The 119,716-nt window shown below is 41.6% G+C and overlaps 2 protein-coding genes across 21 annotated transcripts; one reads left to right on the forward strand and one right to left on the reverse strand.

The window, feature by feature from the left end:
* Positions 1-390: 390 nt before the first annotated feature.
* Positions 391-28,970, reverse strand: ESCO2 (establishment of sister chromatid cohesion N-acetyltransferase 2). 2 transcript variants are annotated; one of them, XM_004317466.4, is made up of 11 exons: positions 27,602-28,970; positions 26,411-26,479; positions 24,814-25,642; positions 21,422-21,515; positions 15,846-15,903; positions 12,983-13,109; positions 11,746-11,877; positions 10,428-10,517; positions 9,588-9,731; positions 5,154-5,329; positions 391-1,823 (listed from the first exon to the last, which is right to left on the reverse strand). In XM_004317466.4, exons 2-11 carry the CDS (start codon positions 26,461-26,463, stop codon positions 1,691-1,693), a joined length of 1,836 nt encoding a protein of 611 aa, XP_004317514.1. In that variant the 5' UTR covers positions 26,464-26,479; positions 27,602-28,970; the 3' UTR covers positions 391-1,690. The 2 variants fall into 2 exon arrangements, with proteins under 2 accessions (XP_004317514.1, XP_073661901.1); XM_073805800.1 differs by lacking the exon at positions 27,602-28,970 and having other exon boundaries at positions 391-947; positions 1,756-1,823.
* Positions 28,971-29,070: 100 nt separating this feature from the next.
* CCDC25 (coiled-coil domain containing 25) lies at positions 29,071-118,303 on the forward strand. 19 transcript variants are annotated; one of them, XR_012332378.1, is made up of 11 exons: positions 29,078-29,210; positions 33,942-33,989; positions 39,721-39,760; positions 44,439-44,490; positions 50,590-50,665; positions 54,681-54,784; positions 54,987-55,189; positions 56,227-64,198; positions 64,407-64,452; positions 68,269-68,323; positions 69,235-69,640. XR_012332378.1 is itself a non-coding variant. In XM_073805804.1 (10 exons), the coding sequence occupies exons 1-10, from the start codon at positions 29,183-29,185 to the stop codon at positions 110,915-110,917; spliced, it is 702 nt and encodes a 233-aa protein (XP_073661905.1). In that variant the 5' UTR covers positions 29,077-29,182; the 3' UTR covers positions 110,918-118,303. The 19 variants fall into 19 exon arrangements, 11 of the variants coding, with proteins under 11 accessions (XP_073661912.1, XP_073661905.1, XP_033713497.2 ...); XR_012332377.1 differs by having other exon boundaries at positions 56,227-63,839; positions 64,080-64,198; positions 68,269-69,640; XR_012332376.1 differs by having other exon boundaries at positions 56,227-62,907; positions 63,714-64,198; positions 68,269-69,640.
* Positions 118,304-119,716: the final 1,413 nt, after the last annotated feature.

Below are 119,716 nucleotides of genomic sequence, written 5' to 3' on the forward strand. Positions count from 1 at the left end.
AGCTGACCTTTTCTTGCCTGGCTAGAGCTCAGCCAATGAGAGACTGTCACAACTCAGCCAATGATAAGTGCGGGACTCTTTGTTTACTACTGCCCTCTCAACTTCCTCTTCCTCTCTGTAAGAGTTCCCTCAATTTTTTGCTGAGGACTAGAACGTGGTCAACTTGGTTACAGACCCTGAATTGTAATTCTTTGCTAATCTCGAATAAACCCATTTTTGATGGAGAAATAACTGGCAGTCTATTTGTTTTATGTCAACAGCTGCTATAAATATCCCTGTGCAGGTTTTTGTGTGGATATAGTTTTCAATGATTATTTTTCATAGAGAGCATGTACTATTTTTATAACCACAAACTGTAATTTAAAATGAAAATCAGTACATTCAACTGAATAAAATATTGAAAAGAACTTTAATTGATTCATCATAAAGGCATTGAGCAAAATAATGTTAATAAAATTTTTAAAATAAAATATTTAAGACAATTTTTAAACACAGCAGTGCAGAAAATAGCATTAAAATGTTTGTAAAATTACACACATTTTAACACTTCCACAGTCTTTGTGGAACCCAGGCTTTTAAATTTTTGAACCACTAAAGGCAAATAAAAGAATGTAGAGGAACAGATTCTACATAGAGTTACAACCTGGACACTACTTCCCTAGAGTGTTATTGCCAGAGAGAAGTTATGACATGAGTTTTGTAGAATAAGAAAAACACCTGAATAATTCTTTGCTTTTCAAAGTAAGTATCCAAGAATTATACCAGAAAAATGTGTGCATATTTAGGTGTATTTACATAATGTCATCATGTTCTGTGGCCCATCAGCCTCAATATATTTATTTACTAACCTTGGTTCTGTTAGTATACATTTAAAATGTAATCATATGAATCATCTAATCCAACTGGGTATCCATTTTGTTAGACATCAATCACCAGCAGTAAGTTCACTAAAGAAAAGTAACACAATTAGCATTTTCAAACACCAAAAATTAATGAAATGACAATAGTGCAATTACTAAGTTTAATTAAATCTGATGACAAGTGTGTTTTGATTAATGATTTTTAAAAAGATAAAAATATTAAGCTCTAGAATTCTATACAAAAGGATATGGAAATCTTACTCTTTACCATCTTTCCCTGGTACAAATTAGAAACTCAAAATACTTTAAATATACTCAAACTGAGTTGCTACAGCCACGTGCCTATAAAGTGAGAATTTTGTGTACGAATTCAGGAATTACCTTTAAAAAAATGGGGATGGAAATTATTTGCCTGTCTTTAAATTCTCCTCTTTGCTTCTGATCAGGCACGAGAAAAGTCTGGCCCCAAGGTGTGCTTTATAAATGATAAGTGGTCACATTTCTGTGGAAAACCACCTTGCTTTGTCAATGTTCTTACATAGAAGGAAAGTATTTTCCAGCTATAGCTACCAAGCTTCATAACTAAGGATTCAGAGTGCTAGTCAGTATACATCATCCAAAGATTTTTCCTTTCTTTGCATCCCTAGATAATTTTCAACGAATTTACCCCTGACTTTTCAATTCATAAGGAACAAAACTGAGGCAGGTTTCTGTATATGTGTGTGTGTCTTAGTATTTTTATTTTGATATTTGTTAAATAGTTTGTATTTTATGATAATGGGCTGTCTGAACTCATCCATATAGTAACTGTTCTATAGTTGAAATTGGCTTTAAGTATTAAAATTGTATACAAGGAAATTAGGGGTGTTGCAGTACTTGGTTGCAAATAACTTGCCATCTGGTGTTGGGTCAGAAAATGCTATTTCATTCGTGCTGAGAAAACAGCCAAACATGAAGCAATTCCTAAAAAAGAGAAAAAAGATAATTTAACAATGGAAACAACTTAAAATTTTGATTAAACATAAGCACAATTATATCAATATTTTAAAGCAATCCAATTAAAAAATTTCAATCTCTTTACATATTCTTGATTAAAACCAACATTATTTTATTAAGTGGTAAAATGACTCAATGCCTTGTATTTTACAGGTGGAAGTCTAATGATATCATTTCACAGATGAGAAAACTAAGGCCCAGAAAAAGTTCTGCCAAGAGGCAAAGGGAGCCACACAAACCATCTGGTTGACTCTAGGTGATCCGTGATAGTAAGCAACTAATATGAGACAATATTGCTAGTTAAAAGCCACAGGTAGTTATAACAACAAAAAAATAATTATTTAGGGCTTCCCTGGTGGCGCAGTGGTTGAGAGTCCGCCTGCCGATGCAGGGGACACCGGTTCGTGCCCCGGTCCGGGAGGATCCCACATGCTGCGGAGCGGCTGGGCCCGTGAGCCATGGCCGCTGAGCCTGCGCGTCCGGAGCCTGTGCTCCGCAACGGGAGAGACCACAACAGTGAGAGGCCCGTGTACCGCAAAAAAAAAAAAAAAAAATTATTTTAACCAATAACTATATTCTTTTCAACTACATCACACACTCAGAGCTTTAAGAAGGCAAAAACTAATCTGCATTTTGACTACAACTCTCCTTGATCCAGCTCAACTAGGATTAAAAGCAATAAACTGAAATAGCTGAAAGAATTCAACAAAACTGAGGGATAGTCTATGAAATAACTGGCCTGTAGTCTTCAAATTCTTCAATGTCCTGAAAGACAAAGAAAGGCTAAGAAACTGTTCCAGGTTAAGGAAGATGAAGACTAAAGAGATATTTTGACTAAATGCAATATGTAATCCTGAACAGGAAAAAAAATGCTATGAAGGGCATTTGAGACAAATGACAAAACTGAAATATCGACTATACATTAGATAGTATAGCATTATATTGGGATATTAAATACCCCAAATTTGATATCTGATCTGTCCTTATATAAGAGAATATCCTTGTTATTAAGAAATACATACCAGGTTATATACTGGTATTCTCCATACCAAATTTATGTATCTCAACATAAAATATAGAAAATAGAGGTATTTCACAATTAACTATGAAATAAAATCTTTACAGGCACCAACTTCTCTCACTGCTCCCCTTTGTAAGGTATGGTGGGGGCCTAGGATTGAGGCCTAGGACTGCAGCCCTGTGGTGGTCTTGGTGTTCTTTCTTAAAAAGTGTATGGAACCCAAAGGCTAGAATAGTGCTACTCAAAGTGTGGTCCTTGGTTTTGTCAAAGTGGAGTCATTGGTTTGTAATCTGTTATCTTAAAGATAGAGGTTGAGAGAGTAAGTGTTGTGAAACTCATCTATCTAACCTAGATTAGGTAATTAACAAGCAAGAAAGAAGCAAACTCATTTGTCCCATTATCAACTAAGTACCAACATACAGTGTTAGTACAAAGTGTGCATACTGTAGTTTTAAAAGGGAGAATTCATATACCAAAGACTCACCATTTAGAAATACACAGTTCAGTGGTTTTAGTATATTCAAAAATTGCACAAAACTCAAGAACATTTCATCACCCAAAGAAACCCTGTAGCCATTAGCAGTCACCCTCCATTCACCCTTCCCTCAGTCTCTGGGAACAGCTAGTCTACTTTCTATCTATGGATTTGCCTCTTCTGGATGTTTTCTATAAACAGAATCATATAATAACATGGGGTATTTTGTGAATGGCTTTTTTTAGTTAGCATAATCTTTTCAAGGTTCATCCATGTTGTAGCACGTATCAGAACTTCATTCCTTTTTGTGGCTGAATATCCTATTGTAGTGTTGTATGGATGTACCACATTGTGTTTATCCATTAATCATGAATTTGGTTGTTTACAATTTTTTTTAGCTATTATGAATAATGCTGCTATGAACCTTCATGTATAAGTTTTTGCGTGGACAGATGCTTCCGTTTCTCTTGAGTATACTTGTAGGAGCAGAATTGCTGGGTCATATGGTAACAGTTTAATTTCTTGACAAACTGCCAGACTAGATTCCACAGCAGCTGTAGCATCTTACATTCCTCCCAGCAGCATACAAGGATTACAGTTTCCTCCACATCCTCACCAACACTTGTTATTCTCCCTTTGTTTTCGTGTAGTCATCCAAGTGGCTGTGAAGTGGTATCTCATGATGGTTTTGATTTGTGATTTCCTTTATAGCTAAGGATGTTGAGCACAGCTTCACATGCTTATCAGCCATTTGTATTTCTGCTTTGGAAGAATATAGAATACATTGAAATCCTTTGCCTATTTTTAAATTGGGTTGTCTTTTTGCATGTTGTAAGAGTTCTTTTATATATGTTGGATATACTAGACTCTTATTAGATAAATGATTTGCAAATATTTTCTCATTCTGTGGGCTGTCTTGCTAATTTACTTTTACATTTAGTTACACTTGTGAGTTACAGTAAGTCTTTATTAATTACCTAGTCACACATGGTCAATAAACATGTACAATTTCTAAAATTCTTTTTATAAAAAATATTTTTAATGTACAATTTCTAAAATTCTTTTTTTAAAAATATTTATTTATTTATTTAGGCTGCATTGGGTCTTAGTTGCAGCATGTGGGCTCTTTGTTGAGGTGCGTGGGTTTTCTCTCTCTGGTTGCAGTGTTCGGGTTTTCTCTCTAGCTGTGGCGCGTGGGCTCCAGAGCGCATGGGCTCTGTAGTTTGCAGCACGCGGGCTCTCTGGTTGAGGCGCATGAGCTCAATAGTTGTGGCGCACAGGCTTAGTTGCCCCGTGGCATGTGGGATCTTAGTTCCCTGACCAGGGATCAAACCCACGTCCCCTGCATTGGAAAGCAGATTCTTTACCACTGGACCACCAGGGAAGTCCCCAAAATTCTTTTTTTTAAACTTATATTTTGTTTTTATAGATTTATTTAAATGTAATTTTACATCTGTTGAATCTAATAAAAATCTGGGCTTCCATTTTTCCATTTGTTTGTTTCCTAGCAATTTATCTTTACTTTATTAATGTGTTGGTCTGTAACAAAATCCAGTCTTTGACCACAGGTAGTTTGAAAAGCACTGGGCTAGAATGTTTCAGACTTGGAATGTTGTGCCCACAATTGAGTATATCTAGTTCTTTTTTTTTTTTTTTTTTTTCAGTGCCAGCATTGCCTTAGCCTGACTTTGGTAGTATTTATATAGAAGTGTCTTACCAACATCATTCCCTTTGGCTCATGAGCCGGGAAAGGTTCTTGGAAAGCTAATCTGGGTCTAATCCATTTTATTTTATTTCTTACCTTAGAGTATCTACCAGTCGTCTTGCAATGCGCTTTCTTCTCTTCAATCTGAAGACCCAAATTCTACTTATCCCACAGATTGCAGGTTCTGGTACATCTGAACATTGCCAAGCCCTATGACATTCTTTAGAGCTTGGGGATTCTGGACCAGTTGGTTCAGACAGGACACGGAAGGCCTGCAATGATACACAGAAGCATCTAGAGCTAACAATACAGCTGAGTTCACATTTCTTTTTAAAAACCATTCTTTAAACAAAATTTAAGTACCTAAAATTAATCTTACCCTACCTTCACAAAAATGTTAAAATTCTTTGCTATTTCTTGAATTCTTGCCCATTTATAGTCATACAACACTTAAAAATTACTAGTGGTGTTGAGATATCCCCACATCCTAGTGTATTATACCATTGTGAAACTTTCTTGTGTTGATTTAAAAAAATTATAAAAGACTCTTACTTCTAATAAAGTACATAAACTTCTCCCATTCTCTCCATCCTAAAATGTACATTTGATATTATAAAAAACTAATAACACTAAAGAAGGTTTTTGCATATAAACTATGAAATTTGGTATTTAAATTTTTCTTTAAACTTCTTATTTTGAATATAGATTCAGAGGAAGTTGACAAATAGTACAAAGAGGACATGTATCCTTCACCCAATTTCCTCCAATAGTTACATCTTCCGTAACTATAGTACCACACCAAAAGCATGAAATTAACATGGGTACAATGTGTGTGTATAGTTCCATGACAATTCATCATACCTGAATACTGATTTAACCATCACTACAATCAAAATACAGAGCTACTGCATCATCACGAAGCTCTTCCTCTTGCTACCTCTTTATAATCACACCCATTTCCCTGCCCCCCACCATCCCTAAACTCTGGCAACCACCATCTGTTCTCTATCTCTAAAATTCTGACATTCTGAGGATATCATACAAATGGACTCATACAGAATGTGACCCTTTGAGAATGGCTTTTTATTTATTTATTTTTTTATACAGCAGGTTCTTATTATTTATTTTATACATATTAGTGTATATATGTCAATCCCAATCTCCCAATTCATCCCACCCACCACTTTCCCTGCTTGGTGTCCATACGTTTGTTCTCTACGTCTGAGTCTCTGTTTCTGGAGAATGGCTCTTTTTCACTCAGCACAATGCCCTTGATACCTGTCCAAGTTGTTGCATATATCATGTCTGTTCCTTTTTATTGCTAAGTAATATTCCATTGTATGGATGTACCAGTTTGTTTAATCACTCACCTACTGAAGGACACTTTGGTTGTTTCCAGGTTTTGGCTATTACAAATAAAGCTGCTATAAACAATCAGGTGTGGGTTTTTGTGTAGACATAAGTTTTCATTTCCGGGATAAATGCCCAGGAGTATGATTGCTGGGTCATATGGTAAATGTATGATTAGTTTTTTAAGAAACTGCCAAACTTTTTCCAGAGGGGCTGTAACATTTTACATTCCCTCCAACAGTGTATGAGAAATCTAGTTTCCCTGCATCCACACCAGCATTTGCTATTGTCACTATTTTCTATTGTGGCTGTTTTGATAGGTGTATATTAAGTTTTAACTCCCACTGAGAAAACTTTGCTTCTGAAATGAGAATGAATAGAAGAGTATATGTATGAGTTAGTTGGCTATACAGATCTTCCTCAACTTATGATGGGATTACGTCCCGGTAAATGTAGATTGTGGGCTTCCCTGCTAGTGCAGTGGTTAAGAATCCGCCTGCCAATGCAGGGGACACGAGTTCAAGCCCTGGTCTGGGAAGATCCCACATGCTGCGGGGCAACTAAGCCTGTGCGCCACAACTACTGAGCCTGTGCTCTAGAGCCCGCGAGCCACAACTACTGAAGCCTGTGCATCTAGAGCCCGTGCTCTGCAACAAGACAAGCCAACACAATGAGAGCCTGCGCACTGCAACGAAGAGTAGTCTCTGCTTGCCACAACCAGAGAAAAGCCCACACTCAGCAACGAAGACCCAACACAGCCAAAAATAATTAAATAAATTTATTTTAAAAAACAAAAAGATCAAAGAAAGAAAAGGCCAAGTTAATCACTTTTACAGCCCATAGTACAAACCAACTGCTTTTCTCTCTCTATTGTCTGATAAACACACAAGGGACTATATATGTATATGTGTGTGTGTATAAATATATATGAGATGAAATGCAGAAAAAAGGAAAATAAGAAAGATGGTAGAAATGAGGGGAAAAAAGGGAAGGCACGTATAAAAAGGAGTAAGATACAAAGCTACAGTAATGAAGACAATATGGTACTGGCACAAAAACAGAAATATAGATCAATGGAACAGGATAGAAAGCCCAGAGATAAACCCACACACCTATGGTCAACTAATCTATGACAAACGAGGCAAGGATATACAATGGAGAAAATACAGTCTATTCAATAAGTGGTGCTGGGAAAACTGGACAGCTACATTAAAAGAATGAAATTAGAATGTTCCCTAACACCATACACAAAAATAAACTCAAAATGGATTAAAGACCTAAATGTAAGACCGGACACTATAAAACTCTTAGAGGAAAACATAGGAAGAACTCCCTTTGACATAAATCACAGCAAGATCTTTTTTGACCCACCTCCTAGAGAAATGGAAATAAAAACAAAAATAAACAAATGGGGCCTAATGAAACTTAAAAGCTTTTGTACAGCAAAGGAAACTATAAACAAGATGAAAAGACAACCCTCAGAATGGGAGAAAAAATTTGCAAACAAATCAACAAAGGAGTAATCTCCAAAATATATAAACAGCTCATGCAGCTCAATATTAAAAAACCCAATTAAAAAATGGGCAGAAGATCTAAATAGACATTTCTCCAAAGAAGACATACAGATGGCCAAGAAGCACATGAAAAGCTGCCCTACATCACTAATTGTTAGAGAAATGCAAATCAAAACTACAATGAGGTATCACCTCACACCAGTAAGAATGGGCATGTATCACTTCACATTCAGAAAATGTACAAACAACAAATGCTGGAAAGGGTGTGGAGAAAAGGGAACCCTCTTGCACTGTTGGTGGGAATGTAAATTGATACAGCCACTATGGAGAACAGTATGGACGTTCCTTAATAAACTAAAAACAGAACTACCACATGACCCAGCAATCCCACTACTGGGCGTATACCCAGAGAAAACCATCATTCAAAAAGACACATGCACCCCAATGTTCACTGCAACACTATTTACAACAGCCAGGTCATGGAAGCAACCTAAATGCCCATCAACAGACGAATGGATAAAGAAGATGTGGTACATATATACAATGGAACATTACTCAGCCATAAAAGGGAACAAAATTGGGTCATTTGTAGAGACGTGTCTGGACCTAGAGACTGTCATACAGAGTGAAGTAAGTCAGAAAGAGAAAAACAAATATCGTATATTAATGCATATATGTGAAATCTAGAAAAATGGTACAGATGAACTGGTTTGCAAGGCAGAAATAGAGACACAGATGTAGGGAACAAATGTATGGACACCAAGGGGGGAAGCGGGGGTTGGGGGAGGTTGGTGGTGGGATGAATTGGGAGATTGGGATGGACGTATATACACTAATATGTATAAAGTAGATAACTAATAAGAACCTGCTGTATAAAAAAATTAATAAAATTCAAATAATAAAAAGGACTAAGAGCATAATTTCAAGATGTACTGAGACAGATAAATATTTTTAAAAGGAAGGAGACATAAGTGTGGTACATTATAAAGTCAGGTTCAAAGAACACATTTGAACTATAAGTCTTCCTAGCTAAAGATTACCCTGTAAGCTCCTTGAAAGGCAAAAACTATATATCTCTATTGTAGAACAAGTGTTGGCAACCTTTTTCTGTATGGGGTCAAATTGTAAATACTTGTAGGCTCTTTCGGCCACGTGGTCTCTTTTGCACCTACTCAACCCTACCTTTGTAGCACAAAAGCAACCACAGATTAATATGGAAATGAATGAGCATGGTTGTGTGTCAATAAAACTTTATTTACAAAAACAGGTGGAGGGCCACACTTGGCCCATGGGCTATTGTTTGCTCCTCTGCTAGAACACTGCTAATTAGTATCCAAAGTAGATTCTAATTAAGGCACAAGTAAGGACTATTTTGCCAAATATATTAACCTGCACTAAGCCACATGTTCAATAACTGAGCTTATTTAAAATACTACACTTTATAGTCCCGGTATATAAAAGACAACATGAACTTAAGACTGACTTATCCTGCTTATATAAGGCAAAATACCAGATATAATAGAAAAAAATGACTTCAATTATCTATATGGTCAAGGATATTTTAGAAGGAAAAATTCATTAATGGTAGCATTCTTAAATGCTTTTCTCCCAACTACTTTATTTTGCTCACAAATTATACCAGCAACTTATTAGACATATACGACACCTGTTTGATGGGTTCTGCAATTAAACACCCAACTACTTTCTTTTCATCAGAAATAAAGAGAAAAGTTTTGGTTCTGTTTGGACATCTGGGAACAACTTGCTGGAAGCCCAATTCATAATCGACAAGTTCTTGGACATCTTCGACCTAATGATGTTAAAAACCAAAAGATGTGAATTTGTTTGAAAAAGTATAATAGAAAACATACATATCTATATACACAAAAAGTATGATTACCATCAGTTTAGCCTCTTTTATCTCTACTTCTTAAATTTACACAATCCCAAAATTATTTCACTATTGATGCATGTTTCTGCCACTTTGGAAACAGGGTTTTAAGAAACTATTTTAAAGATTGCTTTCAGCAGACAGAAATTCAGACCCTTGGGAGGGATAAGGAGTAGGACGATTTTTTTCAGCTTTATTCATTGTTCACTGGGGCTAAACATCCAGCCCAAGAAACAAAGGCAACACCAACATAAGAATTAGACTCTGGAGCCGTTAATTTCTCAATATTAAAAAGTTTAGTTTCTCTCTCACAAATTGAAGATGTAGGTAAAAGATAAGCTATAGAGCCTTATCTGTTTTCTTTAATCTCCACCTGACACTCCTTTGTCTTGTAACTGTAAGTTTAATTTTGTATGATGTACTATGAAAGTCTTCCTTACAACTGTACCAAAGTACAGCAGATTATCTATAAGCAAAGGTATTTCACAGTTCAACATAGGTTGATTTCTTGGCAGAGAATGGGGAGAGTAGGAGGAAAACAAAGATTGAGAAAGTAACACTATAAATCAACTACACTTCAATTAAAAAAAGAAAAGAAAAACTAATGTTCCACACCTTTCTGATAGCATAACTCGGATCATGTGACAGGACCAACACAATTTTCCCATCCCAAAATTCTGCTACAACACGTTCTTTTTTCCAGCCCTGCCAAAGGAAAAAAAAAGTCACAGTTTAATCTGAAGAGGGAAAAAAAATAATATGGTCTGGAGAGAACAAAAAGATGGACAATGAATGATATAAAAAAGATAAAACCCGGGCTTCCCTGGTGGCGCAGTGGTTGAGAGTCCACCTGCCGATGCAGGGGACACAGGTTCGTGCCCCGGTCCGGGAGGATCCCACATGCCGCCGAGCGGCTGGGCCCGTGAGCCATGGCCGCTGAGCCTGCACGTCCGGAGCCTGTGCTCCGCAACGGGAGAGGCCACAACAGTGAGAGGCCCGCATAACCCAAAAAAAAAAAAAAAAAAAAGATAAAACCCAACTACAGGAATGTGGTAAGGGAAATAAAAGATGCCTAAAACAAAGTGTCTGCCCTCCAGGGGCTGACACCCTATCAGGAGACATGTAAACAATCTATTATAAAATAAGTTGAAGTCAAATAAGAGCCCTTCATAGGAATATAGAGAAAAAACAATGAATTATTAGGGGTGTGAAGGTGGGGCATGGGTGGGATAAGCAGAGGGTTTTTTTTTTTTTGGGGGTCGCACCAGCGGCAAGTGGGGTCTTAGTTCCCTGACCAGGGATCGAACCTGCACCCCCTGCACTGGCAGCGCAGAGTCTTAACTGCTCGACTGCCAGGGAAGTCACCAAGCAGAGTTTTAATAAATAAGGCTAAAAGTATTATGAAGGCATGACCTACAGCAATAAAAATAGGGGAAAAAGGGAGTGCATTTGAGTAGCAGGTGTAGTCATAAAGATAAGGCCAACAGTAGGATGTATTTGGAGTAGGAGGGTGCTTGATGAAGAGGTGGGACCTCTCTTCTCAGTAAAGAAAAAGCCTGGAGAAGTCGTAGAAAAGCCGTTTTTCTAAGGTTATCTATAAAGAAGAAACTAAAGTGAGGAAAGGAGAAACTCCTCAAGTCTTTGAGTTTTGTATCTTGACTGCTCAGCTCTGAAAGCTAGAGGTAAGGATGCAGGGTGTTCACTCAACCTAGAACAATAGCTTCTCTTATATTAGGACAGGAGGTTTGAAGTGGCACTTTTATTAAAACTTAACTTTTAAATACATCAGTCTCTAATATTAAGGATAACAAAATTGCAGATGATGAAATATTTTTGGACACATAGATCTTTCCATATTTAGGCAAAAGAAATGTATCTTTTAAAGCAGCTTCACTTTTTAGAACAAATGCAAACGACTATTTTTTTTACTTACTGCATATTTGATTCCCTCCAGAAATCTGTGGTGATGCTGAACATGCTGCAGTTCATCCTCGGGGTTGGAAGCAGTGTAGATCATGCCACAAGACTTACACATGGTGGCTCCAAAATGTTTCTGACCAGCGTCCTACAATTGGAAGAGGAAAAAAAAAAAAAGCCTATCTAAACACATCACAGTTAGCTCTACATTTAGTTCATGTAAATTTGTCCATTCATTCAAATTTGTCCTCATTTTTTTTTTTTATGCTGGCACAGGTGAAATACTAAATGAAGTCTGGTTACTCTATCTTCTTCTCTCTCAGCACAAACAAGATGGAATGAGAAGAGCCCTAAACATGCAATAGTGATGAAAGAAGTGAAACTGCTTCTTTGGACAGTGGGAAAAAAATCAAGATTCTTTAGCTGGACCCATAGTTCTAAGAAGCAATAAGATTAAATCATAAATATTATAGCTAAGATGAACAATGGAACTTCCTTATTAAGCTCTTATACGAGAGGCCTAAAAAAGCCTCATTTCAAAGAGGCAGGGCAAAAATTTCAGGACTTATACATTCATTATATAGTATTTTTTCCTTAAGTGGTTAGGAGTCTGAAAGTCTTTTCCCCAAGAGTTGATAAAAAATAAGTAAAATACATAGTAAAAGTTCAGGAAAAGCACAGATAAATTAATGAATATAGAGAATTCAGGGATATTCAATGTCAAGGCTTATTAATTCCCATTGTATCTCATAAGGCATTGCTTAATGCTACTGAAAAATACCAAATTTTGAATTGTCTATATAGGCGTTTGCAAACTTTCTACCAAGGGCCAGAAAGTAAACATTTTAGGCTTTGCAGGACACACATATTCTTTTTTTCCAACCCTTTAAAAATGTAAAAGCCATTTTTAGCTCATAGACCTTGGTCCAGATTTGGCCCATAGCCATAGTCTGCCAAACCCATGTCTAATGCAATGTTGCTATTCTCATTAAGTCTTTTATAGATCAATAATAATTTTCCTTATCCAGAGGCAGCTCATTCATCAGCATTCTACTACGTTGCTAGGACTGCCCAACACCATCAGTTCAAAAATGTACTTGATTAGCTTTAAATGCTGCCACTACAGCAAAGGTAGCATTTACAAACTCAGAATATCTATAACCCCCAGTAACTATGCTTAGACAACACGTCAGACTTCAGGTTCTATATGTGAGAGCCATGTACAGGAGGAGCTTTGTTTTAAATTTACTCACAATGACGAGCTGGTCTTTTGTTTCTTTATTTGCATCTCTGGTATTAGTATTTTTCTGTATATTGATTTGTTTCAAGAAGTTAGTAGACGTGACGGATCCCACAGAAGACTGTTCTTCAACTAGAGATCTTGAAGTAGAAAGTTGGTAAGTATTATTTAATAATTTAAAAATATTTGACAAATTATAATGAAAAGAAAAGAAATGTATATAACATTTGCAGAGGACTTTGCAATTTTCAGGGCTTTCTATCGACATAACTTGATGAAGTAATAGGGCTAGAAACAATGAGAAACCTGAGGCCCACTCAGACAGGATCAGTAAACTACTCAAGGTAAAGTAACTAGTGAAGAATGGCAGAAAGACTCAAATCCCTGTCTTCTAACACCACGTCGAAGGGATTTCATCTACAGTATCAGCTGCATATATGCAGGATTTCTTTGTAAGTTGATGTCACCCTTAAAATTTAATCTTTTCTTGCTTTATCAAACCTTAGGACCCACGTAGGCATAAAGAAACTCCTGGAATACCATAGCAGATAAGTAGACTCTAATACTGAATCTCACAGACCCACAGGAAGTCAGTCACCAGCACATTATGATCCAACAACTTTTTACGGGGTCAGTGAGTGTGAGGCTAATACACTCGCTAGTCTGCATGCCTAAAGCAGCACCCTACTATTCTCAAATTCTTAGAGAAAAAAAAAAAAAATTGGCTGGATAGATGTTGTTGAGGCAACCTTTTCGCATTAGGAGAGAACGCTTGGACTGGCTTATAGAGATTGCAAACAGGAGCCCTTCGTCCAAAACCAGCTAGCAAATGTTTTGATCAACTCACACAGAGTGTAAAACTTTGGATTAGCTACCAATATTTTAAAATCTAGAGATTCCACTTAAAAATGGGTATTTCCAACATTGCAAGAGACACTGTAAGATCATTAGACCTCTGTTTCATCAAAGAATCTACTAGTTAGAGCTACACAGCACATGCTCTTTTAGGTGGGGCATGCTTCTCCAGTTGGCTCGTCTCTGCCCAGCCTGGCTGGCTCTGTAGGCACTGAGTTTGTAACCCTTGCCTTATAATGAAATGACCTTTTTCCAAGGATGAAAGAAATAGAAATCCCTAGAGAGTAGAGGCAAGGAAAAAAACCAAGTACCCAATGCAAGGGGTTCAAACAGAAGCTGACACTGACAAATGAAAAAACACTGGAAAAAAGCCCCTATCTAACGCTTTATGCTAACCCAAGGTGTCTTGCTAGCATCTGACTAGAAAATGGCTTTCAAACTGACTTGACAAACCTATGGTGAGAAATATATTTCACATAATGACCAATACAGATACATATATATAACTGAAAAAAAAAGGATTCACTAAATACACTTACTACGTGAGAGATGCATTATTCCATTTTAAAAAAATGCTAGATGTGATACCCTTAAACTGATTTGATAAACTACTAATGCCTGTAATATAAAAAACACTTGTCTAGGTCGCTGACCCCCTCCACCCCTTATACAACGTTTGCTAAGTACCTCAGCTCTTCCCATCTCTGCATGCGTGACCGCAATCTCTTTACTTCTATCCTAGCAATTTTAACAGTTTATTATACGTATTTGTTTAAATGCCTGTCCTCTTCTAACCATAACTTCCTTGATAGCAGGACCATGTGTTATTTACCTTCACATCTCTAAAACTCGGTGTAGTTCAATACCACATGGTACTCTATAAATGTTTGCCAAACGTGAGACTACAAATCCAAAGAATCTGTAACCTACCTAAAGTAAAACTCATAGATTAAACCACAAGAAATTGATGATATCTGATTTTTTAGGTCCTACATAATGAGCAAATTTCAAATGATTCAATCAACAGTCTCCTAATATCTCCTTATGCTACGTTAAATTAGTTTATATGCTATTAGCTAATTGTGGTAGGTTTCAATCCTCAATAAATAGTCATGAAAGAAGACAGATGAGAAAAGGGAAGGGTGAAAAAAACTAGGAATATGGACTTTGAAGCGGAAAAGTTGCCCACCCAACCCAATCTCCAAGGCAATTTAGGGTGAGATGCCCTAAGAGTAGGAGAACTTACATAGGAAGTACCTTGCTCAATACCTTTAGTTGTTTATCATCAAATAGGAAGAAGAGAACCAAAGCTGCTTAGCGAGATGAGACGTTCAGACTATAAGAAACTTCTTTTTCAGAGCTTTTACACTTATGCTCACATGTACCCATGCCTCCCGCACTTCCAGTTTTAGTTTTGAGCAGGATAGTGGTAGCTTCAGCTGGGATTTATAACAGCATTAAGCTGCTGCAAGTTACTTACTCCTCTGGCCAGAGTCTCCTCATCTATAAATGGGGTAATGATGGTATCTACACCATGAGGTTGTAAACGCCCATTAAACATGAACTATTATCAATATGTTGTCACACAGGGGAGGCGATACAGCCTAATGGGCTTTGGTTAAAATATGGATTCTAGTCCTGGCTCTGCCAACTAATAGCTGTGCAACTGTGGCTGGATTACAAACAGTTTTCTCAGCTGAAAATGGTAATAATAGCATCAATCTTCTAGGTTGTTGTGGGGATAAGTGAAATAATGGATATAAACTACTTATTATGGGTCAGGTACTATATAAAAATGTAGCAATTATTACTATCCAAGTCCACAAAGGTCTTTTCCTTCTCTCAGCTCTTCAAGTTCTTAAGAAGTTTCTATGAGAGGATCTGATTTCATCTTCTATTCTTAATATCTCTTTAATGGGGAAGAAAAACAGTGTTCTCCAAATTAAATAGTGTAAGAAAGAAAAAGAGACCCAGTGGACTCACAGTTAAACCTTGAACATTAAAATAAGAGTGACACTTACCTTTTTGTGTTGACTGAAGACACGGTGAAGATGGGATAGACAAGGGTCTCAGGAGAAACTTGTAGGGAAAAAGGTGACAATAATTTGTATCACAGAATAAACTTAAAGCTTTAAAGCATAAGAGTTTAAAGGTTTAGAAGACCAAAATACTCACATTACTTGATTTCAAGACTTAACAGTAATCAAGACAGTATGGTATTGACAAAGGGATAGACAAATAGATCAATGGAACAAAATAGAGAGCCCGGAAACACCCACGCAGATACAGTCAACTGATTTTTAACAAAGAGACATAAGTTAATTCAATGGAGAAAAGAAAGTCATCAAATGGTGCTGGAACAATTTGACATCCACATTCAAAAAAGATGACAACACTCACATAAAAATTAACTCAAAACGGATCACAGATCTAAATGCAAAATGTAGAACTATAAAACTTCTAGAAGAAAAATCCACATGAACTTGGGTTTGGTAATAATTTTTTACATACAATACATGAAAGAAAAATTAAATGAGTTAGACTTTATCAAATTTAAGTGTTTTGCTCTGCAAAAACTGTTAAGAGAATAAAAAGACAAGCCACAGACTAGGGAGTAAATACTTTCAATCATATTTCTGATCAAAGATTTGTATACAGAATATAAAAAGAACTCTTAAAACTCAATAATAATAAAAAAAAGTCCAATTAAAAATGGGCAAAAGATCTGAACAGACCCTTCTCCAAAGACATATAGATGGCAAATAAACACATGAAAAGATGTTCTGCATCATTTGTCATTAGGAAAATGCAGATTAAAAGCACAATGAGCTATTACTGCACACCTATTAGAATGGCTAACATCCAAAAAACTGACAATAACAAATGCTGGAGGGAATGGGGAGTAACAGGAACTCCCATTCATTGCAGGTGGGAATGCAAAATGGCACAGTTGCTATGGAACATTTTGGCAGTTTTTTAATAAAGTTTAACATAGATTTGCCACATAACCCAGCAATCATGCTTGTAGGTGTTAACCCGAGTGTTATGAAATCTTATGTCCACAGAATAACATGTACACAAATGTTTATAGCAGCTTTATTCATAATTGCTAAAAACTGAAAGCAACCAAGATGGCCTTTAATGGAGGAATGGATAAACAGACTATGTATGGTAATTCCATAGTTCAGGAAAAAAAAAAAGGAATGAACTATTAATACATGCAACAACACACATGAACCTTAAACGCATTTTACTAAGTGAAAGAAGTCAGACCCAAAAGTCTACCTACTGCACGACTGCATTTGTGTGACATTTTTACCAGAAAAGGTAAAACCATGGGGACAGAAAACAGATTAACGGTTGCCAGGGGGATGAAGAAGGGTAGAATAGATGACTACAAAGGATACACACAAGGGAAATTTTAGGATGAGAGAACTGTTCTGTAGGGTACTGGAGGGGTTGATTCATGCCTCTATGCACTTGCAAAATCCATAGAACTATATATAACAAAGAGTAAAATTGAATGTATGTATTAAAAAAAAAATCAACCATGATGTTGAGGGATCCCAAGATGGAATGCAGACTGTGACAAATGAATCTAACTGCATTAGAACTGCATGGAGAACTGCATTGAAGGAGACAATGGAAGAAAGGAAAGATGACCTAAGTAACTTTACAAAACAACGTTTTGACTAGAAATTAGAAGGCTAAAGACAAAAGGACTGTATTTAAATGGTATACGCTGGTAAATCTGTTTCTCACAGGAGAATGAGTTAATACTGAAACTGTCCTGCAGGTATATTGGGACTGTACTTAACTAAGTAGGTGCACAGTGACGGGGAGGAGCCAGCTCTCTCACTGTCTGAGAGAAGTTACAGACAAACAAAGAAGGAAGGGAGGGATAACCCGAGGGACTGGATTAGTCAGAGACATCAAGTTTGAACTTATGTTTCTTTAGCATATGTACACATGGAGAGATACACAAACAATTGTAGATGTGTGTGTATACATGGATTAGGATACATACATATATTGATATTTTCTAGCTCTGTCTGCTGAAAGGGCCTAGGAGCCACGACACTCCAGTAGCAACAAGCACACCAAGTCCAGAACTTGGTTTCTAAATTATATTCCCCAATAGAAGGAACTAGGGTTCCTTGGAGAAGTGGCCGAGTCTAGGACTGCGTCAAGGCAAACGCAAGATGAGCTGGGAGCATCTTGTAGTGACAGAAAGTAAGAAGGAAGTGCTCAAAAAGTAAAAGAAGGGGACAGGTCAAAGAGAACTGACCTGAAAATATCTCCCAATGGTCAAAGCTGAAACAATATGAGCAACAGAATATATAAATAATGTAGTATTAAATTTTAACCCAAAATATAAAATATTAATGAGTGCATACTGATGAATATCCAGGAGTCCATTTATTTATTTAAAGATTGAATAAATAGGGACTCCCCTGGTAGTCCAATGGTAAAGAATCCACCTTCCAGTGCAGGGGATAAGGGTTCAATCCCTGGTCGAGGAGCTAAGATCCCACATGCCGCGGGGCAACTAAGCCTGCATGCCGCAACTACTGAGCCTGTGCGCCTCAACTAGAGAGCCCACGTGCCAGAAACTACAGAGCCCACACACTCTGAAGCCTGTGCGCCACAACTACAGAGACAAAACCCACACACCACAACTGGAGAGAAGCCTGCACGCCACAACGAAGAGCCCGTGCACTGCAACAAAAGATTCTACATGCCACGATGAAGATCCCACGTGCCATAACTAAGACCCGACGCAGCTAAAAAAGTAAAATAAAGACAACTCTTCCTTACAGAAGGAATCCACATTGGGCTTCCCTGGTGGTTCAGTGGTTAAGAATCCGCCTGCCAATGCAGGGGGACACGGGTTCGAGCCCCGGTCCAGGAAGATCCCACACGCCGCAGAGCAACTAAGCCTGTGCACCACAACTACTCAACCTGCACTCTAGAGCCCGCGAGCCACAACTACTGAAGCCCACACGCCTAGAGCCCATACTCTGCAACAAGAGAAGCCGCCGCAATTAGAAGCTCGTGCACCGCAATGAAGAGTAGCCCCCGCTCGCCGCAGCTAGAAAGCCCACGCACAGCAATGAAGACCCAATGCAGCCAAAAATAAATCTAGGAAAAAATAAAAAATAAAGGATTATTTTTAAAAATAAAATAAGGGAACATTGTTTAAAAAAAAAAAAAAGAAGGAATCCAAATAATATATGAAAAATCTTCCTCTCTAGGAGATGAAACTTAATCCCCACCCCTCCCTGAAAGGGCAGGCCAGACTTAGTGACTTACTTCCAAAGAATAGAGTTTGGGAAAGGAAAAAGGGTAACTTTTACAGTGGAGAAATAGGGCAAACCTGACCTTCACCAAGTGACAGAGGTTAACATCATCCGTAATGTCATGTGGACATCAGCACCCAATACGATGTGGTGAGAAGGGCAGTTCACCTCAGTGGCATTCTTCCCCCAAACCCATAACCCCAGTCTAATGATGAGGAAAACATCAGACAAACCCAGGTTCAGGAACATCCAGATAAGATATCTGGCCAGGACTCCTTAAGAATGTCAAGGTCGTGAAAAACATGGAAACAAAGAAAAGACTGAGAAAATATCACAGACCAGAGGAGACTAGGGAGACATGACAGCTAAATGCAATATGATGCCCAGGGTGGATCCTAGAACAGAAAGGGGACATTAATGGAAAAATTGATCAAATCCAAATACAGTCTAGAGCTTAGTTAATAGGAACATACCAATTATCTAAGTTTCTTAGTTTTGACAAAGGTACCACAGTAATTTAAGATGCTAACAAAGGGGGAAATAGGGTAATACAGGAACTCTCTGTATTATCTTTACAACTTTTCTGTAAATCTAAAATTACTACAAAATAAAAAGCTTATTAAAAAAAAGAAAAAAGGTGTGAGTTCCCTGGTGGTTAGGACTCGGAGCTTTCACTGCCCAGGTGTAATCCCTGGTCCAGGAACTGAGATCCCACAAGCCACGTGGCATGGCCAAAAAAAAAAAAAAAAAAAAGGAAAAGAAAGAAAAAAGTTAAATAGTAGTTGATTAGAGAAAAATAGTACGTTGAAAGTATGCTATCTAGTAAAAGAGCAAACTGTTAACTTTGCACTGAAAAATAATTAGAGCTCATTCTCTAGAAACAAGGCCAAGACAGTTGAGAATCTGACCTGCTATGGATAAGTTACTTAACCTTAAGTCTGTTTCCTCATCTGTGAAATGGTCATACAAACTTATTTCCTAGGGTTGTTGTAAGAATTAAATGATAAATTAGTTATTAAGTAATAAGGTTTTATCATTTGTTTACTACCTTTGTGAATTTTGCCATATGCTTGTACCATCTGTTCTTATTTTTGTTTGTTTGCTCATGCAGAGTGGCATGCAGAATCTTAGTTCCCCAACCAGAGATCGAACCTGTGCCCCCTGCAGTGGAAGCACAGAGTCTTAACCACTGGACCGCCAGGGAAGTCCCTTGTACCATCTGTATTATATTTTATTTATTAAATAAAAGTCCTTAAATGGACTTAATGTACTAAAATAAATTTATTTTTAAAGAAAATTTTATAACTATTGTAAATGAAAAGCCGTTATTATTTTTCTGCTACATGTTCTGTCATATCAGGGATAGCACAACCCATGGAAAACAGAAAGCATACTAAACATTTAGCACTGCCTGGTACATATTCAGCAGCTAATAAGTACTAGTTATTAACAGTATATCTCAGAATAACCATTATGAATCATCATTCGATATATCCTTATATCATTAGATCCTCTTAAGGGCTATTTTGCTTTTAGTTTTATCTTTGTTTTCTTCCTGTGAGCTACAGTTTCTCACTATATTCTGCATATCTACTTCTAGAATTTTAATTTATTTCCAAATTTATAGATATAATGAACAAGTTAAAGTTACAAAGAATCTGGCTGGTAAGTAGAATGTTAATCAACCTCTTTATATATTCATAGTTTAGTAAATACTGTTTAAGTGAACAGTGACACCATAAGTTAATAATAGGATTTCAGGACTAAGAGAAATTTAAAAATTAAGACTAACCCCTTACTTTAGAGATTTCTTCCCTAGATCACACAGTTAATTAGTGGCAGATCTAGACAAAACCCCAAGGTTCCTGATGCCCAATTCAGTGCCCTTTTATGGCCTTTTAAATTCTGCTTACAACTGGGCTTTGATCATAGATATATAACAAATTGTTTTCACTCCCTCCTATTATTGGGGGTAAAAGGTAGGTAGGGTATGTATGATAAGAACACCTGGCCCTAGGGAGCTTAAGTAACTTGGCCACATCTCACAGACCAATTAATCATCAGTATTTTGTCTTAAATTCCAGCCTAAGGTCTCTTTGTCTCCTCCATAAAATGCACTGCACTGCTTATCATAGAAAACAGTGTTACCAAAATAAACACAAAGATACAGGTCACAGATAGTGAATATTTAAAAAAACCAAAATATTATTGTATATAATTTCATATTGACACATGTAATGAAGCATTATTACGAGCAAATAAACTCATTTTGAGAAGAAAACTTTTCTCTTACTTACCTGCCTTGTTCTCACTGAAAGACTCCTCTGAAGAAAAACTCTTATTTTCATCGGTTTTACATTCCCTTGAAGAAATGACTCTATCTGATGCATCCTGAAAATAATGAATAAGTAAAATTAAGGAAACCTATAATTCTTAATCATTTTCTATTTAGTGAATAAATCCCAACAGATCTGCTTCTAAAACAGAGTATGTAGTTTATTATGAATTATATTTCATAATGACTTTAAATTCTCAATTTTCAGTCTATTTTAAGGAAAATTCCTTTTATATCTACTAAATGTAATATTTTAAAAGACAGAGTGTGCATATTTAAGTCCATAATTTGTCATCCTGTCAAAAATGTATTATTTCCTGACAAAGAGGACAGAATGAAGATTATAGAACATCCCTTCTACAAAAATGAATTGAACAACAACAACAAAATTAGTGAAAACAGCAAAAATTTCCCCAGCAGCTGCAAAACTGAAAAGGAACAACCTTCTGTCACAAGCTTTAAAATCAGGGAGGCAAGGAAAGAAAAAGAACATTCTGGGGTAGTTGGAGAGGCTTCTAAACTCCCACTTTTGGGGCAGTAGCAGAGACTAACACTATTTATTTGGTGAGACTCAGAATACATAGCTTGGGGGAAAAGGAAAAAACTTTAAAGAGGAACTCATTCAACATCATAACATCTCAGAAAAGGTGAGACAATCCATCAGTTTGCCACTTCTCAGGGGTCCATAAGGAGTTGGGGAAAGGTTATGCACCCTCTAATGAAAAACAGGATTCACCCTCGTCTAGCAGAGATGAATACTAGTAGTGGGTATTTAACAAAACCTTAGGGAGAGAACAGAGCCCAGTTCCACAAATTTAAGATGCACAAATGCCCAGCTTCTCAAACTACTAAAAACTAGGCAGAACCCAAAACCTAACCTCTTAAAATGAAGCTCAGAAAAAAAAGTCAGAAGAGTACTGCAGAGAAATCATCATGTCATTGTAACAAGACTGTTTCTTCATTATCAAATGGATATGCAGAATACTAATGAGGACCCCTCCCCTACATGCACTTTGCTTCATTGGATTGAGAATTAATTTTAGCTTGAGTTGTGCCCTAGATTTTTAAAAACTGAGTTATATTTATATACACTGACATGCACAGATACAGAGTTTGATGAATTTTTCATAAACTTATATATCCTGTAACCCAAACCCAAAACCCCTATCAAGATATAGGGGTGTTTTTGTTTTTGTTTGTCAGAAACAAGATGAAGAATTAGTAGAATTGCTGTTATGGCTTAGGCAAGCAAGAACACGCTCCATTTAACAATATACTTGGCAATACTTGATAGAAATGCTTACAAGGGCAGCAGGTAAATGAAATTAGCAGCAAAACTGGACTGATCTAGATATGTATCCATACGTTGATTTAGTGGAAGGAAATGAAGAGCTCATACCTGTCAAATGGTAGTCTGATACTCTGTTCCAGGAGATTACTGCCATGCAGGAATGTGGGCTTAGCTTTGCCAGAGTTCAATTTTTCATGAAACACCAGAAATCTGTTACCTTACATTTAAAAAAAAAATGCTGGCTCTAAACATTATGTAGGCCAAGCAAACATCCATGGGCTGGACCTGGTCCACTGGCCACCAATTATAATCTTTGCCATTGAGATCTGAAATGTAGGTGACTACAAGAGGTAGGAACTGGGGTTGAATTTGGGAGGAGGCAATGAGAACAATAAGAGGAGGTGAGGAGGGAAATGACTACAGAGAGAGTTTGAATTGCTCAGCAGTATATGAGCCTCAGAGTGTATGTGAAAGCCTACAGCTGCAAGGGTTGTGATGAACATAAACAAGTCACCACAGACACGGAAGTCGCCAAACTGGGAGCCCTTCTTAAGGCCTGTTGCCTCAACTACTTTCTGCCCTTGGCTACATGGAAGAAAACCACCTTTCTCTCCTTACTGACAAGAGGTCAACAATAGAAGGTATAGACCTGCATTGTCTGTTATGGTAGCCACCAGCCACAAGCAGCTAATGAGAACTTGCTACATGGCTAGTCCCAATTGATACATGCTGCAAGTGCAAATAAACATGGATTTCAAGGACTTGGTACAAAAAAAGAATGCAAAATATCTCATTAATAACTTTTTATATTGATAACATAGAAACAGTAACATTCAAAACATACTGCGTTAAACTTTTTAGAAACTATCTTAATGTGGCCACTAGAAGATTTTAAATTACGTGTATTGGTATTCTATCAGACAGCACTAGTCTAGGCCAGCTGGGACAAATAGGAGCACAATCAAAAAAGCATAGAGGACTTCCCTGGTGGCGCAGTGGTTGAGAGTCCGCCTGCCGATGCAGGGGACACGGGTTCGTGCCCCGGTCCAGGAAGATTCCACATGCCACGGAGCGGCTGGGCCCATGAGCCATGGCCGCTGAGCCTGCGCGTTCGGAACCTGTGCTCCGCAACGGGAGAGGCCACAGCAGTGAGAGGCCCGCGTACCGCCAAAAAAAAAAAAAAAAAAAAAAAAAAGGCATAGAATGGCACCCATGAAAACATACTATGTAAAATAAACAAAAACCCAACTATACATTCACAGTGATCATCTCCAAGTAGTGGGATTACAGAAGATACATATTTTTTATATTCTCTGTATTCTCTAAATTTTCTAGAATAAGCTAGTACTTTAAATAATGAGCTGAAACAAACAAACAAAAATATGCTCATTCTCTGGAAATCTACTACCTGAATTTTGTTATTTCTACTTTCTAAAAACAGACTACCAAGTAAAAGTTAAGTTTCTCTGGACCACAGTTATGAGGGAACTTAACGAGATGTAAACCTTAATGCCAAGAAAATGTTGGTAGGCTTCCGTAAGCCAAAAAAGGGAGGAAAAGCCCATCTTTCTACCCTGTCTCTAAATTCTTTATAGTGATGATACTATTTGGCTTCATAAAAGCAGTCCTACAGACTGTAAAGAAAACAAAATTTTGGGCTTCCTTGGTGGCACAGTGGTTAAGAATCTGCCTGCCAAGGCAGGGGACATGGGTTCGAGCCCTGGTCTGGGAAGATCCCACATGCTGCAGAGCAACTAAGCCCGTGCACAACTACTGTGCTCTAGAACCCGCGAGCCACAACTACTGAAGCCCGTGCACCTAGAGCCCGTGCTCCACAAGAGAAGCCACCGCAATGAGAAGCCCGCGCACAGCAACGAAGAGTAGCCCCACTCACCACAACTAGAGAAAGCTCACGTGCAGCAGGGAAGGCCCAACGCAGCCAAAAATAAAATAAATTTATAAAAAAGAAAAACAAATTTTGTTCAAAGTTACATATATACAATGTATACTGAAGCTCTGTTATATGGCCAGCTTAGTTTTTAAAGTGATATATTTACATTTACCTTTATTAATTTCTCTTCATTTTTGCTTCTTTCACTCAGCAGCTCAGTGTTCAGTTCTTTTTCTACTAACAAACACTTTGGCACTTGCCTTGTCTCAAAACTTCTTTCATTGACAGTTTCCACATCAGACTCTTCAATAACTTCTGATTTATTCTTTTGGGTGAGTCCCAGTAATGGCTTATCTTCCAGGGACAATTTTCTCAGAGAGGGTTTTTTCCTAACAAAAAAAGCCGCTCCTCCCTGGAGGGTAACTTGCGGTTTGACCTTTTGGCTTAGAACTCGAGGAGCATTCAGATTATTTTCAGCTGAGTAACAATTATTCTCTTTCTCCACAATTGGCTTATAGGCCACTCGATTTTGCTTGGAATTTTTAGGATTCTTTGACACAGGCTTGATGCACTTATATCCTGGTTGACACTTAGCAGTTAAACACTTCTGTGGTTTTTTGTTCATCGTCTTGGAGCAGGCTGGTTTTCCCTGCATTTTTCCTGTCACACTGGGATACGATCTATCTTCATTATTAGTTTTTAGACAAATAGATCTACTCTCTTTTATCAGCTTTCTCTCCAGTGGATTGAGGTACCACTTATCTTTGTTGTAAAAGGATATGGTAGACACAGCAGATTTAAATGGTGAACCTTGATTTGCAGATGGCAATCTAGTTTTAGTCGTTTTGAGTGGACTTGAAATGAAATGGCCTTGTTGAGAGCAATGAATCTTTCCTTCATTTTTATCACTGCTTTGGCAAATGTGCTTTTTATTAGGTGATGGAAATATATTTTCAGTAAAGTCCGAAATTAATTTCTTTGATGGAATTTCTGATAATAGGCTATGAAAAGAAACACAGTCCATTGATAAATATAGTTATTTTGCTTCCATTTCTATGTCAATTTACTGCTAAGCAATAAACAGCTCTACCTGTAAGGCATATTAAAAATGCATCTTCTCCACCAAACATCCATCCATATACATTAGTAGTTTAACAGCAGGATTCTCAAATTCTGTCTTTACCAAACAAAGCATTTGAATATTTTTCAAAACTAAGATTCCAATGTTTGTGAAAACAAACACTGTTTACAGAGAAGCTTTGAGATGCACGTATATGTATATGTGTGTGTGTGTGTGTTTTAAAACCTATTTCTAAGTTTTGGCCATATACCTGCTATAATTTCCCTAAAATGATTAATTTTATGTAATAAACTGACCACTTAGGGCTGTTCTATAATATATATCTCTGGTATGACATAGAGTATAGAGCTTTAGAGGATTGCTTACTGATGAGTATCTACTATATGCAAAACAGTATGTTAAATATTACATAAGAGAGCAGAAAGGAGCAAGGTAATAAAAGATCTGACCCACATTTCCAAGCCATAGGAAACAGCCCTTTCTCTGAGTCCCTCCAAAGGCCTTAAAGAATTAATTATGAAAGCTTACAGTATTTCCAGACTAGAATTAGAATATAAAGTATTACTGTAGCCACAAGGAGTAGGTGAATGGAAGAATGGAAATACTTAGAGATAGAAGAGAGGAGATAAAAAATGCAAGATGGTGAATTTTTCTTTTTTTAAGTTTCTACTCATAGGATGAGACTCACTTATCACAGTTCAAAGAATGCTGCTTCCTTTTCCTTGGAGTTAAAGTTGACATCTTCTTAACTGAACTCCTAAAAGCAACAGAACAATATAATAACCAAATTAATCCAATGTGTATAAAAATCAGTAAATCAAAATTGTACTTTATAAGTCTGAAAGAGTTCTCAGATGGGTAATGGTCCATAAAGATCCAAAAAAGGGGGGATGGGTTTAAAAAGCAAATCACTTTAATAAAGGTTTAAACCATGAAGGTAAAAAAAAAAAAGGAAAAACACTACATCACAGTAGTAACTAATTCAGCAGGGACAGTACAATTTAATTAACTAATTAAGCAGGAATAGTACATGTTTCAAGCCGGAAAATGATCCTATTGAGGAAGGATTTTACCCCATTTCAGGACACACTTTCCCCTCAATTAGCCTGATGAACCCATACCAAGTTTAATCACTTTATATTCTGGGCAGCTGTCCTTGCCATTGCCCTCACCCCTACCCCTCCCGCTGTTAGAGCTCTTGCCCTAGGCTTCCATTCCATCCTGCACCTCCTTGGTATCCGTTTAGCACATTTTCTTGTTGTTAGTTTGACTTTCTCAAAAGCCTACATGTTCAAAGAAGGCAGAAACCGTCTCTAGCTTTTTCATCAGAAGCAAGAAAACGGGGAAGCGTAATCCTCTCTCATTTTTCTAGTCGAGGAGCTGCTTGTTTCCTTATTTACAAAATACTCTGACCTCCTAAGACTGCGGGTAAACAAAATCACGCATGTTAACTCTCGGGCAGATGGTATGTTGCTCAATAGCGTTTTCCCTTCCCCTTCCTTCGGATCAAGTATATTTAAAAAAAAAAATTACACAAGCTTGGCTTCAAACAAACAGAAGGACCTGGGTTTCTGGGAATTCGTGTCGAGCTGCGGCTTAAGGCAAGACCCTTCCGGGGCTGAATGAGGAAAGGTAGGAGAGAAAAGCGCCTCTGTCCCCAAACGCTTTCAGCAAAAAGACGAGAAAACTCGGCGTCAGAAAGATGGAAACCCGGTGACCTGGAAGTGCGGACACCCGCTCGCTGGCTTCGGTCTCCAGCCGCGAACGCGCCAAGCACCGAGCACAAGCTCTTTTTCCTTGACATTCACCTCCACGTTCCACAGAACCTCCCGGTCTCCTGGCTCTTCCACCCCACGCCTCGACCCTCCGCAGGACTTACCCGCCCCTCGGACTGGCAACCTCTCCTCAGCAGAGCCAGGGGTCCCGACTGTATTCAAATTCTCGCGCGCCAGTCCAGGCAGAAGTAGGTGAGTTCCGATTGGCCGCTTCCCAGCGCGTCCAGGGGCTGGCTCGGTGATTGGTTGTGCACTAGCGTTTGCCCCGCCTACCCGAAAGGCGGTCTCCAAGATTCTCCCGCCCTTGCAAGGCTAAAAGCTCTCTTCTCTCCGAAACCAAGTCTTCAAGAATCCCGTGAGGCGCGCCGGTCTCCATTCCGGAGGCCTTATCTAAGATGCATTCTGGGAATTGTAGTTTTTAGCAGAATAAAACTGAGGTTTTTATATTATTTTAAACTCTGGAACTCCAGGCACATTCTAAGGTCACTTAGTGTAAGATGTTTTTGTAAGGTAGCCTCTCTAAGATTTCGAGGCAGTTATTTTTCACATTTGAAGCTTTACTGTTAGTTTACCTTTTTTTTTTAACTAGTAATACGTTAGGTTTCCAGCTCATTTTTTCATTTTTCAAGTTAAATTAAAAAATCATTACAGTAACATCTATGCGCCAGGCATTCTTGCACATTTGATGTGTTTTACTTCATTTACTCTTCACCACAGTCTATGAGATATGTATCATCATTCCCATTTTACAGAGAATAAAACTGAGGGCCTGAAAACAATGACTATTTATAGGACAGAGCTAGGTTCTTCCTTTGCAAAGCCCAAAGATTCCTAAAGCACTTACTGATTATTAGCTACTGTTGTTATCTTTGTGTACCAGCTCCTGGTACAGTCTCTGGCACTTCCTTAGTTCTAAATAAATTTAGTTAAGTGATGCAGAATGAAGTCGGTCAGATGAAGTTAAGAGAAATAGGTCAAAACTAAGTGCTGTGGGAAATTCCCTTGAGTCAGATCATTCCCACTTTACATCTGGAAGGTAACTGAGGTTCAGAGGTTTGCCCAGTCTTGCCCATTAACTTATTTAACCCTGGCAAAATAGCCTGTGAATTAGCAGCTCTATTCATCTTCATCTTACAGCTAAGGTTAAGTGCAGCACCAAATGTGCCCAGTAGGTGATGGACCTAGAATGAGAATAGTGGAGGAATTGGGGTTCACTCAAAATTTAATGAGCTCCTACTAAGTGCCAAGTACCGTAACTGGCTCAGTGAACGCCTAGCTGTGAAGAAGACAACAGGTTTCTACTTTCAGGCAGGCCAGATGCGGCTGAAAGGAGGCAGATAAGACCAAGAGCTAAGCCTCAAGATTTGACCGCTCACGGGGTGGAGGTTCTGAAAATAAAGTCAGTGAATGACATTTTTCTCTTAGAAAGACGGAGTTTCCCCGCAGTTTTCCAATCACCTATTGTCCTGGCTCCATCCTCTTTCCCCTCAATCCCCTAGTAAGCTGAGCTCTGAGCGCGCCGACACGGTAGCCCGCCAGCAGCCGCCGTTATGACACTGCCCGACGTCCGCCGGAAGTGCGCGGAGGAGTTCCGGGGAACGCGGCCTCCGCGCTTCCGGTATCTTGATCTTCCAGGGCTGAGTGCCGCTGCTCGGCGCTGGAGTCGGCGTGCCGCCGCCGGGATCATGGTGTTCTACTTCACTAGCAGCAGCGGTGAGTGGGCGCCGAGACCTCCCGGGTCCCTGCTCGACCGCGGGGCTCCGAAGCCGAAACCCCCAGGCCGCCGCTGAGCCTGGTCCTTGAGCGCCTCCTCGGCAGTGGGTGCCTCTTCCCGCGTCCTCATGGTCCCCCCACCGTGTCCGTCCCAGTCCACCCCGTGCGCCCCCTTGTCAGGGCCTGGGGGCACGTAGAGGCACCATCTCCCTTGCTGTCTTTGCCTCCGGGAGTTGTTCTTTCCCCTTATTCAGAAATACCTGTCGCTACCTGGAATTGGACAGTTTGTGGACTTCTTCGCACCCCTATCCCAAGTCTTCCCTTCCCCACCCACCCCCGTAACCTTTAATCTTGCTGCGCCCTGGTAATTACCCGCATAGAGAAAGAAAGGAGACATCTGCCAACAACTCTGCCTTACCGGAAGTGCGCCTTAGCCTTCTAGGAAAGGGTTATAGGGCCTGGATGTTACAGAAAGCCATAAAAAGACTCTGGAATAGCGATACAGCCACTCATTGGGCAGAGTTGATGTCCCAGATCTTGAAAAGTGACATGATAATGTTTCTGATTTGTCTTTGGCAGGCAAGGAAAGGGTGTGTTTAGTTCCCAGGAAATACTGTCTTCATTTCTCTGCTTATGTTGTTCTCTTTGCCTACAATCAACCCCCCAGTTAGCTGCTTCTCCCCCTGAGACAGCCCTCGCCAGTCATTAACAGATGCCTTTCCCGCCTTGTCGCCCCCCCAGGATTGCTTAGATATAACTCTTCGGGGATCCCCTTAACACCCATGTATGCCTTTGGCATTGCATTTGTTATATGATATTAAACTCTGTCTACTTGAGATAGAGTGTAAGCCCCTTGAGGGCAGGGAGAGGATCTCCTGGTTTCTCTAGTGTAGTGCCTGGCTCATAATAGTTACTCAATAAATACTTATTGAATAAATGAATGATATTTTTTGACTTCTAGCACACTCTATTCTGTTGCTACTGGCTCTGCCTACTTGTTAAAGGTGAGATTTAAGTGAAACTAGCTGCACAGTGTTTGTGTGAGTTTCAGTAGAGTGGTACTTGCTCTTTAGAGATGAGAACGTTGAAGCCCAGGGAAGTTCTAACTCACAGACCCCCTCCCCTGCTACTCCGTCATACTATCATATCTCATTTTTCTCAGTAGTTTAGGCTTCCACGGTGTGCCGTAAGCTATTCTTTGTCTCTATAGGCTTAATTTTATCTTACCCATATTATTAAAATCACTAGAAACAGAATTCAAACTAGCCTGAAAAATCATTATAGGCCCCTAATAGCATTTCCATCCTCCCTCTGCCCTGTCCTGCCCCTCCAGATAACTGGAGTGTCTCTTCGTAGCCTCTCATGAAAGTCCCTGACAACATAGTTACCCGTAGAAGTCCAGCAATGGAATGAAAACTATAGGCAGGCCATATAGGTACTAAATGTATTTTATGCTGGCTGCTTTGTTCTCCTTAAAGTGATTCTAAATTCCTTGAGTGCTAGTCATACACACGCAGGTGCCCTTAATAGAACAGAGTGCTTCAGTTGATTTGGGGATCATATTTTTCTCATTGGCTTCCATTATAACATCAGAATTGCTTCCTGTCAGAAAAATATTTGGCCTCTAAGTCTAATAAATCTGCACTTGTGCAGCTTTTAAAATTGCAAAGTTAATGGAAAAATTATAACTTCCAGTAAGATAGTAGTAAAACTGTATATATCCTAGTACAGAAAACAACTTGAACATACAGAATCTGCAGGAAATGACTTCGTATAGATAGCCAAGCTTTTCAAGCAACTGATGGTTTACTGCAAAAAAACTTTTTAAAAAAATGGATTGAAAATCTCAATAGAAAGTTTTTGCCTTCCCTTTTAAAATTAGTATCTCAAACTAAAATCTGCTTAGTTTTATTCTTTCACACTCTCATAAGAGAATAATGAAACATTAGCCTTGCTATATTTCCAGTGTCAAATTTAAGCCCCTCTGATTTATGGACCCACAGATTACCTTCACATGGCTCATTAACTTCACTTGTACTTTTAGTACCTTTTACTAGCATCTGTCTCAAGATAGATTGTTCTGTAAATTATGAAATTATCACAGTGCCTCTAAAGTTGGCCTGGTTGCTACACCTGTATCAGGTATCTTCAAGATAACTAGCTCCCATACTAATCAACCTTAATATTTGGGTGAGAGTAACAAAAATACTAGAATAATTCAATTTACTTTTCCTTTATCCCTCTAACATGGATGGGAGCTTAATTCAGATTTCTTACTCAGCAGTCATGCTCCTTTTTAATTTTCTATTTTGACATAATTTCAGTATTTCAGAAAAGTTATAAGAATAGTAAAAGATTTCCTTTATAGCTTTCTCTCAGATTCCCCAAATTCTGACATTTTACCACATATACCTTATCTCCTTCTTTTCCCCTTTCTCTTTCTTTTTCCAGCTCCCCTCCCCACCCAACTCTCTCCCCACACTCACAGATTTTTTTTTTCTGAACCGTTTGTTAGTAAGTTGCACTTTACCCCTAAATATTTCGGGGTGTTTTTCCTAAAATCAGGGATATTCTCTTATCAGAAGACATTCTTCATTATCAAAATCAGGAAATTAACATTGCAGCAATACTAGTATGTAATCAGCAGCTTTTATTCAGTTTTTATCAATGTCCTAGTGGTGAATGTATAACAAAGGAAAATTACAAATCATTGTTGCTTTCCGCTGTCATTCATTACTCTTTAGCATCTTCTGATCTGGAGCATTGCTCAGTCTTTGTCTCTCACACTGACACTGTCAGTTGAAGAATTACTTTGTAGAATGCCCCTCAGTTTGGGCTTGTAGCAGTTATGTTCTTAATCACCTCATTTTATAGGTCAACCATCCAAAGAACCATCTGTCATTCTCCTGGCTGTAATTTAGATAGCTTGTCCTGCAGAGACAGCTTTGTTTATTTCGATCATTTTAAAAAATTACGTTTGTTCTGATTACAAAAACCATCTATACATTTTATAAGCAAGTAGACAAGGTAACTGTTGTTAACAATTAAATATATATCCTTGCACAGTATAAAGAAAATGGGTACATGTATTAAAAATATATATGTAAACATGTTTATGTATACACAGTTACTTATTTTTTACAAATTGAATATTACTATATATAGATACACAAAAATACTGTTCTGCTGTTTAATTTCTTCACCTATCCTTTCTTTTTAATGGGTACATGGTATTTTGTTTATGGATATTCTATAGTGTGTATAACCAGTCTTAACTAATGAGTGTTTAAGTTGTAAAAAGAACATCACTGCTTGACGGAGTATTAATTAGTAGGATATATACTCCTAGTGGTGACATTTATAGGCTCAAAAGGGTGTACCCATGTAACAATGTACAGAGAGGATCTGAAACACTTTTTAGTTGTACTCCTGCACTTGGCATTTGTTATATGCTATGCAAAGGGCTTATCAAGCTAATATAATGCTCTGTTATAGACAAGTATTTCTGTCAGCTGTCAGTGCAAAATTCTCTTCTTTCAAGTTATTTTTCTCAACTATTTCCAAGTAATTATGGACTGTAGTCACCATAACTGCTAACTGAAGGAATTGGGAGTTTTCTGTCCCCAAGAGAGGCAGCTATGATTGATCATTTAAGAAGCTTCTCATTCTGAATGTTCAGGCAATCCTGAATTTAAGAATCTGTAAATGGAAGAGTGCTGCTTCCCAGCCTTCAGAGCTCCACTCACACGGTAGTTCTCTGGAGCGACAGCCAGCAGACTGCCTGGCCCAAGCTTGTACCTGTCTGTCAGGCTTTGTAGGCAGAGGCTCAGTGGCTATTAATTCAGGAGTCTAGGTCCAAACGGGGTCTAACAGGTTTTGGTAGACTAGCTCGGAAAACCAGGACCCAGTTAGAATTTCAATTACAAAACCTAACTGATTCCAGATGGAGGATGCCCACATCAAAACACACTAGCTCAGGAAAGCAAATGTCATTTCTAAGGTAAACCATACCCAGAATATTGTTTTTGATTTAGGGTAGTGGTTCCTAATGCTGACTCCACCTTAGAATCGCTGTAAAAAGAGATGTTTTGCAAAACCCCAATCCCCAGAGATTTGGATTTGGTTGGTCTTAGGTGGAGCTGGGGCAAAATTAGGTGATTCTAACGTGTAAACAGGGTTCAGAGCCACTGATTAGAAGAAGCTTGAGAGCCAATGTTTCCCCTGAATGTGATAGGGAGCTTATTATAATTTGCAGCACACCTTGGACATAACTAAATCAAATTATGAAAAATAAAACTTGCATAAGTATAGGAACCTATTTTTAAATGGTTGAGGTGAAGAGTTTTGGTCGTTGTTTTTTTAAAACTATTTTGAAGAAGGCAAAAGTATAGGACTGAACTGGAATTGCATTGAACTAAATCCCTGAGAAAGTAGGAAAGTAGCCATTTTTAATGAGGGTTGGTAAACCTTCCCCAGATGGTCAGTATTTTAGAGTTTGTAAGCCACATACGGTCTCTCTAGCTTATTCTTCTTCATTTTGCTTTTTTAAACCCTTTAAAAATGTAAAAATCATTCTTAGCTCAAGGGCTGTCCAAAAACAGGGCTGGATTTGGCCTACAGGCCATGAATGTTTTGCCGACCCCTAATAAGCATTCGTCACTTGTTTTTCCCATCAAACAGTTGTGTCGGTGTTGAAGTTATCTAACTATTGTTATTTTTGTTTTGTCTTAGTTAACTCATCTGCTTACACTATTTACATGGGAAAGGATAAATATGAAAGTAAGTTTTCAAAAGCATTTGATTTTGAAATTTCCAGCAGGTAAGTGTTAATTGCCTTTTCTCCCAATGGCTTGTTGGATATGAGTTTTCAGTTAACTACTATCTAACTTGTTATAAGGAATTCCAAAGGATTAACTTTCTTAGAATTTCATTATATCAGATAATAGTTGAGCTAATTGGACCACCTGTGGCTGATTAGAATCTTACTTTACAAAGAGTTTTGTGGTATCGTTTGATTTAGGGTGACAGGAATTAGAGGTTAACTTGTGCTGGTTTTCATCAAATAAAAATAATCTGTGGCTTGGACTTTGAAAAGATCATTTTCTTTACATTTTTACCTCATTTAAGAAACATATCTTGGTTGTTTTGAGGCAGAAGATGGTTCTTTTTGACTTGAAATGTTAACAGTGCTTTCTTGACCACTCAGAATAAAACACGTTATCTCATACTGTGCACATTCCTATGACTAAATGATACAAACATTCACCTAACTAAAAAAAAACTTACAAAAAAATACCCATACTGTTTTCTGTGCCCTCTATTTTCTGTTTTATCTCATTTTTAAAAAATTAGTCTTAACCTGCGAAATTAATTTTCTGACTCACTAATGCATTTGATCTAAAGTTTACAAGAAAAACACTGATTTAGGGATCGCCTTTTTGACTGCATGAGTGGCGGGGGGTGCCGAAAGGGAACTGTAGTTTTCTTGATCAAGAGAGCAGGGAGGAGGGCTTCCCTGGTGGCGCAGTGGTTAAGAATCAGCCAGCCAGTGCAGGGAACACGGGTTCGAGCCCTGGTCCAGGAAGATCCCACATCCCACATGCCGCAGAGCAACTAAGCCATGCGCCACAACTACTGAGCCTGCGCTCTAGAGCCCGCGAGACACAACTACTGAGCTTGCACGCCTAGAGCCCTTGCTCGGCAACAAGAGAAGCCACCACAATGAGAAGCCCGTGCACCACAATGAAGAGTAGCCCCCGCTCTCTGCAACTAGAGAAAGCCTGCGTACAGCAATGAAGACACGACACAGCCAAAAATAAAAATAAATAAATTTATTTAAAAAAGAGAGAGCAGGGAGGTGACAGCACTGACCCTCAGGGTGTGGGACACTGAAGAGGGAGGAAAGAACTGCAACAAGGGAGCTTGGAGAAGGTGACAGAATTCCTCTTCTTCAAGCTTGAAAAGCACAGTTGCTCTTCTCTTGAGGGTAGCATCATGTCTGGAAAAGACAGCTCTGAAGTCTGGCCAGTCTGGGTTAAAGTCTCCGCTCTTCAGCAAACTAGCCATAGTTACTTAACCCCTTTGAACCTCTGGGTTCTTAGATGTAAGAAGAGGATCCTGGGACGGTATCGGCCTTGCAGGGCTGTGAAGGTTAAATGAAAGAGCCTGGGGAGAGTGCCTGGCCCACGGTGGGCGCTCAGTAACTGGTGGTTCTCTCTGGAGCTCTGGAGCTCCCCAAAGCCACCTCCTTTCTCCCCTGGGAATACTCCAGGCCTGGGTGACTCTGCCTCAGTAGTCTGAGAGCTGCCTGATTCACTTCAGTTACTTTTCTTTAACCCTCAGGTATTGCTTTTTTTTTTTCCTTTTCTAAAACCATTGGTGTCTGTTCTAGGTGCAGTTTGTAACTGACAGTTTAAACTTGATCCTTTAAAAGAGACAAGTATAACATTCTTCAGTATGAGACACTTGATTAATGAAATAAGGCCCCAAATGAAAAGATGTCAAAGAACAGTGATAAGTTATATATAACTTAGATATAACTATGCAGATAGTTTTATAAAAACATATAGTTGTATGTATAGTTACACATGCTAAGTATATGTAGTTGGTGTATATACACATACATCACATAAAATATATATAATGTTATAAATACAATAATGTGATATAGTTATATAACTATATAATTATAAATCAGATCTATGTAACAGTTTCAAACCCTGCTATAACCATAAGCAGAATCAGTATAAGCAAGACTGTCACATCCTAGCCAAGAGAAAAAACCAATAGCATAAAATAACTAATTTTTAAATGGTTTTTTCCTTATAATGAATTTATGCCATTGACTCTGGTTGTGACTTAATGGAGAAGCTGTCTGCAGTATATTAATACTTGAGTTTTATATTTCTCCTAGTAACCCGTGAATTGTCATGGATAAGTTTTCTCATAGCGTCCTCCTGATGAACATAGCTGGGGAGGGGATACTGTCTCCCTATATTACATTGAACAATAAGGCACAGTTATAGCAGTCCTAGTTATCTACAGTAGATATGGATCCAAACCTGACCAAGTCTGCTTTCCCTTCCACCACACGAAGGGTGTGAACCCAAGACTCAGGTTCCTGAGAGACACCTAAAGCCGAGGTCATGCGGGTTTTGCACTGTGCAGCCCTGGCGGGGCGGGGACAGCCTTATGTATGTCTTACAGCGAAAGGCTGCTTTGATTCCGGTGCTCACTGATGGGCTACCAGTGCTGCTGACACAGGCAGCTGTGTTGGGGACATTCCCACCGTGTCTCTTTTCCCTTCCATTGTAGTTTCCTATTCGCTGGGGCTGATCTGTGTGAGGCCATGTGCCAGCCTCTGAGTATCCAAAGAGGAAGATTGAGTCTGTGTTTTCAGTGTTCATTCAGGTGGAGGCACATACAAAACCAAATAGCAGTCAGTTTTGCTGTGAATATAAAACTGCTCTAAAAAATAAAGTCTATTAAACAAAAGTAGGGGCAAAATGAAGTAATATTAATAGCAAACACTGTAGAAGTAGAGGGGGCAGAGGGTAAATGTGGTTAGGGAGAGCTGAGAAGGCTTCGTGGAAGAGTGGGTTAGGATGGGCTAGAATGAATCCTTTAAACCTCCGTTGTAGGAATTTCTCTCTACAGATAAAATCTAGATACAGAGTTTATGTCTGCAGATATAAATTTAGATTCTGTCTGGAGCCCACTAGAGTGGTGTTTTGCTGTCATTAAAGTATATGTAGGAAAAAAAAAAATCTGTATGTAGAATACTTTTCCCCAGGCACTCTTAGAGTTATCCACCTCTCTTAGTCTGCTTTGTAAGAACAGTATTACTTTTTTTTTTTTTTTTTTTTTTTTTGCGGTACGCAGGCCTCTCACTGCTGTGACCTCTCCCGTTGCGGAGCACAGGCTCCGGACGCGCAGGCTCAGCGGCCATGGCTTACGGGCCCAGCCGCTCCGCGGCACGTGGGATCTTCCCGGACCGGGGCATGAACCCGTGTCCCCTGCGTGTCCCCTGCATGGGCAGGCAGACTCTCAACCACTGCGCCACCAGGGAAGCCTGGTATTACATTTTAGAGTTGCCTGTTCTCCAGTGCTCCTAGCACATCACGTTTACTTCTAATAGCCTTGATGACTTCAGGCTAAGGGCTGGATGGAACACAAATGAATTTTAAGTTGAATGAGTCACTTTCTCTAAAAAGCTTTCAGGTGTGTTCTTTTTATTAGCCAGCAGGTGTCACCAGGGAGCCAAACATTGCCCAAATGAGGAAAAGAGGTTTTTATAATTCCCTTTTTCTGATTACTGGCCGGCTATTTGCTCAGCTTCTTACTTAAGCTAGTAGAAAACCCTTCAGAAAACTCAAGGTGTCTGCAGTTGCTTAGAGTACCCTCATCCAAGAGGGTACTCTATCATCATGTAAGTACATATTTTATATGTACTTATATGTACTTTTATATTTTATATGTACTTATATGTACTTTTATATGTACTTATATGTACTTTTATATTTTATATGTACTTTTTATATGTACTCTATCATTATATGTACTTTTTATATGTACTTTTTATATGTACTTTTCTGGAAATACTTGAGTACATTTTATATGTACTTGAGTACATTTTATGTACTTGAGTACATTTTAAATACTTGAGTACATTTTATATATACTTGAGTACATTTTAAATCATCATATGTGAATCACTTTACCTTACAATTTTTAACTTTAGGTTTAATAATTTAAGTAATGCTTCTGTATTACTAATTATTAATATGGCTATTAGAGGTATATATTGAGATAACCTTTCTGTAGAGATATATATCATTAGCCTTAAAAATATACATACGTAGGAGTTCCCTGGTGGTCTAGTGGTTAGGATTTGGCGCTTTCACTGCCATGGCCCAGGTTCAGTCCCTGGTCGGGGAACTGAGATCTTGGAAGCCATGTGGTATAGCCAAAAACAAAAAAACAAAACAAAACAAACATATATATGCATATGTTTTGAACGAATACTTCACCTTTTAGATATACACCTTAAGGAAATAATCAGGAGTATGGACATATTTATTTAAAAAGTATTTACTGAAGCATTTATAATTAGAAGCAATCCAAATGTCAACAACAGAAAAGTTTATCCATATGATAGAATCAAGTAGTCATTTTTTCCAAAGAACTTCTAAAATTTTTATTTTTATCTAACAAATATATAGTTTAAAAGTTCAGGGCTTCCCTGGTGGTGCAGTGGTTGAGAGTCCGCCTGCCGATGCAGGGGACACGGGTTTGTGCCCCGGTCCGGGAAGATCCCACATGCCGCAGAGCGGCTGGGCCCGTGAGCCATGGCCGCTGAGCCTGCGCGTCCGGAGCCTGTGCTCCGCAACGAGAGAGGCCACAACAGTGAGAGGCCCGCGTACCACACACACAAAAAAAGTTCAAGTAATAACAGAATGCTTATAGTAAAAAACATCAGTTCTCTACCCCATCCTTTTCAATACCCACGTTCTACTCTCAGAGACAGTTACTTTGACTTTTACCTATTTCTTCTATTTTTATTTTCATATGTGACAGAATTTTAGGTGATTTTTATTTTCTTTTTTATATTTCTGGTGTTTGTTTTGTTCCCTAATTTTCTACAATTTTATAATTGAGAAGCTTTTTAATTTTTAAGGCGTAAAATGCAGTCCACTGGTTTTAAAGTTGTAGCAAAACCATTTTAACATATAAGTATTGTTATAGTGAATCAGTTTTCTAAGACATTATCTAACATCTCAGTTGCTCTGATTTGCCAGTGTTAGTTTTATCTTCAAATAGAAATATCTTTGAACTTTAGATTATAAATGTTATACAAAATTATGATTATAATCGTCCAGTTGTAAAAACTATCAAAAAAATTTTTCTGGTATTTTCAATCATCAAAGCCTCTTTGAATTACTCTTTATTAAGGGAGAGAAAAAGTCTTGTGGAAAAGATTGTTTTTTTTTTCCCTTCCCAACTTATGATAAACTTTGGCATATTTCATTTAACCTTCTCTTTAAAACATGTTTTTAGTTTTGTTTTATTTAAAAATTTAAAAATTATTTTTATTGAAGTATAGTTGATTTAAAATATTATGTTAGGGAATTCCCTGGCGGTCCAGTGGTTAGGACTTGGCGCTTTCACTGCCAGGGCCCAGGTTCAATCCCTGGTCGGGGAACTAAGATCCCTCAAGCTGTGCAGCGCAGCCAAAAAATAAATAAATAAAAGAACCAAAGAATACTTTTAAAACTGAATTAAAATTAAAAATAAATAAATAAAATATTGTAGTAGTTTCAGTGTACAACATTACTGATTCAGTATTTTTATAGATTGTACTCCATTTAAAGTTATTACAAAATAGTGGCTTTATTTCTCTGTGCTGTACAATATATCCTGGCTGCTTATTTATTTTATACATAGTAGTTTGTATCCCTTAAGACCTTCATTTCTCTTGTTTTTCCTTTTCTTTGTTCTCCTGTCTCTGCAGATGAAGATCTGATAAAGTATGGCTGGCCTGAAGATATTTGGTAAGTAGCAATTTTGGTTCTGCTTTCTATGGATCATTATTTACTTTCTTAGCCTTGACCAACCACCTGACTCCTGTGATTAAAACTAGGAACTCATGCGTTGCGTTTTGTCTATGAATATTCAGTGGTAAATAGCTGACTGCCAGCTCCCTTCATTTATAATTACCACGTTAACTGGGAATGAGGTCTTAGGGCTAGATCTCGGGCTTCACTGCAAAGGTCTCAGGAACATAGGCTTGCTTTTACCTCCTGTGTGTCTCCTCATAGTAGGTTACTGAGACCACTGCACTTAACACACTCAGACCGCTCTTTTTGAGTGGATGGATGCAGGCTTCACAAGAAGCAGTGAAGAAAATAGATGCAAGCTTCCACGTCGGTGGAATAGGTAGAGCATCTGACCAGGTCCAGCGTTAAAGAAAACACAGACTGGCTTCCCTTTTGTCTTCTCAACAAAGAGTTTAACCCTGGCTTGATCCAGCCCCTACCCCTTCTTTCTGAAAGAATTCATGGAAATTTCAAAAATGATAATATATTCTTTCTTAGCCTCCTTCCAAGATAATTTTATGTTGCTGCTCACCAAACCCAGTCTAAAAAAACAAACAAAACAAATGCAGGAAAAAAACCCCTTCATTTTAGTTGAATTCTTTTCTTTTTCTAACTGCCTTGGGATGCTATATGGGCTTTTCTACAGCTCAAACCCAAAACCTGTGAGGAGTTCATGGATTCCTGCTACTTTCTTTTTCTTTCATGTAATGCTCTCATACTCAGTTTGCTTTCTTTTTCTAGCTGCAGCTTCTGCCACTCCCTCTAACCCTTGTGATGTCTCTCTCCTGGAGCCTAATTCTGCCTACTGTAGAGCGGGATATGGTCTCTACAACTCCTAACACCCCCCTACCAAATGCCGTCTCTGAGGAGAAACACTCGGATCCTGTTGGCTTTAGTGATAGTAGTAATGGACATTGACCAAACACATAAACTGTAGGCCAGATCCTGCTGAGTGTTTACCTCCACTCATACATTGCATTTTACTACAACCCTGTGAAATAGTTACCAATATCATGCCCATTTTTCAGATGAGGAAACTCAGGCTAAGGGAAACTGAACAGTTCCACTCGGGTCATTGCTGGCCCCCAGCCAGCTCGAGTTCTAGATCCCTGTTTCTGTCTTCCCTCAGGCTGTTTGGGCCCAGATCCTTCACTTAATTCCCTATAGTGACAGAGCTTAGGCTGCCACTTTTTAGAAGAGTTGACTGATTTTCAGTAAGGTATGCAGCATTGGACATCTGGTAGGAAAGATATTGCCCAGAGACTAACTTAAGCTACTCCCTAGATGTAGCCATTCTCAGAACCCCCGGGCCTACCTGCAGGAGCCCACTGAAGGGCGCCTCTCTGGCTCCAGCCTACCTCATTGTGAAGGCTCCGCCTCCTAACCCTGTGGAAGTGCTTCCCTGGCTGTCTGCCCTCTCTGAAGTCCACACTCCAGGAACCAAGAGGCACTAGAAACCTGAGGAAGTTTAAAGGCTGATTAAAAAAAAAAATCAACCCCCTGTTCCAGCACAGCGGCCCATCTTCTGAACTCAAATATGTCATGAAGGTAGACACTGCGTGGTGCCCCCATACCTCAGGTGGGCAGGTTGCACTGCTCAGGGCTTCTGCATCGGGTGCTGCTTACCTTCCTAGGACGCTTGACTATAAGCTCTGCTCCCCTGCCTCCCCCGCCCAGCCCAGGACAGTGATCCACCCGGTTTGTTTACTGCTCTGTCCCACTACCTAGCGTAGGACCTGGCACATAGTAAGTGTTCAATAGATGTGGACTTTCTAATTGACTAGCTCTCTGCCTGTCTGGAAATGATCTCTGCTGGACATTTCTTCACAGTAACTGCATTCTGGTCATCTCTATTTTGAGTACCTGTCACCCTGGCTGGATTATTTCAGTTGTCCCTAGGGCCCCAAAGATCTCCAGATCTGTCACACAAGAGACAAGGATGATCACACCTGTTACGCAGTTACCTGCTGTAAGGTTTGGGGCAGAAATACCTGCATAGGAAAGGTTACATACTCAGATGCACCATGAAAGTCAGTTCACTACATCCTTTTACTTGACATTTAAAAAAAAATTGAGTGTGGAAGAGAAATTTCCAGTTTACAACCTACACCTCATGTATCATGACTTGGGTTTTTCGTTTCGTTAAGGTAGACTTCTGGAAGGCACTTACCAGACTGGTGTCTATAGCTGCCCGATAGCCATTTCGACACTCTTTAATCTTGAGATTTAATGTCTGTTGTCGGAAGTGATTGACTTTTATTTCCAGAAGCTATCCTAGGTCAGATGTGAGCTGGCATAGCCGTAAATTTCAAGACCTGTTACAGTTAATAAACTGTCAATCCTGGAAACATTCCTGGGCGTGCAGAGAATGAATCAGTTGATCTACATTCCAGGGCAGATTTTCAACCTGGAACTTAACCTCTGGGAATGTCAACATCTCAGTTTATACCAGGAAACCTCCTAAGGTGCTTTTAAGCAAAGAATTTTTCTAGGATTAAATGAGAGTGGAACTAAATTCATTTGAAACAAAGGAAAATACAAAGAGTGTGTGTTCACTGCTTCCAAACCCCCTAATGAGTAGTATTTCCAGAGACCCCACTTTAAGGAGTTAAACGACCCAGCCTGGGGTCCCGTGCATCTCTACATTCTCAGGTCAGGGATGCTCATGTTTCTAGTCTCTGCATTCAATAAAGAGTAATAGTGATTAAGCAGGGAGAGGAAGATAACAAGGAAGAGAGGGAACTAGGGAACTGGTGGGCATAATTTAAACTTGGAGTGAGCATTTTGGGAGGTTTGGAAGGTTTTTTAAGGAAACTCGCTCAAAATAGTTTGTTTACAGAACTGAGTTTTTTGTTCGTTTTACATTTCAACCAAACCACCGTTGGGACATGCACTTTGTAGAGGTGTACCTACAAGCCTGAAGTTGGTGTAAATCAGCAGTGATATTCCCGGGTGTGTTTGACTTTGACTGCCTATGTATGAACCCAGTGTGTATATACATTAAATTACTTGTGTATGTCTTTTGATAAAATTCCACATCAGAGACCTTTAAGGAGAATCAGAATACAATCAAGCTACTATGGGTATGTAGGAAAGAGTTGTTGTAAATAGAGAACTTAAAACAAATTGGAATGGGAGAAGTTTTCTCAATTGAGCCTGCTTACTAATGGGGTATTTTCCTAAGATTCTGAAACAGAGCAGTGAGGTATAATTTCCAGATTTTCAAAAAAACACATTTTCTGGCTGGAAAACGCCAAGCTGCAGATGATAATCAGTAGGAATCTCTTACGTGGGAATGCAAATAAGTAAATGAACCAGCAGAAGAAAAATAAATCAAACTAAGATGTTGTATTCATTTCTGGCTGTCACTAATGGTTAGGCATAAGACCTAGAGTCATCATAGACTGCCAAAAATGTGTAAACATTTTCTTTATCCAAAGTGACTAGCAAGATGCTTAACCTTTTTAAAGAGGGCATGAGAAACAGCAAATCTTGACCTTTATATAGAATCACACTGCCTACATCTTGGACCAGGTATGAGTGTGTAACCATTTTCAGCTCTAAAAAATCCATTAATGCTAAGAAAATGTCTAAAGAAATACATAATGGGACGTGACGTTGCCTCCTTAGGATTTTACTGAACATTCCTCAGTCTGGAAAGGAAAGGACTAAGGAAGAGAAAAGTTAACAGAAATCACTAGCATTCTGGAGGCCTCTCTGGGTGTTGGAAAGAGCGGGTCAACTTCATTTGGTGAATTGTAAATATGAAAAACTTAAAATCCCCAAATGTTGAACTAGGTGAAAAAAGAAGTAAGTTTTGAAAGATTTAATTAAATTGGTGAATGATAGAGCCTTAATGAAAGGTATATTTAGGATACTGGGGTGAGAGGGCATTCTGAATATTTTTAGGACAGCGTCATAAAGGGCAATCACCATGCTTTCCCAGGAGACGCGTATTAGTGTCATTGTCAGAGGTAAGGCTGGATGAATTGTTGGTCTGACCCATTTGGTGATGTGGTCTGCTTACTGCTTCAGTCCTCACCTGACTCTTCCATCTCCGTGATTGACATTCTCTTTGGACTGTTTTGCCATCGGTTGAAACTCAACATTTCCCAAACCAAACCTGTCATCTTTTTGCCAAACTGGCTCCCTCTCCAACTGTAAGATGTTACTGTCAGTGGTCCTGTGAGTCTCCCAGGCTTGCAACCCTGGAGTCTTGCTGACTTCTTTCATTCCCTTCTCTTCTCACCTAAAATTCCTTCCCCGTGTTTGCTCTAAGTCCCGTGGTTCAGCTTGGGACCCACCAAGTCTCAGTTCATCATTGAAGCCTTGGGTCACTGATAGCTCTTTCTCACTTGAAAAATCACCCTTCCCTGGGCTTTTAACATTCATTGCCTCCTGTACTCATCTTGGTACTTAGTCTCACACAGCTGCAGATCTTTCCATGTTTTTCTCACCTCTCCCAGTTGATAGTGAGCTCTTTGGAGGTGGTGACTGTTTTCTGCCCCCCATCGTGCTCAGTGTGCAGTAGGCACTGAATTAATATTTTTGGATTGGGATGCTTTAAATGCAGGTGGCCTGAGGAGATGGTTATCTTGTACCTCGTGCTAAAAGTGGTTTTCATTCTTTGTAGGTTTCATGTGGACAAACTCTCTTCGGCTCATGTATACCTTCGATTACATAAGGTAACTGGATTTAAACATGAATTCGTGACTTTCTGTAGTGATGAGCATCCTATCTTGTCCTCTGTCCTTTTCTGGGGGCAAATAAATTGTTTAGAGTAATAAATATGTACAAAAGTCTACAAATTAGCAAACGAAGAGATGTCTTCCCCCAACCCAGGAAATCACTAAGGGCAATGCTGGTGATTTTTTGAGGCTTGGAAGGGGACACAGCACATATTTCCCAGATAGAAGCACTGCCTTGTCCTGCCAGCTGAGGTGTGCTCTGTGTCACCTCTGCTCTCTCTCCCTGCCATTTCAGTTGCCACTACTGGACTTTGTCTTCTTCTAGGAAGATCATGTTGTAGTTCCTTTTTTTCAGGCTCATGTGATTCTCCTGCCTCACCAAGGGCATATATGTTCCTAGTTATCAGGGGCTGCTTTGGGAGGTTTAAAACAGCATTATCATAGTAAAGGGAAAAGATTTAATGTTCCCTAGTCACATAAAACCACTGTTTTTCCAATCTGTCTTTATATCCATCTATTGTTTTTTGTGTAGTTGAATCATAGGGATGGATAATTGTTATGAGTATTTTTAAAAATATTTATTTTGGAATTATTTTAGATTTACAGAAAAGCTGCAAAGGTAGTACAAGTCCCTATATACCCCATGTCCAGTTTTCCCCATTGCTAACACCTTAACATTACCGTGGTAGATTTGTCTGAACTGAGAAACCAGAACTGATGCATCACTATTAACTAACATCTGCACTCTATTTGGATTTCTCCAGTTTTTCCATTAATGTCCTTTTTCTGTTCCAGGATCTGGTCCAGTGTCACACATTGCATTTTAGTTGTCATGTCTGCCTAGTCTCTGGTCTGTGACAGTTTGTCACTCTTTCCCTGTTTGTTCATGACCTTGACAGTTTGAGAAGTACTGATCAGGTCATGATTAGACTGGAGTTACGGGTTTGGGGAACAATAGCACAGAGGTGAAATGCTCTTATCCCATCATGTCAGGGGTATATGCATTAATAGGACTTACCACTGATGGTGTTAACCTTGATCTCCTGGCCAGGGTAATGTTTGTCAGGTTTTTTCACTAAAGAGTTGCTCTTCTCCCCACATACTTTATTATTTGGAAGCAAGTCACTAAGTCCAGCCTGTACTCAAGGGGGAGAGCTCCACGTCCTGGTGTGGGGAGTACCTGCATATATTGTTTGGAATTCTTCTGTAAGGAAGATTCGTCTCTTCTCTCCCATGTATTTAACTCAGTCATTTACTTATATCAGTATGGACTCACACATTTACTTTTTACTTTGGGTTATAATCCAGTACTGTGTCATTTTGTTGCTAAAATTGTCCCTGCTTTGACTCTTCCAGCTTGGCTCTCGTGTTCCTTTTTTTTTTTTGGTGGTACGCGGGCCTCTCACTGTTGTGGCTTCTCCCGTTGCGGAGCACAGGCTCCGGACGCACAGGCTCAGTGGCCATGACTTACGGGCCCAGCCGCTCCGCAGCATGTGGGATCTTCCTGGACTGGGGCACGAACCCGTGTCCCTTGCATCGGCAGGCGGACTCTCAACCACTGCGCCACCAGGGAAGCCCTCTTGTGTTCCTTTGACATGCTCCTGTCATTTTACTTTTTGAGCACTTCCTTACTTTCTGAGACTCAAGATGCTCCAGGCTCATCTTGTATTCTCCCTGCTCCAGCTCTAGGATCAGCCATTTCTGAGGAACTTTGGTTTCTTTTATTGGGAAATGGTATTTAGAAATCAAGATCTGGACTCTGGGTGTGCTCATTGCTACTAGAGTATCATTGCTTCTAGGCCCTCTCATGTGACAGAGCTAGGAAATAGGTGTATGTATACTAACCCGTGTTAGTAATTCGTATGCATAATTTTTTCTGTATCTACAGTAAGCGAAACATGACTGGTGTCTCTGATGAACCCATTACTACAGGGGCCTTTCTCACATTCCTTCCTTGCTTATCTATTACTTCCTTCTCAGACAGTGGGAAGCCTGGCTCCCACCATCCACCATCATTTGCTTATTTGAATCCAGTATATATGGAAGTGGTTTCAGATTTGTTAGCCTGTATCCCCATAAGAAACAACTTTATCAACTAAAGTACAGTGCAATTACAGTTTCCATTCAAAATGCTGTTTTTCAAAGTTACTTGTCAGCTGCTCCCTGCCCTCCCCACCTCATGCCTTTCAGTGATGTCTGTCACACACTTAGGTTCTTTTGTCTCAGTCTGCATTCCACCTTGGCTTCCCCTGGTTGATTGTATTACTTTTTTTAATACATTTTTATTGGAGTATAATTGCTTCACAATGCTGTGTTAGTTTCTGTTGTACAACAAAATGAATCAGCCATATGCACACACATATCCCCATATCCCCTCATCCCCTCCCTCTTGAGCCTCCGTCCCGCCCTCCCTATCCCGCCCACCCTAGAGGGGTGGCCCTCTAGGTGGTCACAAAGCACTGAGCTGATCTCCCTGTGCTATGCAGCTGCTTCCCACCAGCTATCTATTTTACATTTGGTAGTGTATGTATGTCCATGCCACTCTCTCACTTCGTCCCAGCTTACCCTTCCCCCTCCCCGTGTCCTCAAGTCCATTTTCTACGTCTGCGTCTTTATTCCTGTCCTGCCCCTAGGTTCTTCAGAACCTTTTTTTTTTTTTTAGATTCCATATATATGTGTTCACATACGGTATTTATTTTTCTCTTTCTGACTTACTTCACTCTGTATGACAGACTCTAGGTCCATCCACCTCACTACAATTAAGTCAATTTCGTTTCTTCTTATGGCTGAGTAATATTCCATTCTATATATGTGCCACATCTTCTTCATCCATTCATCTGTCGATGGACATTTAGGTTTCTTCCATGTCCTGGCTATTGTAAATAGTGCTACACTGAACACTGGTACATGTCTCTTTTTGAATTATGGTTTTTTCAAAATGGATTAAAGACCTAAATGCAAGACCAGACACTGTAAAACTCTTAGAGGAAAACATAGGAAAAACACTCTTTGGCATAAACCACAGCAAGATCTTCTTTGACCCACCTCCTAGAGTAATGAAAATTAAAACAAAAGACAAATGGGACCTAATTAAACTTAAAAGCTTTTAAGCAAAGGAAACCGTAAACAAGACAAAAAGACAACCCACAGAATGGGAGAAAATATTTACAAATGAAACAACGGACAAAGGATTAATCGCCAAAATACATGAACAGCTCTTGGAGCTCGATATCAAAAAGATTGTATTACTTTTAAAGTGACAGTTTACAAACTTTTTCACGTTACTGCATTATTTTCATATTTATTGTTTTGACTGGCTGCTTTGAGTTGATAATATGCCACAGTTAATTTGAAAGCTCCATTGTCAGAATATAAGTTGTTTACAGTTTTCAGCGTTATGAATCCCCAACAAGAAATATTTTTTTAATGAACTACTTTCTATTTTTCTTTTCTTTTCTTTCTTTTTTTTTTTTAGAGTAGTTCTCAGAAATGAAATTACTGGGTCAAAATATAAAAACATTTTGATAACTCCTTTTATGCCAGATTGCCCTTTGAAAATATTATGCTGGTTTAAAATGCTACCTGATATATATAGGTTTTCCAAAAACTTTTTGGGTTTGTATAACTTCAGAAAAATAGCAACCTTTTGACCGTTTTAATAAATACAAGATGCTACTTCATTATGCTTATAATATTTACTCCTTAATTTACTAACAAGGTAAAACATTCTACCACATCTTTACTTATTCTATTTATATTTTTGAGAACTGTGTTGTTAAAAAAAAAAAAAAAGGAAGATTGTGAGCTCTTTGCTGGAACAAAATTCTGAATTTTCCTAGGCAACTTCTTGCCATTTTGGAACTATTTTAAGTCTAGAGAAGATAAAGTATGGTGTTCCCAACTTTCCTTTTGGTTCAGATTAAATTTTTTCCTTTGGGTTCTGCTGCATCAGAAAATGGAAATAACGGTGGGTAGTCCCAAGTTCACACTACCACCAGTTAGACCTTGTTTGAACAGGAGTTTGATTTCATTTTCTTTTGGAAGCACATAATGTGCTAGATAAAAATATGTGCTCCTTAAGGAACTTTTACCTGGTTGATCTCCTGCAGTAAACGACATAGCCCTTTGCACTTAGTAGGTACCAAGTAAGTGTTGGAGATGCAGTGAGACTAAGTATAAGTAGTTCAGAACCCAAACTCTGGAGCCAAACTGCCAGCTTTGTATCCTAGCCTTGCTGCTTACCAGCTGTGCGACGCTGAGCAAGTTATTCAGCTGTGCGCATTTCCTCATCTGTAAAAGGGAGCTGACAGTCCCTGTCTTACTGGGTTGTTGTGAGAATTAAATGAGCTAGCATAACTGAAGCATTTAGAATAATGCTTCAGTTAAGCATTATTAGCAGTGCTTAGCACGTGCTAAGCACTATGTGTGTTCATTCTTTCTTTGTCAAATTCAGGTGAATTCAACCCAAGCCTTGAAGATCATGGATATTCAACAAGTGTTTTTTTCCTAGGCTTATTTGATTTTTGGAAACCTATAGAAAAAAATCTCACTTATCAAGAGGTTGCTTATCTCATTAACACAGATGGCACAAAGCCCACAGTCGAAATTCTGGCCTTTACATGTGGAGAGTACCTTACACTCTCCATGCAGAGTTTGTTTACTCTGACTTTATGCATAATGCTAAGCTGAATTATTTTATTTTATTTTATTTGGTCTGCTCATATTATATTAGAAGTAGCAAAACAAGAAGAGGCTATTGCTTCAGGAAAAGCAATAGGTACAGGTAGCAAGAAGGGATGTTGTGACATAGCCTGATATCAAGGACCAAGAAGCTGTACGTTTCCACAGAAACTCCATAAGCACCACACTCTGGGGCCAATTTTTAGAGCATGGCTTTAGTTAGTCCTGGGCTCATCTCTCAGCTCTGTCACTTACTAGATATTGGGGAGTTTGGCCTAGTTGCTTCACCTCGCTAAACTTCATTTTCTTCATTGGCAAAGTGAGCGTAGTACTATCCATTTCATATGGCCATTTATTTAGTGTACCTAGCACTCAAAAAGCAGATATTCAAAAAGTGGTAGCTATTGTTTTGTTTTTTAATTATTTATTTGATTTATTTAGTATAGGGTCAGTCAGCTTCTGTGTATTTTAGATGCCCCTGAAGGCATCACTATCACTATATTAGAGCCTAGTGTAAAGGTTGATACTCATGATGATGACCTTGTGTTATCAAGATGGTAAATTCAGATTCCTCTGTTTAAGTGGTCAGGGAATCTCACAGGATGAGATGTGGCGTTAACGTAGTGACAAACTTAAATCACGTATTTTTTGGTGAAAATTTAGGTAATTGAGATTTCCATTTTGAAACATTTAAAATAAGGAAAAAAATAGAAACCTAATGGAATAAACTTAATTTATCTCAACTATTTAGGTAGATAAAACATTGCATTCCCAGACAGAAGTGCTTCAGTAATCCCATACCTAACAGCCAAGTGCTGAGTTGATTTCCACTAGCTCTTGCCTCAGATATTTTTATTCTTTTGGAATGGCTTTGCTTATTCAGCTTTGACTTTGATACAGTATCTGTAAAGAGAATGAAGCAGTATTTTTTCTCTTTTACGGTAGAAGGTTATATCTAACACACCAGGAGCTTGGTTCCTGACTAGTGCCGAGGGTAGATGACCTACCAGATCATGGAGACCCAAAACTATAAGATGTCTCTTGAGAGCAAGTTTGTAGGGACCTCAGCTAAGAAGACTTCCCATTGCCAAAAATAGGCACCATTTCTCCACAAGGTTTCTAAAAGTAAGAAAGAGAAGAGGGAAAAATTACTCAGACATAAATACAGTTAATATTTTAGTAATTTTCTTTCATACCCTGTTTTCTTCCCCACTTATTAAGTCAGGATTTTCCATATTACTGCCTTCTCTTAAACATTTCCACAATGGACTTCGTTTTTCAATGTTTTGAAATACAGTTGAAGAGCCTCTGCTTTTAATAAAATGGTGCCTAGTAAGGTAGCAAAGCCCTATAAAAGTGCTCCAGTATTGATCAGTGACAAGGTAGTGGACCATTTGGTTTATTCTTGTGTTTCAGGGGGAGAAAATAGAAGACATTCCAAAGGAAGTACTGATGGACTGTGCCCATCTTGTGAAGGCCAATAGCATTCAAGGTCAGTTTTCCTAGAGGTGTTTTCAGAATTAGCACCACTTTCTCTGTGTCTGAAATGGATTACATCTTAGAGAACATATTACTGACTTTAGCTTGAGTCAAGGGAATGACATGTAATATGCCTTTCCCCTGTTTTGTTCTTTAAGATGGCAGTTGCACTACCTGTCAGAGAACTGAAAGCCAACCTCCCAGCCCCTCTAATTTTCATGGCCCTATCTCAAGCCTTTTTTACCCTGTTTTCTTTACCTTGAATAGAAAATTGTCTAGGGCTTCCCTGGTGGCGCAGTGGTTAAGAACCGGCCTGCCAATGCAGGGGACACGGGTTTGAGCCCTGGTCTGGGAAGATCCCACATGCCGCAGAGCAACTAAGCCCGTGCGCCACAACTACTGAGACTGAGCTCTAGAGTCCACGTGCCACAACTACTGAAGCCCGTGCACCTAGAGCCCATGCTCCACAACAAGAGAAGCCACTACAGTGAGAAGCCCGCACACAGCAACAGACCCAATGCAACCAAAAATAAATAATAAATTAATTAATTAATTTAAAAAAAAGAAAATTGTCTAGACCTGCCTACCCCTAACGTTACTTGTAGAAAGACTTTTGGAAATTACATTGTGTTAATTGCCAAGCAAGAGATGTGTCTCATGGCTTTATTTGTAATGTTGGTTGATGTCTTTGTTTCCATTACTTTTTACTAGATTCTAGAACCCAAGTCTCCCAATTACTCTTTCCTACTTTTTCTTTCTTTCCTTCTCTCCTTCCATACTTTCTTCTCTCTGTAAATTGTGAAGGTGTCAAGTCCGTTGATCTTGTTATCTCCCAGAGAATCTTAAATAATATGTCTAGGGTGATGCATTAGAATCAGTATTTTTACAGTGCTCTCCAGGTGATTCTAATGTGCAAAGAGTGTTGAGACAATTGGCCTCCATGTTTTAAGTAGGACCTGCAGTATTGGCCTTGGTGCTGGTTTAGTTCTACTGTACAAGATTTAATTTGTCAAGTCAGTATAGGTCAAGAAGGACAATTAATGGAGTGGAGGAGGCAGTTATAAAGGGGAGCTGGGTGATGGTATTCTGCTAGAAATGAGCTAGTAGACTGGATTTTAGTTGTAGGACATGGACCTAGATAAGGTAGAGGTAAGTTTGGTTTGATATAAAATTGAGGGGTGATCCAGAGGGTTCGGAAAAAATATGGTTTGCATAGAAGATAAGCATGGGGCAGACCAGAGACGACGGCAGGTACCGGGAGCTGGTGATTATAGAAGAGCTGGGCAGTGTGCTCCCTCCCCCATCACTTAGGCTGCGTTTCCTGCATCTCACTCGGCAGATTTACTGAATCAGGTGCCTAGCCAAAGAAACTGGAAGTCTTGTCTTACAGAGCCATTCATTTTCAACTCCATAAATCATTAAATTGCAGTTAGTTTTAGGACATTGCATTTTTATGAGTAGAAGAAGAGCTCCTCAGATTTCCAGTTAAAATCTTTGGTTATGGAAAGAAAAATAATAAAAATTGAAACTACGTCATTATCCTCCTTCCTTGTGTGTTGCAACCTCTTTAATGTGTTTTCGTGCCCCTGGCTAGCAGATGTGAATTTATTAAAAGAGCTTTGGACTCTTGCTCTTATTCTTGGCCCGGCCTCTTTCTTCTTAATCCCTTTATAGTTTACTAGTTCTAAAGAAAACAGAAAAGAGGAAGAGTCATTGAATCACTGAATCACTCTTCTCTCCTCTTCAGCCTTCCACAGGGATAGCTCACTCATAAGGAGCTAAGCCCAAGCGTCTCACTCTCAGGAGTCAATAGCAGAGGATGCTGAGGAGTGAAGAAGATTGTCTTTGCTGTGAGATTTGCTAAGTACACTACATTTGCGTCACTGTGTTACTAAAATATTTCCCTCCCTGGTTGACCACCTTCAGCGCTGTTTGTCGTCATAGAATCTGGTCAGCCTCTTCTTTATTCATTTTATAATCTCTTGCCAGATTAAACTTTCTCAAAGCTTAGACACTGTCTGTGACACCCTTCACCTTGCCTCTACAGTTAAACCCAAACTTCCTAAGCTGGCATTTAAGCATCTCTGATCTGACCACAGACTTTGTTTCCCTTCATGTATTTCATACTCCAGCCAAAGCAGATATTTGCTGGTTTCCTGCTTTGTGCCTTTGCTTGTATTGTTCCCTCTGCCCTCAATGTTACACTCCTGCTCAGTCATCACATGTCTAGATTCGAGCTAAGGTTCAAGGGCTACACTGTAGTTATAGTAATAGTAATAACAGCTAGCATTGAATGTTAATTACATGCCTGGCACTGTGCCAAGAACATTACAAATTGCTCATTTATCAACTCTACTGAAGTAAGATATTACTTTCATTTTATAGATGAGGAAGCTGAATTTAAGAAATTAAGAATTAAGGAACTTAACCTCTCCCACGGAGCCTTTTCCTTCCTCCAGCTTTGAGTGACCACTGCCCTCTCTGAACTCCCTTAACTCTTTACCTGTATCTTTCCAATATCACTTGATAACTTCTAATTTTCATTGAAATTATTTATGTACTTATCTGCCTTCCTTTAACCTTCAAAGGCAGGATCCATCATCTGATCCGTGTTTGTATCTCCCACAGTGCCTTGCACATGGAGATTTTTTTTTTTTTTACTTAATTTTGAAAAAAATTTCAAGCCTACAGAAAAGTTGAAAGAAAATTTAGAATCAACAGTTTTTCCGTATTTGTTTGCCTTCTCCCTGTAATTCACGCAATGTTTTTTTAGCTGAACCATTTGAAAGAAAATCACAGGCGTCATGACCGTTCAGCATGTCCTAAGAAGTACATTGTCGTAAGCAACTGCATTACAGTGATCAAATTCAGGAAATTTAACATCGGTAGAATACTGTTATACAGAGTCCATATGTAAGTTTTGTCAGTTGTCCCACTACCGTCACTTTATAGCATTTTTTTTTTTTTTGATCCAGGATCATACGTTCTATTCACTTGTCATGTATCGCTGGTCTCCTTTAATCTGGACACTTCTTTGTCTTTCAAGACGTTGACACTTTTAGAGTGGAGACCGCTTTGGCTTGGTCTGATGCTTCCTGTTCAGTAGGACTACATTACGCATTTTGTGGCAGGAATACTATGTAAGTGAAGTCTTGTGCATTACAGTCAGGAGGCACATGCTGCCAGTTTGCCTCAGTTTTGGCGATGTTAACTGATCGCTTAGGTAAGGTCGTGTTCACCAGATTTCCCCAGTGTACATGGTCACTTAATAACCATTGAAATGTATTGCCATCTAATTTAGAAGGGCCTTAGAGAGCACTGGACCAGTGATTAAACTGTGATTCTCAGAGCCGCCTGGGAGGCTGTCAGGGGTGGAGGGGAAACACGAAGTGGGGGTGGTGAGGGGAGAGGAGGAGGGGTGAGCAGGATACCTGGCACCCCTTTCCTCCAGAGCATCTCTGCTTTGATTACTTTGTTATGTTTTCTTTGGTAAAAGAGGTTCCACAGCTAAAGAAACAAAAACCAAAAAGCTCTACTAAACTAGTCCAGTTTCCTCATGTTTCAGATGAGACGCCAGGAGCCATGGGGATTTTCCCAAAGCGACACAGCTGGTTTGTGGTAGTGCAGGGTAGAAGCCGGTGTCTTGAATCACTTTATCTTGCTGCTTACCCTTTGTTACATCAAGGGCTCCTTTGAGAATCTGAGGAAACCTGTTTGGTCCTTTTCTGTTTAAAAACACATACAATAAAATTTGCATTCAATTTTAGAGAGTCTCAAAGATCCCTGAAGCTGATCTCTTGACCCTGCTTTTCATCAGAATACTTTAGCTTGAATTGCTGGTCGGCTTTCCCATTTGCCTTTGTGGGTGGCTTCTTTTTTAAAAAAAAAGTATTTTGTGGTTTCAAACACTTGGTGGCTTGTTCATTCTCAGCCTTTTCCTTTGTTGGATTATGGTGACAATTGTGGGTGAGGGGATGCATTGCTCAGCGTCCTCCTCCCCACATGTTGAAGACAGTCTCTCTTGGCAGGCTGCAAGATGAACAACGTCAATGTGGTTTATACCCCGTGGTCTAACCTGAAGAAAACGGCCGACATGGATGTGGGACAGATAGGCTTTCACAGGCAGAAGGACGTAAGTGTGAACATCACCGGAGGTGGCAGTGCCCTGGCGCTGAGTGGGTGTCTGTCTCTGCTGTTGAGGACTCAGTGCGATGTCTCTTTCCTAAAGGGAATCAAGCTGGGTTACTAAGCTGCTGGAAAGCCCTGCGCTATTCTGGGGGGAAGAAAAAAAACATAAAGATTCAGTATTTTTTTTTCTCTCCATCTCCCTCAAGGTGAAAATTGTGACAGTAGAGAAGAAAGTGAATGAGATCCTGAACCGATTGGAAAAGACCAAAATGGAGCGGTTCCCAGACCTAGAGGCAGAGAAAGAATGCAGAGACCGCGAAGAGAGGAATGAGAAGAAAGCCCAGATTCAGGAAATGAAAAGGAAAGAAAAGGAAGAGATGAAAAAGAAGAAGGAGATGGACGAACTTAGGTATGTTGGAGTTAAGGTACTGACGTTGACCTTGGAGAGTCTGCACTGCTGATTTAATTAGGGGTTAACCCTTAAGAATGGTACAGTTGGCCCTGTGTATCCACGGATCCAGTCAAGCATGGTTCAAAAATGATTGGGGGTGGAAAAAATTCCAGAAAGTTCCAAAAAGCAACACTTGAATTTCCCTTGTGCTGGCAACTGTTGACATAGCATTTACCTTTATGACTATTTACACAGCATTTACAGTGTGTCAGATATTATAAGTAATCTACAGATGATTTAAAGTATATGGGAGGATGTATGTAGGTTATATGCAAATACTATGCCATTTTTATAAGGGACTTGAGCATCCGCAGGTTTTGGTATCTGAGGGGGGTCCTGGAATCAATCCCCCATGGATTCCGAGGGACAAGTGTATTCTGGTATTCTGGTAGATGAAGGGACATATAACGAGCTCCAAGCCTTAAATGAGTTAGAATAAGGCATTTATGCTAATGTGTTGGTCAAATGAATTGCCCTTTTATAGGGGCAGGATATGAGAGTGTACAAAATAAAATAACTAATTTTAATCTTAGTTTGGTTTGTAAACATCTTCAGGTAAAGAAGAGATACTATATTGAGTGTTTTACATTAGGTATGGTATTTGAATGAAAATGTCTCAGCTCTAAAGGCCAGTGTTAGTAACTCTTAAAAGCTGTTTTTAAAACCTCTCTTTTATAGATTTCGAAAGTTTAAAGTAATTAATGTGGAGAGGCCTGCTCCAAAACACAGCATTTTTAAACAATAAATAGTAGTTAAAACACATCTTGGATCCTGAAATTCTAGTGTATAAGGCCATGAAAATACTGATTGTATTAGTTTTCTATTGTTACTATAACAAATTACCACAAATTTAGTGGCTTAAAATGACATAGATTTATCATCTTACAGTTCTTCATGTTAGAAGTTCAAAATAGTTCTCACTGAGCTAGAATCAAGGTGTCTGCGGGGCTGTGTTTCTTTCTGGAGCTCTAAGAGAAAATCTGCTTACCTTCCAGCTCCTAGAGGCCACCCACACTCCTTGGCTTGTGACTCCTTCCTCTTCAAGGCCAGCAACAGTGCATCTCTCTGCCCCTTCATAGTCACGGCCCCCTCTCTGACCACAGCCTTCTCTGCTTCTAAGGACCAATGTGATGACGTTGGGCCCACCCAGATACTGCGTGATAATCTCCCCATCTAAGATCTTTTTTAATTTTAATTTTATTTTAAAATGATAAAATTTATTCAGTTTTGTAAATTGAACATCAAACCTCTTTTAAATTAAATTTAAATAAGTGAATTGGACACAAATGGAGAGAAATCACAGGAACTCTATTAACAGAAAGGGAATGAATTCTGGAATCTATTGGTTTTTAGAAAAATAGTGCTGAGTAGTAGCTGGACAGCATTCCGGGCACTTTCATTTCAGCATCTTCCCAGAAGTCCTTGCAAATGTCATTTATCTCAATGCTCTCAGGTTCACAAGAACTTCTAGAGCTGAACTACTTTTCTCTTCCTGCTTGTATTACACAATGAACCATTGTACTTTCATCATCTTACCTTATCCACTCTCTTTTTCCATTCCTCATTATTATTCACCAAGACAGGTTCCATGCCTTTTCAGAGTGCCAAGTTATCAGCTCCATTCTCACTGTGTCAAGCAGTCTTCATGACAATTTATAGTCTTCTCTTTATTACAACTCTAAATTTCCATAGGGTGAAGTCTAAAGAAGATACGTATGAGCTTTGTTTTTGTATAGTTTTATGTTTTTTTGGGGTTTTTTTAACATCTTTATTGGAGTATAATTGCTTTACAATAGTGTGTTAGTTTCTGCTTTATAACAAAGTGAATCAGCTATACATATACATATATCCCCATATCTCTTCCCTCTTGCGTCTCCCTCCCTCCCACCCTCCCTATCCCACCCCTTCCCATCTAAGATCTTTAATTAAAGTCCCTTCTGCCATGTGAGGTAACATATTCGCAGGTTCTGGAGATTAGGATGTAGACATTTGAGTAAGATCATTATTCTGCCTACTATACTGACTCTCTGTAGATGCATAGTACTATACCTGAAGGGGCCTCAGTTTTTCTTTGAGAAAGAAGGAAATTAATCCTGCCACTTCTAGTCACAGAATTCCTAGATTTTTTCCCACTATTTTCCATAGATTTCATTTGTGATAAGTATACCAAAAAAAAAAAAGTTATTGATTCCTTTGGGAAGGGTATAGGAGCAATATGAGCTGTCTTGCCCTGTCCTGACCTAGTTTCCTTGGAATACCCTGGATTATTAGAAAGATCATTGGGCCAGAGTGGAGGTTTTATGATCAAGCACTGGTATTTATTCGTTATCCATATGCACGCGTCCCTGTTGGGGGTTCTGCTAAAACAGGGTGAGTGACTGCATTTACAATACAATATTCAAATGGAGAACTCCGGAAGTGTTACCCCAAGTTATAAGCTGCCAGCATGAGACAGACTGATGCAGAGATTTAAACGTTCAATTTGACGTAGAATTGTGAGTCCATTTTGTGTTGTGAGTGAAAGACAAATTACCAATACCATTAGTTTTGAAAAATGTGTGGAATTTTGAGTGATACAGGATTTAGACTAGTTTATTCTTTTTGCTTTTAGTGCGGAGTGGAGAAAAAATTGAAAACATGCCGTTTTGTGCCTCTTAAAACTCTACCGTAATGTTGTTTAGAGACATAATATTATATGTTAGAAATATAATGTCACTTAATTTATTTACAACATTTTTTTTAGACTTGTAAGGTCTTTATATTTTTTTTAATATTTATTTATTTGGCTGCGTCGGATCTTAGTTGTGGCCCTCGGGATCTTTGTTGCAGCGTGTGGGCTCTTAGCTGTGGCATGCATGTGGGATCTAGTTCCCAGACCAGGGATCCAACCCAGGCCCCCTGCACTGGAAGTGCAGTGTCTTCCGCACTGGACCACCAGGGAAGTCCCTACTTATAACATTCAATAAGAAAGATTAGCTAACATTTTTGGACACTTGTCATCTGCCCAACACTGTATTGTGCTTTACTGCATTATCTCATTTAATCCTAACAGTAGCCATGTGAGGCAAATGTTTTGATCATCTGCCTTTTGTAGAAGAGGAAACAGACTGAGGAGCAGTTAAGTAACTCACTCAGAGGCACGTAGCTTGTCTCGGTCTGATTCTCAAGCTCACACACACTGTTACCACTCTCTTCTGCCCTCTGTTCAGTCCATTCCGCAGCTTCTGTGAAACTCCAGCAAAAAGCTCTAAGCTTCGGACTTGTTCTATAACCTGTTTTTATACACTTGCAGTGCTAGCATCATTTTAATTTCTGTCTTTGACTCTTCCACCCGAGAGATCAAAGGCTATGCCTACAAAATCTTCTCATTCTGAAGTCTTTCACTTGCCTTTCTGACAAGGAAAATACCATTAAATTTCACCAACAGTTGATTCTTTTGTTTGGACCATCTGGTAAGGAATGTCCAATTTAGTTGCTGTGATAGCTGAAGAAAATTGACTTCTGAGTCTTCAGGGGATTCTACAGACAAACTGAGAAGATAGTCTCATCCTGGACAGTATCCCCAGTGCTTCCAGATGATTTCAGGGAAGAAATCCTTAACAGCCTCACACCCAGAAGATATCCAACTTCTTTCCAATTCTAAAGCCATTATTTAGACTCTAGACTCCTTTTTTCAACTTTCTGAACAGGAATGGCAGTAAGCTTTTCATTTCTAATTTCTACCAGGAGAAAAAAAATGGATGGAATTGTCATTGTATAGTCCAGGTTCTCTGAACTCTAGTCAGGAGTATATCCATTAGCCTCAGGATCAGAACAGAACAAAGCCCACAACACAGAAGGCACCAACTTCCTTCTCAGATGAAACGAGCAGCAGCCCCTGGAGACAGAACTCCATCTTGTTCTTGCAAATGAGTACTTTACCCTTGTCCTCGGTGTGCAGAAATTCCAGTGATCTGATAATGTAGATAGGTCTACATAAAGATCATCCTTTTAGGTAGTTTTTTGAAGAAATATTTAGATTGTTTGGGAGGATGCCAAAGTGTGGAGGCTAAATGATAGCAGTATATTAACATCTTCTATTAACCATTTTATTCATTCACACAATAATGAAAAGTTCCCCTTATTTAGGCTTCACATATTAATTCTCACTTACCCATCTTGTTCGTTAGCTCTTTAGACAGCTTTTTAGCTCACACTTGCCCTGTCAGCCTAGTATCTCGTGGGATTTTAGTTTAGAGAATCTTTGTATAGGGTTAGGTGTAGGGAGGAAGCCTCACATGGCATGTTCTTTCCGTACCTGCTACACTGTAAGCCATACATAGAGTAAGAGGATGTAGCAAAAGAGAGTCTACATAGGTTTTGACAGTAGTCAGAGCCTTAGAAGTGACCTTGCCTGGAAAGTTAGAGAAGCAGAACAGCTTCTACTCAGTTTCCATGTAGTTTTTGGAGAGGTCCTTCAGGCAGGTACCTGTGAGTCTCCCAGGGGACACCACAGATTCTGTGGAAGAGTGTCCGTGGCTCCCTCCAATGTGTCGTAGTCAGTTTCATCTCAGTAGTTGGATTCATGGTTACAGACTGCTTACCTGCTGTGTTTATTTATTTTTTTTTAATACATCTTTATTGGAGTAAAATTGCTTCACAATGCTGGGCTGGTTTCTGTTGTACAACAAAGTGAGTCAGCTATATGTGTACATATATCCCCATATCCCCTCCCTCTTGCGCCTCACTCCCACCCTCCCTATCCCACCCCTCTTAAGTCGTTGCAAAGCACCAAGCTGATCTCCCTGTGCTATGCATCTGCTTCCCACTAGCTATCTGTTTTACATTTGGTAGTGTATATATGTCCATGCCACTCTCTCACTTTGTCCCAGCTTCCCCTTCCCCCCTGCCCCCTGCCCCCATATCCTCAAGTCCATTCTCTACGTCTGCATCTTTATTCCTGCCCTGCCACTAGGTTCATCAGTACCATTTTTTTTTAATATTCCGTATATATGTGCTAGCATACGGTATTTGTTTTTCTTTTTCTGACTTAATTCACTCTATATGACCGACTCTGGGCCCGTCCACCTCACTACAAATAACTCAGTTTCGTTTCTTTTTATGGCTGAGTAATATTCCATTGTATATATGTGCCACATCTTCTTTATCCATTCATCTGTTGATGGACACTTAGGTTGCTTCCATGTCCTGGCTATTGTAAATAGTGCTGCAGTGAACATTGTGGTACATGTCTCTTTTCAGATTATGCTTTTCTCAGGGTATAATCTTGTGTTCACTTACTTGGCTTTTGTCATACTGTAACAAACATCTATTAACATCAAAATGAAGCTCACCATCTGAACATTGAAACCGGAAGAAACAAGCAAGTCAATACCAGATCAGAAAAGACCAAGGGTGGGGCCTGAGTTTACCTGAGATGGGGATATTTAAATTTGGGAGTCTCAGAGATCAGAATTGGAACCTGAGGTTCAGGTGATTGAAGTCAGGAAAGTACAAGACCCAGGTAAGATGGCAAGTCACAGGTAAGCATGTCGTCAGTCTGAGAATTGGCATGAACTTGATTTGGGGGCAGAGATTACTTTAGCAAGGAGGTTAACGTGTGAAAGTTTATAGCTGATCAGTGGCAAAGCAGGAATTCAAACTCAAGTCTGTAATTCTGAAGTCCACACTTCTACTGTAGCTTGCTGCCTGTGAGGCAAAGAATGCCCAGGTTGGCAAGACCTGAGTCAAGGTGATTCAAAGGCAAATAAAAGAATGAAAAATTAGGTACATTGGAGAGTGACTTAAAAGGTTTTGTTTAGTCCAGAATTTCATGCTGTAAGTGCTAAGGAACGACTGTAGGTTTCCTGGGATATTAGGAAGGAGAAAACTTGTCGGAAGGGTTTATTGGCGACGTGTCAAGGAGGTAATGGTGAGACCAGTGATCGAAAGGATGGTATGGTCAGGTGTAGAAGTGGCTGCTTTCACTGTACCTCCTGTTGTTTCTCTCTCACACACTACTGCTGCTGCCTTCCATAAATAATGCTGTGTTGTGCCACAGGTCTTTGTTTTAATCATAAGCTCCCTCAAAGCAGCACTTCTGCATTCCTGTATCTCCTTGAATGCGACCCTGTGCTTTGCACATGCAGTGAGTGACTCGTCAGTACATTACAGGTGAATGAGTAACTGAAATTAGCTTCCCTTGGTACAGTGATGCTTGAGCTAAGATCCAAACTATTTTGCTAGTTAAAAGGGCAGGGGCAGTGGAAAGAGTACCGGAAGCAGAAGGAACCGTGTGTGCAAAGACCACATCACAGGACTAAAAGCCGACCCAAACGTCTGGAGCAGAGGGAGCCCAGGGATCAAGGGCTAGTCCAGCAGGGCCTTGTTGGTCATGTTTGTCTTCAGGCTGAGGGTTTTATGAGGTCACTGGAGAGTGTTAAGTCAGGGGTAGTGTGATGAGGTTTGTGTTTTGGAAAGGTCATGTGACTGACCTGATTGGAAAGGGTGCCAGGTAGGGGAGTGGCTAGGCCAGTAGCTGTCCACATGACAGAGTTAGTCGCTTGGGCTGTGGTGGTGATGTGGAGGCAGAGAGAACTGGACCAATGAGAAATAGTTTTCAAAACTGGACGAGGATTTGAAAATAGATTGGATTCAGAGGAGGGGCAGGGAAAAGAATGACTGCGGGGATTCTGGCTTGTGAAATGGAATGGATAGTGGTGCTATTCTTTGAGCTAGGAAATGCTGGAAAGGAACCAAACTGTTTTTGGTTGGAGGGAAGACCATGAGTTGGGTATGGACATAGGAATCTGAAAGTGTCTTTGAGGCATCCCCCGAAAAAGTCAGGCAGGCAGTTGGATTAATGGGTTGGAGCGCAGAGGAGGTATGTGGCCTAAAGAAGGGTAATTTGTGTGTTGCTTTCATACGAGTGGAAATTCGGACCCTGTGGTTCCTGAACCTGGCTCGTAGATGCCCACAGCTGGGCGCTTGAAGATATTTTAATCTTCACAGGTGATTTTAAAATAAAGTTGGAAGTGAGGTTCTCTGCTCTTAACTACTTTTTTATCAACATGGCTTTCTCTTTCTGCTCATGCAACTTATTGATCTTATCTGTCCATTTATATCTTATTGATATCACTGACTCTTACAAGCATCATTACTATCTCTCTCTGGGTGTCTCCCAGCTCATTGTCTCTGTCCGTGACAAGTCTCCTTCCCTCCGGTCCTCAGTTTCCAGTTTCTACAGTTCATATTTACTTGGTTGTCCCACCATCACTTCAAGTGTGACATTGTCCTAAACCAAGAACATCTTCTTTGCAACATTTTCCCATTTCTCTCAGTTGTAACATTATTTCCTTCAGATCACTCATGCTAGAAACCTTGGTGTCATCTTTGATTCCTCTCAGATTTATCCCTTCTTACCGGCACAGCTGTTAACCCCTTGCGTTCATGCCCTCAAGGTGGGATATTGTGGTGGACTGGAGCACGATGGCCTGACTATAAACTTGGGAGTCAGATCTGGGTTCAAAACCTCCCTCCCCACTTGTTCGCTGTGACACCTTGGACAGCTTCCGTAACTCCTGCGTGTACAGTGGGCCTGCTGCTATCCCTTGCCTTAGGAGGTGGTTGTGGGGATGAGCAGTAATTTATGAAGCACGTAATACAGGTCCTAGCAAGTAAAGGGTCCTTGGTAAATGGTAAGTACAGTTGTCATTAACTGGTCTCCTTGCCTTAATTGCCCTTCTCCCTCTCTTGTCTCTGCTACAGATTATGTTTTTAAATTTATTTTTTAAAAATATATTTGTTTGGTTGCACTGGGTCTTAGTTGTGGCAGGCAGACTACTTAGTTGTGGTAGGTGGGCTCCTTAGTTGTGGCACATGGGCTCCTTAGTTGCGGCTCACAGGCTCCTTGGTTGTGGCTCTCCGGCTCCTTAGTTGTGGCTTGCAGGCTCCTCAGTGGTAGCTCGCCGGCTCCTTAGTTGTGGCATGCAAACTCTTAGCTGCAGCATGCATGTGGGATCTAGTTCCTTAACTAGGGGTCGAACCCAGGCCCCCTTCCTTGGGAGCACGGAGTCTTTTTTTTTTTTTTTCCCTGACACACGGGCCTCTCACCGCTGTGGCCTCTCCGTTGCGGAGCACAGGCTCAGCGGCCATGGCTTACGGGCCCAGCCGCTCCGCGGCATGCGGAATCCTCCCGGACCGGGGCACGAACCCGCGTCCCCCGCATCGCCAGGCAGACCCTCAACTGCTGCGCCACCAGGGAAGTCCCAAGGGAGCACGGAGTCTTAACCACTGCACCACCAGGGAAGTCCCCGGATTACACTTTTTAAAACACTGGTATTATGTGGTCTTACTTTCCTTTGTCTCTTTATGCATTTTTACTAGAACTTTTTATGTAGCCACTACTGAATAGGTCTTATTTCCTTTCCTGATAAGCTTTTTGGGGTTAGGCTTTGTCTTATTCATCATTTTCTCGTTTCTTCCCATTCCATTTTCTCCCCAGGCTTAGCGCAGGGTCTTATACATCATGGATATTTAATAAATACTTGTCGAATCTCATCTGTCTACTCAATCGTGTACTGTGGCTTCCTGCTGATCGCACTGCTTTGACTCACATAGTTAGGACAAGGTAACAGCCCCACACATCCGGCCTGATTTCCCGCTACTTGGCTTTCAGACTCCACTTGAGTTGGTTTGAAATGTCATTGTAAGTACCATCTCTTTGCCTTTGCTCATGCCGATCTCTGCATCTGCCCTCCTCAGTCATCCTCCCTACTTGTCAGGCTCAGTTTGGGTTACACGTCATCTGAGAAGAGTACCCCGACAGCCCTTTCCACACTAATGTGTTTCTTCTTTTGAATTCCTGTAGATCTATAGTCTGGACAGTGTACTTCAGGTCTGAATCATGTCTGCTCTTGGCTATAGATGAAGTTCCTCATCTGAATAATGCCACCACCTCACCGTTATTGTGGAAGTGACATGATATGAGTGAGCAAGCGTGTTTGTAAACTATAAAGTGTAGTGCACATGTTATTTATTGTCATAGATATTTATCCTTTATATGTTGCAATCTCCTTGAGCTCAGCAGGGATTATATTTTCTTCGAAAGGCCCTCAGCATTGCTAGATACCTGGTAAAGGTTCATGAGATACTTACTTGGCAGCCAAATAACCTTTAAATGTGTTTTTTCTTCTAGGAGCTATTCATCACTAATGAAAGTTGAGAATATGTCTTCAAATCAGGTATGTTCAAGTTCTTTGCTCTAATGTTGTGCCTTGAAATAATTCACTAAGTTTTTAATGACCGAGTTTCTGGCCGGTGTTGGTTCACATGTTGCAGATGGCTTGACGTGGTTTGGCAACAGTCATACACTCAGGTGGATTCTATTAGACATTGACCGCCCCCCCCTTCCCTGTGGACTTTGCCTTGTGTTTGTTTTTAAGTAGGTCACCTCGTGGAAAGAGATTGTTACACCTTGTCTGTTGTGAAGTGCAGGTCTGTTAGTATTTATAGGACTTTCCCATTCCCCATTCCCCTCTTTTCTAGTTGCAGGCATGCAAAAGTGCCTTTATCTATTACTGTTCTATGTTAATGTGACCGTAGATTCTATATTGTAATTGAGCGAGGACAAAATTATCACCTTCAGTTAAATGAAACAAAAGATCTTATTTGTAGTCTAAACAGCAGTATTGGTTGTCTTCATGTTCCTCAGGACCTACGATAAAGGGAAATGGTGATCCACGTGTCTTTCCCAAAATTTATTTTGAAGTGTCTAGAGATAGTACAATTTAGCTATTATTGAACAGTCTTTGCGGAAAATTGAAATTAGGTGGATATATTTGCTATGTTGAATGTTTATAGTATAATGTATGATGCTTTAGATCTGTGTTGTCCAGTGCACTGGGCACTCATTGCATGTGGCTATTTAAATTACATTTAATTTGATTTAATTTAAAAATTCAGTTTCTCAGTCACACTAGCCATGTGTGGCTAGTGGCTATGATATTCGACAGTATAGAAATAGAACATTTCCGTCACAGCAAAAAATACTGTTAAACAGAACTGCTCTAGATGCTTGGAAATAACAGAATTTAAGGTCCCTTAAGGGTTACCTAGCCAAACCCCATATTCAGTGCATGAATTATAATTGTTAATAGGATTTTACACCTTGTTCATAGCTATATATCCTTCTAAAAATGGATAAGAACAATATGTTTATTCCTGTCTCTTTGAAAAACTAAATTTATGAGTCTCCTTTATGAGTCAGAGATGTATCTTCATAATTTATTCCTGAAAAATTCCAGAGTAGCATTATGTAATTAAATAGAACCTTGAATTTGAAGTTTAGACACTTAAACTGTCATTTACTAATTGGATAAGACTAATAAAGTTACTTAACCTCTCAGAAGGAGTATTCATCAGCAATAAAAGGAGACATATTACTTCCTGAGGCTGTTCTGAAATTTAAACAAGGTCACGTGTGTGAAAGTTCTTCTTTGACTTAGACAATATAAACGGTCATTACTATTTCTTATCCTTGTAGTCCTTAGTTGTTATTTACACACAGAGTATCAGTATCAGAAGATGAGACGTATTTAATCCCTTCTGGAAACTATTCTTAGAAAACAGTTTAACAGTTGAGCAGAAGTCTTTAACATAACCCAAATCTAATGTCTTTGTTGTGATTGTTGTTGCTATTGAAGTTTCCTGTTATTTAGAGACAACTTTTCAGCAGAAATCTGGCACGTATATTATGTTATGACCTTAGGCATTTTCATCATGGATTTTCAAAGTTTGAATGTTGTTTTGGAATTAAGAAATAAACACACACACACACATGCGCGCGTGTGCGCACGCAAATATACATATGTATACAAACACCACCATAATATAGCTACGGATGTTAAAAGTTCCAGAATTAGGAAGTCAGATTTGTAGACCAAAGGATTATTAACCCTTCTGCCTTTCCTCTCTCCCCCATTGCTGCTACCTCTGTTCCTGAGGCCCAGGTTGGAATCGGGTTCAAATTTCTGAGAAGTTTTGCATTGGGTGTTTCCATTCTCTCTCTCTCTCTCAGTGGTAGGACTCACACAGCTTTTCCCCATACTTCAAAAGGATGGGCTTTCATTCTCTTTGTAACTGTCTTCTGTTAAGGGGACGCAGACCTTTTTTTGATCCACTTTGGCCTCATGATCAGTTGATTTTCAGTCAAAGGCTGGTGTTTACATAAGATATGACTTAATTTTTAATTTAGCTTATATAAGTTCATCAGGAAAAATATTAGTCTTCCACTCTGAGGTTGGTTTTAATTTTGAGTTTTTGCTCTCCTATGTAGAATAATTCTCTTCAATCTATAATTTCTTTCTAATCTTTCTAAATTAGGCATCAGGAACCATCAGCAGTTACTTTTGACATTTTATTTGCATATCACTTTTTAAGTGGATGACAAGAAACCTATTTTGCTACGCTGAAAAACATATTGACTCTTAAAGGGAATCTAAAATACAAAAATTGTCCAAATCAAGTCTTGGATCGCAGCTATATATTTAAACGTTACTTTAATCCCAAACACAGATCCCCAGACACATGGCAACTCTGCAGATCTAACCCACAGCCTTTATAGGGAGTAATTTACTTGGATTGGCCCCAAGCCACATTATCTTAGTGAGTTTTGGGGACACAAACATCCTCAGTGTTTGGCATCTAAAGCTGACCTTCAAAGTTGCAGGCTGACTCTTTCAACATCCCTAATGCTGTTATTTCAGTTTAGAACTTTCAGGCAGTCAGAGTTCTGGTGCGTGGATAGACTACAAACATTAGTTTTCTTTTTGTACAATTATCCAAGGCATTTTTACTGTGGCCTCAGTTCGTTGTGCTAATTGAAGAGAAGCACAGAGAAGCCTGCTGAATGAAACTAGAGATCAAACCAGACTTCACAGAAATCACTGTTTTCCACCTGTTCCTCCTATTTCCCTGCCCATCTTTAATACGAGTTATTAAGGAGAAAAGCATATAGCATACCTATAAGCGTAAGTCCTCTCCCTCTCTAACAAGTGAGGTATAAAGCAGCGGGAAAGAGAGAGAAGTCAAAACAGTGTTGTGTTCAAGTTATGACATTTTCAAGCAAATGTCCCGGAAGTCACATTATTAGTGAATGTTGGCATCCAGAGCAGTTTTCTTAGCGTGTGCAGTAGCCCAGAAAGGAGTTTGGGGCTCTACTTTTGTACTTGATCTTCAGGACTTGTTTACACTATATACCACCATCATGTAAGATGTTTTTCATCAAAAGCTTGGCAAGCCAGCTAACTTGATACCTAGCCTGTAGTTTCCTGCTGACTTTTTTCAGTTAAAAAAAAAAAAAAAAAGGGCTTCCCTGGTAGCGCAGTGGTTGAGAGTCCGCCTGTCGATGCAGGGGACACGGGTTCGTGCCCCGGTCCGGGAAGATCCCACGTGCCGCGGAGTAGCTGGGCCCGTGAGCCATAGCCGCTGAGCCTGCGCGTCCGGAGCCTGTGCTCCGCAACGGGAGAGGCCACAACAGTGAGAGGCCTGCGTACCGCAAAAAAAAAAGAAAAGAAGCCATCTTGTGAAATAACAGATACGTGATAACCCTGAGGCTCAAAGTAATGGAATTTAGGTCAAAAATATTTTTGCATATTTGCAGCTTTGTTGGCATTAAAACATTGAGGCAGTATTTGTTTGGTTTCATTTTATGGTATATTTGTTGAAGGAAGAGTTACGTTTCCTTTCGGTCACTCTTGTTACATCTTATACTAAGTCATTGGGCCTTACTTCTTAATTTGGGAATCATTGGTCTCTTATTGCTGGGCAATCCAGGCCATGTAATGACACCTTAGAGAATATAGCTGCTAATGTAGCTATTCTAAACAACTAGCAGTTAAAGATAGAGAAGAAATGAGTGAATATAATTATTTTACTTTTTACTCTGAATTCTGCAGTTCGGCATAAGGAGGCTTGTTACCTAATACTAATTGTAAATTTTTTTAATCAAGTTATTTATTTCGAAGGCTTTTATGGTTTCACTGTTTTGTTTCCTACAGGACGGCAATGATTCAGATGAATTCATGTGAATGGAGAAAAGGACCTTTTAAAGATGTGAGTTTAGGGACAGTTGCAGAAGTTTTGATTTCATCTGTGTTCTGAGTCATAAACAACAACCAACCAAAATAATATTCTACAAATATTACCAACTTCGGAGTTAAAAAAAATTGTTCCCTTTTCTGCTTTCAGAAAAGGAGCATACACACACACACACACACACACGTACACAATATAGTTGGACTTGAAGACAGCATATAACTTTAGGAAGGTGAAAATATTTTTGCCAGAGCATGTCCTGGTACCTCATGAAGGTTGGCTGCCCTTGTTCTTGGAATGTTCCCCTCACCCCCGATTTCCTGATTAGAAAAAAAAAAAGCATGGGTTTTGAAGGTGATAGTGATGTTTTCAGAAGGTTGCTGGCTTCAATGGTCACGTCCCATTGTGCCCTGTGAGTCTGTTAGCAGAGCTGCCCTCAGCTCGTCCAAGCTTCCACGTGCTACATCCTTCCTTTTCCCATTGAGAGCCTCCATCCAGGTACCATCAGGCTTAAATAAATAGTTGGTGTTAATCAAGGTTGGGCCTTTTGGCGATTTTTACCTGAGCACCGAGTAACCCCAGCTGCGTATATTAAACTTCAGGCTCCAGAGGCATTTCTCAGCAGTGAGGGGAGAAATAGGAAGGGATGCTCTGTGGATCATTTTGAAGATGTAGGTTACCTGATTTTTGTCTTGGGATGTAGCATAAAGCACAAGTCTACTTGGCAGTTATGGTTTTAGAAAGAATTAAGCATTTCACTAGCCAGCCAAGTAGTTTATTTACCTTGAAATAATATTTATTTTGAGTTAGAGCCCCAGAGTGCAGATTTCTCAATTGTAGACTCAGTAACTTAATATGTAGCCGTCCTACCCATCCGCACCACCTGCCCTCCAGGATGATTCTGAATAGAAGATACATTTTTATTACAGCCTGCAAGGCAACCCGTGTGGCAAGAGATAGGACAAGACAATGAAAGGGGAGGGCACAAAGCCTGCAGGTCAGAAGGCATGCAGACGCACATTCTAACCACACGCAGAGTCTGCAGCTGTATTCTAACCCAGCAAAAATACCTCCTCCAGCAGATATTCCACCTGTGACAGCACTTTGGAGTGGCGGGTAAAACCACAAGACTTCAGGGTTTCTGTTTATCCCAAGCTGGTGTATGGGGTTGAACTGGAAGATTTCCTGAGACATAACTCGGCCAAATTGTGAGAAGGGGTGTGGGAGATGACTCCAGAAATTTGTGATTGTGTGTGTATATATGTCCAGTCATATTCAGCCTGGAGTTCTATGAGTTGGAAATGTAATAATAAAGACTCGTTTTTTTATTTGGGAGGATACTGATATATAAATTCTTAGCTTGTTATTTCCTTCCCCAAACTAGTTTTGAGGGTGATCGGGCTGTGAAAACCTCATCTATTATATAGGCTTAAACTGGTAGGTTCTACGGGGTAATCTTCCTGCCTCACTGATAAATGTGTCTCTCCCCCAGATGCCCACTGGGTCAGAGTGGATGACCTTTCTCAGACACACTCTGGATTGAGTGTAAATTAGTAACTGTGCTTCTTTAATTAGGTGGCCCTCCTGCCTGGTTACTGTAGGCAAACTGCTGCAAATGTCTAGAATGGGGAGACTTTGCTTCTAACATCGCCGCTGTCACCTCAGCTCTCTCTGCTGCTTAAGAAGGACTCCTCTCTACCGCACATGATAACATATACGGGGAGAGCTTTTGAAGAATACATCTGTTTTTACTCTAGTGTGAGAGATCCTGGGGTCCACGTCGTACACATGTCCTAACTCTCAGCTGACACTGGTTTCAAATGTCAAGGTCTCTCTTCTGAATCCCTGGCGCTCAAACCTTTCTAGCTGCTCTGTGGTGGTCTCCTCCCACCTCTGTGCGGTGGGTAGCTTTCTTTCCCCAGCTCCCGTGGTCCCAGAGGAAGCTTCGTCCTTTTCTTTTGAGGACATTGGTTCAGTGCCAACCGGTCAAACTTGGCACTGAAGTCATCTCACTTCTTGCTATTGGCATGTTTCCTCAACTTCCTGTAGGAAAATTCCAAATTGTTGGCAATTTTATGAGCTGTGTCCTTGATCAAATCATGCATAGAGAGGATTTCTCTTTCCAGCTCTGCCTTCAGTTTCCCTACTCTGATCTGCGTGCAGGTGAGGTTCACATTATCATTTAATTTACTTCACAAACTCTGTTGTATTCCTGTAGCTTGAGAATTTATTTCTTATCCACCTTTGTTGACCTAGGGTCATGATCTTTGGGCAAGGGGAAGTTTGTCACAGAGCTTGTGGTGGAACAGACTAGGATGTTTACCAAAATATAGGAGGTTTTGACCTTAGCAAAGTAGGCACTAAGCTGTAGTTGAATCCCTTCAGTATCTCTTTGTTGTGCTGGGTTTTTTGTTTTTTGGGTTTTTTTTTTTTGCGGTATGCGGCCCTCTCACTGTTGTGGCCTCTCCCGTTGCGGAGCACAGGCTCCGGACGCGCAGGCTCAGCGGCCATGGCTCACGGGCCCAGCTGCTCCGTGGCATGTGGGATCTTCCCGGACCAGGGCACGAACCCGTGTCCCCTGCATCGGCAGGCGGACTCTCAACCACTGCGCCACCGGGGAAGCCCTGTTGTGCTGTTTTTAACACTTTCTGAAGCCCAGATTTTGGTGAACCTTTTAACTCTTCAGTGCCAATGGTTTCCCCCACTTGGGAAGGAAGGTAAGAGCCACACATACAGCAAGATTAGAGAAGGAGAGTTCAGCTCTAGCCTCTCGTTTAGGAGCAAAGCTCCTCTTCCCACATTTGCGTCCGTCAGAGACGGGAAACTCTCGTCTTCCAAGCTGGAACAGGTTATGGGAAAAACTGAGCAGGATGGAGAAATGGAACACTTTCCAGTTTTTCCCGAGCTGTGGTATTGAAGCCGCTTTTCTCTGATTTGAAGTACAGCATTGTGAATAATAAATCCCATACTCAGAATGATCATAGTAAAGCTGAGTGGGCAACCTTTGGATTTTAAAGTAGACTGTGAAAATATCCAGCTGTACTCAAAAGTATAAAATCAGAAACTTAAATTCCAAGCTAAATGTCCATCTTGACCCATCTAACTCCAGCAAGTGTGTGACAGCTGGGAAATGAGGACAGCACGGCGGGTGCTTCAGCAGGCTCACGTTCAAGTTGGGCTTCGTGAGAGCTCTTCTCTGCCAAGTGCACATGGGCCCAGCACAGGGCAAGAGACTCGTGTGCGTTATATCATTTCACAAACGACATGCATGATGCCACCCACGTTTTCATCATGTTCTGGATGAATGATATGTAAACTAGAATATAAGCTGATAGTTTGAGAAGAACCAAGTGTGTGGGGGGGATTTCACTTTTACTTTTCTCCTGCATGATGCAGTCTCACTGATGGGATGTGTAATTATTTTAGGCATGTAGGAAGAAGGAGGTTCTCGGCTACCTGAGATGATGCCCTTTGAGCAGTCAGTTTTGCCCTTTAGCAGGAAGAAGAGAGCAAATTACAGTAAAGGGAAGATGGCCCAAGAATTCCAGGAAGAGAACTGAAGAACTCAGAGCCTGAGGGCCGTGATCTTTGAGCCCTAGAATTTGAAGTCTATGACTCATTCCCCACCCCCCTAGAGTTCCTAGGGGTCTGCCTGAGACCCTGACCCTGGAATGAGGTGCAAAACATGTAGACTTGCTGGAATGCTATCACTGATGAATGTCGTATCTCTGGGCCAGCGTTCTGTTTATAGAGTCACCCCTTCTGTGACAGTGCCTATTCTAATGTTACCCAGTATGTTGGCAGGAGGTATCAGGATAGAAGGAGCCACAGAAACAGTCAGGCTTTGCTCCCAGCTATAAAAAGCATGTTTGACTTCTTAAATGTTTATTAGAGGATGCTGGGTTCTGTTTGTCACTAGTCAAGGCAATACCTGCGCCCTTTTGGTTTTAACTGCCTTAGCTACTAGAATCCTGGGGTTTAAGGTTTTGAGTAAAGCAACCTATCTGGGGAATGTAGGTTGAAACCAGACTTTTCATATAGAAAAATGTAGAGATCCGTGTATATTCTTGGTGGACTCAGGAGTCCACTGAAAATACAAATAGCTATCTAACGCCACGTGTTAACCATGGCTTACCATTAGAATATACATACCTCCATTTTCTCATAACTGATTGCTTTGTTTTGTCTTGCGGATTTCATGGTGTCAATTACTGGAGGAACTCCAAGCTCTCCACCTCAGTGGTTATGACTGCAGTTCTGTACTGTGCCAGATGAAATAAGAAACAGGTCTCTGTGTTGGCACGCGCCAGTGGGCTCTGACTAGGCGTTTTCTGCTTTTGTTGACAGCCAAGGAACAGAGGCCAGGGGAAGTGAACGCTCACCCTAGAATCCCATGTAGCTTTTGCTAGTACCCAACCCTGGTGAGTGGGTGTCAGTGTTTAAGGCTAAAAAAAAAAAAAGGAATTCTCCAAAGTCAGTATTGTTTTTCAATCCCACATCAACCCCATCCTGTAACCACTGCATTAAAAATATAAGATGAGTGGCCTGACGTTTCACATCCTGCCTAGGTGAAGGCTTGGCTGCCTGCGTTCTTGCTGGCATTTTGGTTTCTGCCTCAGCACTTTGCCTTGTAGAGAGAAGGTCAACATTTGCTTATGATTTCTGGGATATGCTTATGAGAATGGGATTTTCCAGGTGTTGAGGGCTGTTCTGTGGAACTTGAACCGTTTTAGCTCTTAGTCAGATTCAGGGTCAACAGGTTAAATTTGCAGACTGAGAAATGTCAAGAGAAAAATACAGTTCGAGCAATGGCCTTTTATCTGTCTCAGCCTTGCCAGAATTATCTTCAGTTGTGGAGCCCCTCGCTTCGTTATATTAATCCCTTCAAAACTCTGAAATTTTTGTTCTTTGGTTAACGTACTCTGCACCCAGTGAGGCTTACATAACTTATTTCCAAACTAGAATTGCTTTAAGAAGAGTCTTAGGAAAAGGATGGAAGGTCTGAAATAGTCAAGGCTTAAATTTAGTCACAGGAAAAGCTGTACTAGTGCCTACGGTTGGAAAATGTTTCCTTTTTCAATAAGAGGGAGGGGGCAACCCGTGTTCCTGCCCGCCTCCCGCCCCTCGGCGAGGCCCTTCGAGGTCCTGCTCCTGCCGTGGCGGAAAGCGTTCCGCTGCCATGTTTAAGTCCAGTGATCGATTAGGGCTTTATTGTCGTTAAGACCTTCGTGAACAGGACAATACACTGATTACCAGGACTCTTTCTCCCTCACATCTGTCCAGACAACTGCTCGTATATCAGGGATTAAAGAGGATAAAGGAAACACACAAACCTTCCCTCACTTCAGCATGTCGACTCCTCCCTCCAAGCACCACTGAACTCCGCTGGATCTCTGGGGATTCTGAGTTGGGAAGAATGTTTAAAATATTTCCCTTTATGTGATTAGAAATTCAGAATTTAAAAGGTAGAAAAGGGCACAGGTATTCTAGGGCAGTGAAACTACTCTGGATGATACTCTGATGGTGGATACACGTCATTATACGTTTGTCCAAACTCATAGAATGTCCAACACCTAGTGAACCCAACTGCGAACTGTGGACTCTGGGTGATAATGACGCGTCATGTAGGTTCATCAGCCGTAATGGACATACCGTTCGTGAGGGATGTTGATGGTGGGGAGGCTGTGTGCATGTGAGGGGGGCAGGGGGTACGTGGGAACTCTGTACCTTCCACTCAATTTTGCAGTGAACCTAAAACTGCTCTAAAAAATAAAGTCTACTTAAAAGAAAATATGGGTAGAGTGATAAATGTTCCCAGTTCCCCTTCTTGGAGGCTACCAGTAGTACCAGTTTTTTATTAAAGGCAGAATGTCTAGATCTGGACTCAGCTGAGCTCGGGGATTCGGCCTGCTTCTCAGCCCGGATGTACCAGCGGCTCAGCGAAGGGGGAGTATGGGGGGACTGCTCTATGCTTCTGCCTCGTGGGGCATTTAATCCAAGAGAAAATGCCCAGCCCCTTCCCAGAGTCACCCCTCGCTGGGGCTTAGGGGAAGGTCAGGAGTTCAGAAGTGGAGAGGAACGAGAGGACAAGTGGTGTCTTGGTGTCCCCATCCACGAAACAACCTCTGTCTGGACACGGAGGTACAGGACGGGTTCTCTCTCAGTAAACTCCCGAGTTCCAGTTAAAATCTGAGTGCAGTGGAGAACGAACAAAGGAAAAGAAAACTGCTTACTTTCATCTCAGTTTGTGCTTGGGGGTGGAGAGGGGGTGGGAACAGGACTGGCCTCAGGCAACTCGGGATGTCAGCACCCCAGCCCCCCTTCGGTTCTGTCTCCCACCCCCAGCTTGCTACCTTAGCTACCCTGCATCCCAGCGCCTCTTCTTACTATGGCAGAAAGGACGGGAGAGAAGATCTAGCGTGGGTGAGGATACGCCCATAGCATGAAGGAACGGGAGCCGTACACCATTTTCACCCTAGATTTTTTACCTTTAGGAGTGTGCATTTTAGGATGTAACCCAGCTCCTTTACTATGTGACTTAACGACAAGTCACTTGACCCCTCTGGGCCTCCTGTTGCCCACTGGAGAAAGGAATAGGACTAGAGGAAGGATTATAAATCCCAGTGCTACGGGGGGCAGGCTGGTGATGGGAATGAGGGCCCGTGAGGCGGGGTGGGCAAGCGTGTGCGCACCACGTGTGGGTAGCTCTTCTAAAGGGGGCAGCTGCCGCTGAGCTCCAGCTGCGAATTGCTCCAGGGAAATCAAGTTCCATAAGACAAGCCAATGAATAACATTCTTTGAAGGAGCTGAACTTGACAGGGGACAAAGAAGAGCATTTTAATTTCACCTTCCACAATGGTCTGCTTTCCCTACCCTTGGATGACATGTTGGATGAATAGGTCAGATTCCATGACTTTCTGACCGCTTCCCAGGATAGGAACAGTTACATTTTTAAATTACAGTTTCCTTTTATGTATTAAAAATTCCAGTCTTATATAGAATGGATAAACAACAAGGTCCTACTGTATATAGCACAGGGAACTATGTTCAATATCCTGTGATAAACCATAATGGAAAAGAATAGGAAAAAGAAAATATGTATGTATAACTGAGTCACTTTGCTGAACAGCAGTAATTAACCCAACATTGTAATTCAACTATATTTCAATAAAAAATAAATTTAAAAAAATTCCAGTATCATTTAAATCCAAACTTTAACCACAAATAGGATTCCAAACTTCAACCCACCTTCTGGTTCAGGTCTGATTCTTCACTCTGCCTCTTCCAGCTCTCCCTGGGCTCCCCTTGCCCCCCAGCAGCTGGCTCCTCTAAGGGTGGGGCAGAGGCTAGAAAGGTAGGTTTAAGGAGGGCTACCACTTGGTCCTCCTTTACAAGAGCCAATGGGAGGGGTCCGTTGGGATAAGCACTGTTGTAATCTGGCTGTTGGTGTGTCTTGCAGGTAGAATGTGGATATACTCAACTACTTACTGCTCTGAGTTTTGAGACTTCACGAATATCTGATAGCAAATTACATTACAAATCTGGCTTTTAAGTCAAATTTCCAAATGTGTATATGGTAGCTCAAAATTATTCAGCACTGCTAGATCCAATCAGACCTGTCCATGGGCTGTCCATTGCCCATGGGCTATCAGTTTGAGGGCTCTGGGTCAGAAGAGTTCTAAGGTCTCTTCCATTCATTGTCATCTGTGAATTTATGCTTTTCCTAGATTTAGCAAGAACCACTGGAAGTCCTCCAAGCTTTTCCCCTTATAGGAAGGGTCCCTCCCCTCTAGGAATTCTGGGTGGCAGAGGCCTCCTGGAAATGTTTTATCCTGAGTAGACACCTCCAGCATTCTGAAGAAGCAGGAGATGAAGGGAAGGGCCAGAAGGTGGCAGGAGAGAACAGCATGAGTCAGCTTCCGTTCGGTTGTAGTTCCAGGTGTCCCTCTGAGCCCATATTGCATTCCTGCAGTTGGATGGGAGGTTGACACAGGACCTCAGGGACCCCTCCAGCGCCAAGAATCTTGAAGCACATCAGGAAAAGAGATGCTTCTGTTGGTGGGGGTGGGGTCCCAAAGCTCTTGGCCATTGAATTCTCAGAAATGCGGGGTAGAAGGTGCCCGAACCTTCTAAACCAATGCCATGTATCGATCTAAAAAGAAGGTGGGGGAATTCCCTGGTGGTCCAATAGTTAAGACTCCACACTTCCACAGCAGGGGACGCGGGTTCGATCCCTGTTTGAGATGCCGCATGCCACGTGGTGCAGCCAAAAAGAAAAAAAAAAAGTTGTCAAAACGTAAGGCTTATATTTGAAAACAAATCTCTCTTGTTTCAGAATCAGCCTCTCGCTTTCCTTCCCAGGCATAATGCACAAGTTGCACTGAATCATGGAATTTCATAGAACCGTAGCCCGTGGAGGTTGGAAGGGACCTGAAAGATTATTTAAACCAATCGTACTCTTCTGTGTCCTTTCCAACCACCCATAACAGAGCTCCTCCATTCTCGGCGTGAATGCATCCAGAGACGGGAAGCTTATGAATTTTTAAAGCCATTTGACTATTAGAAAGTTACTTGATTGGGGCCCCCGCACCGGTAGGCGGACTCTCAACCACTGCGCCACCAGGGAAGCCCCTAAAGGGAATCTTATTGTGATTTTTTTTCTATGACTTGCCTCTTTCACTCAATATTATGTGTTTAATTAATTTTCCCTGTTAAAGATATCTTGTTAGAGTTGAGTTAATTCTGGCTTTAATTATCTCCTCTAACCCTTTATAAATATTATCTACATATTTGTAAGTATTCCTTCTATATTATCATCCAAAAAATTTTGGGCAATGTTGAATGGGTAAATCTCAGGGTAGTACCTTCAGCAAACTTCTAGAAACATCCCTTCTGACTGAGATTAATGGATTATTTAGCAGTCTTTGGGCACAGTCACCCAGTAACTAGTTCTCCTAGTTTTACTTTAATTCAGACGGTATTTTCCTACTTGCTCACATGATTATCAAAAAACACCTTGCTACTATATATAAAATAGATAAACAACAAGGACCTACTATATAGCACAGGGAACTATATTCTGGAAAAGAATCTAAAAAGGAATATATATATATATGTATAGCTGAGTCACTTTGCTGAAACTAACACAACATTGTAAATCAACTATATTTTAGTATTAAAACCCCCCGCACAAAACCTTGCTTGAAATCCAGATAAACTATATTTATGACATTTTCCTGATCTACCAGTCCAGCAGACTTGTCAAAATGAGGCTTAGAGAACGTGTATTGGCTCCAAGTCATTGCTCTACTGTTTCTTAAAGAGCATAAAGCAGGCTTTTGGTTTCCATGGTTTTGTCGGAGATTGAGGGCAAGCCCACCAAGCCTATAGTTGTGGGAAATCGCCTTCGACCTTTGAAAAATCAGAACTATGTTTTCTGACCTGTTGCTTTCCATGATTTCTCCAAGTTCTCAAACAGCATTGAGAGACCCCCCCTTCGCAAGTTTTCAATACCTGGAGTGTCCTTGATCTGGACCAGGAAGTTAGGACTTGGAGAGAATCAGAGGCAACTAATCCCCTAAAACAAGGAAGGCATTTTACTGCAGAGATGCGAAGAGGACAAAGCTCTTAAAGATTGGCTTCCAGAAAGTGGTAGGTGAAGTAATTTTAAGAAATTGACAATAGGCGCGTTATTAAGAATTTGAGAGCGGAAGGCCAAGGTTGAGATAGTCCCTGGAGTAATGAAAAGCGTGCTATTATGGGAAAAGGGATCAGATTGCCGAAGAAGTGGCAGAGTTAGAATGATTTCGTAGTCGGTCCATTTAGCATGGAATGATAACTTTCTCCACCAGCCAACTCCCAGCCAAGGAACAGGAGAGGAGAGAGAAGACAGGACAGTCTGGGGCGGAGGGGTAAACTGAGAAGAGTTGAGGCCATTGGCAAGGGCAGCATCTAAAGTGCTGAGGGGCTCCAGCCCTCAGGGGAAGGAAATCAGACGGCATGAAAGTGGAGTGGGCGGGGGAGACGGGACAGGAGATGTGACTGGGGGTCTGCGGAGAGCTGAGTGGGTTATGGTTATGGTAGGAAAGGGAAGCCACCGAGCGTGAGGCCGGGAGGATGGACACAGAGTAGGGTGATGACGTGGCCTGGGGAAGGGGTGCTGCGTGCCGCTGAAGACGGACCCAGGGTTGATGTCAGGGTGGGAGCAGGCTCGGGGGGGGCATCCCCAGGCAGGCGAGCTCCACGGACCAGGTCAGGGTGCCAGGCCCACATTAGGTGCCAGAGCCACTGGAGTTGAAGAGGAAAGTGCCAGAAACAGATGAACTTCAAAGGAGGAGCAGGGGATGGTGATGCGTTCGGGGCCTGGAGGTCTCAGCAGAGAATGAGGCAGAGTTCCCTGCATGGCCATAGAGTGTGATGGCAGTGGGAGATGACCCCATGGGACAGGGGAGAACCACTTTGGCTAAGGAGGAGGGTGAAGGAGAGAAAGGGTTTGAGAGTGAACGAAAATTCGCTGTGACAAAGCTGGAAGGTCGGGGCTTCGTGACAGCAGTTCCAGGAGTCAACCTTTCAGGAGGGGGGCGGAGGCCGGTTGGTGAGTTGCAGGATGTAGCAGGGGAGCTGATGGATGGTTTTTCAAAGAGAGCTTTGTGGATAATAGAGCTGAAGGCACCAAGAGTTGGGAGGCCTGAGACTTCCCTGGTGGTCCAGTGGTTAACACTTCGCCTTCCAATACAGGGTGTGTGTGTTCGATTCCCTGGTCGGGGAGCTAAGATCCCTCATGGCCGAAAAACCAAAACATAAGACAGAAACAATATTATAATAAATTCAATAAAGACTTTAAAAATGGTCCACATCAAAAAAAAAAAATCTTTAAAAAAGAGTTGGCAGCCCTCTGTGAGGGCCAGGAGTGGCCTTGCTGAAACCTCAAACTACCCTATGGTAGTTCATGAATACGATCTCCCTTTTAGAGATGTGAAGCCCAGGGTAGATGTGAACAAAAACAATGGGCGCCCTGCACCCAGGGCCTGCCTGTGTCTTTATTCAATTTCACGACCAAAGAGCACCTGCCCCAATGGGAGGAGGTCATTACCAGGGCAGGTCACCCATTCAGCACAGTTCCTGCCAGCTTTCCCAGGGCAGATGAAATGTCTAAGACCTTTAACAGCATGGATGGGCTACCAAATTCAAATAGAAACCAGCACACAAATACATGTTCAACTACTGTCTACAAATGTAATAGTCGTCTGCCATCCTTATGCTTAGATTTAGCATACAAACATTTCATCTCAAACTTCTAAGTTAGCAATGCTCATTGATTATTGAGAAATTGGACTCATTTGTAAACTATTTGAGTTAATCAAAGCCAAAGAACCGCTGAATCATCCCTGAATTAAGTTTGAGCTCCAGAGTCCTGAGTATTCCTGGCAAGACACCCAGTCTCACTGATTTTTGTCTCATCAGAGGCCACCACTAATCCCAATTAGTGACTGATCTTTCATCAGTCATTGCCAAAGGTCAGAACTGACCACCAAACTCCAGGGCCTTTATGAGCAATAAGCGAGCCCTATCCCCATCCGTGCTTTATTTTTTAATTTATTTTTTGCTTTTTTTTTTTTTAATCTCTTGCTTTATTTTTCTCCACAGCACTCATCACCATCTGCCACACTATCTATTTTTTGTATCTGTTTCTTGGGCCCCAGCCCACATAGGCTCCATAAGGGCAGGGGTTTTTGTTAACTCTGTACCCCAATATCTAGAACAGGGCCTGACTCAGAGTGAGCATGCAATGCATATTTGCTGAATGAATGACACTTCCCAAAGTGAAGTTTAAAAACAGCTTCCAAATTTTACAGCAAATCCAAATATATATTTAATGGGTTTATGTTTAATTAAATACATTTTACTGCATTTAGGAAATTTCCTGGATGTCCAGTGGTTAGGGCTCTGCGTTTCCAGTGCAGGGGGCATGAGTTCAATCCTTGGTTGGGGAACTAAGATCCCATAAGCCACGTGGCATGGCCAAAAAAAAATTTATTGCATTTAATGTAAGATGGGCTGGAGCTTCCAAAAAAGGTAACAGGGACTTGGATGGTTTTTAAGTGGCCTTGTTCATGAAGCTGGGAAGTACCTTAGAGGTCAGCTAGAACAGAGATATGCCCTGATTTGATTATCCAGGGCAGAGGCTGGACTGAATCAGGGTCCTAGGCCCGTACTCTTTCTGCAGCCCACCCCCACTCCCAAAGTGGGTGGAGGATGTGGTGAGTGTCTTAGAGGGCTTGTGATGAAACCAATGATGCTTAATGTGTGGGGTCACCTCACTTGCACAGACCCCCTTCCAAGGTCTGTGTCTAATTTTGCATTTGTAATGTTATGCACCTTTTCCTAAAGAGGGCCTCCTGGTAAACGGTATCAGCTTCAGGCTGCCCCAAACTGGGAGCTACCCAGTCGTAGGCACAAAAGAATGGCCTACCCTCACCCCCCCTGCCACACACATCCATACATGACTGACCTGCCTCCCAGGCCCACCAGGCCCCAAACTTGGAGAACGAGGCAAGATTCCCAACCAGGGCTTAGGAAAGACCTGCAACGACCTGATTGGAGAGGTTGAAAATGGGCCTGTTTTGGGGGAGAAATCCCTCCTCTTCCCAGAGGTTTGGGGGGGGGGGTGATGACCTTTGGCCTTGCTGGAGAGATCCAGGAAGGGGCAGGACCTGACTAGGGCTGGGATTGAGACAGGAGGGGAGTGGGCAGGGCACAACCTTTAAAAGAATGACATATGAATAAACTGTTGAGAACCGAATAGGCGCAAGGTGGCGGAAGATTTGACTTGCAGTAGACCTTGAGCCTAATTATACGCTATCGTAATACATTAGCATATGCTAAGTGACACACCCAAGGGCGCTGTGACAATTCCAAGGCCTACCATAAAAGGCCAAAAAGTGGGCGGTGGCCCAATTCCTGGAAATTCCTATCCCTTCTTTAAGGTAGTTGGAATAATCCTCCCACTCATTAGCCTATGAAATTACCCAGCCCATAAAAACTAACCACCCTGGGCTTCCCTGGTGGCGCAGTGGTTGAGAGTCCGCCTGCCAGTGCAGGGGACGCAGGTTCATGCCCCGGTCTGGGAGGATCCCACATGCCGCGGAGCAGCTGGGCCCGTGAGCCATGGCCGCTGAGCCTGCGCATCTGGAGCCTGTGCTCTGCAACGGGAGAGGCCACAACAGCGAGAGGCCCGCGTACCGCAAAAAAAAAACTACCCCATATTTCAGGGCCTCTCTCACCTTCTAAGATGACCTACACTCTGTCTATGGGGCCTATATATCTCTCTCGATAAATCTACTTCTTATCACTTTACCTCTCAGTGAATTCCTTCTGCGACAAGACATAAAGAACCTGAGCTTCATTAAGTCCTGAGACCAGGTGTGCAATTTCAGCTGGGAGATTGTGAGTTTGAGTCCCAGTCTAGGGTGTGCAGTTTCAGCATGGTGGGGAGAGAACAGGGTCCTGCCTAGGGTGCCTATTCCCTCCATACACACCCCAAAAGAGGGTCTGGGAAGACCTGAGCCTAAAGCTCCCATGAAGGACAAAGTGGAAACCTGGGCCCGGAGAGCGTGTGCACGGCTCTGGCTCCACGCAGCTCCTGCTACTCACTGGACTCTTCTGCTGCCTTGGGCAAGGCTGGAGCCTGGGCCTCCAGCATCAGGACCGTCTGGCCCTTCTTGATTCTCAATTGACAGAGAGGGTTAGGTGTCCTTCCTTACCCAGCTGAAGCTCCGCCTTTGAGCACCAAGTGTCTCCTGTCACCTCCATAACCTCCCCAGCTGCTGCTGTCTCCTGGGGAAGAGCCCTGGCCCCTCCCTTCCTTTGACCTGGCCGACTCCTGCTTATCCTTGAAGACTTAGCTCAAATATCTCCAGGAAGCCATCTTTAGGCTGAGTCACCTACTTTTCCTCTCTATTCCCTGGTTCTTTGCAATGACCTGTATGTTTCCACTTCTCAAAGTAAATTGTAAGCAATTACTCGTTCCCAGAGAGTAAGGACTGTGTCTTTTATCTCTTATTTCCCAAGACGTTTTGATGGCAGAAATCCTAAATAAGCGAGGAGGGTTGGCTATTTAAAGGCAGCTGGGAATGGAGACAGTTTGTAATTGACTACATTTGCTTCTCCAATTGCAAAGAGAAGCTACTTCACCTGCAAGAAGAAATGCACATTGTTCCATTCTGGGAGATTTTTAGGACATGGAGTTTTTGAAGACAGAAACAGGGGAATAAACAACAGACATTTACTAAGCACCTCCTGTATATAGTGCCAGATATAGTGTTGTTTAATCCTTAAGGCCCCTTCGCTATTATGCACATTAAACAGATGAGAAAACCGAGACCTTCAGAAGTAAAGTGGTTTGCTCAGCATCACCCAGCCTAGGCGTCATCTCCATTCTGAGAAGTATCATCATTACCCCTCCCGTCTCTCCCTGTGTGGATAGGATCAAGCTTGCTGCTGTCTCTGTCTTCAAAAACTCCACGTCCTGAAAATCTCCCAGAATGGAACAACCTGCATTTCTTCTTGCAGGTGAAGTAGCTTTTCTTCACATTAAAATACTTTCTAAGGTATGACATTCCAAACATAACGATCTTCTATTAATGTCCTGACACTGTTGGATCTCTGAGCTTAGCTGATTTAGAGTGAGGGAAAGTGATTATACTTTCGCTTTCCAAAGAAGAACATAGGAATTTTTTTCTGTGTTTCTGAAGTTAGTTATAAGAGTACGGACACCTTACTTCAAAGAAGGGGAGAGAAGATAAGGGCGTAAGATTTCTTTTTTTTTTTTTTGTGGTACGCGGGCCTCTCACTGCTGTGGCCTCTCCCATTGCGGGGCAACAGGCTCCGGACGCGCAGGCTCGGCAGCCATGGCTCATGGGCCCAGCCACTCCGCGGCATGTGGGATCCTCCCGGACCGGGGCACGAACCCATGTCCCCTGCATTGGCAGGCGGACTCCCAACCACTGAGCCACCAGGGAAGCCCAAGATTTTTGCTTTTATACAGTCATCTAGGTGTTTTGAAATTCTGATTAGTCCTAAAGGAGAGTGGAGAGACGTGGAGCACGCACCCCCAGTCCTTCTGTCTTCAGCTGGTGAAAAGCTGAAGCTTACATATCTGGTATTGCATCTTTTGTGGTGTAAATAAATCATTCCACTGTTCTCTATACTTTTTCCAAGAAATACTTCCCCACTCCCCTGGGGGTCTAGAGTTTTACCATTGATCCAACTTAGGTTTTGAAAACAGTAGAGCTGGAATGGGAGTTCCTCAAACTTCTGGTCTCTAGGTCTCTGTTATGAGTCACAGGACTCCCAAATTCACTTGAAATCCATTCTTTCCCCGGGAAAGGTCTTTACTGCTGGTCTAATGTTTTAGGGAACATTTTTCTCAGTCCAGATGAATTAGATAAATGTTCGCCTGGGACACCTGACCTTTCCAGGCACTGCCTAAGGATTTGGGAAGTAGATGACTTTTCCCAAAGACACTCCTGAAGTTGACAAGTGACTAGATGAAAAAGCGCCCTGAGAGCTCAGAGGAGGGGGCAATTTAGTAGCCTGGGGCAGGGAAGTTTCCACAAGAAGGTGGCATTTGATCTGGGATTCAAAGGATCACTTCAAACATACCAGGTTGTGGAGGAGTGTTCTGGGCAGAGGGTCTGCCATAGAACCAAGGCCATAGGGGCAGAGGACCTTGCAATCAGATAATCCATGAGTCAAGGGCTTGGCCCAGCGTTGAGTACTTGGTGCCCATCAATGTCTGTGGTCATAATAGAACCTGAGGGAGGGTCTGGGGAGGCAGGACTGAGGGGTGTGACTGGAGAGGAGAATAACAAGGAAGACTTGAGACAGACAGACAGACAGACAGGCAGACGCAACCAAGTGCCACGATAAGGTTCAGGCAGTGGAGGGACATGGTCAGAGCTGCGTTTTATACTTCTTAAATGTGGTTTATTTCTCGAGTAGTTAATACTATTGCATGGTTTGAAATAAAAATTATGTTAAAAGATCTACATTGAAAAGTCTTATCCTCTTGCCTGACTGCATCTATTCTTTCTCCCATGCCCAGCTGCCCTAGGTTACCCCTTTTATTAGTTGTTTTTTAGGGGGGGGTATCATTCTATATATATATCCTATATATATATCCATTCTATATATAGATCATCTATATATATATTTATCTATATATCCATCTACATCTCTATACCTGTATCTGTGTCTACGTCTCTATGGAGCTCTGTAATTCTATCTTGGACCACTTTCAACTTTGCAGAAAGGTTGCAACAGTACTACAGAGAACGCACATGTACCTCTTCATCTCCGTTTATTTTTAATCTATCTTCTATCTATCTACCTATCTGTCTATCTACCTATCTATCTGTCTTTCTATCTACCTACCTACCTATCTATCTATCAAACCATGAATTCACACTGATACTTCAATTTCAATCCATACTACAGGGTTTATTCTTGCACTTCCCATTTTCATATTTACACCTACTTTCTCTGTCAGTGAGAAACCTGACTCCCATTACCATCGATTTATTTGCTTATTTGCTCAATCTTATGCATATAGGCAACCACTGGGTTTTCCCTGCCATCTGCTCTAAATACCATTTTTGTGTGACTCACCATTACTGGCCATCTCAGCCAGTGTACACACACACACACACGTAAATATTTTTATATTTCTTTTTAAGGAATTAGCTCATACAATTGTGAGGGTTGGTTGGCAAGTTTGAAGTCTGCAGGGCAGTCTGGCAGGCTGGAGATCCAGGCAAGAGTTGAAGTTGCAATCTTGAGTCAGAAGGAGACAAGTTGGTAGAGGGGGTGGGGTGAGGGAGACGGTGAGACTAACTGGCCAGATGGTGTTGCTAGGGATGAATACGTTTCCTATTGTTTGTGAGGTTTGGGCTAATTTGGGGAAAGTGTGTGTATGGAGTGGAGGTGAGGGAGCAGAACCCTAGAATGGAATTGTTTGGGAAGCTGCTTTACTTACCATTCACCTTATCGTGCCTGTCTACTATTATCTTTTGAACCATAAAAACCAAATTATGTTGTAAAGTAAATAAGACGGGCTTATCTTGTTCCCAAAGGCGATATGGAGCTCCCCCAAATCAGGATGTCAAGAAGGACATTAAGGGGACAGAAAACAAAAAATACAAGTGACTATGAAACATAGAAAGAGCTGATCAACTTTACTCATAATAGAAGAAATGCACATTTAAGCTGCACAGAGGAATCATTTCTATTCCACAGAAAAAAAGCCAGAAGTTTGACCACATTTTTTTTTTTTTTTTTTTTTTTTTGCCGTACGCGGGCCTCTCACTGTTGTGGCCTCTCCAGTTGCGGAGCACAGGCTCCGGACGCGCAGGCTCAGCGGCCATGGCTCACGGGCCCAGCCGCTCCGCGGCATGTGGGATCCTCCCGAACCGGGGCACGAACCCATGTCCCCTGCATCAGCAGGCGGACTCTCAACCACTGCGCCACCAGGGAAGCCCTGACCACATTTTTTAATTCTAATACTTCTAGAAGACAAAAGGTAGAATATACAAAAAGGCAGAACTTATCTCAACCCCTGAGTTGGATTTTGGATCCCAGGAGACTTTGCATCACGCACACTAGAACGTGGTGGGCTGGCTGGGAGAGGAAAACCTGCTCACTTAGTGTCCTTTCTGTGCCCTGCATGGTTTTCTGTTCCTGCGTCTCTCTGTCAGTGCTACTCTTTCTCCCCCACCTTGCTACCTTATTCATTTATCAGTATATTGATAAATATTTATTGATCACCTACTGTGTGCCAAGCACCATTTTAAGTGTTTGAGATACTCCAGCGACTAAAACTGAGAACGATTCCTGCCTGGCCTCATGAAGCTTCTAGTCAAATTGACTCTTTTCTCCTCCCTCTCTCTTTCTCCCTCGTAAATTCTGTTTCCTCATGGTTTCTGCTTCCTCAAACTCTGGTTTATCAGGCCCCTTCACGGCCCTATGTCCTCATGAGTCTCTTGACATCCTGATGGATGTTAGTGTTATCCCTAATCTTCTACTATTACAAATAGTGCTGCATTGAACAGCCTTGAACACGTTATCTTTTCATATTTATGCCAGTGTGTCTTTGGGATAGATCCCTAGAAATGGGTTTCTGAGTCAAATGTTTTTACACACAGACTTACATGCTAAGTCCACAGTAAGTGATAAATATTACATGGTAGTAAAGTATCAAATGTATGTTGGTAGATATTGCCAAGTTGCTCTCCAAAGAGGTTATATGGTTTTTGTGGCTTTTCAGTCCTTTTCTATGACCCTCTCATAACTTTTTGGACCTCTCCCCTCTATCCTCCACCCATCCTGAACTAGTCTCCTTCAGAGTGTTCTTTCTGCCAAAATTTATTACCAACTCAAATCTCTTTTCTCTCTCTAGTTATCCTGAAAATACAAAAGCAAAATGAAACCTAATATACAACTGCATTTTGAGTTGGAGGCTTAACCACACTGAGAGTAATTATTTTAAATGACCTAAACATAGTAATTTGACTGTACACCCTTAGTGGGGAATACCTTAGGATAAAAAGAACTCTAAAAGATCTTAAACTCTTTTCACCAATCATATTGTTTGCAATAGTATTGGTTTTGTTAGTCTGAAACTATTAAACATATAGTAAGGTAGAGTAAATAATCATTTTGATGTGGTTAGGAATCAAGATCTTTAGCTTAAGAGAAAAAGGATAAAAATATGAAATCAAAGAAGTTAAGTAAAATTATATACTTCTAAATTTGGATTGGAAGTATATATACTCCAGAAGTTTTTCCTCTCTGTTAAAAACAAACAAACAAAAAAAATAACTGTTCTTTCTTTCTTGTCCTCTAACTCTTTCCTTTATTTGTCTTCTTTTCTCTTGTTCAACAATTCACCCCTAAAGCCATGAGGTGCAGCTGAGGAAGAGGTGCACGCTTGGGGGGGATCGGGATAGGGGAGCCCTGGGGTGCAGAGGGTGTCCCTGCGGAAGAGTGGGCTGCCAGCGTGTGGTCAGAGCCAACTGGGACGAGGATGGTGCCTGTGTGGAGGAGCAGCCTGGCGCTGGGTGTTGGAGCATGGGCGGATGAGGAGAGTGCCCATGGGGACAGTCGGTGGCTGCAGCCTGGAATGGGTGTCAGAGCCCCAGTAGGGTGGGGAGAGGGCTTGCCATAGGAGAGGAAGTGGAAGCAGCTATGGGACGCTGTGGGAAATTGGCCAAATGAGTAAACATATTATGGATAATGGGAGTGATTGCCTAACCCCCCGGAGAAAGATGTTACAAATGCAGAAGGAGGGAAAGCAGAATGGACCCTGTAGTGTTGGATCGGAATTGAACTCACTATTTCCCACAAATAGATATAGACATAGAGACAAATATAGATGTGTGTGTACGTGTACAAGTTTAATCTCCCCGAGCTCTGTCCACTGATAGAAGTCCTGTGAATGAAGATGCCCCATAAAGCAATAAGCCGTTTTAGCATCCTGATCTTGGTTTCTAAGTATTATTCTACAGTAAAGGAAACTGTGTTCTTTGGAGAAATGACTTATTTCACAGCTGGGACAGGCAAAGTACAAGATGAGCCTGGAATACAATGGGTACAAGTCAGAGAGACACAGAAGCTAGTCTGAAGGGGCACGTACTGGCCATATCTGGGACAATTTGAGCCTCAAAGTCAACAGTGATCACAATGGATAATAACCCATGGAATAAAATAGGAAATCTAGAGTCCATATTGATATAAATATGTAAATGAAAGAATTGAAAGTTTGGCAAAGAATAGGGTATTTACATAGTTTCAAAGTACTTTTCCAAGAAATACTTAGTAATTACAAAGACGGAAAGAATTATTTTACAATGGAGAAGCCTAGCAGCTACCACCTTAACCAAGCGATCAAAATGAACATCATTTGTAATGCAACAAACTGAAGTTGTGTGTCACCTAATAAGATGCAATGAGAACCCAGCCTCACTTCCATGTTGTTTTTGCCCTGGATGCACAACCTGAATCTAATCATGAGAAAACATTAGACAAACACAAACTGTAGGACATTCCACAAAACAGCTGCCCTATAATTTTCAAATATTCCAAAGGCATGAATTTTGCGGAAAGATGGGGAACTGTTCTAGATGGAAGGAGACTAGAGAAACACGAGAGCTAAATGCAATGCGTAATTCTAAACTGGATCTTTTTGTTTAACCCTGGTAAAACTTGAATGTGGTATAAACACGGCATGGTAGTAAAGATCAACGTGCATTTCCTCATTTTGATGGTTGTACTGTGCATATGGAGGAAAATGTTTTTGTTTGTTGGAAATACCAACAAAAAGTATTTGAGGGTTATGGGACATTCATGGTAACAATTTACTCTCAAAAGGTTTTTGCTGGGGTGTGGGGAGTTCTTTGTACTTCACTTGCAACTTTTTCATAAGTTTGATTTGTTTTCAAAAACTAAAACAAGATAGCACTTATATAATAAATGCATATATATGTATATGTGTGTGTGTGTGTATATATATATATATATATATATATTTCCTAGTTCTACCCATTAAAGAGACTCAGAAGCAATGATCCACCAGTAGCACTGAGTGCCTCCTGTGTGCAGATTATGAATTCTAAATACCATTTTCCACCAACAGGAATCAGAGTTCCTAAAAGAGTGTTGGATTACAGATCCAAGACAGGAAATATACAAGATAAGCCAAGAACATTTTATCATTCCTGAAAGCAAGGAAACTACCAAAGATTACTGAAGTTGGGGCAGAAGAATTCAGGAACTAAGCTGGGGAGGCCCAAAATGGGACCATTTGAACACAAGTAAGAGTAAAAAGTGCAATAGGTTGAAACACATCAAAATTGTTACAACCCATGAGTTCATGATAATAATAGGAATAATAAAAAGAACTCACAGATCATTTTTGGGTGATATAGTGGGGGAACCAATTCATTCTGAAAACAAAAGGAAGGGGATCAAGAATTCCATCTGCCTTTCTTATAGGAACTACACCTCCAGGTAATCATTATTTGAGGAGAAAAAAATTCTCTCTGAAAGAATCCAGCTGGTAAGTGAAGATGCAGTACTAGAATCATGACTCTGCAAAGCCCTTATGAGCCGATGGACCTACTCATCAGTGTTCAGTCACATCACAGCAAGAGAGGCCGGGAGACATTACATATCTCCTAATGGCACAACATCACCTCCAAAGTATTCTTGCTTAAAGATCGCACCTTGCGTCTATAGATCTATCAATTTACAAGAAATAAATGGAGCAGGGGAATGATTTTTAAAAATATGACCAGCATAATCCATAATGTGGGAAACCCTGTAGGAAAAATGACCTGGCTTCTTCAACAAAGAACGTTTACAAGGAAAAAGAAGGAGCAGGAACCTATAGATTCAAAGAGACTTAGGAGACATGTCAGTCAAACGCTGCAGGCACATTTGGGGGAAATTTGAGCACTGGCTGAATATTTGATGATATTATGGATTTGCTCCAAAACAATCCATTTGTGGGGATGAAAGAAGTGTAGCCATGAGTCAAGTTTTTTAAAAGGTCTGGATGATCAGATCTGAGTAGTAGTTCATTGCTCTCTACTTTTGTTATGCTTTAAATTTTCACTATAAATATTTCTAAATGTCACTAAACTCCATAGTTTCTGCCTAGGTTGTTCTGGCTCTGGTCCCTCCCCTAGCCTGCCGCCTACCACATCCAAGGAGAGCAGGAGGTCCTCTGTGTCAACAGTGTCTCCTTTAACAGAAAACCTTCCTCTCCCTCCGTCCAACGATAAATGAGCAGAAACAAGAGAAGAGGTGGATGAGGTGGGTAGTGTAGGGTCTTGAACTTAGAGCCTCCAATAGCAAACATGGGGTGGGGGATAAATTGGGAATTTGGGATTAACAGATACACGCTACTACATATAAAATAGATAGGCAACAAGGACCTACTGTACAGCACAGGGAACTATATTCAGTACCTTGTAATAACCTATAATGGAAAAGAATCTGAAAAAGAATAGATATAAGTAACTGAATATATATATATGTATAACGGAATCACTTTGCTATATACCTGAAACACTGTAAATCAACTATACTTCAATAAAAACAATTTAAAATAAATAAATATAGCGTTAACTGCTCCCCCCCTCCCCCTGCCAAAAAAAAAGTAAAGAGTGCTTGTGAGGCTCAAATGTCTGAAAAATTACATATGAAAGAGCCTGTATGTAGAAAATGATATGCAAATGTAAGGCGAGATTGTTTTTATTTTCAATTCCTTCTCCTAAACAGAATTTTTCTTGGCCCCATGCTATAGAAATATAGGAACAGGAGGATGGGGGAATTGTTCAGGCCTAAGAGAAGGCTCTCTTCGATTTTCTGCAACCACATACCACTGAATTTGCTGACCTGGGGATCCTGGCGTCTGTGTCCTAGGGTGGAGCTGCCTGGACCAGCCCATCAACCACGGGCAGGGAGAGAGACCTGGAAGGAGGAGAGGAAGTGGGGGCAGGGGGTGGGATCTTGTCCGAGTGATGAAGTATGTGAATGAGAGTTGGCTGGAACCAGGCATCAGCACTAGGTCGGCCACGCCATTGACGCAGCTGGACTGTGTGGCTCTAGCCCTGCGCCGACACCCCACGCCTCTAGGCACATTTTGGAGGGCATTTTGGGAAGCCGAGCAGCTGCCCACCTGACAAAAATGCTCCACTGCTCCTCTGGGTCTGGGGGAATCCGAGGCCGGGCAGGTGAGTCTGAGCTGGCCTCCGTGGGACTCGAAGCACCCCCTGCCCCAGCACTGAATCTCAGCACTGTCCAAAGAGGTACATGGTTGGAGCTTCTTGGACCCAATGGGGTACCTTGAAGAGAAAACCAGGGTGGCATGCAACCCAAGTGGGTGTGTGGAGGCCACAGCACCTGGGCAGGAGGCCAGGCCCTTGTTCAGTCCTGCTTCTTCCTGGCCTGGTCACTTATTCCACTTCCCTGGGCCCCAGTTACTCTAGGTCTTGAATAGGGTCCAGAAACCTTTTGTAAAATCTTCTCAGGTGACTCTGATGATCACACAGGTTAGAAACCATGAACTCATCCAAATGGTCAATAATCTTCTGACTTTGGTTTTTGGAATCTGCTCCTGCCTGATCTTTTGCTTTTCTCTGAACTGTGTTCATTTAATTAAAAAAAAAATGTGTGTATATATGTGTGTGTGTGTGTGTATACACACACACACACACACATATATATATATACACACACAAATTATATATATATATACACACACACACATATATATACATACACACACACACACACACGCACACACACACATATATATATGGATGGATAGGAAGTGTTCATTCAAGGGGGGAAGAAAGGAAAACTGACATTTCTTGAGGAGAGAGTCTGTTCTGTGCTGGGTACTTTACCAACGTCATCTCTGTGTTGCCTGCCCAGAAGACAACTGTAGACTATAGACGTACTTTCAAGCAACTTGCCTTTCTCCCTTTTCCTGACTCTGAAATGCAAGGGCTACTCCGCTAGGGATCTCCTCACATTCTAAGAGGGGGAAATGAGAATGGGAACTCACATCTATTTTTTAGTCTTTTATTAACATTTAATTTTTTTATGCTAAAACAATGTATAAAGGGAATATCTGTATGTGTTTTTTTAAGTCCGTAATGAAAAATAGTGAGAGTTTATCTCTCGCCACATTCCAAAAATTGTCCCCCTACCCATTGCCCAGACAACCACTTTCACCCACTTCTTTTGGTAGTTATCCCTATAATATAAAACTTATATGCTAACACTGCATTTTTCTCAATGTATCAGTTTTAGGCATAGTGTATTTACTGACTTTTCTGTTATGATAGTATGTGAAGTATTAGCTTTCTCATTGCCACCTCCACCTGTTGTCTCCCCATCCTCTCCATATGGTTGAATCACTATTTTTTAAAAAATTTTTAAAAATTAATTAATTTTATTTTTGGCTGTGTTGGGTCTTCATTGCTGCGTGCAGGCTTCTCATTGTGGTGGCTTCTCTTGTTGCAGAGCACGGGCTCTAGGCACTCGGGCTTCAGTAGTTGTGATGCACGGCTCATTTGCTCAGTGGCATGTGGGATCTGCCTGGACTAGGGCTCAAACCCATGTCCCCTGCATTGGCAGGAGGATTCTTAACCACTGTGCCACCAGGGAAGCCCTGCCATTTTTAAATTTTATATCTGTAATCAGGGTTTATATCATTAAGACTTATATAAATATTGTTTATGACAAAAGTCAAGTGGCACACTATGAATGCATTCTCTTTCCTGTATAGTTTTTCATTTTTCCTGGGGTTATTAATTGCTCTTCTTTTTATTTGCATAATTTTCTGTACTTCTTTTGAGGAGCTTCATCTTGAAATCTACAATATCATTTTTGTTATCAAGTCTATGTTTTTTCTAGAGAGCTCCTTTTGAAAGTCCTTCATTCTTCTCCTAAGTCTGCTCTAGAGTAACCTCTGAGAATTCTCACCACTCCTCTGAGTTGCAACCCCATTTCTGGGAATCTGTGACTGTTTCTATTTGAGTTTATTTTTTTGTTTTTTTGGTACCTCTTCTCCCATAGTTTCCCAAGACACTGTGGATGGAACTGAATTTTCTGAATCTTTGCATGTTTGGAAAACATTTCTCTTCTGCTCTCACACTTGGCTGATCAATTAACTGGGTACGAAAACATAGGCTGAAAATAATTTGATGTCATAATGTTAAGATACATTTGCTCAGGAGAAGTCTAATGCTATTCTTATTCCTTTGTGTGTAATTTGTTCTGTCTCTAGAAGCTTTTAAGTTCTTGGCTTTATGCTTGGTGTCCGGGAATTTTAGGATCAAAGACCTAGGTGTAGGTCTTTCAGAATTCTTTGTTCTAGGTTTTGGGCAGGTTCTTTTAATCCTGTGTCATGTACTCTTTAATTCTCGGAACATTTATTATATTATTTACTTGATAATTTCATCTTCTTCATTTTCTCTCTCTTTCTGGAATTTGTTAGTCGTTGAACCTCTTAGACTGATCTCCTGATTTTCTTATCTTTTCACTGTTATTTCTTATTCCTATGTTCTATTTTCTGGGAAATGTCCTCAGTCTTATCTTCTAACCCTTCAACTGTATGTTTTATTTTATCTGTTAATTTCCAAGAACTCTTTCTTGTTAAATGATTGTTCCTTTTTCATAGCACCTTGTTCTTGTTCCATGGCCTTTCATATTTCTGTGAACATATGAGATTGGTTGCCTGTTCATATTTAAGAATGAGGAGCTACAAGAGTTGATTGGAAGCTCTGTGTTGCTTATCACTTTAAAGTGACTGGGATGAGACTTTACCATTTCTTTGGAAGACCACTCCCCCTGAATATTAGTATCTGGAAGATTTTTCTTGGGAACTATTCAGTTTCTCTAAAGAATCCCATTTTCCTGTTGGAGAAAAGATGTGCATCAGCAGGTAAGGCAAGAGGAAGGGGCTCCCTGCCTGCTCCATAGTCAGACTTTCAATTGATACTTCCTTTTTAGCCCTGAATCTCACCCCCACTATTTGGTGCCTGGAGCCCCCAAGTCCATCACCTCTTCTGTTCTCTTTCTCCTAAGAATAAACCCTGCCTCCTGCCTAAGGAGTAAGAATCTGGTGCTAGTATTCTGAAGGTAGATAGGTTTCCTACTTATGTCCTCATTTTCCTCCCATGCCTCACCCTACCCTCCTCCCTTCCTGGTGCCTTCACATTCTGAGCCTCTTCAGGGTCTACAGCACGGATCGGCTCTTTTCTCATAGATACCAGTCTCAACTCGCACATTTCTCCTTGGTGCTAAAATCGTTACCACTCCTCCCAGCATCGACGCCTCGTCTTCTCCTGCGAGACCCATTGAATCTCCAAGTTCCACTGCTTCTTCGTCTCATCACCTCTCACACTCACCTGCTCTCCCCTTCTCTGCCTTCACTTCACCTCCACAGTCAGACCCCTGTTGTCTCATGCCTGGCTCATGGCAACATCCTTCATCTCACAGTCTCTTTAAGCTCTTGTGTATTTCTCTCCTTCAATCAGTTCTGCATCCTGTGGCCACACAAAGCTGATCATCTCTCTCCCCTCCATTAAAGTGCAGACTTAGGATAAAATCTCAACTTGAGCATGAATACTCAGCCTCCACTGCTCTCTTCAACCTGTCCCTCCTGGATCTTCTTCCCACTGCACACGCCCTCTCCAGCCATACTGAATCCCTCTGCTAAGCCATGCTCCCGCTTAATGCCAAGCCCACGCCCATGTTGCTTTTTTGCTTTCGTTTTTCTTTTCAAGAACTCCTACTTAGACCCTGCCAGTCTCAGCTTAGATGTCATTTCCTCTGGATAGGTTTTCCTGGCCCCAAGACTAGTAGCTTCTCCTCTATACATCCCTAGGGTAATGCCACTTGTCTTCATTAAGCTACCAGCTCCTCCTCCTGAGTCGTCAAGCATAGTTTGATGAATATTGCTTCCCCAGTGCCTAGCACAGTGCCTGACACATAGTAGATACTCAATAAATACTTGTCAAACAAATGAATATATGAATAAATGGTTGGATTCCCACGTTCAGATGCAGAAAGTGAGGTGGGAGAGGCCAAACGAATTATTGAAGGTCATCCAGCAGGGATCTGCACAGAGGTCCCTCTGGCTTCAAAGCCTATTGAATGATGGGCACCTCGTCCTTCAAGTGCACTTGCTTTCCTAGTCCCAGGCCTCTGACTCAGAGATGTCAGCCTTGGCGCCCCTGGGGATTAAATTTCCAGGGCCCTCTGTGGTGGTTTACCGTCGGCTGATCTCCAGCATCTCCTGCCTGGGTCTACCAAGGTCCTGCAGAGGTCCCTGCCAGCCTAGTGCCTGTGATAAAAGACAGCAGCCCCAGAGGGAGGCGGGTGGGGACCTCCGGTTCAGCTCCAGGCTCCTTGGACCCGCCCTCCTTCCCCCTCCTCTCCTCATCCCCCTCAACGCTCGTTTGCTCTGGCCCTGGTACCCGGAGAAACTCAGACTGCGAGGATTTTCATGGGGGACGCAGTGGCGCCCTCACTAACTGCTCCCTTAACGAGCAGAGGAGTGAGTTCCATTTTGGCCCAATTCAGAGGACACTGCCCTCTGGGGACCAGTCCGGGCTGAAAGTTCAGATTATTTTGCAGCTTTTGGAGCAGACATCCACTCCAAAAACATGATGTCACCAGAGAAGGCTTGACTACCCTGTGGGGTGCTGGCAGCAAAGACACCCCTCTCCCATCTCCAGCACGTCCTCCCTCAGGGGAGAGACAAGAACACTCATTTCAAAGCAGGAATGGTGCTTCTGAGGGGAGTTGGCCTGGTGTCTTTTGTGTGTGTGTGTGTGTGTGTGTGTGTGTGTGAGAGAGAGAGAGAGAGAGAGAGAGAGAGAGGGACCCAGAAACCAGAGATGGGAAACAAAGCCTATGCACGAGTTCTGAAAGGCTTTGATGAACTATCTCTGCAGCTCTAAGCACATCTAGTTCAGGAAGCTTCCCTCTAGTCCAGCTCAGGCTAGGGTCTTTACTATTGACCTGGGAAGTGGAGGGGGCTCCAGCTAATATTTCTTCTGCTCCCCTAATGCCTTCCTCTTTGAGAGGCCAGCACTGAGCCCCAGGAATCTGCAAGGTGAACATGAACCCCTCATGTCCACACGTTTTCCCTTCCTCCCTTCCTTCGTTCACTCCTTTTCGTTTTGCATCTATTCTTTCCTCATTCTGCATGTTCCTCCTTTTCCTTTTTCCTTTCCTCTGCTTTCTCTTCTCATCTTCTTTTCACGTTAAGCTAATAACATCTAACCTTTATTTATCCATGATGAGAGGCCAGCCCCTCATGTATCTAAACATCTTATGGGTAGTGTGTCATTTCATAAAAATTTTTTCCTTTAAGTGTTTTACAAGAGTAATCTTGCTTGTTGTAAAAAAAAAAAAAAATTAGAAAGTACAGGTGAGCTGAAACCGAACAAAAAACAACAAAAAGTTAAAGTCCCACCATAATCACATCTTTGACATGTGGTGTACGTTCTCCCAGATTTCACTCTAAGAATGGACCCTTCCAAATCTACTAGAGATTCTTTAGAAGTCAGGAGTCCTGGGTCTGCAGTTGAAGCTCGGCCTTGAGCAAATCGCAGCCCCTCGGCGTGTCCCTGGGCGGCACCTGCATCGCAGGAAGAGGCCTGCCCCTGCCAGCTGGTAGCACGCCCAGGTCAAGAGACCAGATTTTTTTGCTCTCAAGAAAGCCCCAGCCCATTGCCTTTTGCCACCATCCCGAGAATCAGAGCCGGATTCCGGGCATGGCCACACACCTCTTCACATCCCCTTGGGCCCACCCCGACTTCTCAGCTTTCACTGTTTCTGCCAATGCGTTGGAAATGCTCCTGTGTTCCTTCCACCTGCACTAACAGAGGGAAAGTACTGCCCCAGCACTCCTTCCATGTGCTCAGCATCTCTGCCAGGCCCAGGTGCCCCACAGATGCAGGTGCCCCCCGGAGGCTCCTCTCCTGATGGCTTGGGGCTGTTTCTTCCCTGGAGCGTCATGGCCAAGTTTCCATGGCCCTGCCTGCGGGGACCCTGGGCCAGGGCTGTGGGTGTGGGCAGCTTTGGGTTCCACGTGGGCTCTGAACAGGAAGGGCTTTCATGTGGGTGCCATCTGGACTCCTGGTCCTGGCCCCGGCCCTGGCAGTGCCCAGCGAGGGGGAGCTGCAGTGAGAAAAACATTTTGTGTTTGGGAGCCTGTTGGTGAGACGGGAGGACGGCAGGGCAAAGTGTTCGTGCAGGCTGAGAGGACAGAGACCAGTGTGACCCTGTGGAAATGAGACGAGAAAGCCTCTTCCACCTAAGAAGCAGCCTCGGCAGAGACACCGGGAAGAAAAGTCCATCGGGTGGTGATGGAAAACAATTTTTCGAGCCTGCCTTTGCTCTCTCCCTCTCTACAGGCTCACTGAGCCTAATCAGGTCAAGCGTCCAGCTCCCGCTGCCAGACATGGTGGCATTGTTTCAATCCCCCGCCCCCCCCCTCCCCCCCCCCGCTCCACCATCCCCTCCACCCCTGAGAACCGAGTTCTGACAAAGGAGGCCCTGAGGGACGGGCCTGGGAGGACAGAGGCCAAGGGCTGGGGAGGCAGGGTCACTCCTTCTCTACTCCCTCCTGCTGGTTATTTTTCTCCCTGGGACTTGAGGGAGAAAACAAGGCTGCCTCTGGAAGACCCGAAGGCTGTTTTTGTTTACATAAAGGCACTTTCTGAGCAAACTGCTCCCTGAAAGGTCAGCACTCATCCCAAGCAGCGCTGGGACCCAGGGCGGGTTTGGGAGATGTGGGGAGAAAGGAAACCGCAGGCCACTTGAGGTCAGATGACTTCACCGGAGAGGGGAGGGGAGCTTCCTGGAAACGGGACTCTGGGAGACTCTTGCTGCTCCATAGAACTCGAATAGGGCTTGTTTATCTGTCTTCCAGAACACCCCACAGCGTGGCAGAGAGGCCAGAGCCACGGGCAGGACACAAGGGAGCTTGGCATCTGGGCCCGTATCCCACAGCCTCTGCCTTCACCTCCCTAGGCCTGAGTTTGCATGAGGGCACGAAGTAGAAGAACCTTGAGAACCCCCCAACCCATATATTCTCGGTGTTCAGCAAACATTTTCTGAGCAAATACCCTGCCCCTGGTATGATACTAAACCCAGGGGCCCGGGTAAGGTGACCGATAGCCCTGGTTTGCCTGGGATTCTCGCAGTTTTAGTACTGAGCACCTGGATGTTGGGTCAGGCCAGCCCCAGACCTCAAGCAGCTCAGGATCTGGAAACAATGGCAGCTGTACAATAGCATGTGATGAGCGGCCTAATAGAGAGTATACAAAGGCATGGAACGTGAGAGACGCAGAGACTAGCTCTTGGGAGGAGAGCTGGGAAATTGCACTACGGTGACACCTGTTAGCAATGAGGAGCTATGGCTAGATTTCTTTTTTTTTTTTTTTTTTTTTTTTTGCGCTACGCGGGCCTCTCACTGTTGTGGCCTCTCTCGTTGTGGAGCACAGGCTCCGGACGCGCAGGCTCAGCGGCCATGGTTCACGGGCCCAGCCGCTCCGCGGCACGTGGGATCTTCCCGGACCGGGGCACGAACCCACGTCCCCTGCATCGGCAGGCGGACTCTCAACCACTGCGCCACCAGGGAAGCCCTTACCACAATTTTTTTATCCATTTACTTATTGATGAACATCTGAGTCCTTTCCAGTTTTTTTGCTATGATGAATAATGCTGTATGAATATTACATACAGATCTTTGTGTCTCTTGGGTAAATGCCTAGACGTAGAATTGCTGGATCATTTGTTAAGTAAATGTTCAAATTTATAGAAAATTCCCTGACTTTTCCAAAGTGGTTGTGCCATTTTACAGTCACACTGTCAACGTCTAAGAGTTCCAGTTGCTCCACATCCTCCCCAACATTTAGTTTTGTAAGTTTAAACAATTTTAGCCATTCTAGCAATATCTCATCATAGTTTAAATTGCGTTTCCCTGGTGATTAATGAAGGTGAATACTTTTCATGTACTTACATATCATTCATATATATCTTATTTGCAAAATGTCTGTTCAAGTCTCTTACCCATTTTTAAGTCTGGCTATATGTCTTTTTAAAATTGAATTGTAGGAGTTCTTTATATATCCTGAATGCATATCCTTTGTCTGATACATACATTGCAAATATTTTCTCCCAGTCTGTGGTTTGCCTTTTTATTTTTTTAAAGGTATAGTTTGAAGAAGAGAGGGTTTTAATTTTGATAACATCCAACTTATCAAGAATTTTTCTTTCATGGCTGTGACTTTCATATACTAAGAAATCTTTGCCTACCACAAGGTCGTGAAAATTATCTCTTATATTTCCTTCTAGAAGTTTTATAGATTTAGTTCTTACATTTAGGTCTGTGGTCAATATCAGATAAATATTTTGTGGAAAAAAATCATTTTTGTTGAAAAGATTTTCAGAATTCCCTGTCTGTCCAGTGGTTACGACTTAGCACTTTCACTGCCAGGGGCCCAGATTCTGCAAGCCCACATGGCCAAAAAAAAAAAAGACTTTTCTTTACTTATTGAAATTCTTTGGTGCCTTTGAGGAAATTCAATTGATAGTATATGAGTGGCTCTATTTCTGCATTCTCTGGTTCACTTGATCTATATATTTATCTTTACACCGTTATCACACTGTCTTGATTACTGTTACTTTGAAGTAAGTCTTTTTTAAAAAAAATCTTTTTTAGAATCTATACATTTTTTAAGTAATAGAAACGTCTTTATTTTATTTATAAAATTTATTTATTTTTGGCTGCATTGGGTCTTTGTTGCTGCACGCAGGCTTTCCCTAGTTACGGTGAGCGGGGGCCAGCACGCAGGCTTCTCATCGCGGTGGCTTCTCTTGTTGTGGAGCATGGGCTCTAGCGCATGGGCTTCGGTAGTTGTGGCACATGGGCTCAGTAGTTGTGGCTCGCGGGCTCTGGAGCACAGTCTCAGTAGTTGTGCTGCAGTGGCTTAGGTGCTCTGCAGCATGTGGGATCTTCCCCGACCAGGGCTTGAACCCAGGTCCCCTGCATTGGCAGGTGGATTCTTAACCACTGCACCACCAGGGAAGTCCCTAGAGTAAGTCTTGAAATCAAGTAGTATAAGCCCTCCAACTTCACTCTTCTTCAAAATTCTGTTGGCTTTTTAGGTCCTTTGCATTTGAACACACATTTTTGTCATCAGTTTATCAATTTCTACCAAAACAATCCTCTGCAATTGTGTTGGGAATGTATAGAATCTACAGATAAATATAAGGAGAATGGACATCTTAATAATATTGTCTTCTTATACATGAAAATAGTATATATTTCCATTTGTAAAGATTCTATAAAATTTCTCCAGCAATGTTTTGTAGTTTTTCAGCATAGAAGTCATGCACATGTTTTATTCAATTCTTCCTATGTATTCTATGTTTTTATACTATTACTGGTTTTTTTTTTTTTTTTTTTTTTTTTTTTTTTTGCGGTACGCGGGCCTCTCACTGTTGTGGCCTCTCCCGTTGCGGAGCACAGGCTCCGGACGCGCAGGCTCAGCGGCCATGGCTCACGGGCCCAGCCGCTCCGCAGCATGTGGGATCTTCCTGGACCGGGGCACGAACCCACGTCCCCTGCATCGGCAGCCGGACCCTCAACCATTGCGCCACCAGGGAAGCCCCTCTTTATTCTTTAGTTTGGATAATTTCTATTGATTTGTCATCAGGCAAATCATTGCTAATGTGCTGTTAATTCCATCCAGTGAATACTTTATTTCAGTTATTGAAATTTTCAGTTTTAAAATTTCCATTTGTTCTTTTTTTTATAACTTCCACTTCTCTGTTGAGATTCTCTATGTTGTCATTCATCATGACCATATTTTCCTTTAGTTATTTGAACATATTTATTATCGTATTTTTAGTCTTGGTCTGCTAACATTTGGGTAACCTCTGAGTCAGTTTCTATTGCCTAATTTTTTTCTTGAAAATTGTCACATTTTTCTGGGTTTTGCTGGGCTTTTTTTTTTTTTTTTTGGCAGGGGTGGGACACATCTAGTAATTTTAAATTCTCTATTGGACATTGTTGATGACATATTTTAGAGACTATGGAATCTGTTATTTTCCTTAGAAGAGTGTTGAGAGACTGGAGTTTTGTTCTAGCAAACACTTCGATCACTGGTTGATACCCTTAAACTTGGTTTGACTTGATTTTATGCTTTGTTATGGTAAGTCTGTAAAGAGCCCAAGTTATCTTCTAAGCCCTCTAACTTCATAGGACTCAACCTCCAAACTCTGTCTCTTAGACATTTTTTAGAGTTTGGCTTTAGTTTTTTTAGGGTGGGCCTATGAGAGGCCTTCCCCTAGGGTATAGTCCTTACTCCTAAAACACAGATTTTCTTATATCTCAGCCTGATGTCCAAGATGTTAACAGGGTGTTAATGACATCTCTCCACTCTGGCTCGTATGGATTTCTAATACCTCTAAGACTGTTTGACCTCTTATATCTCTGTTCTATTTTTAAGCCCCTATCAACCTCACAGGTAATTCTTCGTAGTCTTGATCTGTGCAGGTACAGTCCTCATCCAAGGACTCATGGGTGACCCAAGCACAATTTTGGGGTCTCTTATATGCACATGTCTCTCTTATTCAATGCCCTGCTCTGCAGATTCCAGTTGCTTCAGCTGCTGTAAGCTCTGAACCCTGACTCCTCAGCTCAGCAAAACTTCTCTGCTTAGATTAGACTTCAGCCCTATGCCTTCACTTACAAAACTGTCTCCAGGGTGATCATGGTGTTTACCTCGTGGGTTTTCTTTCTCTCGGAAACCATAGTCTGAGATTTCCTGTTATCCACTATCTGAAAACAGTTGTGTCATATATTTTTTCTAGTTTTATGGTTGTTTATAATGGAAAGACTATACCTGTTATCCTGTGATATCCAGAAGTGGAAGTCACCCAGTGGATTTCAGACAGGCAAGTCTCAAAATCACTTCAATTTGTATCATATGGTAAGGTGTTGAGGGAGACCACTTAGGAAACTCTACCTCATTTTCTACTCCCTTTACATTCCTTCCTTTTTCTGTATCTTTTTTTCCAGTTATACCCTGCCCTCTGATGATTTGATCCTGCTGGGACCTGAAGTGATAAACAGATGTGTTTAATTCCTTTAGGTCAGTATTACGTCCTGGCAGTTCATAAATCGGCACAATTCTCTCTTTTGTGGATAGCTTGCATTCCTCCTCCATGTCATGTTCACGAATTAGATCATGAATAACCTGTACTGACCAAACTATCAGGGAGGTAAGCTTCTTATTGATCAGAGCCCCATTTACTTCTTCCCACACATCCCTCCCCTTCTCCTTCTGAGAGGATCATTTCCCCATTTATCTGCTCATTCTTTTCTTATTCTGTATGTGTTTTTCCTCTCTCTACTTTATTTCTTATTAAAAAATTTTTTTCTGGGGCCATATGAATATGTATGTATCTTTGTATAAACTCATATACATACATATGATTTACACAACCTGATGGGGGATGTTCATGCATATGTTAGTGAGAATGTGTGTGGCATAATTTCTGTGGAATGAAGTTGGCAAAGTGAGGTTGGAGAACATCCAGAGGAAGAGAACTATTTATTTACTAAGCATTGGCTCTGAGTCAAGGCACTAAAATATACCCTTTACACACAAACTTCATTTAATCTTCATCACTACTCTATGAAGTAAGGATTCTTATACTTATTTTTCAAAAGGAAAGCTGGGGTTCAATGAGGTAAATGTAACTTGCCTCAGACACAGTTGGTAAACAACAGAGCAAGGAGTTACATCAGTGTTTCTCTGGCTCATATCTGGGCTCTTTTCACTATACAATACTTTCTCCCTAGAAAGATGTCTGTTAAAAAAAGGGATCAAAGGGCATGTAGTTCCCTGACTTGTGAGGGTGGAATGAAGGGAAGAAGATGTATGGGGAAGTAGACCTATGGTCCAGTATTGCCTTGATGGAAATGGTCAGATCTTAGGGATCCTCTCTAATCACCTCCCACCTGGAATCAGAGTGATCTGCGAGGGTTTGTGATCAGGCACTGGAGAATGAAGAGGGTGGGAGAACTTAGCCGAGGGGATCAGAGATGTAAGTAATTGAAAAGTGCAGAAAAGGAATCATAGGATTCACAAGGAAATGGGTCCAAAATCTAGGAGGAGAAGGGATTGAGGATGAGGTCAGAAGGAGAACGGAACCCTCAGGTGACAAAAAGGTCATTCGGCGCTGAAACTTACAGGAATCCACGGGGGCGGGATTAATGAAGCAGACAGACAGCCTTCCCAGAAGTCACTCACACATAAAGAGACAGGAACTGGGTGAGTGCAACCAGCCTCCCCTGGTCTCAGCAAGGGGTGCCAACATCATTTATTAGATAATCAGGATGAAACGGGTGGTCTAGCTAGAAACCTTAGCATGTTATGAAAGTGTATTGAAATGAAGCATGATGTCATGACAAGTGCAAGAAGGGAAGGAGTCAGAGAGTTTGAAAAAGAGAAGAAAGTAAAGGAATGTAAGGATTGCTCAGAGATTCTGCCACCCTGGCCAAGGGAGACAGACTGAACTGGGTGGCGTTCAAAAACGGGGCGGCTAGAAAGCTGTGCTCTGATGATTTGCTAAGTTCTCCCCAGTCTCAATTAGATGTAAACACTCCTTGCTTTGGAAAGGCAGTGTGACATCTTTACTTTTTCATATTTTAAAATAAAAATAATTGATTAACACATTCACAAAAGGTGCAAAAGAATATACAGGGAAATGTAGGTCTCCCCCCACCTCTGTCACCCACTTCCCCAGCCCTCCTTTCCAGAGGAACTCCTGTTATCAGGCTTACGTGGTTCCTTCCAAAGAGATTTGCAGCATTTAAAACCAGCTGTGAGTATATTGATAGCTTTCACAAAATGATAGCACACCGTACATGTTCTTTTGCACTTTGCTTTTTATAAATTTTAACTTTTTGAGTATTTTTTGGAAATTATTCCTTATCAGTACCTAGACAACTGCCTTATTACTTTTTAAGAGCCACATACTTTTCCATTTTAGAAGCTGTATCATAATTTAACTAGTTTCCTACTGATGGGAATTCAGGTTAACTTCCAATCTTTCGCTATTACATACTGCATACTCGGCAATAAACATCCTTTGAACATACATCACTGTGTGTGTGTGTGTGTGTGGTATGAGGGAGCAGGGAGGACCTAGGAGTGGAGGTGCAGTGTCAAAGGATACGTGCATTTTGAACAATGGAGAATGGTTGTCTCCCTTTTTAAAATGAGTGCTGGCTGCTCATTTGTGAAACCACCTGCCTGATGGGAGGAAATCGATCAGATATACCACTACCTATGCTCTTTGTTTCAGTTCTTCCAACAATGCTGTGAGGTACAGAGGCAGGTCATTCCTCTATTTTGTCCAAGAAAGTCAAGCTCAGCAAGGTGCTGGCAATCCCAATGTAACTCGGCAACTTCCAATCAGTCTCTTGGGTACCCTAACACTGGGAAGGTTGCAACTCTCTGGATAAAGGATAGAGATGCTAGGTCTCTAGAACTATGTGTCCTTCGTGATAAATAACCGAAATCAGCTTTCTGGTCCAAACCAGTCTTAGCTGTGGGCCTGGGGTCTTCTGCTGCATCCAGCTTAGCTTGAGCAGAGCTAAGAGAGCACAACTGGGCCTGCTCCCAGCCCACCAGGTTCTATGATGTCTTGGGGTCCTGAGACAACGTGGCCGGGCCACCCCCAGACACAGGATTCCCCAGATCCTAGAGCATTTAGATGTCTTTTTAGTGTCCGCATACCCACATCCAAACACAAGAGGACTTTTGTTCTGAAATGGGTCCTTGGGGAGCCAGCCCTAGCCACCCGAACCCCTCCTCTGCGACGTGGGAAGATGATGAGCTATAAACAAGATGCGGCTCAGTGCGTTACTAGCATCGCTTTGGGTCACTTGGTTTAGCTTGGAACCACCACAGAATAAGCACACTTTTGGTGGGCAACCCCGTTTCACTTCCTTGTTCCTAGGGAGTTTCTACCCCCAGCCTGGCCTATAGCCCTTTCCCTCTTAGCTTTCCAGGTTTTGAGGAAACAAAAGCTCTTCCCAGTGTCCCCCCAAGTCAACCCCTTGGTTGGAACTGGGGTGTCTACAAGACCTCCCACCCCGCCAAGCCCAGAGAATGTCTCCCCCTGGGCACTGCCAGAACTGGTTTATGAAATTTCTCTCTCAGACCTTTCGAGTTGCCTGGGCACACACTCCTCTTAGATGCTGTTTCTGATTTCAGGTCTTTTCTGACTGACTGGTTCGGTCCTAACATTTTCAGAGTATTTCCCAAGGAATTCCAAGTTCTAAGGAAGGGCCTTGGGGCTGCTTAGGAAAGCCTCTTTAACTAAAGAGTTCCCCACCCCCTTTTAAAAAATTGTGAACTATATCATACATTCAGAAAAGTACAAAAACATATATGTACGGTTTAAAAATAAAATTAAAGCCAACACCCATGGAACCATCACCAGGTATAGACATAGAATATTGCCAGTACTCTAGAAGCCCCCTTTGTGGCCCTCCCTAATCTATTTGATACATTGAAATTCAGGTGAGAGTTCTCCTCCTAAGCAAATCTGAAAAACAATGAGTTACTGTCCTTCTGGAATGCCCCTCCAGCTATACTCACAGCATCCACTCACACACAGTGCTGTCTTCTCCAGGGCCTACGAAGCTCTAGAACTTTGCTCACTCCCAGCCCTGCCTCCCAGCCCACCAATGGGTTAGGAAGAAATATTAGTAGGTAAAAAACTTCACAAATGAACGTATTCGTGAGGGAGAAGTGGCTTTTTACGGTCAATCTTCCTTTGCCTTTTCTTTGTTTTGAAAGTCTTTTTGGTAGGTTGGTTTGTTTTAGGACACTATCAAGGACTTTGGTGGTTCTTTCCCCTTTCCCCTGTGTCTTTTCTATCGCTTTCCTTCCTTCCTTCCTTCCTCATCATTAGTCATCACTGACCATCAGTCATCGTGGGCACAACAAAACATTCCCTCCTGTAGATGGAAATAATTTTAGAGTACAAACCACGCATAGGTCACTAATTACAGGTACAATTACTGGTCACAGAATCAAGTTCTGTCCATTATTTTTAGTTAGAATCCCTGAAGGACAGGAATTCAATAAATATTTTTAAACCAATGAAAGTTTCCTGGATTGCTGTATCATTCAGGATCCACTCAGAAGTAGAAATCACACCAGTTATTCAGATAGAGGGTATTTAATACAAAGAAGTGTGGACTGGGGTATAGTGGTCCATCAGAGAAAAGGCAAGGAGGGAACCCTAAGGGATCACAGAGGCAGGAAGCAGTCACTACCCCCAGGGCCGTTAGAACAAAGGGTCAAGACTGAATTATTGAAACTCAGAAACTTGGAAGAGGGGCCCATAAGGCTGAAACTCAGATGTCTGAGGAGGGGGCTCGGCTCAGCTGACCCTGGTATCTCCGAACTCAGAGAGGGGGATCAAGCCCTTTGATGAGAGGCATCAACCATCTGGTATCAGTGTTTCCAACGGGGTGGCGGGGGGAGGGGGCGTGCAATCAGGCTGCTTCTGTGTTTGACAAACTTCAAACTGGATTCAGCTGCCATTATAGGTGAAGAAGGGAGATTGGGGTGATGCTCACAAGAAACAAAAGCCCACAGGAAGCAGATGGGAAGGAGTGAGTCTCTCCTCCTCCTCCTGGCTTCAGTCTCTGTCTACTAACCTCTCTGGGCAGAGCGTAACCGGAAGCCAGGTGAGTGAGAGAGTCCTGGCATCACGAAGCAGTCATTGAGCAGAGTGCAGAGTTTGGGACAGAGAGACAGTAGCTTAGTAACTGACCCAGTAGGTCTGACAGGTAACCCAGGACTGGCTCCCCTGAGACCACGAGCCAGGGGCTGTGTTTAGTCCGTTTCCGCTCACAGGGTTGGAGCACTTGATTCTGGAGAAGCAAAGATGAGCGTATGAAACACAGTGCCTGCCATCAGGAACTCACAGACTGGTGGGAGAGCGCGTATGCCTACAGGTTATTACAGGGTGAACAGTATGTGTGAAATGCTCCCTATTTACAGTTCCCCCACCATCATCCTATTTATTTATCCTCCTACTTGCAGAGAGATGATCAGGGAAGGCCCCCCTGGGGAGGTGACATTTGAGTGGAGTTCTGAAGGATGAGGCAGCAGCCATATGAAGGTCATGGGGAGGAGAGTTCCAGGCGGTGATATCTGCGGTGTTCACACCCTGAGGCTGGCACCTGTCTGTTCTGTTTGAGGAAGTTCAAGGCCACTGTGCCTGGAGGCAGGTGGGGGGCAGAGGGACAGTTAGAGGAGCCAGCAGGGAGCAGAGCAGGGGAACCTCCTGAACCTTGTTAAAGAGTTGGGATTTTATTCTAAGTGCAGGGGGAAACTATTGGAAGGATTTTAGGCAGGGAATAGAGGAGATCTGATTTATGCTGAAACAAAACGAAAACCTCTGGTTTCTTTAAGGAGAACAGCATCAAGGATGGAAGCAATCTACAGATTCGGGGCAATCCCTGTGGAAACACCAATGGCATTTTTCACAGAACTAGAACAAATAGTTCTAAAAGTTGTGTGGCAAGTGAAATAAGTCAGAGAAAGACAAATACTGTATGATTTCACTTATACGGGGAATCTAAAAAACAAGACAAATGAACAAACGGAACCAAACAGAGACAGAGTCCATATAGAGGCCAAACGGGTGGTTGCCAGGGGGTGGGGGTCAGGGGGAGGAGAGGAAAAGGTGAGGGAGCTTCAGAGGTACTAACTTTCAGTTACAAAATAAATGAGGGCCAGGTATGGAATGTACAGCATGGGGAATAAGTCGATAATTACGTAATATCTTTGTATGGTGACACATGGTAACTAGACTTATGGTGGTGACAATTTTGAAATGTACAGAAATAATCGAATCACTATACTGTGTACCAGGAACTAACATGGCATTTTAGGTCAATTATACTTATATTAAACCATCAAACTCATAGAAAAAGAGATCAGATTTGGGGTAACCAGTGGTGGAGGTGGGGGAGGGTGGATTGTATGAAGGTGGTGGAAAGGTACAAACTTCCAGTTATAAGGTAAGTAAGTACCAGGGATGCGATGTACACCATGATAGATATAATTAACACGGCTGCATGTTATATATGAAACTTAAGAGAGTAAATCCTAAGAGTTCTCATCACAAGGAACAGATATTTTTTTCTATTTCTCTAATGTTGTATCTGTATGGCATGATGGATATTCACTAGGTTTATTGCGATAATCACTTCACTGGTGTACGTAAGACGAATCGTGATACTGTACACCTTCAACACACACAGTGCTGCGCGTCAATTATATCGCAATAAAACTGGGGTGGGGGGGAGGATGGAAGCAGAAAGACCAGAGTGTGCTGGAAAGTGTGCTGTGGACCTTCACACACGGTACCTCATTTAGCTGGCTCAACAGCCCCATGGAGAGCTTTTATTATCGTCACTTGATAGATGAGGAACGTGAGGCTTAGAAAGTCACGTGGCTTATTGGAGCTGAGATTCAAATCTGAACAGCAGGCGCGCGCTTTTTCCACACCCCTGCCACGCTGCAGCCTGCTTCTGCTGCTGCCCGTTCAGTAGGGAAGAGAAGGGGTAAAGAACACCTCCTCCAAGTTATTGTGGAGGTGAGGCGTCCGTGGGAGGAGGGCTCATGATCCTCTGACTGAAGGGCATATAATCACGAGGAAGCCAGATTATTAACCTGAGGGCAAAAATAAAGGATGCTGATGCAATTAGCACATCATTATAGAAAGTAAGAGGAGAAGAAAATCTCAGACACCATATGCCTTTTACCATTTATTACCATATGTCAGCCCCTTATGCCTTTTACCATTTATTTCTATGTCTCACTTCATGGAAATTTACAGGATCACCAATTCCTTGTTGAATACAAGTAATGACAGCAGTATCATCTCTCGTTCTTGATCCTAAAGCGAATGCACTCTCTCGCCCTCTCCCCACCCCCTTCTCTCTCCTCCCTCTTTCTCTCCCACTTCCCAGCAAAAGGGTATTTGGCTCATTAATGCGCAGGAGGAGTGCAGGGGGTGGGAGGAGAGACTGCTTTGACGGCAGGGAGTGTGGCTCTGTTCAGGGATTATGACGTTGTCGCCAGGCTCTGAGCCTCTGCTGTCTTACGGTGGCTTCTTTCCTAGGCAGGGTCTTCTCTCAGTGTTAGGCAAATGCCCAGCCACTCCAGGCATTTCAGTCTTCTGACCTTGCTACCCCATGAAGAGGAAGTGTCTCTTTTCTCATATTTCCAGCACAAGTCTGGGCACTGATGCTCTTTGGTGAATGAGTCCCGCCTGGGTAACACGTCCATTCCGGCAGAGGGTATGGCCAGAGCAGTGGTATTCTCACTGGTCACCCCTGAGTCACTGGTCCACTGTGGGGGAACGTGAGTGGTGAGGTCAACACTATTTGAGCCGCATGAAGTGGTTAAAGATATTTATGCAAAGGAAAATACGGGTGTTGTTACCCGAAGAAGAGACAGTGATTGCTGGGGAAACTAACACAGCAGCTATCGCTGTAGGCAGCAGGGGTGCTGAGTTTGCAGGACTGAAGCCGACCGAGACCAGCAGGAAGGGAATTCTGGGAGAAAGAAACGGTACAAGAATCAGGCGTGGAGGTGGACTGGAGAGAGTTTATGCAGCAGCCTGGGCCCCCAGGAGGTCCCATGATGGCCAAGGAGGAGACGGGCCTCTTGCCCTCTGTTTTCTTTTTAAAGTAACAGTTTTCACCATCATCATCATCATCATTATTTGTCTCTTAGGTTTTGATTATTGAAGATTTCCTATTACTCAGCCATAAAAAAGAAGGAAATAATGCCATTTGCAGCAACATGGATGGACCTAGAGATTATCATACTAGGTAAGTCAGACAGAAAAAGACAAATATCATATGATATCACTTATATGTGGAATCTAAAAAACTGATACAAATGAACTTATTTACAAAACACAAATAGACTCACAGACATAGAAAACAAACTTATGGTTATCAAGGAGTTTGGATAAATTAGGAATTTGGGATTAAAATATACACACTACTGTATATAAAATAGATAACCAACAAGGACCTACTGTATAGCACAGGGAACTCTACTCAATGTCTTGTAATAACCTACAATGGAAAAGAATCTAAAAAAGATTCTATATATAACTGAATCACTTTGCTGTACACCTGAAACTAACAGAACATTGGAAATCAATTTTTCAAGAAAATTTTTTTAAAAATTAAAGAAAAGAGGACTTCCCTGGTGGCGCAGTTGTTGGGGGTCCGCCTGCTGATGCAGGGGATGCAGGTTTGTGCCCCGGTCCGGGAGGATCCCACATGCCACAGAGCGGCTGGCTCCGTGAGCCATGGCCGCTAGGCCTGCGCCTCCGGAGCCTGTGCTCCGCAGCGGGAGAGGCCACAACAGTGAGAGGCCCACGTACCGCAAAAAAAAAAAAAAAAAAAAAATTAAAGAAAAGAGAAAATTTCCAACATACACAACGTTAGAGTGACTGGATAAAGAACCCCATGTCCCCATCATCCAGTTTTACAATTATCAATGTTTTGCCAATTGTGTTTGATTTGTCATATCCCATGGAGTACTTTAAAGCAAATCCCAGACATCAAATCATTTCCCCTCTAAACATTTCAGGTGTGTATCTCTAACATACAGAGGCTTTCAAAAAACCATAATCACAATACATTATCACACTTAATTTCTTAAATGGTCTAATCATAAATCTGTGTTCACGTTTCTAAGATTTTCTCAAAAATGTCTTTATAAGTTGGTTAGTCTGAATTAAAGTCCAAAGTTCACACGTTGCATTTGGTTGATATGTCTCTTGAGTTTCTCTCTTCAATACACTTTGACTTGAAGATGAATTTTAAGTCTCTTTTAATCTATAACATTCCCTCTTCTCTTTGCTTTTCCCATGCTATTTATTTGCTGAAGAAACTGAGCCATTCTGGGTTTGACCGGCCGACACCTCAAGCTCATGCAGATGGTATTAACATCTTTCTTTGGAGCCACTGTATGTAAACTGGAAGACAGATCTAGCGGCTGGATTGCAGTCAGGGTCAATTTTCTTTTCTTTCTTTCTTTTTTTTTGCGGGGGGATGTTCACTTACTAGGTGGAACTGTGTACTTTCTATTGCCTCATATCAGGAGGTATGTAATGTCTGGTTCTCTTAAAGGAAATAATTTCTCTTTTTTAAATTTTTATTGGAGTACAGTTGATTTACAATGTTATGTTAGTTTCAGGTGTACAGCAAAGTGAATCAATTGTACATATACTAAAGGGAATCATTTCAATTCACCTCAATGAAAGATTTTGCTGTGGACTTTTTGGGTAGATAATATATTTCAGGTTTAAAAGTTCCCTTTTATTCCTAGTTGGAAAAGATTTCTTAAGAGTCATGAACGGATGCTTCATTTACTAAATGCTTTTTCTGCATCTGTTTATGTATTTTCTTTTCTGGTTTTGGTAACAAGATTTTCTCTCACAGGATAAGTTGGGGAATGCTCCCTATTTTTTTCTGTTCTCTGGAAGAGTTTGTGTTGGATTAGAATTGCTGTTCTTTGAACGTTTTCGTAGAATTTGCCTTTAAGTCTTTCTGCATGGGCCTGGTGTTTTTCTTGTGGGGCTATTTTTCATCACTGATTTAATTTCTTTAATGGTTTCTAAATATTCAGGTTTTAGACTTCTTGAGTCAGTTTTGGTGAGCTGCACTCTCCTATGAATTTCTTTGTTTCATCTAAGTTTTCAAATTTATTGGCATCAAATGTTCATATTATTTCCTCTTAATGTCAACTCTTTCATTCCTAATGTTCTTTATTTATGCCTTCTTTCATTTCTTTTTTGATCAATATTGCCTGAAGTTTATCAGTTTTATTAGGCTTTTAAAAGAACCAACTTCTGGCTTCTTTGATCCTTTCTATTCAAAACGTTCTTTTTCCCATTTCATTAATTTTTGCACTTTATTATTTCCTTCTTCTATTTTCTTTATATGTGTTCCTCCTGTTCACTTCCTCAAACTTTTTAAGTTGGACACTTACCTCATGAATTTTAGCCTTTCTTTTTTTCTAATTAATATGAGTGTTTAAGGTTATTAATTTTCTCTCCAAGTATGCCTCAGCTACACTGCTCAACTTCTGAGACTTAGTCTTTTCATTATAAGATAATTTTTTTTTTTTTTTTGTGGTACGCGGGCCTCTCACTGTTGTGGCCTCTCCCGTTGTGGAGCACAGGCTCCGGACGCGCAGGTTCAGCGGCCATGGCTCACGGGCCCAGCCGCTCCACGGCATGTGGGATCTTCCCGGACCGGGGCACGAACCCACGTCCCCTGCATCGGCAGATGGACTCTCAACTACTGCACCACCAGGGAAGCCCCATTATAAGATAATTTAAAAATATTTTCTATATCTATTTCAGCCTAATTTTTATTATAATTTCGTTTTTGACTCACAAGTTTTGGGAAGTGAATTTCTACTTTATGATTTTTAAAAAATTGAGTGTTAGTTTATATTCAGTGAAACGCCCAGATCCTGTGTATGGTTTGAGTTTTACCAAATGCATAACTCTGTATAAATCACATCTATCAATATGTAGATAGTTGCATCATGCTCTTTCCATCAACCCCTGCTCTTCTTCTGCACAGTCTAAGGCAGCAACTATTCCGATCCTGAGCATCACAGAGTAACTTTGCCTCTTCTAAAATTTACTATAAATGGAATCATACTGTATGTATTCGTTTATGTCTAGCTTCTTTCTCCAGTGTAGCAGTTTTCAGTGTTGTTGCGTGTATCTTTTGTTTTTCTCTTTCTTCCTCCTCTTCTTCATCCTCCTGCCACTCCTTCTCCCCCCTCCCTCTTTTGAGTAGTTCATATTCCATTGCACAAAAATACCGCAATTTATTCATCCAGTCCCCTGTTGATGGATAGCTGGGCTGCCTCCAGTTTTCAGCGATTATGATGAAAGCGGCTGTGAATGTTTTTGTGTAAGTCTTTTTTTGTGGAATATGTTTTTATTTCTCTTGGGTAAATACCTAGGAGTGGAGGTGCTGAGTCACAGGGTGAGTGTTGTTTACCTTTACAAGAAACTGCCAGGGAGTTTCCCAAAGACGTTCTACCATGTTCACACACCAGGAACATCCTCACTAACACTGGACATTTTAAGTCTTGTTTTTTTTTAAGTCTTTTTAATTTTAATTATTTTAGTGAGTAAGCTGTGATATCCTAGTTCTTTTTTAAAAATCAATTTTACTGATGTATGATTTACATACAATAAAATGAACACATTTAAAATATATCATTTGGTGGGTTTTGACAAATGTCTACCACTGTGTCACCACCAATCCTAATCAAGATATAGAACATTTCCATCACCTCGCAAAAGTCCCTCATGCTCCTTCACAGCAAATTACACCCTACTTCTGCCCCAGGTAACCATTAAACTTATTCCTACCACTTTTGATTTGTTTTGCCTGTTCTAGAATTTCATATAAATGGACTCATACATGAGATACTTTTTTTTTTGGTATGGCTTCTTTCACTCAGCATAATTATTTTCTTTTTTATTGCTGAGTGGCATTCCATTGTATGGATGTGCCACAACTTGTTTATCCAGTCTCCTGAGGGGGGATATTTGATTTGTCTTTACTTTTTGGCTATTATGAATAAATCTTCTATGAATATTCTTATACAATTTTTTTGAATATATGTTTTTATTTTTCTTGGATAAATTCCTAGGAGTGGAATGGCTGAACCATATGACAGGTGTATGCTTAAATTTTTAAGAAGCTACCAACCTGTTTTCCAAAGAGGTTGTATCATTTTACATTTCCACCAGTGGTGTAATTGAGTTTCAGTTGCTTCTCATCCTAACACTTGGCATGGTCTGTCTTTTTTTTTTAATAAATTTATTTATTCATTTATTTATTCTTGGCTGTGATGGGTCTTAGGTGCTGCATGCGGGCTTTCTCTAGTTGTGTCGAGCAGGGGCTACTCTTCATTGTGGTGCGCAGACTTCTCATTGCGGTGGCTTCTCTTGTTGCAGAGCATGGGCTCTAGGCGCCCAGGCTTCAGTGGTTGTGGCACGCGGGCTCAGTAGTTGTGGCACGCGGGCTCAGTAGTTGTGGCTCGCGGGCTCTAGAGCGCAGGCTCAGTAGTTGTGGTGTACGGGCTTAGTTGCTCAGCAGCATGTGGGATCTTCCCAGACCAGGGCTCGAACCCATGTTCCCTGCATTGGCAGGAGGATTCTTAACCACTGTGCCACCAGGGAAGCCCTGGTCTGTTTTTTTAATTTTAGCTATTCTAACAGGTGTGTAGTGGTATCACATGGTGGTTTTAATTTGTCTTTTCCTAATCACTAATGATGTTGATCATCTTTTCATGGGCTAGTATCTTTTGTGAAGTGTCTGTTCAAGCATTTCACCTATTTTTATGGGTTATTTATCTTCTTGTTACTGAGTTGCAAGAGATATTTATATATTCTATTTATAAATTATTTGTCAAATATTTTCTCCCAATGTGTGACATGCCTTATCATTTACTTAACTGGCTCTCTTAATGTGCAGATTTTAATTTTATGAAATCTACTTTATTATATTTTCTTTTATGGTTAATGCTATTCTTGTTTCAGCTGAGAAATCTTTGCCACTCCAGGATCATGTAGGTATTTTTCTGCATTTTATTCAGAAGCTCTATATTTTAATTTTTAAGTTTAGGTCTTGACCCATCTTGAATTGACTTTTGTGTATAGTATGAAGTAGGGGTCAAGATATATATTTTTTCCTGTTTAGATATTCAATTGTTCCAGTACCATTTTTAAAGAATCTTTCTTTTTCTCATTGATTTCTTTTGATGCCTTTGTGAAAAAAAAATCAGTTGACCATTTAGTATTGAACTTTTTTCTGACTCTGCTCTGTTCCATTTGTCTATCTTTGTGCCAATACCATACTGTGTTGATTACTATATCTTCATATTAACCACTGAAATCAGGCAATGTAAGTCCTCCAAATTCGTTCTTTTTTCCAGTAATTTTTTTCTTTTCTCTTTTGCTATTCTATGTCATTTATATTTCCATGTATCTTTTAGCATCAGCTTCTCCATTTCTACAAAAAAACATGCAGGAACTTTGTTTGGGACTGCACTGACTATATATCAGTTTGGGGAGAATACATGATATTGAGTCTTCCAATCCATGAACATGTGTATCTCTCCATTTATTCTGGTCTTTCAAAATGTCTCTGAGCAGCATTTTATAATTTTATATGTAGAGATTTTATACCAATTTTGTTAAATTTATTCCCAAGTATTTTATGTTCTTTGATTGAAAAAGCTTTCTTCTTTTTTAATATCGTCGTCTAAAGCTCTATACTTCCTTCTAAGCACTGCTTTATCTGCATCCAACAAATGTTGGTATGTCGTGCTTACGATACCAGTTTAGGATGACTATTCAACCGTTGCTGGGTGCAGTGTTCTCACATCATTAGGTCAAATCGGTTGACAGTAGTGTTCAAATTTCTATATCCTCATGGCTTTTCTGCTTACTTATTCTGTTTCAAATACTGAGAGAGGGGTGTTGTTTTTAGGCCTTGTTGCTGTTGGTCTAGAATTAGTTCAGAGTCAGCTCACAGGCCTGCACAGATTCTTGCCCTGTATATTTCAGCCAACCACTCAGGGGAGCTCTATGCAGATTTCTGGGGATCCGCCTCTGCACAGCTCCCTCCTGCCCAGTACCCTGTCCGGTACCCAATTCCAGCTGCCTTGGCAGCCCTAAACTCTGACCTCTATTCCTTCCAACCCGTGGGACCAATGATCTCTGAGTGAACAAACTCAGTGGGATGCCCACACTGCCTATTCAGTTTTTAAATGTTTCTATGTCCAGAAGAAGGTTGTTTTGTGAAGCTGAAGTAAGAACAACGATGGATGATGGGGAGCAAGCAAGTTCCAAATTATAAACTTGTGGGTCAGGCTTGTTGGAGGCATTTAGAGGTTTTGGGAGTTCAGAAGAAGCAGCAGCCATCAGGTTATAAATCTGGTTAAAATCATCAAGTGGAGATTCTTTCTTCCTTTCGTATGGGGGAACTCTGCTTTATCACAAGGGACAATGTCAGAAGAAACAGAGTTGGCTTAGGGCAGTGGTGTTCAAATTTTTTGTTGTTGTTGTTTGTTTTTTTTGCGGTACGTGGGCCTCTCACTGTTGCGGCCTCTCCCGTTGCGGAGCACAGGCTCCGGACGTGCAGGCTCAGCGGCCATGGATCACGGGCCCAGCCGCTCCGCGGCGTGTGGGATCTTCCCGGACCGGGGCACGAACCCGTGTCCCCTGCATCGGCAGGCGGACTCTCAACCATTGCACCACCAGGGAAGCCCTCAAATGTTTTGATCACAACCCCCATTCATAAAAAAAAATTGGGGGATTATTTCTTTGATCTCCTAATATATGCAAATTTATTTATGAATTACTTTCTGTGTTTCTATTATTGGTTAATGTCTCAAAGCAAAATTGCACTTAGAATGATGTTGATCGTGAAGGATAATAAATATAAATCTATTTTCAAGTCATATTTTTGATCAGTCCACACTTTTTTGGCTGACTTCATGTCAGATCTGATTCTGTGAAAACAAAGTGTGACCTTGAATGAATAAAACACAACAGGAAGATGTTTTAATATTTAAAAGTTTGTTCCTCCCCGCTGCACAGTTTGGCTGGGCACCCGTTTTGGAGACCTTGGGTCTAGGGAGAAGGACGTAGGGAGGTTAGCAGCCTGGCTAAAGGTCGGCGTCTGGCTTCCTTGTGGAAGCCTCCAACTTTCACAGCAGGAAGTGCACTCCTGTCTCCAAGTCCTGCACTGTTCTCACTAGTCCATCATCATGTTTAGTGATGAGGCAGCCAGGATGGGGAAGTCTGGTAGCCCTGAGACTTGGGGCCTTGTCACAACTTTGTCACTAGCTTGCTTTGGGACTTTGAGCAAGTCTGTTTCTGTGTATCTCGGTTTTCTCAGGCCCCATTGAATTCCCAATCCCACCGTTCTGGAAGAAGTAGCTCTGAGACAGGCTGGGACCTGGGGCCCTTTGCTACAATGCTTACACCTGGACAAACATCTCCTTGAGCAACAAAATACAAAGAAGCTATAAGGGACTAAAAATAACTGCATGCCTACGCAATTGGGGCAAATTCTGGACAAAAAGGTACAAAAAGACCCAAAAAACCCCCAACTGCCACTTCTGAAGAGCAGGGAGCAAAAGCAGGGTACTGTGCATGCCACCTGCATCCAGCGCCACCTAAGAGGTGGGCAAAACTCCTAAGCCACCCCTCCGGCCTGACCCCCGGACACATCCCTACCCTCACCCCATATAAGGAACCAGCTCGTGCCCCTGCCTGGGGAGAGGGGCCCCAATAAACCCTTGCCTGAATTTCTTGTCTGGCCTCTTACCGATTTCTATTGACTGGGGAAGGCCAAGAACCCTGGTCAGCATTAGCTCAGCATAGCTGGCTTCCATTAATCCTGGGTTCAAATCCACATAATATCTACGTGGCCTTGAGCAACTTACTGTTTTGAGCCTTGTTTTCTGACCTATAAAATGTAAATACATTTAGTTCATGAGGATTAAATGAGATACTATACATAAATCGAAAAAAAATATTTTCCTTTCTCTGTCTCTTATGCCTGTGGTTCTCAAGTTTTACATGGGGCGTTGGAATTCCCTGGGGAATTCTCCCCCTCACTCCTCCTGTCCCACCCCATCTCTGTGGTCCTGAAGCAGTGGGTCTGCGGTGCAGGCCCGCAGTCTGAATTTTTGTGGGTTCCTGGGTGGTTGCCCTGCTGAGGGCACTGCACCAGCCTTTACACCTCTCCCATTACATCAGACACAGAGCCTTGCCCTTCGAAGCATTCAAAAGAAAACAAAAGGACCGGACAGGTGAAGGCAAGGAAAACAAATCCCCAGGGAGGTTGCTCAGTGCGCCGCCAGCCTATGTGTCCAGGCAGCTCCTTGTCAGCCCGGCCCGCCCTATTGGAAAGCACGGCGTGGTCAGAATGTATTTGTCAGTTCTTCGCTCTCCTCTCCTGTGGCTCTGTTTTGACAGGTGTGTCCAGGGCTGGCATGGCAGGCGTTGCCAGCTCAGCCCTGGCTGGGGAAAAGGAGCAGGAAGAAGGCGTGGAGGTCTGCCCAGCTCACTGTCCTGCCCCAGCTGGCAGGGCACTGAGGCTGCTGGGGAGGAAGGGTGGGCAGGTCGGGGGTCGTTAGAGGTGCTCAAGGACGTGCCCCAGGCCTGTGACCTCCAGGAAGCCCCTTGCTCTGCTTACAAGAAGGCTCAGGAGCTCCTCAAGATTTTGCACATCTGGTGGAGATGAACACAACCCAGCAGCGAAGACCATGATCCTAAGCCACTGACTGCATCCCGCTGCTGTCACCTCTCAGTCTGGATTCAGACCTTCCTGCCTTGGCCCTGGCCGAGTCCAGGAAAGCCACCAAGCAGGGCAGGAGGAAGAGCACTTGGTTAGAATTGTGGGACAGAGGGGTCGGGCACATCCGATGACTCCCACATGGAGTCGAGACCAGGCCACTCTCTTTGTTTCCTGATGAAGAAAGTGAAGGTTAGAGAGGGCGGTGCTGGGCCGACTTTGCCGCGATAAATGGAGGACCCAGCAGGGAGCAAGAACGACGCATCCCTATTCCATGTCCACCGAGGGTCTCTATCGTGAAGCCCACCCGATCTCCCCACTGGATGAGGGTTGGATCCATTTCCCAAAGTTTATGCACAGAACAAGACACTGATTCACAGAGTTTGCTGCAAACTTTACAATTCTGACTGCCGGCCCTGCTAACCCCTGTGGTCAGCTCTTAGGATTTTCGGCAATACCTACAATGGTCCAGATGCCCTGAAGGGCCGTTAGTACCAGGAGTGTTTGATGACACGAGACAGAGAGAGGGATTGCAGGGAGAGTACTTTCTGGGGAACGTGCAGCGGTTGGTGCCCATTGGTCCTAACCAATAGCAAACTGAAATTGCGGCAAAACCAGAGACATGAGAAATTGCTTTGCCCAGGAACCGAGACACCAGAGTTCTGGTCCCGGTTGGTCAACGAGCCCTTCAGCCCGTCTCAGCCTTTGGTTTCTTACCTGTAAAGAGGTTGAGCTGGGTGAGTCACAGCTTGTTCCAGGCTCTAACCGTGCAGGGAATGTGGGTGGGAGTGTGCAGGACCTGGAGTTCTGGCCACTCGTCTGCAGAGGAAAGTGGTGAGTAATGTTGCCATCCAGGAAGCTTGGGTCTATAGGATAAACACCACCATGATGATGCCTGATGTTTACGGGATGGTAACCCTTGCCGGGCACCAGACACTGAATTGTGTCCCTGGAAAATCCATATGTTGAGGCCCTAACCCTCACTGTGACTGTATCTCAAGATAGGGTCTTACGAGGTAATGAAGGTTAAATGAGGTCATAAGGGTGGGGCCCCGATCTGATAGGACTGTGGCCTTCCAAGAAGAGGAAGAGAGCCTTCCCTCTGCCTCTCTCTCTCTGTCTCTCTCTCCGCTTCCCCCACACTTCCTCTCCCCCTACCATGTGAGGGCAGAGCCAGAAGGCAGCCATCTGTAAGCCAGGAAGAGCTGGTGCCTTGATCTTGGACTTCCAGCCTTCAGAACTCTGAGAAAATAAGTTTCTGTTGTCTGAGCCATCCAATCTGTGGTATTTTGTTATGGCAGCCTGGGCTGACTAAGACACTGGGAAACTGGCCAAGAGCATCATCTTAC

Source organism: Tursiops truncatus, chromosome 6 (assembly GCF_011762595.2).
Source record: "Tursiops truncatus isolate mTurTru1 chromosome 6, mTurTru1.mat.Y, whole genome shotgun sequence".
Lineage (NCBI taxonomy): Eukaryota > Metazoa > Chordata > Mammalia > Artiodactyla > Delphinidae > Tursiops > Tursiops truncatus.

Bases quoted from the DNA above. Each gene is read 5' to 3' on its own strand.
- ESCO2 (XM_004317466.4), bottom strand. From the start codon at position 26,463: ATGTCAACTTTAACTCCAAGGAAAAGGAAGCAGCATTCTTTGAACTGT. The intron at 15,904-21,421 runs GTAAGTAAGAGA...TTTCCCTACAAG, and splicing joins TTTCAGTGAGAACAAGGCAG to TTTCTCCTGAGACCCTTGTC. The intron at 13,110-15,845 runs GTAAGTGTCACT...TTCTACTTCAAG, and splicing joins TCTTCAGTCAACACAAAAAG to ATCTCTAGTTGAAGAACAGT.
- CCDC25 (XM_073805802.1), top strand. From the start codon at position 29,183: ATGGTGTTCTACTTCACTAGCAGCAGCG. The intron at 54,785-54,986 runs GTAAGTGTGAAC...ATCTCCCTCAAG, and splicing joins GCTTTCACAGGCAGAAGGAC to GTGAAAATTGTGACAGTAGA. The intron at 64,453-88,994 runs GTATGTTCAAGT...TTCCACCAACAG, and splicing joins AGAATATGTCTTCAAATCAG to GAATCAGAGTTCCTAAAAGA.